Source organism: Sminthopsis crassicaudata, chromosome 2 (assembly GCF_048593235.1).
Source record: "Sminthopsis crassicaudata isolate SCR6 chromosome 2, ASM4859323v1, whole genome shotgun sequence".
Taxonomy (NCBI): Eukaryota; Metazoa; Chordata; class Mammalia; order Dasyuromorphia; family Dasyuridae; genus Sminthopsis; species Sminthopsis crassicaudata.
In genome coordinates, this window is record NC_133618.1 from 293,537,959 (window position 1) to 293,682,137 (window position 144,179).

Below are 144,179 nucleotides of genomic sequence, written 5' to 3' on the forward strand. Positions count from 1 at the left end.
GGCTCTCAAGTGGGAGAATTACTAAAAACCAGGCCCTCCTGCTACATATCCCTGACCTAAGTCTTCGAATTTGCCACACCCTAAATCCTGCCACCCTCCTCCCTGATCTCTCAATCTGGAGAGATTGTCCATAATTGCGAGGAAATGATAGACTCTGTATACTCTAGCAGAGCTGACTTGAAGGAAATTCCTCTTGAGAACCCAGATGAGGAATGGTTCACGGATGGGTCTAGCTTCCTCAAGAATGGGGAGAGAAAGGCGGGTTATGCAGTGGTATCTCTTTATAGCACCCTGGAAGCTAAGCCATTGCCTCCTGGCACCTCGGCACAGAAATCCGAACTCATAGCATTAACCAGGGCTTTAGAACTGGGGAAGGGGATGAGTCAATATTTATACTGATTCCAAATATGCTTTTCATGTTTTGCATGCTCATGGAGCTATTTGGAAAGAAAGGGGCTTGTTAACAGCAAGGAATTCTCCCATTAAACACTCAGGAGAAATTCTATGTCTATTACAAGCTGTCCATGAACCCAAGGAGGTCTCGGTTATATTTTGCAGAGGGCACCAGAAGGGAGAGTCACTTCAGGCTAAGGGAAATAGGCTGGCAGATGCAGCTGCTAAGACGGCTGCCCTTACGCCCCTATTGACACCTTTAATTCCCCAGCTAACTGAGTCTTTTACTCCTTCCTATAGCACACAGGAGAAAGCTCTGGCAGAACAAAGCGGGTACAGTCTTTCTCCCTCTGGTTGGTACCAGACTCCCTCAGACCACCTCTTAGTTCCAGAGGCAAATCAGTGGAAACTGATCTCTGGTCTGCACCAGGCTACGCATCTGGGGAGGAGTGCCCTCCACTCCTTGGTTGAACGCATTTTCACTGGCCATAAGCTGGGGGAAACGATCAGGCAAGTCTGCCAGGCCTGTCCAATTTGTGCCCAGGTGAATCCTGAGGGAGCCGTTAAACCCCCACCTCTCCTGAAGCCAATTCAGAGGAGAGGCACTTACCCTGGCGAGGACTGGCAACTAGATTTCACGAATATGCCCCCCTGCAGAGGTTTCAAGTTGCTTCTAGTGTTAGTGGACACATTTACTAACTGGGTAGAAGCATTTCCATGCAGGACTGAGAAAGCCCACGAGGTATCCAAATGCCTATTAAAAGAAGTCATACCTCCCTTTGGTTTACCTGCCTCGTTGCGGAGTGATAACGGGCCTGCCTTTATTTCTCAGGTGACACAAATTGTAGCAAAAGCTCTTAAAATTACTTATCACCTTCACTCTGCCAGGAGACCCCAAGCCTCGGGCAAAGTGGAGAAAATGAACCACACCCTTAAGTGAGTCCTCACTAAATTAGTCTTGAGACTCGAGAAGATTGGATTAAGAGTCTCCCAGTTGGGCTTCTTAGAATCAGAATTGCCCCCAGAAAATCTATCAAGCTCAGCCCATTTGAGCTCTTGTATGGAAGGCCTTTTCTAACAACTGATATTTTTGTTGACCCAGAACAGCATCTGGTCATTCGATTTGCTTCACAACTTGGTGCAGTTCAGAATGCCCTTTCTGAATATGCAAACGAGCATCTCCCCAAACGCACAGATGCTCCCGCTCAGGTTAACTCCCCTGTCAATCCCGGGGATATGGTGTATCTAAAGAGCTGAAAGCCCCAAGGGGCTGACCCCTTAGGAGTAAAGTGGAAAGGCCCATACAAGGTCATCTTAACTGCTCCAAATGCAGTTAAACTGGAAGGGTCTCCAGCTGGACTCATTTCTAGGATTAAAAATGCTGCTTCTGTTTCAGATACCCCAGTCTATTCCTGCAAGCCCATAGAGGACCTGAAGTTTCTCTTTTGAAAGACGCCCGGGAAAGATGCTGGAGAAAGAAGTCTCTAGCACTAATCTTTCTTCCTCGTTATGAGGACTCTACTCTTGATACTTTTTCTCCAGCTGGGAAATGGGGTGACAACCTCCTAGTCAGATTGGGGAACTCTGGGGAACTGGGGGTGCCCAGGACTGCTGGGTGTGCCATCAGCACCCCCAGGCTGGGTCCCACATGCCGCCTAATGCATTCTTTGCAAAGGCTCCGTTCCCACAGGCCACCAGCTCCTCGGTAGATGCCACCCCCTTTGTACTAGCCAACCCCCAGGGGAACTACTCTGGCCCAACTGTTCCCTGCTTTCTGGCTGGCTCAAGGACATTCAAGAGAAAATCCTTACTCCTCCCGACGACTCCTCTGGGTGGGGCTCCTGGTTCTTAACCCCCATCCTAACTCCATATATTGTCTAGTTACTCATATCTGGTCCTTGCATTTTCAGACTGCTGGTGGGAGTCATTTCTTCTAGGGTTCCACCTTCCAACTTCCAGCTGCTCCTGGCCCGAGACTCTGGGACTCAAGGAGAGCGGCCCCCTCTAGACTCCGCGGCTGCCATCTTCAGATCCCGCCCTCCCTGACGTGGACCCCCAAATGAACTCGGGACTTCTCTCCGACCGTTGCCAGCTTGAGGAAGCTACAGAAGATGAGCACTTGGGGGTGCTTGTCTTGGGGGGAAACTGACTTGGGAAAATCAGAAGTCAGTTACCTTGCCCTTAACCCTATCTCGCCCTGGAAGCCAATCCCCACCTCCGTTAAGCACCACTAATTAACTTCTCTAGAGTTCAGCTGACACTACCAAGTCTTCTATAGAGCGGAACTAAAGCTAAGTCCTCCTACTTAGCTTCAATAGAACCGAATTAATGTTAAGTCCCACACTTAAGCCTTCTACAGATTTGAACTATCACCAAACTTTCTACAACTTTACTGAAGCCTATTCAAGCCCAAAACTTCTCTGTCTCAGAAGCCCCCAAGACCTAACTCTGATCACATAACTGAGCACTCTCACCTACCGCGCAGAACTCTGATCTCACCTGAGAGTTTTTGTCCACTGAGAGACAGAGAAAAGCTTATTTTGGATCCCTGAGAGACGAGCTCTCTTAGGGATCCAAAATAAACCTTTCTCCTTTTTCAGAAAGCTGAGTAAATCCTTTGACCTCACCCGCCCTGGTCCCCACACTCTGGCCGCTTCGGGCTCCCTCAGGCCCCAGATCCCACACCAGCGCCTTCCCTTCCATCACTTTGACGAGCCCGCCGTGCCTGGTTTCTACAAAGTTGTTAGAAAGTTGTCTCATCGGTTACATTGTAACTTCCGTGGGAGGAGCAGGAATGGTTTTTGGCTTTTTTGTTATCTCCAATTAGCAGGAAGGGGCGGCCAGGAGACCGGGGAAAGTGCCGGGCCTGTAGTCAGGTGATCCTGGGCGAGCCACTGCCCCCGGTTTGCTTCAATTTCTTCATCTGTGGAAAAAAGAAATGAGCTGGAGAAGCAAATGCCAGACCACTCCAGGGCCTTTGTCGAGAAAATCTCAAAATGGGGTCGCAAAATATCGGCCTCGAACATCGGGAGGGAGGCCTGACGGATAACAAGCACTTAAAGTGCTTACTGACGTAATTTTGGTGACCCTAGATAAATTACACTCTGGTGGTCGGATACTGTAAAATGAGGTTAGCTTGTGGGGCCTGGAAGTCCCCGCCCTCTTGAATTCTCACTTACACACAGCGCTAAAAGACCACAACTCCCACAATGCCTCGCGCCCTAGCGGACGCATGCTCAGTGCTCCATATCTAGTGTTTTTCCTTATGTGCGTGTGACGGAGCGGCGGTGGCCCTGGCCCGGAACCATGGCCCTGTTCCCGGCCTTTGCTGGTGTTAGTGCAGCCCCTGAGTCCTCCGCTGGGGGTAGCTCGAGAAAAGGTAAGGGCGCGAGCAGACCAAGGGCTTGGGTGGGGTGGAGGGTATCACCATTCGTCCCGCCCGGGGCGCCAGGCCTCGGGGTACCTCGACTAGCTGACTCTCCCGACATTCCCCGCGGCGGAGCAAAGGCTTCTGGGAAAGACGCGGGGGTTTCTTCCGTGATAGTGCGTGGGCTTGATGGGAGGGCAGAGACGCTGTGTCCCTAGAAGGACAGGAGAGGGAGTAGGTGATGGAAGAGTTGGGGGCGGGGGTCGGTGTGCGGACTCTGGGTGCCCCAGCCTAGGGAGGAGGGGAACTTCGTTGATTTTGCTTACTATTTACTCAATACTGTGGGTCACGGTGAGGTGCAGATGAAAGTTGGGGCAAACGCGAAAGAAAGGGCCTTTTTAACTTTTAGTGTTAAAATCAAAAGTAGACGATCCCCAGGAAGGCCGGAGCCGACGGCCTTTATGTCCCCTGCACCAATCACAGTAACCGGCACTGATGGGGTGCTTAAGGGGTGCTTGCTGACTGACTTGTTAAAGACAAAATAAAATCCCCTAAATCAGTGGTCCTCCAACTTCTTAGTCTCGAGACTCCCTTATATTCTTAAAAATTATCGAGAACCCAAGGAGCTTTCGTTATGTGAATTAAAGTATTAGAAACGAATACTGATACATTTTAAAAAACATATTTAACTCATTTAAAATTTCAGCAATAATTTCATTACTTATTAATATAGTATTTTAACATGAAAATTCTGTAGGGCAGTGTAATGTTCTGTTGTACCGACTTAGCACTTAGTAAGAACCTAATGCCTCTTTATCTCCTTAGAACTCAGTAAGAACCTAACTGGGCAGCCCAAAAGAAAAGTCGCATTTTCTAGAAACAAACTAAATAGAAGCGCGGCGTTGTTTTACGTATTTTTGCAGACCTTTAATATCTAGCCTAAGACTGCACTATTCTCATCTCCATCTCCATTTAATCTATTGCATATAAATTGTTTTAATTGAAATAAATGGAATTCTCTCAGATGGATACTTGAAAGGAGGACAACTTTAATAAATAAGCACTTAATGTTACTTTTTAAATAATTTTGATCTTGCAGACTGTGTGGGACTCTCCACCCTCCCATCACTTTTACTTTACACAGATAAAAGTGTTTTCTCCTGCTTAGGCTTTTCTTTTCTTTTCTTTTCTTTTTTTTTTTTAAATTAATTTTATAATTGTAATTTTTTTGACAGTACATATGCATGAATAATTTTTTTTAAACAACATTATCCCTTGTATTCATTTTTCCAAATTTTCCCCTCCCTCCCTCTATTCCCTCCCCTAGATGACAGACAATCCCATACATTTACATGTGTTACAGTATAACCTAGGTACAATATATGTGTGTAAATCCAATTTTCTTGTTGCACGTTAAATATTGGATTCTGAAGGTATAAGTAACCTGGGTAGATAGACAGTAGTGCTAACAATTTACATTCACTTCCCAGTGTTCCTTCTCTGGGTGTAGTTGTTTCTGTCCATCATTGATCAACTGGAACTGAATTCTGCTTAGACTTTTCTAGGGCAATGTTAGGATAGCTCTTTTGCAACTCTTTATGTATTTTCTTATATTTTTCCTGTGTATGTGGACTCCTCCAAGGATTCTCCTTTTTTTATTTTTAAACTTCTGTGCCCCTGTACCTATTTGTTCAATTGAATTAAGTATTGTTTTTGCCTTTGTGAATAAAAGATTTGGCAAATGAAGGTTTGGATAAAGTTGAGTGAAAGATGGGATAGGAGAGAGAAAGTAGGATGAAGTCAAAGTGTTAAGTAAGTTGGGATATGAAAAACCAAATTTAGAAGAAAGTATTAAATGTTGGGAGTATGTTTATGTTTCCATTATGATTGTGAGGAAACTCCTACAGTGATCCTAAACTATTTAATTTAAAACCTTAGAAAACTGACTGGCAGCTTGGGGGTTATGTTGTGGCCAGGATCATGCAAATCAGTATGTCAGGGATGGTACTTAAACCCAGGGCTTCCCAACTTTGAGGCCAGCTTCACCAAACCATGCTTCCCCTTTTAGCAATAAAAATAATAATAGTGATGATAAATCATTTGTATTTGGAGATTTATTCTCTACAAAGTGCTTCACTTTTTCTAGTTGTAACGGAACAAATTTCTGGTAGATAGTACAAATATTTAATTTTTGCATCACCCCAACCTGTGGATAGTGATTGATAAATACTTTTTTTGAATTAAACTGTAAGAGAACTAAAAATCTGTGTTGCTATCTTACAGATAAGGAAACTAAAGATAAAATCTTATCTCAGATCACAGAGCAGAGCCAAAACTAGTTTTCATTGTTCCCTGTTTAGTGTATTGCCTTCTATATTGTTATTTCCCTTTGACTTGATAGTTTGTGTTCTGTTTCTTTGTACTATGTTCTGAACAACTTTCTTTTTTCCCTGTTTGCTGAGCATAGGGTGTTTTTTTTTTTTTTAATAGTATTTCATTTTTCCCAATTACATGTAAAGACAAATTTTAACATTTTTTTGAAAGCAACCAGGGTTGTTACTTGTCCAGGATCACACAATAGTAAGTATATACAACTAGATTTGAACTCAAGGTCTCCTACATCCTGAGTCCAGGTCCAGGGTATATACATTGATATACCACAGCTTGTTCAGTTATTCCCTAATTGATGGGCATCCCCTCAATTCCAATTCTTTGTCACCATATAAGGAGCTGTTATAAATATTTTTGTACAATTAAGTCCTCTTCCCTCTTCACTACCTCCTCTCCCCCCCCCCTTTTTTTTTTTTTTTTTTGATGTCCTTGAGATACAAACCTAGTAGTTTGGCTGGATCAAGGAGCATGCATAGTTTGATAGTCCTTTGGGCATAGTTCCAAAATCTCTCCATTGTTGGATCACTGAACAACCCCCTGTCCTAACTGCAATTCACCTTTGCATTCTTCTACTTGATCCATAAAAGAAATTTGTGAAGTATATCACAGTATAGTATAGTGTTATACTTATTTTGTAGATTAGAAAGCTAAACCTGTTTCAAGTGTTTTGCTCAAGATGAGTTTGGAACCCAGGGCTTCTGATTTTCATTTCCTTTTATTACATTGTCTCTTTAAGAGCAGTTGTATCAGAAGCAGAATTCTAAGTAATAACTCACCACGAAAATTGGAAATCGGAAAACAAAAGGCTTTATTTTTGTGCTTGGTCTTCCCTTGCTTGGAAGTCCAAATGCTTAAGACTCAGCTCTATTTACTTACTACCTCTGGGGTCCTGGGCCAGTCTGTTAATTTTTCTGAACTTCGGTGAACCTACTTTTAAAATGGGGATAGAAATGGAATATTGAATATCGATTCTGCCTCACGGATTTTTTTTTTTTTTTTTTTTTTTTTTTTTTTTTGCAAAACATATGAGACAAACTATGTAAAATATTTTTATTACTATAAAATGCTATATAAACGTGAGTTACTCAGATTTTAAGGTGGTTGGTTGCATTTTTGTTGGCCTTTTTCAGACATAAGCTTTGGAATGCTGAACAAAATTTGCTCAAGTCATTCTCTTCACAATGTTGACTTTCCATTTTTGTATTTTTAAATTCACAAACATTGTAATGTGGGCTTTGATTTGAGAGATCAGTTTCAGTTTCATCTCTATCATCTGTGTGAGGGATAGAAAATCCTATCCAAAAATGACTACTCAGAGATCACTCATAGAAAAGCAGAATTATTAGAATCTCAAGAAGCAGACCCCATCCTGGTTTGTGAGACAAATTCATAGGAGGAGAGAGCCACTCTCTTGAAGATGTTCACAACTTTTATACATTTCAGACAAAGACCCTCCAAAATCCCACCCTCCATAGGATTGGGCAAAAGAATGCAGCCTAGGCCTTCACATGACTGGGGCCTATAGGTCTGGTTTACTGTTAGCTAGCAGTCTCTGATCAATATGTGCTTAATCTGTAAGTTCTTCACCATATCTTACTCCACACATCTGTATGACCATAGGCAAGCCCCTTGACTTTTCTGAACCTTTGGTTTTACTTCTGTCAAATGAAATACTATGAATTTATACAACATGCCTTCTAAGGGTTGTAAGAAAAACTTTTTATAAATCATGAGATGCTATATAATATCATTAGTTATCATTATTGACTTTTCTTCAAATTTGGCCATCCCTGCACTTATTTTGGTTATTTGTAAGCATAGTTATTTGCCCTGGAATCCTCTGTTAAGAGTTGGGCATCTAGGAGAGTTTTCCTTATTTTTTTTAGTAAATTAAATGCCATCTTTATCCCTTAATATTTGTTTATGCAATTAGTTCTGAAAGTTGTTTGTCTTCAAATATGTCTTACCTGCCACTTAACAAATAAGTAAAACAATATAAATTAATATTCTTTAATGGTGTGAGTACAAAAGTTCTTAGATGTTTTTAGCAAAGTTTAGTTCTAGATTTGCTTTTAAATTTTAAACTGTTCATGATAATTTTTCCATCTGACCACATTGTAATTGAATTAAAGCACATTTACCATTGTGGGAGAATGTAGTTACATAATAAAGACTTGACAAAAGTATTTCAGAGTTAAAGTATTCAGGTAATGAGTCACTGTATTATTTCCTGTAAAATTACATTAGAAATGCAAAGTCAGAGGCATGTCTTAGTCTTTAGTTTTTCTAGATACCTGCTTGTTCTTTATTAGACAAAAGGCCAGAAGTGGTTTCTCTCCTGATATTTCTGCCCCTTTTCTTTCACTGAAAGTGTGTGGTAAAATAATAAGAAAGAGTATTAATTGTTTAGCAGGTTTCAAGCTGTCCTTTCATTTGCCAGCCAATCAAATTTCCGCCTTTTGAGTCCTCAATTAGGCATCAGGTATCCCAGTGGACCTTATGATAATATGTAACATTCTGCTTATTATTTGCACACCTATCTAAATGGATATTTTATTTCAATTATACATTTGAAAATGATGTGAGGACATAAATATAAAAAATTAATTCTGTCATTTTATTTCAGTGAGACAACTCTTAATTTCAAGTAATCTCTTCCATATTAGAATTGTAGTGATCCTGAAAAATTAAATTAGCAGTAAAGTAGAAATAAAAAACAAATCCAGTTTGGACTCCCATTTGGTTTTGCAATTATCTGTATGCAGTTGGCTCTGATTTCTCATACTGACCTTCAGTCTTGTATCACTTAATTGATGCATCTAATTGAATGTACTTCAGGATTCTCAAACTCACTATGTCCAAAACAGATCTCATTATTTTTTTCTCCTAAACCTTCTTTCTAATTTTCCCTTTCTTTGTTGAGGGAACCATCATCTTTTCAATAACCCAGGTTCTAAATATGAATCATTTTCATGTCTTCCCAGTCCTTAAAGCTTCATGTCTAATCAATTATCAGATCTTTTTGAGTCTAATTCCATAATTTTTTTCTTCATCCTTCCATTCATAATCACCACCAGTCCCCAGCTGCCCTATTGCAATGGGTTCTTGATTACTCTCCTACTGAACTCTTACCTCGACCCCTCTTCCAATTTGCTAATGCCCCACCTCTCCAAATATTACTTTATATATTCTTTATATATATTTTATATTTAATTGTGTACAATGTTATATGCCATCCTTTCAGTAGAATGTAAGTTTTTTGAGAGTAGGAACTTTTTTTTTTGTCTTTGTATGATACATAGTAAACAATAAATGATTATTGAATGAGTGTAAGTTGTATATATAACTTGTATAATGCTTTGAATTTGAAGATCTTAAGGCACTTTTGAGAGTACAACTGTGGTACCTGGAAGTCATTTTAGACTTTGTGTCTAATATGATTTGAACTAAGTCATTTTACCTTACCACTAGGTTATAAAAGTAAACTATGTTGTAATGGATATAGTTCTTTTTAGTTTAGATATTTAAGGATCTGAACTCTTCACTTTTTTTTCCTTAAAAAATTTTTTTTTGTTAAATATTTCCCATAATTTTTTAAGCATTCATGTTAAAAGAAATTTGAGTTCCAACCAGTTTTTGTTAAATATTTCCCATAAGTTTTTAAGCATTCATGTTAAAAGAATTTTGAATTCCAAATTCTCTCCTTTCCTCCTGCCCCCTCTGCACTCCTTGAAAAGGCAAATAGTATTAATTATACATGTGAAGTCATATCAAATATTTCCATATTAGTCATGCAAAATAAAATCCAGATACATAAAATCAAGAAAAATAAAGTAAAAAAAAATGTTTCAAACTGCCTTAAGTATCCATTCTAACAATAGTCTAGAAAGATAAGGGAGTGTAACAATGAAAAATTCATCCACTTTTAAAGTGACTCTGAAGCACCAGGAGGCTATTTCATTTTATTGAAGGGCACAGAGCAAGGTTAAGAGTTCTAAGAGTTCTAGTTCCAATTACCCTAATCTAACTTCTTTACAAACTGTTTCACACATGGTCTCATATGGCAAAGCCTTAATTGCATCCTTAAAACTTATTCTGAAAAACTCTGGGAAAAGAATTAGACTTTATCTTGTTTTAGCTTCTGTCTTTCTCTTAATTTTATCCTTTTATCTCCATTATTAGGAACATTTACATAAAAGTAGACTTTCCTGTCTATGTGTAGGTTTATTTGTTTCTTTATCCTTTCTCCTTATTTGCTTTAGTGAATGACTTAGAAGTTGTTGAGGAAATGGCTGTAACCTATATTTTCATAAATAGGTACTGAGCAACTGGAGCTATATTTTCAAATTTATCTTCCCAGACTTTACTTCAGTTTAAAAAAAAAGGGGGGGGAGAGAAGCCTTGGGCCTGGGAATGACTCAGAAAAACTGCAAGAATTGCTATATAGCACTTGTGCCTCACTGATTTTAAATGTACCCATTAAATTACAAAGCCCTTAAGTGGGTGGGGGAGAGTAAGGAAGGGGCGTAATAACTTTTTTTCTAATGTGAACAAATAGTGAATGTTGGACCAATATACAACATAGCAGTGTGAACTTTGTTCATTTGGGTCTCTTCTTTGTGCCAAAGGCCCATGTACAGTATTATTTGATTCTGTTAAAGGGAGTACTAATTTGAAAACTCTTAAACAATTGTGTTGTGCCCATGTGCCCATATTAACAAAAGTAGTTTACAGGGTACAGGTTAAATTAAAGAAAAACTTTTGAATTATAAAAAAAAGAGAGAGAGAAGAAAATAACAGTGGAATTTCATGTAAGTCTTTCCAAGCCTCTCTGTATTCATCCTGCTGGTCATTTCTTACAGAACAATAATATCCCATAACATTCATATACCACAATTTATCTAACCATTCTCCAATTGCTGGGGATCCATTCAATTTCCAGTTTCTAGCCACTACAAAAAGGGCTGCCACAAACATTTTGGCACATACAGGTCCCTTTTCCTTCTTTATCTCTTTGGCATATAAGTCCAGTAGTAATACTGCTGGATCAAAAGGTATACAGTTTGATAACTTTTTGAGCATAATTTCAAATTGCTCTCCAAAATGGCTGGATCTGTTCACAACTCCACCAGCAATGTATCAGTGTCCCAGTTTTCCTGCCATCCCCTCCAACATTTGTCACTATCTTTTCCTGTCATCTTAGCCAATCTGACAGCTGTGTAGTGGTATCTCAGAGTTGTCTTAATTTGCATTTCTCTGATCAATAGTGATTTGGAACAGCCTTTCATATGAGTAGAAATAGTTTTAATTTAATCATCTGAAAATTGTTCACATCCTTTGACCATTTATCAATTGGAGAATGGCTTGATTTCTTATAACTTAGAGTCAATTCTCTATATATTTTGGAAATGAGGCCTTTATCAGAACCTTTAACTGTAAAAATGTTTTCCCAGTTTATTGCTTCCCTTCTAATCTTGTTTGTATTAGTTTTGTTTGTACAAAAGCTTTTTAATTTGATATAATCAAAATTTTCTATTATGTGATCAATAATGATCACTAATTCTTCTTTGGTCATAAATTCCTTCCTCCTCCACAAGTCTGAGAGGTAAACTATCCTATGTTCCTCTAATTTATTTATAATCTTGTTCTTTATGCCTAAATCATGAACCCGTTTTGATCTCATCTTGCTGTACGGTTTTTAAGTGTGGGTCCATGCCTAGTTTCTGCCATACTAATTTCCAGTTTTCCCAGCAGTTTTTGTCAAGTAGTGAATTCTTATCTCAAAATTTGGGATCTTTGGGTTTGTCAAACACTAGATTGCTATTGTTATTGACTATATTGTCTTGTGAATCTAACCTATTCCACTGATCAACTAGTCTATTTCTTAGCTAATACCAAATGGGTTTGGTGACTGTTGCTTTATAGTATAGTTTTAGATCAGGTACAGCTAGGCCACCTTCATTTGATTTTTTTTTTTTTTCATTAATTCTCTTAATTCTCGATCTTTTGTTCTTCCATATGAATTTTGTTGTTATTTTTTCTAGGTTATTAAAATAGTTTCTTGGGAGTCTGATTGGTATAGCACTAAATAAATAGATTAGTTTAGGGAGTATTGTCATCTTTATTATATTCGCTCAGCCTATCCAAGAGCACTTGATATTTTTCCAATTATTTAAATCTAACTTTATTTTTGTGGCAAGTGTTTTGTAATTTTGCTCATATAATTCCTGACTTTCTAAACAGCATTATTCTGCCTCCTCAATTCTGCCTACTGACTTTCCTTTAAGTCTCATCTCATATTTTACAGAAAGCCTATCTGAACCCTTTATTGCACTGCCTCCCTTCCTATTTATTCTGTATATATATCCTGTTCAGGTACAGCTAGGCCCCCTTAATTTGATTTTTTTTTTTCCATTAATTCCCTTGAAATTCTGGCCCTTTTGTTCTTCCATATGAGTTTTGTTGTTATTTTTTCTAGGTCATTAAAATAGTTTCTTGGGAGTCTGATTGGTATAGCACTAAATAGATAGATTAGTTTAGGGAGTATTGTCATCTTTATTATATTCACTTGGCTTATCCAAAAGCACTTAATATTTTTCCAATTTATTTTGTATCCTGAAACTTTACTAAAGTTGTGGATTATTTTTAATAGTTTTTTTTAGTAGATTCTCTGGCGTTCTCTAAGTATACCATCATATCATCTGCAAAGAGTGATAATTTGGTTTCCTCATTACTTACTCTAATTCCTTTATCTCTTTCTTAACTCTTATTGCCAAAGCTAGTGTTTCTACTACAATATTGAATAGTAATGGTGATAGTGGGCAATCTTATTTCACTCCTGATCTTATTGGCAATGGTTCCAGTTTATCCCCATTACATATGATGCTTACTGATGGTTTTAAATAGATGCTCCTGATTATTTTAAGGAAAAGTTCATTTATTCCTATACTCTCAAGTGTTTTTATTAGGAATGGATATTGAATTTTATCAAATGCTTTTTCTGCATCTATTAAGATATCATATGGTTTTTGTTAATTTCGTTATTAATATAGTCAATTATGCCAATAGTTTTCCTAATATTGAACCAGCCCTGAATTCCTAGTATGAATCCTACTTGATCATGGTGTATTATCCTGGGATGATTTTCTGTAATCTTTTTGCTAATATTTTATTAAGATTTTTGCATCAAAATTCATTAGGGAAATTGGTCTTTCTTTCTCTGTTTTCAACCTACCTGGTTTAGATATCAGTACCATGTCTGTGTCATAAAAGGAATTTGGTAGGACTCCTTCAATCCATATTTTTTCAAATCGTTTATATAGCATTGTTCTTTAAATGTTTGGTAAAATTCACATGTAAATCCATCTGGTGCTGGGGATTTTAGGGAGTTGATTAATAGGTTGTTTTATTTCTTTTTCTAAAATGGGACTGTTTAACCAGTTTACTTCTTCCTCTGTTAATCTGGGCAAGCTATATTTTTGAAGGTATTCTTCCATTTCATTTAAGTTATTGGTATAAAGTTGGGCAAAGTAATTACTAATTATTGCTCTAATTTCCTCTTCATTAGTGGCGAGTTCTCCTTTTTTCATTTTTAAGACTAACAATTTGATTTTCCTCTTTCCTTTTCTCAATCAAATTTACTAAGAGTTTATCTAAAACCAACTCTTAGTTTTATTTATTAATTCAATAGTTTTTTTTACTTTCAGTTTTATTATTCTCTCCTTTTTATATTTAGAATTTCAAGTTTAGTGTTTGACTGGACTCCATATTTCTAAACTGTTGACTATGTCATTTCTTCCCTCTTTCCTAGCCTCCTCATTGGCCAGAAATGCTCATTTCCATTTATGAAAATTTTATCTATTCTTGAAGGTTTAGCTCACTACCTTTTTCACATTGTCATCTTCAACTTCCCCAACCAATAGTTTCTCCCTCCTCTGTAATAATATAGCTCTTGTTTGTACCCTCCAACCAAATTGATTTACTAATTTTTTCCCACATGCCATGGGAATTTGCACATCTTTACTTTGCCCTGTACTATGTCTGTCCCTCTCTCCCCATCTGTGTTTCTGTCTATCTGTCTCTGCTCTCTGTGTATCTTTTTCTGTCTCTGTCTCTATCCTCCCGCTCCTCTCTCTCTGCCTCTTCTCTCTGTTTCTGTATCTCTGTTTCTCTCTGTCTCTCTGTCTCCTCTCTCACCCTTTCTCCCTCCCCCCTCTTCTCTCTCTCTCTCTCTCTCTCTCCTCTTCCTCTCTCTCTCTCTCTCTCTCTCTCTCTCTCTCTCTCTCTCTCTCTCTCTCTCTCTCTCTCTCTCTCTCTCTCTCTCTCTCTCTGTCTCTCTCTGTCTCTCTCTGTCTCTCTCTGTCTCTTCCTTTCCTTCCCTTCCTCCCTCCTCCCCCCTCATTACAGAAAAACCTGTTCTTCTTTCAAAGTCCAGCTTAAATCCTGTCTCAAAGAGTTTTGCTCCTGAATGGGGTGTCTAGTGTGGCCCCAGGGCCCTGTTGTCATCTCCAACCTTTTCATTATTTTTGTCAGTGACTTCAGTGAAAACATCGGAGACTTCTACCAAATTTGTGGACACAAAATGAAAGTGATAACTATTATGTTAAATGACAGAAATCCAAATAGGGCTCTTCTTAACATGTTTAAATGGTGAATCAAATTCATTAAGGTGAAATTTATTAGAGCTCATTGTAAAATCACTTTGATTAAAAACAATCATCTCTGCAAGGATAGCATGAAATTATAGTGTTCAAAACCAAGGGAATAATACTTCCATTGTATTCTGTGTTAATCATTGCATTGTAGAATCTAGGAATTTGATATAACTTCAGAAATCATCTTGTCCAGCCTCTATATGAATATGAATTCTATGATAATAATGTATGCTACTAGAGGTCAGAGACTGTCCTATTTTTGTCTTTGTATCTCAGATCATAGCTCAGAACCTGGTATATAAGGCTTATTTTGATAAATGCTTTTTGAATTTAATTAAACATATTAACAAGTAGTTATCTAGTCCTTGCTTGAAGGACTCCTGTCTTCATCACTACATCCTGAAATAGGCCATTCCGGTTACATATATTTCTAATTGTCATCTGGCTATAGTCTCCTTCAGCTAGTCCTCATATGTCATAATCTTGGGATTCTTTACCATTCTTATTGCCTTCTGATATGGTCCAGCTTATCATTATCCTTTCAAACATAGAGTGATGATTGAACTTAATACTCCTCATGCATTCTGACCAAAGCAGAGTATAACAAGACTGTCATATCTTTGGCTTTGGGCACTATGCCTCCATTTAGTCTTGGATTCCATGAGATATTTTCTTTATCATTTGAGACTATTGACTTGTCTTGTATTTTTTCATCTGAACTACTGGTTAATCTCTCCTCTATCTTATCCTTATTAAGTTGATTTTTTGTAACCGAAGTATAAAACTTTGCATTTATTGCTAATCCATCAACTTGGATTCAGCCTAGCAATTTAACTTATCAAGAACTTTTTGGATCCTGTAATTTAGTGTTAGTTTTCCCTCTGTGCTATTTGCATTTTTAATAAGCATGCCATCTATACCTATATTCCAAGTCATTGTCAGTGTTAAACTATACAGACCTAAGCACAAATTGAAAGCAAACTTTTTATTGACTTTTAGGTCCAATAAAAAAAGTTTGATAACTTTCATATCCCTTCTAAATTCCTTTCTTAAGGTTAAACATTGCTACCATTTTTCTGCATATGGCATGGTATTTAATGTCCTCACTGGCATCACTGCTGTCCTCCCGATACACTTTAGCTTTTCCATGATCTTAAAATTTGATCCCTAGAAGGCTGATTACAATGTTTTAGGTATGGACCCGGGCAAAGTACAATAAAACTATTCTTTTATTCTGGACACTATGCTTCTCTTAATGCAGTTTTGAATAGCATTAGATTTTTTTTTTTTTTTTTTTTGATTGCTATGACACATTATTGACTCATTTTGAACTTGTAGTTCATTAAATCACTTGTTCTTTTCCATAGGAATTGCTCTCTAGATATATCTCCCTCATCATGTACTTGTAAAGTTGATTTTTTTAGTCCAAATGTAGAATTTTGCATGTATCCCTGGACCTATGATAGTCTTATTCAGTTTTATATTAATGGATTTGGTCCATCATTGTAGTCTGTTGAGACTGTTTTTTCATTCTCTCATCCAGTGACAGCTTCATGTCATCTCAAAATTGACAAGCATATTGTCTAGCCTTTCATCCAACCTATTAACATAAAAAATAGAATACAGTCAAGATCTAGACCCTTAGGACACATTGACTACTAGGGACTTCCTCCAATCTGACACTTAACCATTCATAACTGTTCTTCAGAACTAATCATTCAAGCATTTCTGAAACTACCAATTATATGCATAACCTACTTTCTCTATCTTGTCCAAAGGGGAACATCAAAGACTTTGTTAGATGTTTTACTTGAGTGCAGATGTACTAAATTGACTGTGTTCTCCTGGATCTGTCAATGTAGTTATCTTGTTAACAGAGGAAATACTGTTAGTTTCGTGAGACTTTCTACAAATGAATCTATTCTAACTCTGTTATTATTGTTCAGTCATTTTAGAAATGTCCAACTCTTTATGACCCCGTTTGGGGTTTTTTTGGCAGAGATATTGGAGTGATTGGCCATTTCTTTTTCTAGCTCATTTTATAAATGAGGAAACTGAGGCAAACATATTTAAGTGACTTGCCCAGAGTTACAAAGAAAATAAGTTTCTGAATGTGGATTTGAACTCAGATCTTCTGATCCCAGGTCTAGAACTCTATCTACTGTACCAGATAGCTGCTCTATTCTAATTCTTAGTGATTACCATTTCCCTTTCTAAATGCTCACAAACTGTTTCTTTAATAATATATTCTAGGATTTTGCCAAGAATAGAATAACAACATTAATAGCTAGCATTTATATAATGGTTTAAAGTTTAAAGCGTTTTGCATGTTATTTTACTCAATTTACACAATAGTCTTGCTTGATAGGTGCTATTATTACTCATATTCTATAGATGAGAAAACTGAAGCTGTGAGAAGTCACATGAATCCCTAAGGATTACAGCTAGTACATGTCATCCTCGTTTTAAATTCATGTCTTACTGATTCCAAAATCAACACACCATCTACTATGTTCTTTAGCTGCCTTTAAGAAGTCTAGCTTGTATGGGTTTGGTTTACAGATTGTACCTTTTAATATGGAGGGAAAGATAATCATTACCAGTTTTATGAACCTTCCCTTATTCCCCATTGATCTAAGATCACAGCCAGCTCTCCAAGCTGCAAATGACAATTCTTTCATTGCCCTAGAATATAGGCTAGTTCTGTTGACTTGAACTTATTCAGGACAGCTAGTTGTCTTATCAGCTCCTTATTTACCTTGATCTCAACTCTTGAGTTAACCATTTTTGCGCCATCTCAATCAAAAGATTAGTCACCTTGGCAGACAAAACAAGCAAACTAAAAATTAAGTAGTTTTGTCTTCTCACTCTTAGATGTTATTCTTCTACTACTTATCTTAGTTAGGTATCTTGTCCTTTCTTTTATTTTCTTCTTTCCCCAAAGAGTGTTAAAAAAAAAACACACACACACACATTTTAGTTGACTTTAGCATTATTTGACAACTTTGGTTCATTCTGGATTTCCACACTAATATACCACTCACATATAAATTTGTTACCTTTCCTTTCTTTGTTTTTCATTGCTTGCTTTCTAAGAGTCTCAATTGGCTGCTAATGAGTTCTCTGGGGACCCCCACTGGTCTTCTAGAATCTAGTCTAGATAGCACTCTTGCTACTTACTCACAGGAATAATTTGTTTTTTCAGAATTATAATTTTGAGAGCTTCCCATTCTCCTTGAACCTATTTCTGTATAGGATTGTAGGCAATTAGCTCTTGCCTACCCTTCATCTGGATGCTTTGAAATATGTTCTCCAAGACTTAAATCAACTGATGCTGAGTGAAATGAGCAGAACCAGAAGATCACTGTACACTTCAACAACAATACTGTATGAGGATGTATTCTGATGGAAGTGGAAATCTTCAACATAAAGAAGATCCAACTCACTTCCAGTTGATCAATGATGGACAGAGGTAGCTGCACCCAGAGAAGAAACACTGGGAGGGGAATGAAAATTGTTAGCACTAATATCTGTCTGCCCAGGTTGCATGTACCTTCGGATTCTAATGTTTATTGTGCAACAAGAAAATGATATTCGCACACATGTATTGTACCTAGACTATATTGTAACACATGTAAAATGTATGGTATTGCCTGTCGTCGGGGGGAGGGAATAGAGGGAGGGGGGGTAAATTGGAAAAATGAATACAAGGGATAATATTATAATATATATATATATATAATAAAAAAAAAAAAAATCAAAAAAAAAAAAAAAAAAAAAGAAATATGTTCTCCAAAAGTTTATGGTATATGTCAGGCTATTTCCTGGTGCTGTCATAAAATTGTGAGTTCTTGTCACTAGAATCAGTCAATCAGTCAATAAACATTTGTTAAACACCAGCTATGTGGTAGGTACTGCACTAAATGTTGGGGAATCAAATAGAGGCCAAAAACAGTCTCTGCCCTCAAGGAGTTCACGATCTAATAGGGGAGACAACAATCAAATAAATATATACAAAGCAGGATATATACAAAATTAATAGGAGGGGAGGCAGTGCAATTAAGGGGTCAGATAGGCTTTCTGTAAAATATGAGATGAGACTTAAAGGAAAGTCAGTAGGCAGAATTAAGGAGGCAGAATGATGCTGGGACAGCCAGAAAAAGTACCTGAAGCTGAAAGATGGAGTATCTTGTTTATGGAATGGCCAAAAGCTTGTATCACTGGATTGAGCAACATATGTTGAGGAGTAAGATAGCAAGAAGACTGCAGATGTAGGAGGGGGCTAGTTCATGAAGGGCTTAGCAGGATTTTATCGTTGATTCTGAAAGTGATAGAGAGCTGCTAGAGTTTATTGAATAGAGGGGTGACATGATTATGTGCTTTAGGAAAATCACATTAGTGCTGAAATGAGAATGGATCCGAGAGACCAGAAATAGGCTGATTCACTGGCAGACTGACACGATCCACTTTGGGAGGTGATAAGGGCCTGCACTAGTGTGGTGGCGGTGTCAGAGAAGAGAAGGGTACACATTCAAGAGATACTGCAGAAGTGCAATCAGTGGGCCTTGGCAGTAGACTGGATGCGAAGGAGGAATGAGGGATGAGAGAGAGAGGAGTCAGGGAGAGCTCCCATATTTTGAACCTGAGAGATTGGGAGCATAGAATTGTCCTCAACAAGAAGAGGGAATGTAGGAGCCAGGGAGAGTTTGGAGGGAGAGATTTGGATCTATCAGGATCCAGGGTGTGACTATCTTTATGTCTGAGATGGCCAAAGGAATAGCTCATGGGAAGTGAGTAGGTGAGGGAACTAAGTGGTTAAGGAGTTTAAGACAGAGTCAGTGTGTATACTGAAGTCTTCTAGGGGGAGGACAGGAGTTGAGAAAATTATGAGCCTCCTTGAGAAAGAAGGGGGAATGGACTTGGGGTCTGTAGACAAAAGGCACCAGGATTTTGATTTTGTGGTAGCTAGGAATAGGAGGAACCTCAAAGGATAGAAGGGTCACTGAGCAATGGAGGTGTGTGTGGGGGAACTGAACCTGGAAGTAGCTGTGGGAAGCAAGGAGTATTCCGGAACCCTCCCCACCACCTGTCTCCTCCCCTCCCAACACACATATACACATACACACACCCCTTTACCAGTGAGCTGCAGGTAGTGAGTAAAGCTGTAAACAGCACTGGAAAGGATGCTCAGAGAGGCTTTGTCATTTGTAGAGAGCCAGATTTTAATAATAGCTAGTAGTTGAAAGGAATGGGAGAGGAAAATATTTAGGGTGAAGTAGTATACTGCCTGTGGAATGGACATTCCAGAGGGCACAGTGGAAGGGGAGAGTAGCATTCGGATGGGACTTTAGAGTGGGATGGTTGAGGGAGATGGAAATAAGTGATGAGGTGATGAGAGGGTGGGGAAGGGGATTTGAAAGATGATCTGCTGGGGCAGAGAAGCACCCAGTTCTGAAGACTATGACCAGGTTTTGAGAATGTTCATCAGTGACAACATTGAATATCATACCACTCTTCCCAGAGGAGATTAGAGAATCTCACCCTGTCATCCATCTGCTCAGAAATCTGCCAGGGCTTCCTACTACCTTTAGGGTGACATATAAACTCCCTAGACAGGCTTTTAAGCTCTTCTTTTTATATCATTCTCTTTATGTATTTTGAGTTCCAGTCAAGGTGCACTCCCAGCTATTCTCACTTAGTATCCAGATCCCACAGATCATTCTCCTGGACCTTCACTGAATGAATGAATGAATGAATGAATGAATGAAAAAACCATGTATTAAGCACATACCTTGTTCCAAGGCATTTATTCTCATTTCTGTTTTTCAATCTTTTTTCTTCAGACTGGATTTAGGTGTCATTTCCTATATGAACCCTTCCCTAAACTCCACAATTGTTAATGCTTTTTCCCTCCTTAACTTAGCTTGTATTCCCAGTAGACTGTAAATTTCTTAAAGACAGGGATCATTTGGTTTTTGTCTGATTTTAATACCTAGAATAGTGTGCTCTCTCTCTCTCTCTCTCTCTCTCCATACATATATGTATATATATGTACATATATATGCTTCACATAATAAATATTTGCTGAATTGATGGTGACTTAAAATGTAGTGGAATAAAACAAAATTTTATAGTCTTAAATATTTAGTGTGCTAAAACCCTGTCCTCTGCCAAATAAAAAAACATTTTGTAACTCTCTTTGCTGTCCTTGACTGTTTAGAATAGTTTGCCGACATTGGCAATGAATTAGGTCATTGGCTGATTAGATGAATTTCTTGCTTTTTAGCATGTATTGAGCTAATGTTATTGATCTTTTTTTCCTTTCTGCATAAATAGATTTAGACTGGTTGAGCAACCCAAGCTTTTGTACTGGAAACATACCAACTCTGCAACAAAATACTGTAGAGATTACAGCTCTTACTTCTGAAAAGGAACTGCTCACAAGGTAGCATCTTCTTTGACATTTTTCTCAGATTTTCTTTTATATGCTGTATTGTTTGCCATTGTGACTAGTATATGACGGGACTTCTGTATCTTACCTTAAATGAAACTTCCTGAAAACCTTTAAAAAACATCATGCTGATCTTTTCCAAACTATTTTTTCCCTTATCTCACTGTGACATTTCCTTTTTTCTTTCCTTCTCCTTTCTCCTCCTTCTATATTGCAATGAAATTACTGATGGTATCTCTGTAATTAGGCCTGGAAGGAAATGTCAGTATCATGATTCTTAAACAGCTTTGTTTAATGTTCACTGATGTCTATTGTTTCAAAACAAATGTTATTTTCAAACAAATCTCCAAAGATCCACTCTTTCTTACAAGGTTCATTCCCCAGAAAAAATATCAATTCAATAATACAAAGGAGGGAGATATTCCTTAACAGACAGTATGACACTATTAAATGCTGTAGTTGATCAGAGTTTTATTGCTTGGTTGCATTGAATTTATTTGCATTGTTAAAGACAATATAAATGTTGTCCTTTTGATTATAAAGCAACTCTACTGACCTCCTTAATAATGTCTCAAATCACATAGTTAAGATAGCTTTCATAAAACTTGATTGTTGTGCCTTTTATATTCTATTCCTGGGTTATATTAAATTCTAAGAAAAGGGTTTTTTTGTTTTTTTTATTTTTTTGAATCAACATATAATTTATGTCCAGTTTTAAAAGCCTATTGCTGAAAATTATGGAAATGACTCTGTGGAGTTGTCCTGCTCACATGGGTTTATTAATTCCTCACAAACACATTTCCTTGAGTAGTATACTTTGTTAAGCCCTGATCTTGAGGGTACAGTACTAACAAGCCTTTTTTAATTAAGGAAAGGATGCTACTGAACTTGAGAGAATTGTTTATAGTACTCTGCTTTAACCTTTGGAAATCATGGACAAAACTTTGGTCCACTTTTTTACCTTTAAAATCATATTAGTGGGAAGAGGTAGGACTGAATATGTGCTGCTTAGAAAGTTGCTTTTGTAAAATACTCTGGTTTTTATTTGATAAATTAATCTCTAGATGCTTTTTGTTTAAAGGCAAATATTAATGTGTATACCTAAAAATATTAAGTATAGACTACTCAAAATTGAACCTATCATTTCATTTATTTTTTCTCTAATTGTAAGACCTTATAAACTTATATGTGAATCTCTTAGGAAAGTTCTTTAAAAAGACCCTATTTGAAGTTCTCTGTTTCATTTGTGGAAGCACTATTTCCTGTTCTGTCTTCTCTCTCCCCTTTCAGTGTGTGATTGTTTAGTTTTTCTTAATATTTCTTAAATAGTTTTTGAGAATTATAAGCTTTATTTTTCTGAACAGGAGCCCTTTAAAACCAGAACTTTCAGAAGGCAGTGATGTACACAAAAGGCTTAAACAAGCAAGTAGAAAAAAGAAGAAAGAAAAAAAGAAAAAGAAAAAACACCAACATCACAAGAAAACCAAGAAAAAATATGAGCAGTCTAGTGACAGTGAATCTTATTCAGCTACTGACTCTGAAAAGGAGACATCTACAGGATGCATCATTTACAGTAAAAAGGAAGTTGAGAAACCAAAGTATGTATTCTGTTCATAAATTACATTTGTCATTTGGATTTTTCCTTTCTTTGGGATCCTAGAGTCATTTGCTCATGCTATGTGTTCTCTGATGTCCATTTATATATATATATGTATATATATATATATTATCTCTCATTTTGTATATTAGAGCAGGGAGGGACCTCAGTATTTATCTAAAGCAGGTATGACAAACTCAAATAGAAAGAGTGGTCACCAAACTCTATATAGAAATCCCAGGGGGCCACATATTGTAACATAATGTTACAAAACAGTAACATTATCTGTATTCTGCTCGTTTTTATTCATTTCAAAATATTTCCCAGTTAATCGGGTTTGGGCTGACACATTCATCTGGAAGGATTGAATGATTTGCCCAGCATTGTCCAGCTGTTCGTTAGAAAAGATTTGAACCATGGAACTTTGCTAGTGTTCTTTTCACTGTGTTATATTCTTATAATGAGTTCCATGTGAAAGTGCTTTGTCCATAGATAGAACAGTTGATATGGTGTAAAACTTGCTGAGTTTCTCATCATTTAAGCATAATTTTTATTTTGCTTATATACAAAAATTTGGTGAGAGAAATTTAAAATTTAAATGTGTCTAAGGTATACTTTAAAAATAGTTAAGCATTCTGTAGCTCTTAGGGGATTGCTATATTCTTGTTCCGTGAATGGAACTCCCATTGATGTCAGTGTACACCATGCTTTGAGCATATATATGGAATATAGTCCTCTGTGTTTCCACTCAACCTGTTAACAGTGAATCCTCTTGGGGGACCATTCTGTCATCAGGTACTTGCTAAAAAGTGCTTTAGGGCTCTGAAGTTCTTTAAATGTCATCCGGTTCTGATACTTTGGGTCTCAGATGTCATTAGCACACCAATCACAAAATTTTGAATAGCAAACAAGCGACAAAGTAAAGAAGTTTCATGGGACAGTTAAAAAGAAACAGCCTTCCTGGTGGTGGTTGTTTTCATGTGTTGGTGAGTATTTCCCTGTTAGTCCTAATAAGTTGATTTTAAGATTTTTTTTTTAAAGGAATTAACATGAACCCAAGCTGTCTCCTCCTAGTTTCTCTTCTACTTGACATTTCCTTCACTGTCTTTGCATATTCATCTTTTATTCTTGCCCCCTAAGTATGAGTGTCCTCTTCCTCTTTTTTTCTTTACTCTCTTTATCTGGGTGATCTCACCTGTTTGGCTATCACTTTTATTGAGGTAACTCCCAAAGATGTCCATTTAGCATTAGGCTGTCCTCTAAGCTCTGGTTCATTATAATGCCTCCTGTATATCTCCATTAGCATGTCTCAATAACCTCTTAAATTCAATATGCCCCAAACTGCATTCATCATCCTCTCCCATTGAACTTGCCTCTCTTCCTAACTTCCCCATGTGAATTGATTGTACTCATATTCCCCTAGTGACCCAGACGCTAAACTTTGTCCATCTTTGACTTCCCTTTGACCTTAATGTTCCACATCCAATTAATTGCCTAATGAATTGGGTGCTTAGGATCGCCATTCACTATTGTAGTGCCTGATATCTTTCACACATGATGCTTTGCTTACTTTAATTCGTCTCCACACTGACAGGTCTGGATTTTCATACAAAAACCACCATATCCTTATACTCATACTGCTCCTCAGTTCAAAGGATATCCCTGGAGAGGAAGGAGGGAGATATATGGACTCTCCACGTCACCTCACAAACCCTCACTGATGTATTTCCATTTATACAAATGTCTAATCATGGCACTTTTCAATTTTAAATATAGCATTTACTTAATAGTAAGGCAAAAAAAAAATTTTTACATCACAGATATTCATATAGTAAAGCAAATGTGGGAGTAACGACTATATCCTCTAAATTTGGCTTTTATTTTTCCACCAGTTCATTCAGTATCTTTGTAGGTAAGTGAGCACTTAGAGAAAAGAGCACATGAAAGAGAAAAATCCATGTTCTCAAGTTAACTCAATTCTGGAAGAGGAAATTTGAAGATCCTCTTTCTTCAGTATTGTCTATAAAAGTTCCTTGATAAGTGTGTTACTTCTTTGTTGAATCACTAATAAACTGAATTAACCCACATTTTGCTTAACTAACAACACACTGCCTATAACTAAATTAATTTATTTGGCAGATGACATCTCTGATTCTTTGCTTCTAAGATGTCCTTTGTACTGGTAGATTTACCCCTTAACAACAACTGAATAGTCTCCTTCACTTCTAGCTTCAGATTCAGTTTATGTAGTTCTGAAATCTCCACTTTTACTTCTTTTTATCTTTCCTGGTTCAGACTTTCGGTTCTCTGGAAATGACCCCACCATAACTTACCATTAATAACCAAATTCATGTCTTCTGCCTAATATTAAATAAATTATATTTGTTGTACAATCATTGTACAATTTTGGTATCCTCATTTCCTAAGTTATTAGATTAAAGGTTCTTCAGTTTTAATGCAAATTCTAATCCATTCTGTAGTTTACTTACCATAACCCATCACATTTTAAAATGAGCAACTCCTTTTTTTTTTAATAACTCTTTATTGACAGAACATATGCCTGGGTAATTTTGTACAACATTATCCCTTGCACTCACTTCTGTTCTGACTTTTCCCTTCCCTCCCTCCACCCCTTCCCCTAGATGGCAAGCAGTCTTATACATGTTAAATATGTTATAGTATATCCTAGATACAATATGTTTGTAGGACCGAACAGTTCTCTTATTGCACAGGGAGAATTGGATTCAGAAGGTAAAAAATAACTTGGGAAGAAAAACGAAAATGCAAACAGTTTACACTCATTTCCCAGTGTCCTTCTCTGGATGTAGCTGATTCTGTCCATCATTGATCAATTGGAACTGAATTAGATCTTCTCTTTGTCAAAGAGATTCACTTCCATCAGAATACATCCTCATACAGCAGGGGTCCTCAAACTTTTTAAATAGGGGGCCAGTTCACTGTCCCTCAGACTGTTGGAGGGCCAGACTATAGTAAAAACAAAAACTATGAACCTCAGCCCAGTGCCGGAAGTGTGTGTTGCTAACGCAAGTTTAGGTCGAAGGTCACTTCCGGTCTGATTTTGCCATAACCTGGCGGGCTGCATAAACGTCCTCATGGGCCTCATCTGGCCCATGGGCTGTAGTTTGAGGACTCCTGCTCATACAGTATTGTTGTTGAAGTGTATAATGATCTGGTTCTGCTCGTTTCATTCAGCATCAGTTCATGTAAGTCTCTTCAAGCCTCTCTGTATTTGTCCTGCTGGTCATTTCTTACAGAACAATAATATTCCATAACATTCATATACCATAATTTACCCAAGCATTTTCCAATTGATGGACATCCACTCAGTTTCCAGTTTCTAGCCACTACAATAAGGGCTGTCACAAATATTTTGGCACATACAGGTCCCTTTCCCTTCTTCAGTATTTCTTTGGGATATAAGCCCGGTAGTAACACTGCTGGATCAAAAGGTATGCACAGTTTGATAACTTTTTGGGCATAATTCCAGATTGCTCTCCAGAATGGTTGGATTCGTTCACAGCTCCACCAGCAATGCATCAATGTCCCAGTTTTCCCGTATCCCCTCCAACATTCATCATTATTTGTTCCTGTCATCTTAGTCAATCTGACAGGTGTATAGTAGTATCTCAGAGTTGTCTTAATTTGCATTTCTCTGATCAGTAGTGATTTGGAACACTCTTTCATATGAGTGGAAATAGTTTCAATTTCATCATCTGAGAATTGTCTGTTCATATCCTTTGACCATTTATCATTTGGAGAATGGCTTGATATCTTATAAATTAGAGTCAATTCTTTATATTTTGGAAATGAGGCCTTTATCAGGACCTTTAACTGTAAAAATGTTTTCCCAGTTTGTGAGCAACTACTTCTTTTAGAACCCTGAGCTGGCTTGTGTTTCCAAAAATGAATTGTCAATGCAATCTTAACCAGAAGCTGCTTTTCTTTCTTTGTTTTTTTTTTGTTTTTTTTTTTTTCCTCCTGAGGCTGGGGTCAAGTGACTTGTCCAGGGTCATACAGCTAGGAAGTGTTAAGTATCTGAGACCAGATTTGAACTCTGGTCCTCCTGACTTCAGGTCTGGTGCTCTATCCACTGCACCACCTAGCTGCCCCCTCAGAAGCTGCTTTTCTTGGAAGCAGACTTATGTCGTTTACTTCCTTAGACAAGTTTGCCTATTCTACTTCTATAACAATATTAAATATACCCCTTTCTCTCCATTCAGACTGCCATGAGCCTAATAATAAGGCTTTATCTCTTTTTCTTGGGCTGGACTAACATCTTCTTAATCCTTGTTGTTCAGTTTCAGTCTTGTCCAATTGTTCATAATTCCACTTGGGTTTTCTTGACAAAGATATTGGAGAGCTGTGTCATTTTCTTCTCCAGCTTATTTTACAGATGAGGAAATGAAAGCAGGCAGGGTTAAGTGATTTGTCTAGGGTCACCCAACTAGTAAGCTAGTAAGCATTTCAGGTAAGATTTTTAGTCAGGAAGATGAGTCTTCTTTACTTCAGACCGGGTGGTTTCTCTCCTGTACCACCTAGCTGCCCACTTTATTTAATAAAGCTGCCAGTTTAATTTTCCTGATGTGTAGTTAAGACTGTTATCTCCTGCTTAAAAACCTTTTGAAAGTCTTCTAGTAAAATGTAAACTCCTTAGCATGACTTTTCAGAGGTAACACACTCTGGTTCTGCTTAACCTCTCTTTTCAGCCTAATTAAACTCGATTGTTCTTTAGATACTCTTAAGTTTCTGCTAGACTACTAATTGTTATTCTCTGTCTTATATCTGTCGCCCCCACTTCCCTCCTATGGGCCATTCTCCACATGCCTAAAGTATGCCTTCTGTGCTCATCTTTGGCTGCTGAATCCTTCTTTTAGGAAAAGATTCTTCTTTTAGACTTGGCTCTTGACCTGTCTTTTCATGAAGTAGTCAGCCATTCCCCTCAGTGTTCTCTTTTGTCTTAGGCTCTACTTGAGCAATTTGTTGCATCTCCTTTTCTCCCTTACTATACTTTATCTTCATGGAGCTAGGTGGCTGAATTGATAGACTTTTATTCTTGAATTCAGATCTGTCCTCAGGCGTTTACTCGATGTGTGTGATACTGGGCAAATCACTCACCCTGTTTGCCTCAGTTTCTTCATCTGTAAAATGAGCTGGAGAAGGAGATGGCAAACCACACCCGTCTGTCTGCCAAGAAAATCCTAAATGAGATCAGGAAGAGTTGGACATGATTGAAAAACTACTGAACAGTGACGATGCTTTACCTTTGATTTTGTTCATCTGCATTAAATGTCATATTCTTGGAAATAGATTATAAGATCTTTGAAGGTCAGGATTTCCATTTTTTCATCTCTATTTCTGTTTACTAGCAGAATGTCTTGCATTTTGTAGATAATAAATGTTTTTGCAATTGAATCTTCATATTAAACAACTTGTGAGTCTCTTTTTCATAGGGAGGGACATCATAAAGGAGTTTCTTAAAATTCAAGAAGAGCTATGTTGGGAAATACTTAGTTTTAGCCTGTACTTAACTTTGTAGATATAACTTTTCATCCATTCTATGTCAACACAAATGGTGGCATTTGTGTAGCTCAGATTTCGTTTGATTAGTTTATTGACATTGTGCTAAAAATTAAAAGCCTTACTAAGGTTGAGCTAAATAATACATATTAATTATACATATTCTTATTAACTGTCTTCTTCATTATCTTGCCTAGAACTTGCATAGTCCCTTTTAGTCTTCCCCGGATCTTATCTCACTGATTAATTTATACCCAGGTGGGGAAAGAACTAAGGGCACTAATGTGTGTGGGAGTTCCTCTGATGTCATAAATGTAGGTCCGTCTCCTGGGGTTCTATATTTGGATGCAGAAGAGCTGGTTTCTTTTTCCCTTAGGAGGGAATCACCTTCTGTCATTTTTTCTCTATCTTTTTTTTTTTTTTAAATTTTTTTTTATTATATATATATATATTTTTATAATATTATCCCTTGTATTCATTTTTCCAAATTACCCCCCCTCCTCTATTCCCTCCCCCCGATGACAGGCAATCCCATACATTTTACATGTGTTACAATATAGTCTAGGTACAATACATGTGTGTGAATATCATTTTCTTGTTGCACAATAAACATTAGAATCCGAAGGTACATGCAACCTGGGCAGACAGATATTAGTGCTAACAATTTACATTCACTTCCCAGTGTTTCTTCTCTGGGTGTAGCTACCTCTGTCCATCATTGATCAACTGGAAGTGATTTTTTTCTCTATCTTAAGGACTATGATTATTGACCTCCTGTTTTCTGGGGGAACTTTTCTTCTCCTTCAAGATAGGAGTGAATCTTTTCCCACTTAAATCAGAACTGCTTACTGAACTGAATGTCTAATGATATAGAGATAAGTTGTTGACTCTCAGGGTAGTGTGCACTTGATCACCTGACTTTGGGACATCTGGATATTGTTCCTTCCTTCCTCCAACTTGGCTTTCCATTTTCTTCCGGGATGCTTTCAGACACTTCCAGTTAATGAGATTTCCCTCCCTTCTTTACTCCCTTCAATTTCTGAACTGGCAGAGAAAAATCTTCAGTCATTTTTTTCCCAAAGGGAATCAATGTAGAGACAGACTAGGAATGCTCCTCTTCTTACCACTTCTGGAATTCCCAAAACATTTCCTCATATGTCTAATATAGGAATAGTATGGTTTGGAACTTTTTTCTGTGACAATATAGCCATAGGCAATGATAGAATAACTATTAGTAATTGCTTGAACTCTTAACTACTTGCCTTTTTTCAGCACTATTATGAACTAGTTTTGTTCTATTCCTCCTTACCCCCAAGGCTTATTAAAAAGATAAATCCTCTTAAGGATTCTTCCATTTCTAGTTTTAATACTTCAAAAGCCTGCACAATTTATGTTAAGATATTTGGAGTAAATTCAAGGAGGGGATATTAAGAAAAATTTGTTTCCTTCCAGAGTGCTGGAATATAGTGCTGATAGCCAACTCTGTATCCCATCTTACCCTCAACATGTGATATAAATATGTCTATATATATGTATCACTCTAGAACTCATCATATTTGAAATCAAATAGATTCCAACCCTGAAGTAAGACCTAGCTGAACCCTGCCAAGTTAACTTCCTAATGCATTTTGAATAAAGTTTATTAACCTTCTAAGACAAAACTGATAGCATTGGTATAGTAGGTATAGTAGGAATGCAGCCAAAAGTGAGAGAGTGGGATGAGAGAGACCTCTGTTACTTATGAGTATTGGGACCTTAAATAAATTATAGACTCGGTTCTAGAGAGATCATGTAGGTCAACATATATATATATATTTTTTTTTTTTTTTTTTTTCCCTGAGGCTGGGGTTAAGTGACTTGCCAGGGTCACACAGCTAGGAAGTGTTAAGTGTCTGAGATCAGATTTGAACTTGGGTCCTTCTGAATTCAAGGCTGGTGCTCTATCCACTGCACCACTTAGCTGCCCCATTCAACTTATATCTTAACAATAATTCTATCCCCAGTAACTTAGTCAGCCTCTAGTAGAAGACCTTTAGTGACGGGGAGCTCACTACCTCCTAATGAAACACATTTCACTTTTGCATAGTTTAAGGTAAGAAAATTTTCTTTAAATGAAAACTGAAATCTGCCTCCCTACAACTTTCATTGCGTATTCCCAGTTCTGTCTTCCTGTCTTCACTTTTCTGGGCCATATTTTCCTCACTTTTAAAATGAGGAACTTGGTTTAGATCATTCCCAAAGACCTTTTTGGTTCTAATATCTGTAATTCTGAAAACAGCCCACTTTGGAGGTGAGATAATATAGATAGATAAATGGATGGATGGATGGATAGATAGATCGGAGGAAGGAAGGAAGTAATTTAAGATGGGATGCACTGTGGTGTAATCGAAAAACCACTGGAAGACCTGAGTTTTAGGTTCAGCTCTGACATAACCCCTCTGACTATAAGTCACTTTTAATTCCTTTGAACTTCTCTTTCCAAGTAAAAATAATAATATATGCACTAATTACTTTATAGTTCTGTAAAAAAGTAATTTGTGAATTGTAAATCCTGGAGGAATGTGAACTATTATAATTATTCTAATACTCCTAAAGTTATCCTCTGATGCTTCATGGAAGGGAGTTGACCCTGCATTCATAGCCTAAACCCTTCAAAATTTTGTCAAGCCAAAAAGATTTCAAGTACAGATCTGGTGATGGAATGTGTTGTCTTTTGTCAGAAGACAATAGTTTCAAAACTTTATCACTGTACTGTTGGATACTAGATGATTTGGTGGCCTCAGAAATTCAAGAACCATCAATTAAAATATATAGAGGATATGATATGTATCAGAGGAGGGGATACCTACATTGATGAATTGTGTTATTTTTGAAGTATAAAATAACGAGGATCATGACTCTATACATCTTAACTAGGGAATATATGCTATATGGAGAGAGACACAATTTTCAGATATTGTATGCATGGTTATGTATAGTTTGACCACTATTCATTTCTTATCCGTTTCACTGAATTGAGATTCCTGTACTTTCACTTTCACTGGCATGTAGTTTACATTTGGGTATGTTTGATACTTTGTAGATTTCAAATATTTAACTTTGCTTATTTTTACAAATAATAAATATTTAGCTGAGATTTAAAAAAATCTTTTTCTCTTCTCTTTCCTTTTTTATCTCTCCTTTCTCCTCCACCTCCCTTTGTCCAGCAGCCAAGAAAATAATGCCACTGACAACGGTGGAAGCCGCCTTATTTGGCTTGATGACATTCAGACCCTGACAACAGAAACTTTCAGAACAGATAAGAGACCAGATCCAGCAAACTGGGAGTATAAATCGCTTTATCGTGGAGATATAGCAAGGTACACATTATGTTTTGTCCTTAAAATTTCTAGAAATAATTTATTGATTGTAATATATTGTCATGAGTTCTTCCATTCTAATCCAATTCTCTTTTTTACTTTCCTTCGTAATGAGTATCAGAATAATGTCTGTTTTTACCCTGAAGCCAAAACAAGTATATGATAACATTTATTCATTTTTTTAATTTAATAAGCACTTTGTTTAATAAGACACTGAGAGGATACACACATAAATAAAATATAGTCTTTGTTCTCAAGGAGTTTACAATCTGACAAGAGAGTTAAGATATGCACATAAACAGCCACAATTCCAACAACAAAAATGTAATGAAGGCATAAAAAAGGTATATTGTATTATAACTTAAAAGAGAGAGAAATCACTGCCAATGTTGGGGCAAGGGTAGATAGAGCAAGGGAAGGTTTCAGGAAGAAAGTAGATGGTTCTTTGAGATGGTCTTAGAAGAATAGTAGGATATCAGTATCTTGAAATGGATGACAGAATAGAATGAAGAATATATTAGGTTGTGAAGAATGTTGTGAACAAAATCACAAAGGTGGGAAAACATGTTAAGGAAGGTGTAGCCCACTTTAGCTAGAACATAGAGCATGCAGTTAGATTGAGGCCAAATTGAGAAGGACCTTTAATGCAAGATAAAGAAGTTGGAACTTTATTTGATGGTTAATTAATTAAGGTTTTTGAGTTGCAGAGTGCATATTAGGGAGATTAATCTGGGAGTAGAGTACAGTTTCGTAGAGGAGGACATGAGAATTAAAAAGAACAATTTAAGAGTCTCTTTTGCAAAGTTGAAAGTATTGTAGTAGCTTTAGCTCTACTACCTATTTCTGTGATGTGGTACTCCTTTTCTCTTTATCAGATCTCATAAAGATCTAGATTCATGATGACGTAGTAATACTGTGTATAGTTATATATTTATTGACTCCAAATATCTCTGGAAAGTAGCTATGGACATCTGAGAAGAATAGTTTCTTGACAGAATTAGGGGATTCAGAAGAGGGAGAGGTTTGAAGGGAAAGGTGATGGATAGAGATTTGACACAACTGGGGAAGCTAATAAGATCAACAAGAGAACAGAATAATCTAGGGGACCTTGAAATAGCTTTTCAAATACATCCAAGATCGGGGGGCAAGATATAGTTCAACAAAGGACTTAAAAAGGAATAGAGGACATCAAAGAAGATGAAAGTAGGGAAAAAGTCATTAGATTTGGTGATCAGAAGACCAGTGAGTCAGATTGCAAATGGTTTATGAATAAGAGGACAAAAAGTAGAGGCCACTAGCATAGAAGAGTTTTTCTAGGAGTTTTGACTGAAAAAAGGGAAGAAGAGGTATAAAATAACTTGAGGATAGTAGGGTCAAGTTACAGTTAAAGAACTAGAAGGGAATCGAACATATTTGTGGCAGTAGGGATCATGTTAAATTAAAGATGGAAGAGGAAGAGCGACATGCTACTAGGGTTGTTGGTTCAGACTGACAATAGGATCCTGGTGGCATGCCACTACTCTCAGTACTTTATTATTATTATTTTTTAAGCCAAATGTTGGCATAGAAATAGTGCTTATCAAATTTATGACTGTCTAAAAGTTAGGAGAGATAACTAATATTTAAGATAACAAAATCAATATTCAGAAACATTAGAATGATAGGCCCAAACTAAAATGAAATTTAATAGAAATAAATTTAAAATACTGCACTTGAGTTCAAAAAAAGTAACTTATAGGACTAGGGAAGCACCAATTAAAAACCACTCAAAAAAATAACATTTTTTTTATTAAAGCTTTTTATTTTCAAAACTTATGCATGGTTATGCATTTAAGTGCATTCTCAACATTAACCTTTGCAAAACCTTGTGACCCATAAGAATGCTATGATTACAGTCTTAATCAGCATTAGTAGAAGTCTTGATCAAAGGAGATAATAATCTAATTCTGCACTGGTCAGTCCATGTTTGGAATAGTAGGTCTAGTTCTTAGTGCTACATTTTAAATTCATTTTCATCAAATTTCCACACTTTATAGGAAGAGGGTCCATAGACAATGTCACTTGGGAGAGGAGTATGAGAATAGCTTGTGTTTTAGTCTGGAGAAGAGAAGATATATCAGCAGTTTTCAGCTAGTTGGAGGTTTGTCATGGGAAAGCGGTTCTTATTTTATGCGTTAGTTAGAGATGAAATTAGGACAGATGTATCAGTTAAAGGAAAATGGCTTTTAGTTCAGTGTAAGAATGAATTTTCCAAAATTTAGATCTAAATAATAATAATAAAAATGGTCTGTCTTAAAACTATCTTTCCTGTCAATGGAAATGTTCAGACTGAGGTTGTGGCTGACCTGTCAAGAGATGTAGAAAGAATTATTTACTTATTTTGCATGGGGAGGAAGTATAATACATGACAACCCTAAAGTCCTTATGACTCTTGAGGATAATATTAATGTAGTTATCATAAAGAAGGAAAATATAGTACTATTATGATATTAATAATTAAAACAAAAGGTATTTGATAAAGTCCAATTGATTTTTTGCTAATCTTTTATAATATTGTTTGAAAGAAAGCAGATTTGATTTAGATTCAGCATGGCCCTTAGTTTATCAGCCATCATTAGGGACTTTGTTGCTTGCAGGTATAAAATGAAAGTTTTTTTGAGGGGACTGTGGCAAGAATTGGAAAAGAGAATTAGAGATTAGAGAGGTTAGGATAAGACAGGAAGAAGAGGAAGTTAAAAAACAATATTTATTCATATATGTAACAATTTGCTTATGGTGGATATTAAGGAAACTGTAATCATTAAAATGCAGAAAGAATGGGAGGGTCATAGTGTAGAAGACCCCAGTGATAACTGCTGAAGGAGGGAGGAGAAGAAGGAAGGCTCCTTAGAGGGTTTCTCCTTTCTTTTTATAAATAGTCATGTAACTTTCCCAGGTTACCTCCCTAATGAATGACTCACAAAAGTATGGTGAAAATCTAGGGTCCTGAAGTAGGATGAAGAGAGAAGGGTATCCTCCGATAATATTAGAGCAATACTCCTGCCTTTTAATTATTCAGTGAGGAAATTGAGACCCAAAGAGAGTCTCACAGGGCCACACAGATAGTTATACAATAGAGCATAATCTAATAGAGTATCTAATAGAGTATATCTAAAAATTAAAAAAAGAAAATTACAATTTTAGTTTTATTCTAAAATAGGAAACTTGAAAAATAATTTTAATCCGTATATTTTAGCCTTTTTCCAAGTTAGGTTTTTTAAAGCCAGTTGTTATTCCAATTTGTTAGGCTGGAAAGAGTATTAGAAACATGAGTTATACCTCTTTTGTTTTGCCATTTAATAGTAAAGGTACATATCTTCTTAGGGCTTGATTTCTTCTATAAATAATGGGAATGAATACTTCCTGTTTGGTTTATCTCACAGGCTGTTAGAAAAATGGAATCTTGTGAAGGTAAAGTGTTATTTCTAAGTTTTATTTTAATTTCCCATTAACCAGCTATTGAAGTGGAATAGGTTAAGTGTCTGACTAAAATAATTGGCTTAACACTGATTTTTCTAATGAATCTCGAGATGAATTTTGATACTCTTTAGGTTAAACCAGTCCCTTCTAGGGTCAGGAGCATACCTAATCTACAGAAATGAGTTTTCCTCTAAAGCTCATATTATACCCTTGATGGTATTATATAATGATACTTCATTTGTGCAGTAATATTTTTCTGAAAGATAGAGTATAAATCTAATTGTATTTTTCTTCTAATATCATAATTTTTTAACTCTATGCATTTCTTAATGTCATATCATGGGTTGGAGATGACCTTAGATTCTCAAAGACTCCCCTATCCAAGCAAAAGGTCTAGCAGGTCCAATCAAAGTGGAAAACATTCAATTATGTATGGCCCTGGCAACAGACAAGATATTTTCTTTTGCTTGAGGAATAGCCTCACTAAGGGTTATCAGAGGGTTGTCCACAAGAGAAGTTGCTGTCTGAATTAGTTTGAGGAATACTCAAGAGATGTAATAAGTTTCTGATTAATCTTTGAGAATGTGTTAAACTGGTTATGTTAATGATTGGTATCAAGTTTCTTTATTGACCATCTCTGTTGGGCAGCTTATAAAACACACAGCTAAATAATCTGGAGGAACTCTATATAAAGATTACAATGTGATTAATGACTTTGTAGTTCATTTGTTTTGTAATTTGGGATTTTCACAACCTTGGATTTTCTGAAATTGAATGAGCATACCATTACTCAGAAAAATAGAAGATTTCATCAAGAAAAGACAAAGTAAATGTCCTTCTGTTCCTATACTGGCTTTTTATAAAAATATGCTTTTACTTAGAAATAACAAGCTAGAGTTAACCTTACTTCTGTAGAATTTTTAACTTGAAGTCTTTTAAAAAAAAAAAACTTACATACATTTTATATATATATTTCATTATAATTGCTTTCTTTAATAATCTTGTTTATTGTATTTTATGCATTTAAAAACATGATGAAAAGGATGTCTATAGGCTTTGCCAGATTGCCACTAGTGAATTCTGGTTTAACTGAGACTAAGAAATTAGTAATATAGTAGAAAAAGTACAGAAATGCAAAAGAGAAGGCTAAGCCTTTGGTCCTGATTCTGCCAAAGTTACTTTGGCAGAAAGTCCACTCCCTGGACAGGTCCCTTTACTGGGCCTCAACTTTCTTTACCTGTTGACTTAAAAGGTTTTCCTTTACTTAATCATCTCTTATATTCAAGACCCTGTGCTAAATACTATAGAGGAATGTAAAGAAGACTATTAAATGGTCTATATTCTATTGATGTAGGGCATCTCTAAGGTCTTTCTGAGATCCAGCTATTTGTGATAATCAAATGTATACATATCCATTTACTAATTTATTTATTTATTTATTTATTTTTAAAGATACAAGAGGAAGGGAAACTCTTGCCTTGGTATTAACCCCAAAAAGCAACGTATATCTTGGGAAGGTACCTCTACAGAAAAGAAACAATTGCATAAGAAATTTGAACGCTACTTTTCTAAAAAAAGCATGCGCTCAGTAAGCAGTGATGGAACTCCTGTGTGTAGCAAAGCTGAAATATTCTCATCTGATCTCAGTCCATTCATCCCAGTGAAAGACTCTGATGATGAAGTTCCATCTTCTACCTCAAGTCGGGTGAATCCTTTGGGAGTCTATGATAAATCTACAACACTCTGGTTACAAGGACAGGGTCCTTCAGACCAAGAGACAAAGCAACCTATATCTCAGAAAGATAGTGAAGAAGTTATTCTAAAAGCTAAAGTAGAGGAATTTAACAGAAAAGTTCGAGAGAATCCTAGAGATATTCAACTGTGGCTGGAATTTGTGTCTTTCCAAGTAAGTGTTATTTTTCAGTGCTGAGTTTGACCAGTGCTCTCATTTGGAGATAGAATGCCTAAGTGTGAATAAAGAAAATAGTTGTTTCATTTGTTAACTAAAACATGTGGACACTGGTTTTTTTTTTTTTTTTTTTTTTTTTTTTTTTTTTTTGGCCATTCATATTTGAATCATTAATTTATAGTTGCCATTTTCCTTCTATCCCAGAAATGAATTTTTTTTTGTCACTCAGTTGACTACCATTCAGTACAATTGTTAGCAGTTCTTTTACAATGTAATTGGATTATAAACTCAGTCTTTTTAAATGATGGGGCATAAACCAAAAAAAGGCTAAATATAGCTAAGTAAGAATCTCAAATTTCATTATTCTTAAAAAGGAAATTGTTAATTCTGTTGTCAAGACAGCAGCGATAATTTTGCTTTTTTAGTGCTTCTAGGAAGAGCCAGTTTGAGATGGTGCATATACTGTAATTCATTTAAATGCCTCAGAATAACTCCATGTCATGTATAATTGTAACTCAGTTTTCCTTTTGTTTTGAGGATGAAGTGATGAAAAGACCAAGCCTATACACCATCAGTGAGGGAGAGCAAGAGTCCAGAAGAAAATCGCTGAAGCTAATTCTGGAAAAGAAATTGTCCATTTTAGAACGTGCCATTGAAAGCAACCAGAACAGTGTGGAACTGAAGCTTGCCAGGCTGAAACTCTGTACAGAATTCTGGGAACCATCTACTTTGATCAAAGAATGGCAGAAACTGATTTTTTTACACCCTAATAATACATCCTTATGGCAGAAATACCTTTTATTTTGCCAGAGCCAGTTTAGCACCTTTACAGTATCCAAAATTCACAATCTGTATGGAAAATGCCTTAGCACCCTGGCAGCAGTACAAGATGGGAGCATCTTATCTCATCCTGCATTGCCTGGAACTGAAGAAGCTATGTTCGGTAAGAAGATACCACTGTGAAATGAAATATAGAAAGATAGTTGTAATCAAGGGCCTTTGTGTGTGTGTGTTACAAAAAAAAAAATCTACTGAAAATGTCTGGAGTCTTGCTTCTTGAGTTGATAAAGTAAGCATTGCTACTCCCATATGGATGTAACAGATGCTTCTCTTTTGCAAAAGAAGTTGTAATATAAATTGAGTGAATTGCTGATATTTCAAAGATGAGCCCAGAATATTAACGTGAAGAACACATAGATATAAGGTTTTCTAAAGATAAATTCTTCCATTTTGTAAAATAGTTTTTGAATTAGGAGTTTTACTCTTAGGAGCAGTGTAATAAAAATTTTAGTATGTGATATATTTTTCTTAGTTTTTTAGTTTTTTTTTCCTTACTTAGGGTGATGCAATTTGATGGATAAAAGAGTAGATATTTACTGAGTCAGTTTGAAGTATTGACAAATGCTAATTCACTATTCTTTAGTCATAGGAATCTGTACAAATTATTTGAAATATGATAAGGAACATGTGCTGCTTCTGGGGAATGGATACATTAGTTAAATGGATAAGGCAATTCTATCAACTGATATTTTATGTCCTTTTTAGAGGAAACCTGCTAAAAAAATTTTTTGCAAGCAACCTGCCAAGATAGAACAATAATTTTTAAGAAAAATGATTTTACTGATTTTTTTTTTTACTCAAGAATAGATTTATTGGTCTTATAAAATAATCAGATTATTATTTATTTTCTGCTTATGGATGATTGAAGTTTATTATGTAAGTAGTTGTTACTAGAGTGAAAATTTTTTTAAAAATTCCATCATAAGGTGTTAATTTGTTTATTATAGGCCAAGAGCTTATGATAAAATCTGCTGGTGAATAATGCCATCTAGTGTTAAATAAAGTACATATAGATCTCTTTACTTTTTGGTAAAAACCAACATATTTTAATAGCATTTATGTAGCTTTCCAAATGCTAGTGAAACTTTTATTTTATGATAGTTAATGATAGCCAATGATAATAATGATGGCTAATTTCTCAATGCATTTCACATACTGTGCCATTTTTAGTTCTGATATTTTAACCCAGAATTGGATTAGTTATGAAAATATGAGTGGATGTATTTTGTTGATAACAATTATTATTCCTATTGTTGATAACAATTGTTTTTCCTAGAAATTAATAGATACATTTTTACTCTTTTTTTCTTCAGTGCAATGAAATGCTTCTATTTTAGACTATGAGGAATTTTTTTTCCTGGATTGGATATCTCTTTTGGAAAATGAGCTCTTTTTAATGATGTTGAAAAATGATTTTTTCTCCCCCCCCCCCCCCATTACAGCCCTCTTTCTTCAGCAGTGTCATTTTCTCAGACAAGCTGGCCACACTGAAAAAGCAATTTCTTTGTTTCAAGCCATGATTGACTTTACCTTCTTCAAACCTGACAGTGTGAAAGATCTTCCTACCAGGGGACAGGTCAGTAATTTTTTATTTCTTGTATTTCATTTTAGAAGCCATATTGAACACATTGGAATTTAAGAGCTAGAAAAAGAAACTTGTAAAATGGTGGTCAGATGGAAAAAGTTATTTTCAATCAGTAGTTTTTTCCTAAAATGTGCTGGTTAAATTGTTTTTTTCTTTTGAATAAAATTCAGTTATCTCTTCTTTATTAGCCAGTTGTCAAAATCTCTCCCCCCCTTTTTTTTTGTACATAGGTATAATGGGTAACATTGAAGGAAGCTTCTACTTCACATGAGACAATTACTGAACAAGGTAGCAATAGCATTAGCAGGATTTGTGTGTGTGTGTGTGTGTGTATGTAACATAATAATGTATTTGTGTTACAGGCACACATAAACAGATGAGAAATTTGTGACTAGGGAATAGGACATTCCATTAAGAAGATATAATGTGTAATAGAACATAACTTGAACTAAAATAGTTAAAATTCCAATTCATAGTAGTTCAAGTTTAAATTCTGCTTCTAATTGGCTGTATACCTTAACTTATATACTCTTGTTATTTTTATTTTAGATTGTGCTATCTATAAATTGAAGGAGTTATATTAGATTAGCTTTAATGGCCTTTCTGTCTTTGATATTTTGTAATAAAGAGCTTATGTGATTTCTGAAGCCAGGTACTTTTAAAGAATTTTAAAAGAAGTAATGACACAAAAATCAAATGTAGTCAAAGTTCGTTGGGAAAATATATTTTAGATTTGTTCTGTATCCTATTGCTATAAGGATATAGCAACCTAAAAGAGAAGTATCCTGTTTTTGGTAACCTAATTTTGTATCTTTCCTTCTCATATAGTACATTTTGACTTAACTTTTACTGTGGACAAACAGAATGCAATATTGGACTTTTGATCATTGCCTAGTTCTTAAACCATGTTTAACTCTTTTCCAGTCTTAATGTTAACTATCCAATTAACCTTTCAGCCATAAGAAATTTCACTTTCTAAATTTATTCTTAGCTATAATCATAGATAAAATTAAATTTCAGAAGTTTGTTTTTTTGGAAAATAATTATCCATACTTAGTTTTCGTCATTTGCACATGTTGGTGCTTAATGCTGTTTTATAGTCACTAATGAATAACAGCTTTGGATGAGTTGATATTCTAAGAACGAACATTGGTTATCATTTGGAGCTCCCTTCAGGAATGTTTTGCTCACTTATATTGGTAATCAAATGTAGAAAGCCAGAACTCTGGAGAAGTATACTTGAAACAAGGTGTTAACTCAGTGGAATTGATAGATAATGATTCTCTAATTCACATATATAACTTAGTACTTAGTATGGTGATATAATAGTTCTCTAAGTTCACACATCATCAGTGTACTGTGATAAGGTACAATAAGGTATATAAAGGCTAAGAAGGACTGGAAGATAGATATTCTATCTTTGACCAGCCTCATGGTGGCTGTCCTGCTTTCATCACTTCTCCATCTAAAGACCAAGGCCCATCCGAAGGACCTCCAGAAATCTAGCCCAAATATTAAAGTCAAAGAAATCAACTTTTATGTCTATTATTTTTTAAAAATATGTTTAACATTTATACTCTACCTCATTCTAGAATGATTTTAGGCAAGTTTCAAGTTAAGCTAACTTCAAAAATAGGATAATACTAGATAAAAATGGAACAAAGATTACCTAAAACATTACAGAATGGTAGATCCTTTGAGTTCGTAAGTTCTGAACTACAATAGAATTGATCACCAAACTGGTGAGTCCCTTGGAGAGAAAAGACCACTAAATAGCCCATGGAAGGTCAAAAAAGATACAACTCAAAAGTACCATTTAAACAATTATTGTAAATTTGCCAGTTTTCTTAGATACTCAAAGCTAATGTAACATTATACTACCCCTCCAAGCTGTTAGCATAACTATTCCTTGTTCTCTGAAAATACCCAATAGCCTTTTAAAAAGTTTTGTTGATGTGTTTTATTTCTACATTATGAACATTTCTAGATTATCTACTCCATGAGTTTCAGCCAGTTAAGCAGGAGTAATTACAGGGCCCTCGGTTGAAAAGTGTATATAACATGCCATTTCTATAGTTCCCCCACTTAGCTTCTCTTTTTTAAAGTTTTTTTTTTTTTTTCCTCCCAATTAACTAAGCAAAGGTTAGGAGTAATTGTGAAGGATAAAATAGATAACTGTTGAAATGAAACTGAAGAGCTTTTGCAGAAATAAAATTAACGTATATAAGTTAAGAAAAGAAGTAGTTGGAAGGGGAAAAAATAGATTGAGAAATGGAACCAATTACATACTTTAGTTAGAAAACATCTTGATTTACTGTTTAGAGTAACATCTAGCCAAGGCAACAGCAGATTAAAATATAAACTTGTTTGTAAAATTTTTTGAAGATTGATTTGACACTTGAAAGCAGTATTAGCTCAAAAAGGAGAGAGATGTACTAGAGACTAAAGGAGTTGAAAGTTTGGAAAATTTAAGGTAAAGCAAAATAATTCCAAGAGCAATTAAGCATGAAAATGGAAGGAAGACAACAAATAGAATAAAACTGGAAAAGAATTTATTTTAAAAAATCATTAAAACAAACTTTTCTTCGTTAAGAACAGTAGAGCTGTCATATTTAGACCCTCACAGACCTAGATATGTTTATAGATGAAGTAAAAAAAAGCACTAAAAACAAAGCAGTTGAGTTGGGCTAAGTGTATTTAATAGAGATCTGAGCTAGAGAAGATGCAGTTGTGAAATTAGGGAGGGATCAATATTTTAAAAAAAGAAAAAGAAAATTAAAATATGTCTAAAAGAAGATGCCAAAGGTGTAGAAAAAAATCTCAAATCTTTTAAGTAATTACTAAAGGAACATTAGTAACCAATAATCTATATGCCTTCTCTCTTATATATACAAAATCTTTATACGAGTCACTGATTTGTGTGGACATTCCTGACTTTCACAATCAGTAGTCAAGAATGGACTGCAGAATCACCATGTCATAATTGACTGAAGTTCTATTGTGCTTATTGTTTGCTTGAAAAAAAAGTTAATTAAGTAGAGCAAGACACCATGTTATGGGCTATTTTTCAACAAAATATTTCCCATCCTATTTTTCAAGAAATGTAAAAATAGAAATAAATGCTTAGCCATGCTCCAGTTACAGACACCATGCATAAGAAACGAGATAGGGAATAGATGCTTACTAAAGGATGATAGAGGAGAAGCAGAGTAGATCCAATTTTGAAGAGAAATTCTTTGTGGATAGTGAAGATCTCTATACACTTTTGTTTGCAGATGACATTGTGTTGATTGCATCAATCTTCAAAAACTATAGCATCTCTTGGAAGAGATGTATAGTTACTCATTTGATTATTCACTTGGGAAACACCATCTGTATTAAGAATGATAAGAACTTGAATTTGGATGAATAATCCACAAAACTTGTCTAATATGTGGGTTGTATTGCCATCAGTAGATTATAAAGCTCCTTTAACGACCTCATACTTCCTGTGAAAGCAAAGGCCCATCTTTAATACCAGTATTCTGCCAGTGATGTGTAAGGAGTCTTTGAAGGAGTAAATGCCTTCACATCACAGTAGAAAGGGGCATGATGGATGTGATCAGACAGCCACAAATACCCAGTGAGGAACATCAACGAATTGTATGATAGGAATGAAGCTGGGCTTGTCATCACAACGACAAGAGATGATATGAACAGCCAGATTGTTTAGCTGGTACTTTTGCAATGTCAGGAGAAAGCAAAGGAAGCTTCCGCCATATTGGGTGAATGGCTTTGGAGAGGTCATTGAAAGTTGAGTCATGCAGGATTGGTAGGGGTGAATGGGGAGCTAGGTGATATGGTAAATAGAAATGGGGATAACAACACCTACTTCACAAGGTTGTTGTGAGATCTAATAAGAGAACTATATAAAGCACTTTTTGTGCTTTGTAAAAAATCTAGCTACTAATGGAAGAAATTTCCAAATCATTGAGCTCACAACTTTTTTGAGAGCCCCCTCTTAGTTATAGGACTGCAAAGATGAGGTCTACTATAGAAAATTGTGAAAGCTATCTTTTCTCATGTTTTCTTCAGTGCTCAAAAAAAATGAGATAGCAGGCATACTCAGTAGCATTTTTGTTTCATTTTTTAAGTAAAAGCACCATTTGTGCTCTTTTACATTCTTTTGCAGTTTTCTTTGAGAATACTTGAAAAATAATCTCTGAATATCTTTTATATTGTGTTAATTTCAGCATGGAGTAACCTCAGCAAAAATCCTACTCAGATGTGTCTTCCTAGTGTCATGGTGATCTAGCATTCTCTAAAGATATAAATGAAATTCAAACTCTTTTGGTTCATCCAGATTGGAAAGGCTTTGACTAGAGGCCTAGTGGGAAACTTTGATCCTGTTGTCTGAGAATAAGGTTAACTAAATATGAAAGGCCTCATTATCAGAAGATTTGCTGTCAGGAAGTAAATTTTGAGAGTCCTAGTAACTCATGAAATGGACTAAAATACAAAATGGCCCTTGCTCATTTGTGACCCTCTTCCACTTCTGTAGCAGTGGTAACCAAATGGAGGGAAATAAGAGCAGAGAATTCCAAGAATTACTTTAATCTCAGGCCCCTTTCAAAAATTTGCCTAGACATTGTAGCTCCCAGTGTACAGTCTTTGTGCAATTGAGGTATCTGATGGCTTGTTAACTGTAGAAATTTTAATCACGTCACATTTTTTGTATTATTTTGCTTTTTCTTCTTCCTCTTGATGGCACTTTCTCCTCTTATTGTAAGGGTACATAGTACATACAGTACAAACATCTAATTTCAAAGGCAGATAATCCTCACATCTCCAGAATGCACTATTATCATTGAGCCATTTATCTTGGTCTGCCCATATGAGACTATGCTATTTTGACAATACACAAGATTATTCAAAATTCATGTTGTACGATCTTTTCTTTCAATTTCTCTGTTGCTTTTTAACACCACATCTTTAAATTATTATTAAAGAGTACATAATCCTATTAATGTTACTGTGGTATTCATAATTATTATTTCAACAGGTGTGCAGTCACATCAATATGGTTACTTAAGTAATACAGATCTTTAGCGCATCCATTCCTACTCATTCTGGATGATTCTTTTTGTTCACTCTTTCTTCATCAAAGATGTATCAACCTAACACAATGGATGAATTCTTCCTCTAGGTTTTTTAAAAAAACAACAGCAGCATCTTTGTGTGGATAGCAGTATAGCACTTCATTGTTTGGTCATAACATTTCCTAAATAGTATCTTTTATGCTACACGTTAATTGTCACTGATATCTATCACTTATTTATGCCTATCATGTATCTCTTTTCGATCAGCTGTGCTTCTAGTAGTTTTCATAAGATATACAGCCAGGCTGTTAGAAGTCTTTTTTTTTTTTTTTTTTTTTTTTTTTTTTTTTTTTTTTCATTTTTGTACATGTGAGAATTCACATTTCTGTAGAGCTTTAAAGCTTACAAAGTACTTTCCCCAAAACTGTTCTGTGAGAAATAAATGATGTAAGTAATTTTTTTTTCTTTTTCTAATCAAATTAACCAAAGGTTTATCTACTTTGTTGATTTTTTCATAAAACCAACTCTTAGTTTTATTAATTAATTCAGTAGTTTTCTTAGTTTCAGTTTTATTAATCTCTCCTTTGAGTTTCAGAATTTCTAATTTGGTTTTTAATTTGTTCTTTTAAATTTGTTATTTGTTTTTTGGGTTTTTGTTTTTGTTTTTGTTTTTTTTTAGTTGCTTGCCCAATTCATTGATTTCCTTTTTCTCTATTTTATTTATGTACCTATTTAGAGATATAAAATTTCCTCTAAGCACTGCTTTCTGCATCCCAGAGGTTTTGGTATATTGTTTCAATGTTGTCATTCTCTTGGATGAAATTATTGATTGTTTCTGTGCTTTGTTGTTTTACCCATTCATTATTTAGAATTAGATTATTTAATTTCTAATTGGTTTTTAGCCTATATTTCCCTGACCCTTTTTTGAATTTTTTTTTCTTTTTCTTAATGATAGAAAAAGGAAGCATTTACTATTTCTACTTTTCTGCATTTGATTTTGAGATGTTTATGGCCAGTTTTTGTGGAGGTGCCATGTACTGCCAAGCAAAAGGTGTTTTCCTCTCTGTCTCTATTCAGTTTTCTCTAGAGCTCCATCTAGTTTTCTAAGATTCTATTAATCTCTCTAGCCTCCTGTTTGTTCTGTGGTTAAATTATAAATTATATAGCTAGTAAATTTTAGAGTCGGGATTAAGTTTTTTTATGTTTCTTGAACAAGTCTAGTACTATTTTTTTTTAAACCACACCAGTAATTCTCCAAGTGCTTTCTTTGTAACACCCTCTTAGAGCTAAGTAGTAGTATCAGCAACAGCTATACCAGAAGCAGCATCTTCCTCCTGAGACTCCTTGAATTTAAGTTATTTGCCTGTAGTTTTCCAATTTTAAGTCCAGTGTTGCCACTGTTATGATCTATGTGATAAAAAGTTAATCCTGACCCAAGATTTATAGAGCCTAGCCAGCATTTATAGAACCTCTGTTCATATGTACTTTGCACATACTGTTTGCACATATGAGCAAAATGTACATACTTTGACTACTCATTTCTAAAATTTGTATTCATTTTTCTTCACCTAACAGGTGGAATTCTTTGAACCTTTTTGGGATAGTGGAGAACCTCGGGTTGGAGAAAAGGGAGCAAGAGGCTGGCGAGCCTGGATGCACCAGCAAGAAAGGGGTGGCTGGGTCGTTATTAAGCCTGGTAAGCTATTTAAATTCTCTTATGGATTTTTCAATCTTAGAATTTTTGCATTCTCTGTTTATCTGTATAGGCTTTTGCTTATTGGTAGACTGGGAACACTACACAAATATTTGAATGTCAAAACCATATTAAAGCTGTTTCTCATAAGGGAATGTGGCTCTTTTTTGTTTGTTTGTTTGTTTGTTTTGTTTTGTTTCATTCCTTCATAAGTTAGAAGCCATAAAATCATCAACTGTACTTTCTTCCCAATAAGTTACACACTTGAGGGTTTCAGTTTCTTTCCACATGAAGTTACTTTAATTTTCCTTTTTTATAAATTGGTCCTGTGAAAGTTATCTTATTCCTAGCTTTTTCCCTGCTATTTTTAGTGTGCATTTAAATCAGCCTTTTTTGTTCCCTTTGCAGCTCACAGGCTGACAGATTATTTAAAAATATTTGCCTTTTTTAGGAGTATTATAGAAATAATTACTAACTAGCATTTATGTAACACTCATTCTGGATGACCCCAGGGTTATTTACACTCTTGCATTAAGATATTTTGATATAAGTAGTATGATGGAGTGAAGTAACACTGTTGCATTGGAAGACGGGGGTCTTTCCTACCCTGCTGCTGCCAGCTGGGCGAACTTGGGGATGGCCTTTCTCTTCATGAATCTCACTTTCCTCATCTGTAAAGAGGAGATGATCATAATTGTACAATCTGCCTCACAAGTGAAGTAAAGAAAGTGCTTTTGAAGTTGTCAAATGCAATGTAAATTTGAGCTGTTGTTATTGCTTTGTTGCTTTGTTCCTTACAATACTGACCTAGCTTGAAATATAATGTAGTTATTTGAAAGATGGCCAGACATACTACAGGTAGGCCTTTGATAAAAACTAGGGAAAGTTTGAGTAATAGGTAGATCTGCAAAGGGAACCCAGGGGACATCTAATGTAAACTTTTTATTTTACAGATGAGAAAACTAAGGCCAAGACAGTTTAAGAAAGTTGCCTAAGATCACACAGTTATTAAGTGGCAAGGTCAAAATTCAAACCCTGGTCCACTGCATCATTCTTGTTTCCATTGGGAAAGACTAATAAATTTAGGGAGGAAGATGATGTTTCTGCCCTAGAGAAGGAAATGTGGGTTTGGAATACGTCCTAAAGTTCTTCATAGAACTTTGCCTTTGCCTTTATTATTACTGGTATCTCTTTGGCATAATGTAGTGTACAGCGATTTAGGTGTTTGAGAATTTTTAAAAAAAAGAAATAAAACTGGGCTCTTTCACTCTCAGGGATATACTCATCCGCATTTCATTCAAACATAGTAATTTATATCAACAAAAGTAGAACTAGCTAGTTTATATTTAGTGTTAAATATAAAAACTTAATCCATTTAATACTATGTGACATGAACAAATGAAAGAAGATACTTCTGGTTATCTAAGCACTCATTTTTCTCTGAATGAATGAATCAAGATTATTCAGCATTTTATAGACTTGTTATTTTTTTAAATTACTAGCTTCTTTTGAAATTCTATCACATATTTTATATCTGCCAAATAGTTCTAGGGTAGGAAAAAATATGAAACATACATCTTCACAGTAACAGCTAGAGAATGTCTTTTCAAAATTATTAAGTTGACCCCATTTCTTGGGAAAACTACTCAAATGTATTTGATCATATATAGTGACACACAAAGTTACCCTTTTTAGAAAGATTATTGCAGTGACAGGAATAGTGATTTTTTAACCAAATCAGAGAAAGAAGCAGGGTGACAAAATTCATCTAGAACAAAGGCCAAGAATATCAAAGGAATTAATGAAAAAATGCAAACAAAGATGGCCTAGCCATAACAGACCTGAAACTATATTATAGAGGTCTTTTCTGAGCTCTTTCTTGGCTTCCCTCAGAATCATTATCAACTCAAGTGTCTGAAAGGGTTTTGGAGTGACAGAACCCACAAATATTTGGAGTCTTAACAAATTTCCCCACGGAAGATATTTTGGAAGAACTTTACGAAAGGTTTGTTTCAATCAGGCAGGGGAGGAGGTGCCTAGCACATGTGCAGCATGGGAAGACCCCGGGCAGAAAGGCCTCCATGTGGATTCTACTGGTAGGCTCTTAACCAATCTGTCCTGGTTCAGAAGCCAGTGGAGCAGTAGCAAGACCTATGATACCTCCAAAACAACTACAGAAGGCAAATAGTGAGGCCCCAAATCCCAGCATAACAAGCAAGACTTGATCATATCCATCCAACTTGGGAAGAAAGCCAGCAGCACTGGCCCTAGGGCAGTGTAAAGTCACCTGTAGAAAAAACTTGTGACAGTCTCTCCTTTGCCCTAAGAGCAGACCTCAACCTTTATAAATGAACATTTATGAATCAATCAGGAGGGAGGAGAGAAAAGAACGAAAAAAGTATAACTTGGGTAAAATAAGATGGCAAGAAATACAGAGTTAATCATTTTAACTGTAAATATGAATGGGATGAACTTTCCCATAAAACAGAAGTGGATAGACTGGATTAAAATTCAGAATCCTATAATGTTGTTTACAAGAAACACATTTAAAGCAGAGTGGTACATATAGAGTAAAGGTAAAAGTCTGGAGCATAATCTTATTACTCTTCAGTAATAAAAAGCAGGGGTAGCGATCCTGATCTCAGATCAAGCAAAAGTAAAAATAGATTGAAGAAATTGCTAAAAGTACCATAGATAATGAAGTAATTTCAATATTAAACATATACATATGTATCTCCTAGAGGAAAAGTTAAGAGAGCTACAAAAAGGATTAGACACCAAAATTATACTACTGGGGGATTCCAACCTTGTTCTGTCTTAACTAGATAAATTGAATCACAAAATAAATAAGAAAGAAGTTAAGGAGATAGAGAATTTTAGAAAATTTAGATATGTTAGATCTTTGGAGAAAATTGAATAGGGACAGAAAGGGATGTACTTTTCTTGGCAGTACATGGAACCTACACAAAAATTGACCATGTATTAAAACATAAAAACTCAATATCAAAGGCAGCAATAATAAATGCATCTTTTTCAGATCATGATGCAATAAAAATTACATATAGCAAAGGGCCAGGGGAAAATAGATAATCTAATCCTAAAAAATGAGTGGGTGAAACAATAAATCATAAACACAATTGATAATTTTATCCAAGAGAATGTCAGTAATGAGACAACATACCAAAATTTATGGGATACAGCCAAAGAAGTTCTTAGGGGAAATTTTGTATCTTTAGATGCTACTTGCATAAAACAGAGAAAGAGAAGATCGATGTATCTATCGGGTATGCAACTAAAAAAGCTAGGGGGAAAATTAACCCCCCCCCCAAGTAAATGCCAAATTTGAAAATAAAAGGGGAGTTTAATAAAATTGAAAGTAAGAAAACTATTGAATAAAACAAAGTTGATTTTAAGGAAAAAAAATCAACAAAATAGATAAGCCTTTAGTTAATTTGATTAGAAAAAGGAAAGAAGAAAATCACATTGTTAGTATCAAAAATGAAAAGAGTGCACTTTCCACCAACGAAGAGGAAATTAGAGCAATAATTAGGAGCTATTTTGCCCAACTGTGTGCCAATAAATCTGATAATCTAAGTGAAATGGATGAATGCTTACGAAAATATAGATTTAGTTTAACAGAAAAGGAATAATTTACTTAAATAGTCCCATTTTTAAAAAAGAAATTGAAAAAGCTATTAATCAACTCCCTAAAAAAAAATCTCCAGAGTCAGATAGAGTTACATGTGAATTCTATCAAATACTTAAAGAACAGTTAATTCCATTAATATACAAACTATTTAGAAATATAGGGAAAGCACCAAAACCATTTGGTATTAGCTAAGAAATAGACCGGTAGATCAGTGGAACAGATTAGATACAAAGGACAAAAAAGGGTACATCTATAGCAATCTAATCTTTGACAAACCCAAAGATACCAACATTAGGGATAAAAATTCATTATTTGGAAAAAACTGTTGGGAAAACTGGAAATTAGTATGGCAGAAATTAGATATGGATCCACACTTAACACCATATACCAAGATAAGATCAAAATGGGACCATGATTTAGGCATAAAGAATGAGATAATAAATAGATTAGAGAAACAGAAAATATCTACCTCTCAGACCTGTGGAGGAGGAAGGAATTTATGACCAGAGGAGAACTAGAGATCATTATTGATCACAAAATAGAAGATTTTGATTACATCAAACTAAAAAGTTTCTATACAAACAATAATAATGCAAACAAGATTAGAAGGGAAGTAACAAATTGGGAAAATATTTTAAAAAGTAAAGGTTCTGACAAAGGTCTCATTTCCAAAATATATAGAGAACTGACCCTAATTTATAAGAAATCAAACCATTCTCCAATTGATAAATGGTCAAAGGATATGAACAGACAATTCTCAGATGATGAAATTGAAACTATATCCACTCATATGAAAGAGTGTTCCAAATCACTACTGATCAGAGAAATGCAAATTTAGACAACTCTGAGATACCACTACACACCTGTCAGATTGGCTAAGATGACAGGAACAAATAATGATGAATGTTGGAGGGGATGTGGGAAAACTGGGACACTAATACATTGTTGCTGGAGTTGTGAAAGAATCCAGCCATTCTGGAGAGCAATTTGGAACTATGCCCAAAAAGTTATCAAACTGTGCATACCCTTTGACCCAACATTGCTGCTATTGGGCTTATATCCCAAAGAAATACTAAAGAGTGGAAAGGGACCTGTATGTGCCAAAATGTTTGTGGCAGCTCTTTTTGTTGTAGCTAGAAACTGGAAGTTGAATGGATGCCCATCAATTGGAGAATGGTTAGGTAAATTATGGTATATGAAGGTTATGGAATAGTATTGCTCTGTAAGAAATGACCAGCAGGAGGAATACAGAGAGGCTTGGAGAGACTTACATCAACTGATGCTGAGTGAAATGAATAGAACCAGAAGATCGCTGTACACTTCAATGCTGTATGAAGAGGTATTCTGATGGAAGTGGATATCTTCAACATAAAGAAGATCCAACTCACTTCCAGTTGATCAATGATGGACAGAAATAACTACACCCAGAGAAGGAACACTGGGAAGTGAATGTAAATTGTTAGCACTACTGTCTATCTACCCAGGTTACTTATACCTTCGGAATCTAATACTTAATGTGCAACAAGAAAATGGGATTTACACACATATATTGTATCTAGGTTATATTGTAACACATATAAAATGTATGGGATTGCCTGTCATCGGGGGAAGGGAGTGGAGGGAGGGGGGTATAATTTGGAAAAATGAATACAAGGGATAATATTATTTAAAAAAAGTAATTACTCATGCATATATACTGTGGAAAAAATTCTAAATTAAAAAAAAAAGAAATATAGGGAAAGGAGTCATAACAAATTCTTACTATGACACAGATATGATGCTGATACTAAGCCAAATAGGGTCAAAACAGAGAAAGAAAATTATAGACCAATTTTCCTGATAAATATTAATGTAAAATCTTAAATAAAATATTAGCAAAGAGATTATAGCAAGTTATCATCATGGTAATACACCATGATCAAGTGGGATTTATACCAGGAATGCAGGGCTTGTTCAGTATTAGGAAAACTATTAGCATAACTGACTGTATCATTAACCAAATTAACAGAAATCATATGGTTATCTTAATAGATGCAGAAAAGCATTTGACAAAATCTAACACCCATTCCTATTAGATAACTCTAGAGAGGGGACAGCTAGGTGGTGTAGTGGATAGAGTACCAGCCCTGAAGTCAGGAAAACCTGAGTTGAAATCTGGTCGACACTTAATACTTCCTCGCTGTGTGACCCTGGGCAAGTCACTTACCCCCAATTACCTCAGCAAAAATAAATAAAAATTAAAAAAAAATAAAAACATTTAGGGAGCATAGAATAAATGGGAGTTGTTTTTTTGTTTTTTGTTTTTTTAATGATCCATAGCATTAGCAACAATTAGTAAGTATCATATTAAAGGGGATAAATTAGAACTATTCCCACTAAGATCACAAGTGAAGCAAGGTTGCCCACTACAATCTTGTATTAGAAATGTTAGCTTTGACAATAAGAGAAGAAAAAGAGATAAGAGGAATTAAGAGTAGGTTAGGGTTAGGAGGAAACCAAATTATCACTCTTTGCTGTTGATACAATGAGATACCTAGAGAATCAACTAAAAATTACTTAGAAACAATTCACAATTTTAGCAAAGCTGCAAGATACAAAATAAATCCACATAAATCACTGACATTGCTGTATGTTATCAACAAAGTCCAGCAGCAGGAGATACAAATAGAAATTCCATTTAGAATAACTGTAGATAATAAAAAGTATTTGGGAATCTACTTGCCAAGATAAAAAGTCAGGAACTAGATGAATACAATTACAAAATACTTTCCACACAAATAAAGTAAGATCTAAACAATTGGAAGACTATCAAATGTTCCTGGGTAGGCCAAGCTAATATAATAAAAATGATCTACTTATTCAGTGCCATACCAATCAAACTGCCAAAAAATTACTTTACAGAGCTAGAAAAAAATTATTTCAAGTTCATCTCGAAGAACAAAAGGTCAAGAATTTCAAGGGAATTAATGAAAAAAAAAATATCCCAAGAAAGGTGTCATAGCTGTACCAGAACCAACTCTTGTGTTATAAAGCAGTGATCATCAAAATCATTTGGCACTGGTTAAGAAGTAGAGTAGTTGATCAATGGAATAGGTTAAGTTCACAAGATGCAATAGTTGTGTTTGACTAAAAACTCCAGCTTCTGGCATAAGAACTCACTATTTGCCAAAAACTGCTGGGAAAATTAGAAAATAGTATGCAGAAACTAAGCATTGACCAATACCTAACACCCTACACCAAGATAAGTTCATGATTTAGACATAAAAAAGCAATACTATAAGCAAATTAGAAGAACAAAGCATAGGTCTAACTCTCAGATCTGTGGAGAAAGAAGTAATTTGTGGCCAAAGAAGAACTATAGTATATTATGAAATATAGAATGGATAATTTTGATTATATATGAATGGTAAAAGTTTTTGTATATACCACCAATGCAAACAAGATTAGAAGGGAAGCAGAAAACTGGGAAAAAATTTTTCATTCAAGGGTACTGATAAAGGTCTCATTTCTGAAATATATAAAGAATTGACTCAAATTCATAAGAATACAAACCATTCTCCAATTTATAAATAGTCAAAGAATTAGAACAGACAATTTTCTAGTCATTTCTAGTCATAGGAAAAATGCTCTAAATTACTTTTGATCAGAGAAATGCAAATTAAGAAGCTGAGATACCACTATACACCTCTTAGATTGGCTAAGATGACAAAAGATAATAACGAGTGTTGGAAGGGATGTGAGAAAACTGGCACACTAATACATTGTTAGTGGAGTTGTGAACGGATTTAACCATTCAGGAGAACAATTTGGAATTATGCTCAAAGGGTTATCAAACTGTGCATACTCTTTGATCCAGTACTGTTTCTACTGGAATTATATTCCAAAGAGATCATAAAGGAGGGAAAGGGACCCACATGTGCAAAAATGTTTGTGGCAGCCCTCTTTTTAGTGGCAAGAAAATGAAAACTGAGTAGATGCCCATCAGTTGGGGAGTGGCTGAATAAGTTATATGAATGTTACGGAATATTATTGTTCTGTATGAAACAATTAGTAGGATGATTTTAGAGAGTCCTGGAGAGACTTACATGAATTGATGCTAAGTGAAAGAACAGCAACAACAAAATTATGTGACAATTCTGATAGACATGGCTCTTTTCAACAATAAGATGATTCAACCAATTCTGATAAACTTGTGATGGAGAGAGCCATCTACATTCAGAGAGAAGGCTATGAGGACTGAATGTGGATCAAAACAGTATTTTCATCTTTTTTGTTGTTTGCTTTTTTTTTCTTTCTCATTTTTTCCCCTTTTTGACCAGATTTTTCTTGTGCAGCATGATACTTGTGGAAAATATGTATAGAAGAACTGTACATGCTTATCATATATTGGATTATGTGCTGTCTAGTGGGGAGATAGGAGGAGAAAATATTTAGAACATGAAGTAGCAAATGTTGAAAAGTATGCATATATTTTGAAAATAAAAAGCTATTAAAAATTTCAAAACTATATTATAAAGTGGCAGTCATCAAAATTAAGAGAGAGAGTCGTAGATCAAAGAAATAGGTTAGGTACACGAGACAAGTAGCAAATGCCTATAATAATCTACTGTTTGATAAACCCAACTCTGGGATAAAAACTCACTATTTGGCAAAAACTTCTGGGAAAACTGGAAAATAGGATAGTAGAAATTAGACATTGATGAGCATCTCACATCTCCTAGCAAGATAAGGTCAAAATGAACACATTACACATAAAGGGTGATATGATAAACAAATCAGGAGAGCAGGGAATAGTTTACTTGTCAGATCTACAGAGAAGGGAAAAATTTACGACCAAACGAAAGATAAGAGAACATGAAATTGAAATGCAGAATGGATGTTTTGGTTACATTACATTAAAAAGTTTTTGCTCAAACAAGACAATGCAGATAAGTTTCGAGGGAAAGCAGAAAGCTGAGAAACAATTTTTATAGCTAGTATTTCTGATAAAGGCCTCATTTCTAAAATATAGAGAGAACTGAGTCCAATTTATAAGAATACAGGTCATTCCCCAAATGCCAAAGGATATGAACAGGTCATTTTCAGATTAAATTAAATCTATCTCTAGCCATATGAAAAAAATGCTCTAAATCACTATTGATTATAGATATGCAAATTAAGGTAAATCTGAGATACCTACCACCTCAAATCTGTCAGATTAGTTAAGATGGCAGAAAAGGAAAATGATATATGTTGGAGAAGACCTGGGAAAATCAAAACTCTCCAGATTGGTTGGACCAGTTCACAATTGTGAACTGGTCCAACCAATCTGGAGAGCAATGTAGAAGCGTGCCCAAAGGGCTGTAAAGCTATATATATCCTTTGATTCAACAATACCATTACAGGTCTGTGTCCTAACGAGATCATTAAAAATGAAAAAGGATCCACATGTACAAAAACATTTATAGCAACTTTTTGTGGCAAAGAATTGAAATTGAGGGGATATCCATCATTTGGGAGTGGCCAAAAAAATTGTGCTATGTGAATGTTATGGAATATTATTGTGCTATAAGAAATGGTGAGCAGGTGGTTTTCAGAGAAGCCTGGAAAGACTTCCATGAATTGATGCTGAGTAAAGTAAGCAGAACCAGGAGAACATTGTACATAGTAACAGCAACATTGTGTGGATGATTGACTATGATAAACTTAGCTCTGGACTCATGATGGAAAATACTATCTACATCTGGAGAAAACTATGGAGACTAAACATGTATAACGTATATGAAATTATTGCTATCTTCAGAAGGGGAAGGAGGGAGGGAGGGGAAAAATATGGAACTGAAAATATTATAGAAATGAATGTTGAAAACTATATGTGTAATTAGAAAAAATTATTAAATGGGGAAAATAAGAAATTCATGTCTCAATTAAGAAATTAGGTCTCAAGGTGAGTTGTCTCTATGCTGACAGTCCTATGGGCTGGTTCAAAGAAACTTTTATTTATAGAATTTCATAAGGCAGAGTTATAGGTAATAGATTATGTTGAAAATTGATTTTTTTCCTCTAAAAGCCACCTAAGTTAGACTTTTACTAATGTTTTATAGAAAAAATACTTAGATAGAAAATTCTGATATTGTTATTTAAACATGTCACTACTTTCAATATTAATTACTTTGGGTTTTTGTTTGTTTGTTTTAATGGGAATTTACAAGTGATTCAAGAATGCTCTTTCTCATTCCCTATATTACAATTTGGAAAACAAAGTAAAGTGAATTGTAGTATATTTTGATTTTCAGCAAATTCTAAAAAGTATAATTCAGTATCATTTCTAAGATCATAGTTGGTACTGTCACTGGCCAGATAATTCCCATTTGTTTAAAAAAAAAAATCAGTACTAAGTACCTTTATCATTTTAGTTCTGATTATGTTAAAAGATTGTCTATATGTATAAGCACTGGATCCTTTTGTTCTTACTGGGATATCAAAGTGAGAAAATATACACATATATGTATATATGTGATATATATGTATACATGCATGTGTGTGTATTCTATATTTTTGTTGTCATTCACCTGTGATTAGTAATTCTGTATATTTTATTTCTGGCTAGATGAGGATGAAGACGAGCCTGAGGAGGATGATCAAGAAATAAAGAATAAAACTCTTCCAAAGTGGCAAATCTGGCTCAGTGTTGAGCATTCCCGTGAACAAAGGCACTGGCTGCCCTGGCGCCCTGACAAAACCAAAAAACAAACCGACGAGGATTGTGAAGACCCAGAGAGACAGGTAAATGCCTTCACCAAAGGTAGTAGGGATTTCTTTCCTGATTTCTGGAGGAAAAAAGGCTCCAGTCTGATTTACAGTCTCTTCTGAGGTATGAGTTGGTCCTGAGAAAGCGAATGCTTCCAGTTCATTGATGCAGAGCCTGTATTCGCTGATTGATAAATGCCCATCTAACTTGAACTGTGGGTGCCTGGGGTAAATTGTCACCAGTCATTGGTAACAGAAGTGACTTAGTCTGATAAACTTTGAAAGATGGAGCTGTTTCTAGGCCATTGTGTATGTTCTAAATGAAAATTAGGGATAAGCTGAGGGAAAGGAAAGCAGTCGTGCCAGCAGGCTCTGGAAGGAGCAGTGAGGCTGTGTTTTAGTTTCAGGCCTCCTGTCAGAGCTGCTGCTTTGATCTTCCTCTTCACTGCCAACACCCTGGACCAGTTTCAGTCTTTTGGGTTCTTTCTTAAAGGAAGTAACTATTTTATTACTAATATTAGGCAATGCTCCAATTCTGATGCCTCATTTTAACATGGGAGCCACACCTGGTATGTGACAACTTTTCTGATGAAAGGCAAGCTCTGGTGATGACTTGTATGTCTGAGGACCAGTCTAGCTCAATTCTGGCCACAAGATAATGAATTTGTCAGCTACAACTCTTGGTGTAAATAACAACAATTAAGTTATAAAGCATTAAAGGACAGAAATATTTTAAAAATAATCTTTTTTTTCCTCTCAGTTTCATAAAATATTAAAATTTCATTAAAACATATTTTGTATTCCAAATTTTCTTTCTTCTCCCAACCCTCCCCAAGACCCCCTTGTTATAGGTTATACATTTTCAATCATGCAAAGCATATTAGTCATATTGTGAAATAAAATAGAGACCCAAAGAAAAAATAACCCATCCAAAAAATACAAAAATTCAAAAATACTATGCTTTGATCAGCATTCAGACTATCATTTTTTTTTCTCTGGCAGTGGATAGCATTTTTCATCATGGGTCTTTTGAAATTGTGTTGGATATATTGTGTTGCTGGGAATAATAATCATGTATCACAATTTATTTAGCCATTTCCCAATTGATGGGCATCCCCTCTATTCCCAGTTCTTTGCCCTATAAGAAAAGAGCTGTTATAAATATTTTTGTACATATAAGTCCTTTTCCTTTTTTTTTTTTTTTTTTTTTTAAATCTCTTTGGGATTCATATTTAATAGTGGTATTGTTAGGTCAAAATTATGCATGAATATAGCCCTTTGGACATAGTTCATATCTTTTAAACATTTATCATTTGAGGAATGGTTCTTTTTTTTTTTTTTTAATATATATATATTTAACTCAGTTGCCTATACATTTGAGAAGTGAGGCCTTTATCAGAGAAACTTGCTTCAAAATTCTTTTCACAATTACTGTTGCTAACTTTTCTTCCTGCCTTGTTTTTTCTATTCTCTCTCTCCTTTTACCCTATCCCTCCTCACCCTTCTGACCACTCCCTCCCCCAATATGACCTCCCTTCCTTCTCTTATTCCCTTCCTTTCTTACTTTCCTGTAGGATAAGAGATGTCTATATTTATATTGTGCATGTTTTTTCCTCTTTGAGTTAATTCTGATGAGAGTAATAAGACTTATGCACTTTTCTCCTCCCCCTTTTCTGCTCCACTGTAAAAAGGCTTTTTCTTGCCTCTTTTATCACAGATAATTTATGCCATTCTACTTTTCCCTTTCCCTTTCTCCCAAAACATTGCTCTTCTCAATTTTATTTTTTTAGATATTATTCTTTTGTATTCCACTCAGATTTGTGTCATCTATCTATCTATCTATCTATCTGTCTGTCTGTCTGTCTACTCCTTCCAACTGCCATAATAATGAAAAAGTTCTTACGAGTTACATGTATCTTTCTCTGATGTAGGAATGTAAACAGACAAACCTTATTAAGTCCCTTATGATTTTACTCGGTTTTGCTGTATAGGTAATTCTTAGTTGTAATCCTAACGCCATTGTTCTCTGGAATATCATGTTCCCAGGCCTTCAATCCTTTAATATAGAAGCTGTTAAATCTTGTATTGGCCTTACTATGGCTCCACTATACTTGGAAGAGTTTCTTTCTGAATGCTTCTAATATTTTCTGCTTGACCTGGGAGTTCCAGAATTTGGCTATTATATTCCTATAAATGTTTATTTTGGGATCTCCTTCAGGAGATGATTGATGAATTCTTTTAGTTTCTATTTTACTCTCTGGTTCTAGAATATTTTTTTTCCTTGATAATTTCTTGAAAGATGATGTCTAGGTACTTTTTTTTTGATCATAGCTTTCAGGTAATCCAATATAATAATTTTAAAATTATCTCACCTGGATTTATTTTCCAGGTTAGTTGTTTTTTCCAATGAGATCTTTCACATTGTTTTTTTTTCTTTTCTTTCCCTTCCTTCCTTCCTTCCTTCCTTCCTTCCTTCCTTCCTTCCTTCCTTCCTTCCTTCCTTCCTTCCTTCCTTCCTTCCTTCCTTCCTTCCTTCCTTCCTTCCTTCCTTCCTTTCTTTCTTTCTTTCTTTCTTTCTTTCTTTCTTTCTTTCTTTCTTTCTTTCTTTCTTTCTTTCTTTCTTTCTTTCTTTCTTTCTTCTTTCTTTCTTTCTTTCTTTCTTTCTTTCTTTCTTTCTTTCTTTCTTTCTTTCTTTCTTTCTTTCTTTTTCTTTTATTGTTTCTTGATTTCTCATAGTCATCATCTTCCATTTGCTCAATTGTAATTTTTAAAGAATTATTTTCCTCAGTGAGCTTTTGTATCTCCTTTCCTATTTGGCTAATGTTGGTTTTTATGTCATTCTCTTCATTAACTTTTTGTATTTCCTTTTGCATCACTCTCATTTCTCTTCCCAATTTTTCTTCTACTTATTAGATTTTTAAAATCTTTTTGAGCTCTTCCATGGCCTGAGACCAATTATTATTTTTTTTTTTGGAGATTTTGGATATAGGAACTTTGACTTGATTATCTTCTAGAATCTTTTTTTCTGTTGTTTGCTAATTTTCCTGATCTATTGCTTGGCTTTTAACTGTTTGTTAAAGTAGGGCTCTATTTCCATAGAAGAGGTTGCACTGTCCCAAGCTTTAGGGATTTTTGTGCAGCTGTTTTCAGAGATTCTTCCAGGGACATGTAAGCTTTCAATTCTTTCAAGATGTTATAATTCAAAGATAAGTGTGTTTGAGTGACAATAGGCATTCTTTCCTGCCCTAAAACTATGAGGAGGATCCCTGCTCCACTGTGGCTGTATGGTCTAGTGTGCTAAAGCAACAGAGTCCTTTTCAGTGCTATTAAAGAGATCTCCTTCTAACCAGTTTTGACCCCCTTACTGTCCGTGGGCTGAAACCTTCAGAAATAACTGCATTGCTTCAGGAACTCTCAGGGCTCTCTTCTGGTATGCTGGTTTCTCAAGGCCCTTTCAACCTAGCGAGATAAACCTTTCCTGCTGACCTTCCAAGTCATCTTTTGTGTTTGTGGACTGAGAAGTCTGGAAACCTCTGTTGCTGCCATTGATCCAGGACCTCCAAGGCCTGCTCCTAATTTGCTGTTGTGAGGGATGTCTAAGAGGGGAGGGAGGCTGCTCACCCAGAGCCAGAGACCATGGAGAAAACTACTCTATGGGTGTCTGTCCCTGTTCGGGGTGCACATAGCTGTCTCCCCCAAAGATCCCATCCCGGACGAGCCCCCATCTGTGAGAGATGTAGAAGACCCTTACCCAAAATGACTACTTAGAGATCACTCAGTAGAAGGCTGAAAACCTTCGGAGGATGAGCTCTCCTACCGCCAGCTTTCTCTTTCTTATCTCTCGATGGGACGGCTCATCCTCCAGAGTTTTTCAATAAACAACTTTTCTACCTTCTACTGAGTGATCTCTGAGTAGTCATTTTGGATAAGGGTCTTCTACATCCTTCACGCTGTGGAAAGCTAGATTTCTAGTTTGGTACTACAGGTCTTTTCTGCTGACCTTCTAAAAAGTCTCAGGCTGGAAATTGTTCCACTTCATCTTTTTGTGATTCCTGACATTCTAAAATTTGTTTAGTGTTATTATTTGTTTAAAGTCTATTATTTGGAGTGGTTTGTTTTGGAGCCTTTACTCCACCATCTTGGCTCCACCTCTGCTAAGGCCATTGTTAGTGGGCCAGAAAGCTGTGTGTGTATTCAGTCCCATCACAAAGGCATTATTATTAAAGTTTGTGTGTTCCTTTTAGGTGATGGGGGTTGGAGTGGGATTGAGAGGTGAATTGGGTGGCTTTAAAATGCATGAAAAGAGTAGGAACTAAAGAAGAGTTAAATAGACGAAGGATGGATCCACAGTGGTACCTAGCCTTTGATTTGTGAAGCAAATATCCACCTGTGTAGGTTTTGAATTGCACTGAAGGAGGGAATTCTATTTTGGTTCCTGAAATTGACCCAGTTTCACAAGACAGCAATTATATTGCCTTGTGTATGACAAGTTATAGGTACAGCATGGAAAATTTTCTCAGTTGAGTTTCACTATTTTGTTACAGTTAGTCATATTAATCATTCTGAAAAATAAGAATAATTTAACTTTCAGTACATCAGTCTAAAGTAGAACTAAGAGCTTGCCTGTCTTTGCAACTATATTTTCAAAACCATCTTGGGTAATTCTCTGTGACTATGTCACAAATGAGCAACAGCCATGTTTATAGATTTATTGAACAAGATAATACATTGGCAAAGAAGGGCAGATGCTTTATAGGAGGATCTCTGGCCTCAAGAGTCAGAAGACTTGGTTTCAGGTCCTCACACCGTCATTGGACACCATCTGACTACGACTAAGTCAGTAAAGCATGGGCTTCTCATTTTGGGGTACGATGGTCAGAAGGTTGGAATTGATGTTAATCCAGAACTCAGATCCTGCTTCAGACTTTTACTAAGTATGACTCTGAGGAGTCAGCTAATCTCTCTCAGCCTCTATTTCTTCATCTGTAATATGGATATTATTATGGTACTTATGTCATAGGTTATTGTGAGGATCAGTTAAGATGATGTAGGAAAATCACTTTGTAAACCTTAAAGTTCTGGTTATTATTACCTAAAAAATGGGGATGATAATGACCCTTTCCCTGGGGCTTATTATAAAGATTAAGTAAGTATCTGCATTATGAAAGTGCTGTATTTGTGTGAACTGATCATTGTACCTGCATTCCTTCTCCCTTATTCCCACCCATCTACCCCACCCCCATCCTTGAGACTAAACAGTGCCCAAGGCAAAAAGAAGCTAGTGCTTTATGCTGTGATATGAAAGCCACCTGCCAGTGGCTGCTGGAAGTCTAACTCAGACCTGTAGAATGGATGTCTTCTTGTGAGAGGAGGAGGAAGATGCAAGAAGAGGCAGCTGCATTCTTTGACCAAATTCAAATAATTTGTATTTGAAAAGAATATATGAGCAAAAAATGTCCATTTAGACATCTTACTCATTCCCCACTCTTGACTTAAAATGGTCATGACAACCTTTTGATTTCAGGCCTTCGGGTTAGAAGTTTTTCTTATTTAAAACATTATTTTGTATAACTTTTTCAAAATGCATTAGGATAATGAGAGTAGTTAAGCTTCTAATGTTTGAGGATCTAGCAGGACCTTAATTCATCCATTATTGCCTAAAAATTAAATTTGAATAGTATGGGAGATAAAGAGTTAAATCTATGTACATATCCTGGGAGTACTCTTTTTCTAAGAGATCCTTGCTTTTCCTTGTCAAATTCTTCTAAGAGAAAAACAGAAAAAGTTCAGTTGATCTATAATTAGTTAATTTCTTGGTGATCAAGCTTTTATTTATATTGACTTTCTTGCTATTAAAATCCAATCATGTCTGTGTGGGATGGGTACTAAACCCCCTTTCCCATATTAACTAATTAGAGACATCTTCAGGTACAAAGAGAAAGCATTTATTTAATCCCTGCAGGGAGAGGCCCTGACATACCTGGAAACCATTCCAACTCCTGCCATGTGCTCCTGAACCTGACCAGCTTCCGCCTTCTCAGATTTAAACGACAAAAGATTCAAGCCTTTTCATTGGATAGACTAAAAGGAAGTAACCAGCCTTGACCAATGTTGTCTGCTTCCTCTGGGTCATGTCACTTCCTGTGAGATATGCCATTTCTTGAGGGTCTGTTCTTTAGAGACCACATAACTCCCTGCAACCCAGGGTTCAAGACTGGGAATAGGGTTCATGTGACTTCCTGAAACTTGAGGCCCAAGATCTCATATTCCCACTCTGGATATAAGAATCATGTGACAGTCTCAATACTGAGAAATACTTCATTCAATCCATTTCATTCCTATTTCACTACTTTTCTCAACTTCTCACCCTGCCTTTACTCCACCATCTTGGCTCCACCTCTGCTAGGGCCATTATATAATCAGGATGACTTATAAGACATTATGTAACTACTTTGGGGTTATAGGTTTTGAAAATGGTTTTATTAAATCAATTTTAAGAACTCTATATTTTTTTACTAAGATCTTAAAATTGTTATTAGTATGATCACATGAATTTTCCTAATTTTGTTATGTTTGGTTTATTGATTTTTTTAAGCCTAATTTTCATTGCTTAGAACAATTTTGCCCAGAAGCTATGAAATAAAAAAGTAGTCTGTTTTATTATTAAAATGATGCACAGTTGCCATTTATCTGAAAAATTATTGAAACAGCTTTTCTGGATTTAAGAACGAATAGGACTAGACTTTTATACACACTAGCTAAAGTGTTTTTTAAAATACTGATTTAAACTTAATCACTTCTCAAAAAATGCATATTGTTGTGCAGATTTTTTTTTCCTCTTTCTCCAGTTTTAGATTTTGAGGCCTGTGGTCTTTGAGTCTTATTGACAGACACAACACTTATTTATATTCTATTTTTATGCTTCATATAATTGAATAGTCAGTTTATTCACAGTAATAATAAGTAATGAGAAGTTGATGGGGTTTTCCATTAAAATGTAGTCTTGGATGTGTAACTAATAAAATTTGTCCTTTTTTTTTTTTTTTTTTTTTTTTTTTTTTTTTTTTTTTTTTTTTTTTAGGTGTTATTTGATGATCTAGGCCTATCTCTCATAAAACTTTCTAGTTTGGATCTAAAATTTCAACTGATTGATTCATTTCTACAATTCTTGGGAGTCCCCTCAAGCTATAATCTTCCAACTTCATGCCTCTATCTTGCCATGGATGAAAATGGTATTTTTGATTATGGAATTTCTGATGAAAAACCATTGACTTTTTTCAGTCCATCATTTTCTGGGATTAATTGTGTAGGTCACATGGACAAAATGAACAGACAGGAACATCGGATAGGTCATTGCAAAGAAGGAGAGGAGTTCATACAGAATATATTTCATCTTGTATTGCCCCTATTTTCAGGGAAAGAAAAATCTCATCTCTGCCTTTCGTGGTTACAGTATGAAATTGCTAAGGTAATTTGTGTTTCTTCTACATTTGTCTGGTGCTTTATTCATTTCTGATTAACTTTTATGGTTCATAATATTTTAAATTCTCAAGCTTTCTCTGGAATTATAGTATAGCATCATGATGAGAGTTGGACTTGAAACTAAAAGACAGTGAATGATGATAAATTGCAGTCCCATGAGACCCTGGGTATATGACGTCACCTTTCAACCTCAGTCATCTTGTTCTTCCCCCATCTCCAGTAATACAAGAATATCTTTAGTATCTACCTATCTCATAGGGGTGGTTAGAATTTGTTAAGATAGTATTTAAAAAGGGCTTCATAAGCCCTTAAATATTATTTCATTGCTAGCTATTATTGTTATTGTTTGTCACAATACTTACCATCTTAATCCTTTGGAACAAATCCTTAATTTGTTCTTCCCATATTTTGTGTCTTCATCAATGAGATAACAATAAATAGGATGAGGATAGATAAAATCAGGTACTGAAATAAAATGAATACTATGTTGTTTGTTTATATTTTCAGATTTCTGTGATTAGGAATTCTGATTAATTTAAATTTGGATTAAGTTCCTTCATTTCCTAACTTTTATTTGAGCATCAGATACTAAAAATTATGTGATTGACTTATTCTGCCCTCTGCTGGACACATTAAATATTTAATCTTCAATTTCAAAGTGGTAAATTCAGATTCAATTGTTAAAATAACATCTTTCATAAAATTGAGATATTAAATATCTTTGGAGTAAAACGGATAAAGAATCTGTGACCATATGTTTAGAAATTTCAAGTAGAAACACTGATAATATTTTCAATTCTATGGGGAAAATGTTTGCTTGGCTTTTTTTTCCTGAATTAAACTCGTATTACTGCTGAATTAATGACATGTGTGTCATCTGTTTCTTTTATCCAAGTTGGAGGAGATGATATAACAGGTCCCTTAGACCTTGAAATCTCTGATCCTGTGATCTTAGGAATATGATGAGGAATATAACATAGATGACTTGTTTTCTGTATAGAGTTAGAAGAACAAAGAAGTTAATTAAAAGTGCAGAGTGAGCTTAATTTTAAAGTTGCCATTGTTTAAGTCCATCACTTTCTTTTTGCCTATAGGTTACTTGGTGTCTGCAAACTAAAAACAAGAAGAGACTGAAGTCTCAAGGGAAAAAATGCAAAAAACTAGCCAAGAACCTCCTCAAGGAACCTGACAACAGAAACAACTTTTGCCTTTGGAAAGCATATGCCCACCTGGAATGGTTACTTGGCAACATAGAAGATGCAAGGAAGGTTTTTGACACTGCTATTAGCATGGCAGGGCTGGAAGACTTAAGTTCTAGACTCTTTGACTTAAGCTTGCTTTATGCTGAACTAGAAGTAGAACTCTCAGGGAACTTGGAAGGGGCTACTACATCCAGAGCAATTCATATATTAACTAAACTGACTGAGAATGGACCATACATACCTTATACTGGACAGGTATTAGCTGTGAACATTTTGAAAGCCCGCAAAGCATATGAGCACATGCTTCAGAAGCATTTAAATGAAAGTTCAGCCCCTGACCCATCTTCTTTTAATTGTTCTGGTCATTTGGTTGGCATGGTTGGCTGCTTTATGCTTTTCCAGTATTTGACCATAGGGATTAATGCTGCTATGCATATATATAAACAGGTGTATGAAAGACTTAAAGGGTCCATTTCATCAGAATTCTCAAGTGCAAATATTGGAGCCCAGAATTTGACCAATACCCTTGAAGCTGTCACACTAATGAATGCAAATCTACTCAGGTACCACATGAAAGTGAGTGTGTTCCCTTTGAATCCTCTGAGAGAAACACTTTCAGAGGCTTTAAAATTATATCCGGACAACCAGGTTCTTTGGAGATCGTATATACAGATCCAAAATAAATCCCATAATGCCAGCAAGACAAGAAGATTCTTTGATATCATTATAAGGTCTTCCGAATCCCTAGAGCCACGGCTGTTTGCAATCCAAGCTGAGAAAATGAGAAAAAAACTGGTGGAAGCTGTTCTGAGGTATCTGTATTATAAAAGCATAATCCCTGTGGTCTGCAAAGAACCATAGGTATTATAGAATGACAGATTTTAAATGTATTCATAATGCAGTGCTACTAGTGTCCTTAATTAGAAGAAGTTGGAGTATATACAAAGCCTCCTTTGTGGAAGCATAGAAAGTCTAATAAATTCTGATTATGCTATATGTGGCATTTGCCCATTTTAACTTAAAAGTGGTTTAAGTGCAATCACATTGTTTAAAAGTCGTGTAAATCCAGTTTACTATAACTGAACATTAACCAGTGGTTTTAAGCTAAAGCATTAATGGTTGTGTTCAGAGTCTTCGATTTTGTTTCACTTTAACAAACCTGGAGAATTTAATACTGAAGCATATTTTGTGTAAGAGAGAATTATTTTAGATGTGTTTAAGATTCATTGTGCAAAGAGATCTGGTCTTCAGGTTAGAGATACTAGGTTCAATTCCTTTCAGCCCCTTATTACCTATGTGACAATCCATAATTCACATTGACTTTTGACTTTTAATTTTTTTCTTATATATAAAATGAGGGGATTGAACGAGATGATACCTAGGTTTCCTTTCAACTCAAGAAATACATATATGAGTAAATGAGAGAGCTAGAAACTGCTATTTGAGGGTCTTAAAGGATCTGGAGATGTTTTTCATGGAGAAGAGACATCTTATTGATAGGGGGAGGTACATGGAGGACTGTCCTACAGAAGAAAGGATACATTTGTTTTCCTTGAACTAAGAGAGCAGAGTTGGAACAATCAGGTTTGGGTCTTAATATGAAGAAAATTTTTCTTAAAAAATTAGTTTTAGCCAAAAAAAAAAAAAAAGGCTGTCTTCTTTAGAGGATACTAAATTACCCCCTTCTCTTCTCCCTCCCCCCCAAATGGATGGGTATTTGTTGAGGATATTGTAAAGAAAGTAATTCCTTCCTTTTAGGTATGGATTGAGTTATAACTTAGATATTTATCAGATTCTGTGATTGTTATTGATTTGTGTAGATCACATTATTGCCCTTCCCTTATAAACTAAAGGGAAGGATTGTATCATTTTCCATCTTCATGTATTTCCTAATCCAGTACCAACCTCGTTTAATGTTTGGATTGGATTGGATTTTAATCACCCTGTATAACTTAGGTTTTCTCTACTTTAAACTTAAAGGGATAATTAAGTTAGTTATTAACTATAGTTAGATCTCTGTCTCATATAAAACGTAATTGTATCTTGTTGATTACTTCACATACATTTTTAGTCAGTATGTACCATATGTAGCTCTAAGCCCTGAAAAGGTCACATAGTTAATGGGCCAGTGGTGATAGCATATGCCTATAATCTCTGTGACTGAGGAGAATGAAACTAGTGGATTAAAGTGTAGAGTTCTGAGTTGGAGTGGTCTAAATCAATTAGATGTCTACAACTAAGTCCAATCTTTCGTTGAGTGGTGGAGGACCCAAGTTATCTGAGGAGAGGCAAATTAGCCCAGGATGGAAACAAAGAAAATCGGAGCTCTCATACCAATAAGAGTAGCCCCTGCATTTCCTGCCCAGCCTAGGCAAAGTAGGGAGCCTCATTTTAAAATAATAATAATAATATTAATAAAATTAATTTAAAATTTTAAAATATAAAGTTAGGAAATTTGGATAAGTTATGCTCTTTGAATTACATAGGGTAATTGTAATTATAACACTCTAATTGTAAGTAGAGCTTATTGTTAACGAAATAGGATAAAATTATTTGTATCTTTAGGTCTCAAAAGTTTTTCTTTTTTATGTTTTCTTATAGAGTAGAAGCTGGAGAAATCCATTCAACAATTCCTGAAACAGGTTTATCAAATCGAATCAAAGTCTTGTTTGAAAATGCAATTCAGAGTGATAATGGCAGCAACTGCCCCTTGTTATGGAGGATGTATTTGAATTTTCTGGTAAGAAATTGGGGCTTTGTCTTAATTTGCAAAAGTTTAGTACTAGAAATGAATCTTAGGACTAATTCTTAATCAGCTTAGTTCCAGAAAATATTATGTTTTAGATACTAGGTGGGTTAGGTGCAAGGAATCCAAAAATGAAAAACCAAATGGTCTTTGCCTTCAAATGCAATATTTGAATGAAAATATGGATGCCACAAAGCAAATTGTGATAAGATGTAAAGCAAAGGTCTATGCAAAATGTTTTTAAAATGTTAAGGAGGGAAAGAATATTTCAAGATAGGGAGTTCAAGGAAGGATTCGGGGAGGGGGCGGGGAACGAAGAGGGAGGGGAAGAAGGATTTCAACAGGTAAAGATGTAGAGAGAATGACTTCCATGGGAGAGATGATCGACAAGGAAATACAGAATTGGTGAAGCAGAGTGAGATAAGGAACAACTTAGTGGTTGATTGGACCCAGGATAGAATGAAGAAGAGTGGAAGGCAGATTGGAGTCAGATGTTGAAAGGTCTTAGTTGAAGACAACATTTGTATTTTATCCTATAGATCAGCTTACAAAACTTTTTCCATTTGTGACTTTTTGAGCTGAGAAATTTTTACATGGCCTCAGATATATAGGTATATAAAATAAATATACAAATCAAACACTTACTGATAAGAAATCATGATTTTGCTACCCTCCACATGCAGTTATGAGACCCCATATGGGGTTAGGAACCACAATTTAAGAAGCTGGGCTATAGACAAAGGCAAACAACTGAAGGTTTTTTGAGAAGGTTTTTTGTGGTCAGAGATTAATTTGTCAGCTGTAAGATGGATCAGGTAAAAAACCAGAGGCAGAGAGAACATTGTTAGAAATAAGGCATTGTTCTAGATGAGAGGTGGTAAGAACAAGATGAATAAAAGCATTTGAGGGGACAGATTTATGAAATGTAGTGTGAGTGAATTAATAAGACTTTGTAACTGATTGGAATGAAAAGTTAAAGCCAAATTTTAAGTCTTTCCTAAGATGTTAGAATAAAGGAATCAATTTGACATATGTTTTCAGAGCTCTACTATAACAGTGATTTAATTCTCTGCCAGAATTTCAAAGACCTAATTATCTTTTCATGTATTTAAGTAAAGAAATTTGTTTTAGATCTAGAATGTGGATTAAGATATATATCTATATATAGATATAGATATAGATATCTATATATATATATACACACATTCAAATTACATTTTATGATCATTTTAAAACATGTAGTGACTGGATCAATGTAAAATATTATTTCATATGATTTAATATTCCTTTTGTTCATCATTCATTCAATAAATATTGCAATGTAGTGTACACAGATAGACACAATGATAAGACAGGTCCTGTAAAGATAAAAAGTTCCTGCCTTCAAGGAGAGGTTACAATCTAGCAGGGGAAATAATGGACACAGATGAGTACACCAGATATTAAGATACAACTATATGGAAGGGTATGAAAAGTTATGAGATTAGATGAAGGAAAAATCACTTCTACTTAGAGGAAATCAAGAATCATGGAGGTGATGACATTTTAGGTGGACTTTGAAAAAATAAGAAAGATGTCAATAGGAAAAAGACAATCAGGAGGGTATTTCAGACTTAGAAGGTTATATGACAATAGAGACAGAAGAAAATATAGAGCATTAAATAATCTATCATTATTGGAACATAGAGAAATGAGAAACATTGGTTAGAGTCAGTCTAAGGAAGACCTTGAAGGTCAGGGAAAGAAGTTTGGTCATTATTATTCTCCCAGGGTTAGAAATTAATTTAAAAAAGAATTTAGTGTTAGAAACAAATTAAGTGTTAGAAATGACTTTAGAATTTGGGGTTAAAAACTGGGGAATCATTAAAGGTTTGAGAAATAATTGTGGAAAGGCAAGTTAGATCTTGGAGGGCTTTGCTTCCTGGGCTCAGGAGCTCATAGCTAATGTTATGGGTCATAAGAGTAATTGAGCACTGACATAAGCGACTCCAATCCTAGTTAATACATAGGATCATAGATTTAGAGTCAGAAGACACCTTAGATTAAAAGACAACTTTTAATCTAATTCCCTCATTTTATGGGTGAAATAACTGAGTCTGAGATTGGTTAAGTAACTTAAGTTGTAGATTTGTCACTAGCTAGTTGTATGACTTCACCAATCACCTAACCTACTTGGGCTTGAGTGCTCTCATTTGTCCGATAAAGAGAGAATTGTTATAGGTGATTTCTCAAATCCTTTCTAGTTGTAACAGTCTATGATTCTTACCAAGCAAGTGAGCTTGTCTGGCATATAAAAAGTGGCTAGCCTGTTAGACTGCTGATTCATCTCTGATTTCTTATTTAAAGGTAGAGTGTCATTAAATGTCGAAAAACACAGGACAGATAATAAGTGTCGTAAAAGGTCAGGAAAGGGAAAGATCAGAGTGACGGGAAGGAGGATTCATGAAGGAGCTGAGACTCTTAACTATATCTTAAAGAACAAGTTTACTCTAAAGAAGTTAACTGGACAAAAGAAATGACTGTGATTCATTTAGTACAGGTTTAATAATGTTAAATTATAGCTTTGAAATCTTTTACTTTTATAAAGAATTACTAGGATATTGTTCCAAACTTTTATTGTTTTGATTGCAATGACTAAGCTCTTTTTAGGTTGGGATTGCAAAGAAGCTGTTTCTCTGCCTAAAGTGCAAAGAAAACAACTTGATTATGATGGTTTTGTTTGAGTGAGAAAAGAAACATCAGTAAACAGAAATTGTGGGAATGGCACTTCTGGCTTGTTAAATGTGGGATCTTATTTTGCCTTCCTCCCATATAATTTCTCTTCCCTTTTGCCAATCACAGACAGAAGTCTCTGTAATTTCAAAGGCTGCTATTTTCATATGTTGGTGGGAGGGGAAAATGCCTTTTCATTTTGCCCTTCCCCATTTGATGAATCAGTATATCCATCTCGCCCACTGTCAGTCTTGCATGTCAGATTATTGTATAGATGTGGTGTTTTTAATGATTTTTTGGTAGATATCATTATTTTCTCAAATTCACTTTTTATAACACCATCCAAACTGTCAGCAGTCCATATTTGTTTTCCACTAAGATAAGAAAAAAAAAAAATCTTAATATGGCAAACCTCCAGCCTTTTCATTTTCTTAGAAAAGTTTCTTTTCCCTAAGTAGAGCAGCATACATCCATTAGATGAGAAAAACACTTCAGGGTGACTTAATGTATAGCTTCTTTAAATGGATAGCTCATCATGAATGGTTAAGCATACTTTATCTCTAGGAAGTTAATTCATTTAAAAATTTTTAAGAATCAATGATTTTAAAAATGAATCACTGAGAGAATTACTCGTATGAGGAACCGAGTTTAAGTAGCTAACCTTTGCTACACACATAGTTTTCCTAAATTTTTACTTAGTCCTAACTAAGGACAATTAACTAACTTTTCAAGTTCTTAGATCTAATTGGTACAATAACATCTTCGTAGTCAACTTTGAAAGAGTTTACTTATCAGAATGAGAATTCACTCATCTTTGAAGGCCTAGCTCCCCTATACTACTTTCCCTAAAGAAACCCTTTGGGCTCTTTCACTTTCTCCAAACCCCTCCCTTCTTGGAGTATTGTCTCCCTTCTTAAATCTCTGCAAAAATTACTTTGTATTTTCTGTGTGCAGTTATCTTTTTTTTTTTTTATTATAATCATTTATATATTCAAAATTATAACCTTCTTGGGGGCAGGAATCATCTTTCATTAATCTTATCCCACAGTGACTATGAGAACTTATGAACTGAATTAAAAAGTCTAAGGTGAATGTAGTAACATATGAAGGTCTATACTCAGGAATTAGCAAGAACCTCCTGTTTTTAGTATTAGTGCCTTTTAGAGAACAAGTAAAAAAGTGTGGAAAGCAAATTCAAATGTCATTTTCCAACAACTTTTCTTTTCAGAAGTTGCCTCTGATCTTGGTCAGTGTTCTAGTCACAGAGGGGAAAAAACTTTCCTGTCTTGATGTTTGAAGACTTGAATTTTTCTTTAAAAAATAAAATAAAAACAAAAAATTTACTCAGAAATTTCCACCATTAATCTTTGCTGCATTTTATAGTTAAGCATCTATTTCATCTAGTCAGGTAACTGGGCAAATTCTCAAAAAAAGACATGAGAGAACAATTATAACTGTCATTGAGCTTGGATATGTTGCATTTATGGAAATACCCATGAAATATCTCACAAATACTTCTTGGTGATTTTTGAGAAAATATGGAAAATAGATTTTTGTGAAAAGAAGAATGAATTAAATTCAAATAGCATTTAGAAGATACTGAGAAGGAAAGAAAGAGATATCTTGAAATACCTAGTAATTATTTTCTTCACAGGGAATATTCCAGGTTCCAATGCTTCTATTTGCTTAAGCAAATGAATGAATGAAGAGCATAATTTCTGTCTTCCTTCTGGTGATTCCTGCTTTGTTTACTAGATATCTCCACAAAAACCTACCAGGAATTGATTTTGAGTTAAGTATTTAATTATGGGATTAATGGGCTCTTTCTTGGTTTAGCCCAACCAAAGTTAGTTTGTGTGGGATTGATTTAAAAATCAGTCTTTTGTGTTTGTTGGGAAGAGGAGGAACTTAAGGTAGAAGAAGCAGGCCTTTTAATAACTTGGACCTTTTCATTAGCTAACTCTTCATCATCTCATCTAGTCAACAACATTTACTCTTAGGAGGCAATGTGATACTATTGAAAGAGCTCTTACTTTACAGTTTGAGGTGCTGGATTCAAATTCTACCTCTAGCCCTTCTTAGCTGTGTCACTTTGGACAAGTCACAACTTCCTTCAGCTTTAGTTTCCTCATCTGTAAAATGAGGAGATTACACTATGACCTTTTTAGCTTTAAATCTGTGCTGCTATAGTCTACTTTTGAAGTACTTGTGCAATAGAAATAACTTCCATACTTTAGAAACTTATCCATTGGGGGAGAACAAATCAATGAAAATGAACGTCTCTGATAACCAAAGGAACATTTCAGTTCAGACATCCATGTATTTCCATACAGTTACATACTTCTTTAGTACTAAAGATGCTTCCATGTTAACTGAAATTCTTTAGATAAGCTGAATGTTGTTAATGATTTTGACAAGATTTATCTTTGCTAGGTAGGATCTCTCATTTTAAGATTGGGCATTTTTCTTTTTTAATTTCATTTCGTTAACATTGAGTTAAATATCTATTATGACACTGTGCTTGGTGCTAAGAATATAAAAATTAAAATGACAGTCACTATTCCCAAGGACGTTACATTCTGCAGAGGGAGCTAACTATATAGGTATTGACTCATTTTCTTAGTTCTTCTGTTCCCCTTCATTATTAGTTGCAATTTCTTACACTTGTAAGGTGTGTTTGCCTCTAGTAACTTTACTTCCTTGCTGCCCTATAAGGAAACTCTACTAATCCTAAGCTTCTTAATTCTGTGGTAGTTTATAAAAATTTATGACTGAAGGAGGAGGCTTTGAAGATGGTGCCAGTTGTTTCTTAATCATTAAGCATTATTAAGTGCTATGTATGCGATGAATAGGAAATAATTAATAAAGGATAAGACGGAATTAAAAGGAGTTAGAGATAGCTTCCTGAACAAGGTGGAATTTTAGTGGGATTTGAAGGAACCCAGGGAGATTAGTAGTTGGAGCAGAGGAGAGAGTGTTCCTGGCATGGGACAGCCAGAGAGAAGGCCGAAGCTACAGATTCAGTGTCTTCTTTGTGAAATTTGAGGAGGCCAGTCACTGGCTCAAAGAGTATGAGTGAGGTGTAAGGAGATTGGAAGGAGTGAGTGGGGAGTAGGCTAGATTAAAGGTTACAGAGGGTTTTGAACACCAAACAGGATTTTGGAGGTGATAGGGAGCCACTGGAGTTTATTAAGTAGTCTTTTGACTGTGTTTTGATGATTGAGGTCACCCTAAGAATTGATCATTGGTAAAGTTGGATCATCATGATATATAGCTAATGTGAGTTTTTTGGGGTTATTGTAAGATTTTTCGTTTTGACTGCCTCATTGCAGATTATACCATTTCTTTGTCCCTTTAGGTTTCTCTAGGAAACAAAGAACGAAGCAAAGGTGTGTTTTACAGAGCCCTCCAGCACTGTCCTTGGGCAAAGGTAGGTTAAAAGTAAAGGCTGATGGATGATTGAATCTCAGGTTGAAGTTACATCATCTCTCTCTGTTAGGGAAGCTCTTCCATGCCTGTGCTGATAACCTGTTTCAGGAAAAGTGTGGTTATATTGGATAATAATATATATTTTGTAAGGGAATTTACACTTTAAGGTAATATTTGTTTTCTTTTTTTTTCTTTTTTTTCTGAGGCTGGGGTTAAGTGACTTAACCAGGGTCACACAGCTAGGAAGTGTTAAGTGTCTGAGACCAGATTTGAACTCGGGTCCTCCTGAATTCAGGGCTGGTGCTCTATCCACTACTCCACCTAGCTGCCTCCTATATTTGTTTTCTTTTTCAGGAAAGAATTATATGAGAAGGGGAGATTTTTTCCCCCATATTGTTTTTGTTATCTCCTCTTAAACTCTGGACTCATCTTAACTTCAGATTGCATATTCATCTTAGGTTTTGCCTCTTTCTCTTACAATACTTAATAAATACTATTGCCAATTGATTACTCTTTTCTGTCTTCGAGAACATTCACATTTAGACACCACTTTAGTTTTTGTGTTTTAAGTAACCTTCCTAAAAGAAGACTTTTCACTGTACTTGGCATGGGGAGCCAGAGAGAAGACCAACCAGGGGAGGGAGAAGAAAGGGTCTAACTCTTATCATATTTGTTGAAGTTATTAACAGAAAGTTTCATTTCTTGTCCCTTTCCTAATATTGTTTTTTTTTTACGTTGTTGTTGATTGAAAATCGCTTTATTTCTCTCCTAATTTATAAGGTATGAATTGTCTCTCCCACACTTTTTTGTTCTGTCTTGTTATAGGTGTTATATATGGATGCAGTGGATTATTTCCCTGATCAACTCCAGGAAATCCTGGATCTGATGACTGAGAAGGAATTAAGAGTTCGGGTACCAATAGAAGAACTAGAACTTCTTTTAGAAGATTAATAAAGAGTGGAACAAGAGAATTAATGGAGTTAAGACTGAGGTTTGACAGTCCTTTAGTAGCTGTGGAATGTACAAATTGGGAAACTTGGACTAGGACTGGAAAGGTTCCCCCCCCCCCTTTTTTTTTTTTAAGGACTTATTTAAAATTTTAAGGTTTCTGGGCTAATGTAATATATTTTAAAGTATTCAGATGTCTCTCACAGCCTTCATATGTTTAGAAGACTTATTTACACAGAAATAAGTTATTTTATGGATCATATATATGAATATGATGTACATATGTACAGAAAGACAGACTTGGGAATAAATAAATCTTTTGTAGTTCGTTCCCTTTAAAGCCAATGTTTCATGTGGTTCATTATCAGCACCCTAAATGTTTCTCCTTAGAGTACTTGGAGATCAGAAGCCAAATATACTCGCCTCCTTCACCTGAATTAAATGTGGGTTATATATGATTTTGGGGCTAAAGATCTAATCCTATTGTGACCATCTTCTCTTAGGGATCATTTATTTGCATGGTATAAAAACTTTGACCTCTTTGTCAAGTCAAATTTTAGGGTTGCTGTTTTTCAGTCATGTTCAGCTCAGTGATACTGTGAACCATACTGTCTGTGGGTTTTTTTGGCAAAAATTTCTCTCAAACACATCTCACTTTTAAAGAAGGCTCTGTGGCTCCATGCACCAAGTTGGTAGTTTGTTACCTATGATATTCCTATCATAATCAAGACCATCATTCATTCAGTAGCAATTTTTATTGTTGTAAAGGGAAACATGAAAGCTACATGTCACCTTTTAAACTATAATCCCACCCCCTCTTCCTCAGTCTTCTTTTTGCTTCAGCACTTGGACAGCAGAGTAGAAAGAAAACAAGTCTGGTGACACTTACATGCTGTGTCCTCCTGGCCAGGTCATTTTACTACTCTGTCTCAATTTCCTCTTATGTAAAGTGGGACTGACACTTTCATTAGCTGCCTCACAGTGTTGTTCTAAGTTAAACTTCCCATAGTTCTATAGAAGTGAATAATCCTCTTGCTCCCAGAGACCTAGGGCCAGACTTCTGGTGATGAATTTCTCCAAATTCCTGGCTTGGAATGACAGAGATCCTCTGGGTCTTCAGGAGCTAATAAGCAAGACCACCTCCATTCCATGACAAGACTTTGGAGGAACACATCATAGGAGAATCCACCTTAGCTTTTTATTTTAGTTTTTCAAAATGATAACATCAAAGTTGACAGTGTTCTTGTTTTGCTTCTTGAACCTGCTTAGTAATTATGTAAGAAGTCAGCATGTACATTCACAAGAAGAAAGCATTTTGATTGATTTCACTGGAATCTTTAAATCCATAAAGTAAATTAAACTTGAAGAAAACAGCTTTGAAGAAACTCTCACTATTGAATGTAGATTATAGAGCTATCTTTTTTGTAGTGTTGCTTTTAACAAATGTCATTAACTTTTCTTTGGCTATATAATATTGTTTTTATGTTGAACTTTTGTTTATTTTTGCCTTGTAGTACCTCATTTAAAAAACAAAGAGCCCTTTATGGAAACTGAGAAAGGAAAGGTTCTAATGAAAATTACATTATGTACTATGAGAAAGGATTCAAGGAACAGATTATGTTTAGTCTGGAGAAGAAGAGATTTGGTTGTGGTGGGAGATAATGGAGCAGGATAAACTCTGTACTTGGGATCTGGGAGAACTGTATTCAGATCCTGTATCACACAATTAACTCGTGATCATGTGATTTCTCTGTGCTTCATTTTCCTTATTTGTAAAATGAAGTAGACTCAATAGTTTTGAAGGGCCCTTCCAGTTTTAACTCAGTGATATACATGTGACAGATGAAAAACCCGAGGCAGGGTTTGTCTGGGTCATTAGTAATCATTTTATTAATTAGGATAGCCAATAACCAGTACATTGATGGTCAGTGAATTTTCTAAGCAACTGAAGACAAAATAGAGAGACTGGAAACTTTAATATACTTTTGGAAAGTGGTGACAGGAGAGTGACATGTGAAAATCAACCTTGATTGGTAGACAATTAATGAGAGAGTAGGCTTAAGTCTTCCACTCTTCTGCTGAGAATGTGGCTTGATCTTGAGACTCAGACCTATCAGCAATGCAGATGATAATCTATCCATCTCCACCCTGATCACTCTGATAGCTTTTTTCCTTTCCCATCTTTATAATCACTTTTGACTTTTTTGGATTGAAATATTTCAGTCTGTAACTTTAGAACTCAATTGGGTTCCCTGGAGCTGTTTCAGAGCTGATTTTCTGTGTTACAAAGAGAACACCTTTTGCTTTCTGGGAAGAGGAAATGCTCCCTGTGTTAGGCTCTGCTGTCTCTGGGCTGGAAGTAATGTCAAGTGTGAAGATCTGTGAATGCCATTGGAGTCCAAGTGAAGGCTTATTTTTTACTTTGAAATTATATTTTCATATCACCATATATTGCTATTTGCACTATAGTATTTTTTCAAATGGATACACACACACACACACACATATACACACACATTATACACACACACACACACACACACTTTCACATTGGGTCTATATATTACCCTCCAGACATTCCTCTCCCCTTTAATATCTTTGAGGAACTCAGATCTCTACAATTCAGATTTATCTGTTCAGAAGTTTTCATCTTCCTCTTCTCAAGAAGCTCTGAGGTCCTTTAAGAAGCCACTTGCAGACTCCAGCAGTATCAAAGACTAAGATCTCTTATGTAGGAGAGCTTCTTCACTTTTTCTCATGATCCCTTTGGCTGTCTGGTGAAGCCTGTCCCCCTTCTCAGGATAATGTTTTTAAATGCCTAAAACAAAATGCATTTGAATTACACTGGAAGCATTCTGTGTTGAAATTCAGTGTTCAGAATTTTTTTTTTTTAAGTTCACAGACCACAAGTTAAGAATCTTCCTCTTGAGAACTTCCCTTACCCATACACACATTTGCAAGTTTCCAAGGGGCCTGAATTCAATATTGGCCACCCACTAGGCATCTGCTCTCTCTCTAAAACTGCCTGAAAGTATAGGTCTAAATACAGTCAGACAGACATGTAAATTAATGAGTGAATGAGTCTATGAATTAAAGAAAAAAAGTTTTATCAAGTGCTTACTATGTGAAAAGCATTTGATCTAAACACTGGGGAAGCAAATAGAGAAGATAGTCTCTGCTCTTAAAGAGCTCTCATTTTACTAGTAGGAGATTATAGATATAATAATAGCTTTTGGAAGATTCCATCTGCAAGTCAGATGGAAAGGTCTTCTGTCTTGAGTGTAGCTGTAAAGTAGATGTTAATGCCTCCTAAAGCTTTTTATTTTTAAAACCTTTATTTTTTTATTTATTTACTTTTATTAAGATTTTATTATTTATTTTACTTTTAAAGCTTTTTTATTTTCAAAATATATGCATAGTTTTCAACATTCACCCTTGCAAAACCTTGTGTTCCAATTTTTTTTTCCTTCCCTTCTCTCATGCCATCCTCTAGATGGCAAGTAATCCAGTATATGTTAAACGTGCAGTTCTTCTACATATTTTCCCGCATTTATCATGCTTAATTCTTCCTCTTTAATGTCATTAACACTGATATTTGATTTGTTGACCTTGATGCCAAAGGCTTTCTGGGTCCTCAGTAGCTGTGTCTGTAATAGCAGCTGATCCGGCTGCCCGGCTACACCTTCTCAGGGGAAGCTTCCCAGGATGTCAGCTGCAGACGCTTCTCGGGGCTCTCATATTCAGGGTCCTGGGCTGTCCCTATCGGGGCAAGGGGAGACGACGAGGAGTGCCAGCCTCCTGCCTGTACCACTTGCTGCTGACTTGCCTGCACTAAGGGTGGCAGTCGGTAGGGAAGGCAGGCTCCTTCTTCAGCTTTCCTGGAGACAGCCAAGAGGACCGAGTCAGAATCAAGATCAGGATTTAAGAGTACTACTGCTTCTTGTGCTTATCTTCTTCCTGACAATGTGATGAGTAGGACTCCATTCTCCACAATGATTGCTGCCCTCACTGATTGCTTCAGCTGGCAGGCTAGAAGCAGGTCTGGTGGCCCGGGGGGCACTGCTACTTAGCACTTTGGGATTTAGAGTCTTGGACTGTCTCCATTGAAGTCTGAGGAAGTTTTGATGGGTGGTGGTGACTTGACTTGCCTAGACCTGCTGTCTTTCCTTGTAAATGCATCCACTCATTGATAAACCATTAACACACAGAGTACTTGAATCCAAACTTTGCTTCCAACTCTCAGATCTTTTCATCCCCACATCTACTACCCAAGGGTTGGCTTAACCACACTTTCTGCTATGAGTGCCAGCTCCTAAGGGAGGTAAAGTGGAGGAGGAGAAAGGTAATTTGAGCCATAGGAAGCTGTGAAAATATTCTGACTGACTGTCCCTCAGTTGCTGACCTTCCACAGTGTGATAATATACAAGGAATACTATTCCAAGTGAGCAACTTTTTTGCATAGTAAAAGAAGGATGATAATACATATATAAGATTATAATATAGTGATTTCATACATGCAATATATTAAATTTCCAGAGATCAAGAAGAATCAATTCAGCTCTTTAGAAAACTTTGTAATGAATTCCTGGATCTGCTCTTTGTATATATCCTTTTTGCTGCTGTTTTCATTCAGTTGAGGTTTGCCAATGCTGTGCCCCAAACCACAGAAGGGTATGTTTGTGGAAAAGAACAATGCAGAAAAATCACCTTCTACCATGTAGGAAATCTGGGAACATTTGCTTAGAAATCTAAGGGAAAAGCAAGCTGTTAGGCATTTCTAACTGGCCTTGATTCCCAGTATTACTAATTAGATAAAGTAAGATGGTGTCATGGAAAGGTTTCTGGTTTTGGAATTGGAAGGCCTCAGTTCAAATTCTGGTTCTGATCCTATTGGTCTGCCCTTATGCAAACATCCATTTAATTTTCCTCATCTTACCTTAAACAAGATGTAGCTAGGTAGTCTAGGGAATGATTGGAAGTCTAGAATAGGAGTCAAGACCTGAGTTCACATTTTACCTCAGGCACTTACTAGCCATGTGACCCATAGTACTTCATCTGTAAAATGGGGACAAAGCATTTTTTTTACAAAGTGGTTGTGAGGTTTGAATGAGATGCTATGGAGTGCTCTGAAAACTTTAATACTTTATGTGTTTACTGTCATCATTATAATGAGAGGGTTGAACCAGATCATCTCTAAGGTCTATTCCAACTCTTAATCGCTGATCCTAAAATAGATTTTTTTAAAAATAATGCTAAACTTCTGTGACAGTGCTCTGCTAATTGCCTGAGATGCATATAGGATGGTGATAATGCAAGGTAAGTCATTTGATTAATTCCCATGAGGATTTGTCTCTGACATCTTTCTTACTGCATATACGTCAACAAAATTGTTCCTCCTATGTCATGCTTTTGCAAAACTAGTCAATGATGCTAAGCAGCATCTGCCAATATATTACTAGAAATTAAGTTCAATTAACATTTGTTGTGTTTTAGATATTTATAATTCATAATTAGAAAATAATATTGAATTTAATTCAGTTGGGCAGTGAATTAGTTCTTACATTACCTATCTCTACTAGAGTACATGTACTAAGTTTTTGTGCCCACTAAATTTTGGTATCTTGGAAAAAAGCTCTGATCATCTCATCTGAGTTATAGTCCTGTCCAGTCCTAAAAAAAGCTAGTGTCGGACCACTCACATCCCACACAGATAACAAATATCCTGATGGGCCATGGGGCTTGTGATTATGCTGCAGTGTATAAAGATGGTTCTGTAAAGATATGTACTGTCCCCTGAACAGGTGTGGACAGATGAGTCCATCTTCTGAGGCTAGAACAACCATGTTGTCAACAGTAACTAGTGTGAGGAATGAGGCTGTGGTCCGGGGGGGGGGGGGGGGGGGAGAAAGGCAGCTCTTGCCAGGTGGTATTGCCTGGATCTCATCATCCATTCTAGTACCCAGAGGCCTCACGGAGGGGCTGCCCCCTGCTAGGCCAGTCAGAAAATTCCCTTTATAAGACAATAAAAGATTAGGCTGAAGCACTGGCACCAGAGATTCCATAAAGATTCCCTGGAGATTGAGACTTGAGCTAGACCTTGAAAGATGGAGAAACTGTGGCTAGATGGGAGAACACTTAACAAATGGTAGGAAGGCTCCCTATAGGATGTGGGACTCAGAGAGTGCCTTTAAGGATAAATAATAATGGTAACTAACATTTATGTAGTGCTTCAAAGTTTTCAAAGCTCTTTATGTGTACTATCTTGTTTGTTCCTACAATAACCTTGTGAAGTGGACGGGATATGTCTCAGATAAGGAGGAGAGGAGGAGCAGCAAGAGCAAAAACATGGTGATAGTAAAATGCATGGTGATATTAAAAACAATAACAGCCACAACAACCTGCATGCAGGAGTCATTGGATAGAACAGTTTTTCTGGACCCACACATGGTAAAGTGAGTATTTGGAACTAAGTAAGCAAACTCCAAAGGTAACTTCATAGCTGACAAGCTCATTGTGTTGCAGTAAATAACCTGGGGAATTGGGGTTTAAGAGGTGATGTCATGGAGCAGAGCAAAGATGGATGGGGGCACCCTCCCCCAGCATAGGAGTTCTTAACCTGAGGTTCACAAAATCCGTGGACAGATTTCAGGAGATCCATGAACTCATGAAAAGTCAAAGCTTTACTTTCTCCAACCACTACCTGAAATGAAACAGATCATTATTCAAAGCCATCATTCCAAAAAGGGATCCCTGGGCTTTATCAAACTGCCAAAGCCTTCCATGACATAAAAACTGCTAAGAGCCCCTGAACTAACAGATCAGGCCCTTTCCTGGGACATCAGGTCCCTGGGTAGATGTCAGAGGCTAAGAGTTGAAGGGCCAGGGCATGCTGTGATTGATGACAAGTTGTGAATTGCCTCCTTTAATTAAGCATGAGCTTCTTTCACTGTAAGGTCTTAAAGGCTGAGTGGAATACAGTGAGCACTCAAAAAGCCACTAGACAATCGCTCTAAGTAGGTCGTCTCCCAACAAGCAGAAGTATATGGTGATGTGTGAGAGAGATAGGATAGATTTAAAATTAGGAACACCCAGAGTCAGATCCTGCCCATGGTTAACTGTGTGATCTCGTGCTTTACATCTCTCTGCTCCTTAAGGAGCAATATAAATGTTAACTACTAGTAGTGGAGGTGATATTAAAAAACAAAGCATTCAATATGCAGAGCATTTCACACTTTTCAGATATTTTCATTCATACTGTTTAACCTTTACGAGTCATGCCAACAGGTGCTTTCCTCTGTGCTCTGCCTGCTGTGGGTATGGATACCCTTCTGGTGGGAGGGCCTGCCAAGCCCTCAGCAGGGCTCCTCTTTCACTTTGGATGTCTGATGCTTTCCTTCTGTCAGTGGCTCCAAAAAGCAGGATAGGGAACACATCCCAGAAAGGGCTTCTCAGCAGGCTCTCCTAGGCTGAGGGTAACTAAGGGGCCACAAACCCATCGGTGAGTGGTGGGCTGGTCTCCCCCAAGCCTGTGAAGGCTTCCCTGAGTGGAACAGGTGCAGAAGAATAATTTGTTTCAAGGGCCATGAAAGCAGAGAAGCAGGTTCTGTGGAGCATTCAGAACTTGGTCAGGCATCAGACACCGCAGTCATCCACTGCATCTTGGACCACCGCCTGCCATCTTGGTGTTTTTCTTGTCACTGGACATCAATGACTCTGGGTGAGGCTGTTGACTTTGGGCAACTCTACTTCACTTAAATACAATTAGTTACAAGTACAGTATAAAACCCACATGGCATTACATCACTTTGTGATGTCATTGGTCCTCTTTGAGAATAAAAGACCATGCTGTGTGGGGATCCAGAGGAAGTTAAAAACCAGTCTTTGCTCTCGATAACACAATCGAATGAGGTAGACAATGTGCAAACACATGTAGATGAACTAGAGATCGGGAAGATGTCGTCCTCATTTTTGTAGATGAGGTGCCTGAGACAGAAGAACAAAAACACATTAAAGGACTTGCCTAAAGGACCCAGTGGTCTTTCTTTCCCCGAGGTCCTGTACAGCACATGGTTTTTATATTGCTCAGCACAGAATTTTTTTTAATTTAATTTTTATTTTATTTTATAATTATAACTTTTTTTTTTTGACAGTACATATGCATGGGTAATTTTTTACAACATTATCCCTTGCACTTACTTCTAATCAGATTTTTTCCCTTCCTCCCCCAACCCCCTCCCCCAGATGGCAGGCAGTCTTATACATGTTAAATATATTACAGTATATTCTAGATACAATATATGTGTGTAGAACTGAATTTCTTGTTGCACAGGAAGAATTGGATTCAGAAGGTAAAAATAACAGTTTACACTCATTTCCCAGTGTTCCTTTTCTGGATGTAGCTGATTTTGTCCATCATTAATCAATTGGAATTGTATTTGCTCTTCTCTATGTTGAAGATATCCACTTCCATCAGCACACATCCTCGTACAGTATCATTGTTGAAGTGTATAATGATCTTCTGGTTCTGCTCGTTTCACTCAGCATCAGTTGATGTAAGTCTCTCCAAACCTCTCTGTATTTCTCCTGTTGGTCATTTATTACAGAACAATAATATTCCATAACATTCATATACCATAATTTACCCAACCATTCTCCAATTGATGGACATCCATTCAACTTCCAGCTTCTAGCCACTATGAAAAGGGCTGCCACAAACATTTTGGCACATACAGGTCCCTTTCCCTTCTTTAGTATTTCCTTGGGATATAAGCCCAGTAGTAGTATGGCTGGGTCAAAGGGTATGCACATTTTGATAACTTTTTGGGCATAATTCAAGATTGCTCTCCAGAATGGTTGGATTCTTTCACAACTCCACCAACAATGCATCAGTGTCCCAGTTTTCCCACATCCCCTCCAACATTCATCATTATTTGTTCCTGTCATCTTAGCCAATCTGACAGGTGTGTAATGATATCTCTGAGTAGTCTTAATTTGCATTTCTCTGATCAATAGTGATTTGGAACACTCTTTCATATGAGCGGAAATAGTTTTAATTTCATCATCTGAAAATTGTCTGTTCATATCCTTTGACCATTTATCAATTGGAGAATGACTTGATTTCTTATAAATTAAAGTCAATTCTCTGTATATTTTGGAGATGAGGCCTTTATCAGAACCTTTAACTTTAAAAATGTTTTCCCAATTTGTTACTTCCCTTCTAATCTTGTTTGCATTAGTTTTGTTTGTGCAGAAACTTTTTAATTTGGTGTAATCAAAATTTTCTATTTTGTGATCAATAATGGTCTCTAGTTCTCCCTTGGACACAAACTCCTTCCTCCTCCACAAGTCTGAGAGGTAAACCATCCCATGCTCCTCCAATTTATTTATGATCTCGTTCTTTATGCCTAAATCTTGGACCCATTTTGATCTAATCTTAGTATGTGGTGTTAAATGTGGGTCCATGCCTAGTTTCTGCCATACTAATTTCCAGTGTTCCCAGCAGTTTTTGTCAAATAATGAATTCTTATCCCAAAATTTGGGATCTTTGGGTTTATCAAACACTAGATTGCTATTTTTATTCACTATCTTGCCCTGTGAACCTAACCTATGCCACTGATCAACTAGTCTATTTCTTAGCCAATACCAAATGGTTTTGGTGACTGTTGCTTTATAATATAGTTCTAGATCAGGTACAGCTAGACCACCTTCACTTAATTTTTTTTTCATTACTTCCCTTGAGATTCTCGACCTTTTGTTATTCCATATGAATTCTGTTGTTATTTTTTCTAGGTTATTTAAATAGTTTCTTGGAAGTCTGATTGGTATAGCACTAAATAAATAGATTAGTTTAGGGAGTATTGTTATCTTAATTATATTCGCTCGGCCTATCCAAGAGCACTGAATGTCTTTCCAATTATTTAAATCTGACTTTATTTTTGTGGCAAGTGTTTTGTAATTTTGCTCATATAATTCCTGACTCTCCTTTGGTAGATATATTCCCAAAAATTTTATACTATTTACCGTTATTTTGAATGGAATTTCTCTTTGTATCTCTTGCTGTTGGATTGTGTTGGTAATGTATAAAAATGCTGAGGATTTATGTGGATTTATTTTGTATCCTGCAACTTTACTAAAATTCTGAATTATTTCTATTAGCTTTTTAGCAGAGTCTTTGGGGTTCTCTAAGTATACCATCATGTCATCTGCGAAAAGTGATAATTTGATTTCCTCATTTCCTACTCTAATTCCTTGAATCTCTTTCTCGGCTCTTATTGCCGAGGCTAGAGTTTCTAGTACTATATTGAAAAGTAATGGTGATAGTGGGCAACCTTGTTTCACTCCTGATCTTATAGGGAAAGGGTCTAGTTTATCACCATTACATATGATGTTTACTCAAGGTTTTAAATATATGCTCCTTATTATTTTAAGGAATAGTCCATTTATTCCTATGCTCTCAAGCGTTTTTAGTAGGAATGGATGTTGGATTTTATCAAATGCTTTTTCTGCATCTATTGAGATGATCATATGGTTTTTATTAATTTGATTATTAATATGGTCAATTATACTAATAGTTTTCCTAATATTAAACCAGCCCTGCCTTCCTGGTATAAATCCCACTTGGTCATAGTGTATTATCCTGGGGATGATTTTCTGAAGTCTTTTTGCTAATATCTTATTTAAGATTTTAGCATCAATATTCATTAAGGAAATTGGTCTATAGTTTTCTTTCTCAGTTTTCGATCTACCTGGTTTAGGTATCACTACCATGTATGTGTCATAGAAGGAATTTGGTAGGACTCCTTCAATCCCTATTTTTTCAAATAGTTTACATAGCATTGGAGTTAGTTGTTCTTTAAATGTTTGGTAGAATTCACCTGTAAATCCATCTGGTCCTGGGGACTTTTTCTTAGGAAGTTGGTTAATAGCTTGGCCTATTTCTTTTTCTGAGATGGGACTATTTAGACTACTTACTTCTTCCTCTGTTAATCTGGGCAAGCTATATTTTTGAAGGTATTCTTCCATTTCATTTAAGTTATCGAATTTATCGGCATAAAGTTGAGCAAAGTAGCTCCTAACTATTGTTCTAATTTCCTCTTCATTAGTGGTGAGTTCACCCTTTTCATTTTCAAGACTAACAATTTGCTTTTTCTCTTTCCTTTTTTTAATCAGGTTTACTAAGGGTTTGTCTATTTTGTTGGTTTTTTCATAGAACCAACTCTTAGTTTTATTAATTAATTCAATAGTTTTTTTTTTTACTTTCAATTTTATTAATCTCACCTTTTATTTTTTGAATTTCAAGTTTTGTGTTTGTCTGGGGGTTTTTAATTTGTTCCTTTTCTAGCAATTTTAGTTGTAAGCCCAATTCGTTGGCCCTCTCTTTCTCTATTTTATGCAAGTAGGCCTGTAGAGATATAAAACTTCCCCTTATTACTGCTTTGGCTGTATCCCACACATTTTGGTATGATGTCTCATTATTGTCATTCTCTTGGGTGAAGTTATTAATTATGTCTATTATTTGCTGTTTTACCCAATCATTCTTTAGTATAAGATTATTTAGTTTCCAATTATTTTTTGGTCTATTTTCCCCTGGCTTTTTATTAAATGTAATTTTGATTGCATTGTGGTCTGAAAAGGATGCATTTACTATTTCTGCCTTACTGCATTTGATTTTGAGGTTTTTATGCCCTAGTATATGATCAATTTTTGTATAGGTTCCATGAACTGCTGAGAAGAAAGTATACTCCTTTCTGTCTCCATTTAGATTTCGCCAAAGATCTATCATATCAAACTTTTCTAGTATTCTATTTACCTCTTTGACTTCTTTCTTATTTATTTTGTGGTTTGATTTTTCTAATTCTGAGAGTGCAAGGTTGAGATCTCCCACTATTATAGTTTTGCTATCTATTTCCTCTTGCAGCTCTCTTAATTTCTCTTTTAAGAATTTAGATGCTGCACCACTTGGTGCATATATGTTTAATATTGCTACTGCTTCATTATTGATGCTGCCCTTTAGCAGGATATAATGCCCTTCCCTATCTCTTTTAATTAGATCAATTTTTGTTTTTGCTTGATCTGAGATGAGGATGGCTACTCCTGCTTTTCTGGTTTTGCCTGAAGCATAATAGATTCTGCTCCACCCTTTTACTTTTAGTTTGAATGTCTCACCCTGTTTCAGGTGTGTTTCCTGTAAACAACATATAGTAGGATTCTGACTTTTAATCCAGTCTGCTAACTGCTTCCTCTTTATGAGGCAGTTTGCCCCATTCATATTTATGGTTAGAAGGACTAATTCTATATTGCTTGCCATCCTATTAATCCCTGCTTATGCTTTTCCCCTTTCCTTCCCTCTTACCCCCCTACCCAGTATTAAACTGGTGAACACAACACCACTTGCTTTTCACAGCCCTCCCTTTTTAGGATCCCTCCCCCACCTTAAAGATCCTCCCCTTATTTTACCCCTTTTCCTCAAAATTTCTGTATTCCCTTCCCCTTAGCTTACTCCTTCTTCACTTTTCAATGAAGTGGAAGAAGTTTCACCATAAATCGAATATGTCTATTGATACACACTATGTTCATCTCCCTCCTTTCTTTCTCTCAGATATAATAGGTTACCCTTGCCTCTGCCTCTTCTTCATGAGATGTAGTACCACCACTTTACACTTTATGATATAATTTCCTTTCCACCTCTAGTTTCTAAGATAAATTGTACATATGTTCTTTACATATTTTTTTGGCAGAAGTATAGTTATCAAGATTTCTTTTTACCTTTTTAGAAATCTCTTGAGTTCTGTATTTGAAGATCAAACCTTTTATGTAGGTCTGGTTTTTTCATCAAAAATAGAAGGAATTCATTTATTTCGTTAAATGTCCATCTTCTTCCCTGGAAAACGATGCTCATTCTTGCTGGGTAAGTTATTCTTGGCTGCATACCAAGTCCCTTAGCCTTTCGGAATATCATGTTCCAGGCCCTTCGTTCTTTTAATGTGGACACTGCTAGATCCTGGGTTATCCTTATTGTGGATCCTCCATATCTGAATTGATTTTTTCTAGCAGCTTCCAATATTTTTTCCTTTGTCTGATGGTTCTTGAACTTGGCCACTATATTTCTTGGCGTTTTGATTTTAGGGTCCCTTTCAGTAGGTGATCGATGAATTTTTTTCAATGTCTATTTTACCCTCTGTTTCCAGAACGTCTGGGCAGGTCTCTTTGATAATTTCCTTGAAAATGGTGTCCAAGCTCTTTTTTTCCTCCCATTTTTCAGGGAGTCTGATTATTCTCAAATTGTCTCTCCTGGATCTGTTTTCCAGGTCTGTTGTCTTTCTAGTAAGGTGCTTGACATTCTTTTCAGTTGTTTCATTTCTCTGGTTTTGCTTGACTACCTCTTGGTTTCTCCTTGAGTCATTCATTTCTACTTGTTCCAGTCTAATTTTCAATGATGTATTTTCTTCACTCACTTTTTTTATATCTCTTTGTAATTGTCCAATTGAGTTTTTATCTTCTATGGAATTTTTTTCCATTTTATCCATTTTTTTTTTTTTTTTTTTTTTTTAGAGAACTGTTTTCTTTTTCCAGCTCACTAATCCTGTTATCCTTGGAGTTGTTTATCTTTTCCAGCTCACTAATTTTGTTTCTCAATGATTTGATTTCTTTATCCACTCGGTCTTTGAATGCATGGGATGACTTCTCCAGGCTCTCTTGCCATTCCTCTCTTTCCTTTTCCCTCAGCACAGAATTTCTTTTGGAATCTCTGGTGCCACTGAATCAGCCTAATCTTTTTCTCGTGTTATCTTAGAAAAAGAATTTCCCCAACTGGTATAATGATATAATGGAGGGCACCCCCTCTGGGAGGCCTCTGGGTACCAAAATGGGTGATGAGATCTGGGGCAGTACCACTTGGCAAGAGTTGCCTCTGACCGGAGACTCATTCCCCACCATCATTATACACAGTAGCCAAAGAACCCCAAAATCCAGGTCTCCTGACTCTTAGAATACTTGCTTGCAGTATGGCCTTGGCAGTTTTTGGAAGAGAGCAGATTACAGAAGGTTAGCCGTACAAATCAGTCAATCAAATGAGTGAACAAACAATCAATCATTGCCTTAAACTTTGGAAAAAAGGAAAAATGAAAAAAGAGTTTGGACCTTGGAATCTTTGTCTCTAGAAATTGGTTTGGAATCTAAGCTACCATTCTGTAGCTTCCTGAACGGCATCAGTCCTTGGGACAGGCCTTTGGCCTTCTCTGTCCCAGGGCCTTCTCCAGTTGCTTTGAGCTGTTTTCAGATCAGATCCATCTCAAATTGCCAGTTTCTGTCTCTTGTCTGGACTCCCTCAGATTGTGCCTTTGCCTGCTCCTGCTTGCTGAGAATTGCTGCTACTTGAGCCTCATAGGATGTATCATTATATACCACAAGACTGGACACTGAAGGAGGTCCTCCGACAGTCCATGAGTGGATTTCTCTTCAACCACCGATAAATTTATTTTCTCTCATTCTCATTCCCTGTATTCAATCAAGTCCTATTGATAGTACCTTCAGAACATCTCTTGTACACATTCCCCACCTTTCCTCTGATTCAGCCATCAGTATGATGCAGGTTTTCATCACCTGACACCTGGATTTTAGGTATATAGGTTGAAGCATAGAAACAGCTCCCCTTAGACATTTCCTGTAGCTTATTTCCTGGTCCTTTATTAACCCACTAGCCTGAATTTCTCCTCTTTGGTTTCCTGCTTCTTTCTCAACACTTGATTCTGGCACATCAAAGAAGTTCTGTGACAGATTCTGGGTTAATCTTTTTTCTCCCTTGTTTGGCTCTCTCCTCCATTGATCTTGCTGGGAAGGGACTAGGTTTTTCTTGCCTTCCTGCTGGCATTCAGTGTTTCCTCCCAGGTAAACTTGAACCATCTTTGCCCTTTAGTTTTACATCCGATTTGTCTAGTTGTGATGGATTGGAACATCCTGTGTCAATTTTCTCATTTATAAATGGAGGAAGGCTGGACTAGATTAACCAATCAGCAAACATTTATTATGGGCCAAGTACAATGCTGAGCACCAGGTATACAGAAGAGACAAAAGACAATCTCTGGTCTCAAGGAGCTTCCAGTGGAATGACTTGGTCAGTCTAAAGTCCTTCCCAATGCTTGATCTATGATCCTGCCTATAGATAATCTGTAACTTGGGAGTCGGGAGCAGGAAGAAGGAAGAATAGCTGAGGGAGAAGAGTGTTTACGTATTACATACAGCATGGATAATAGAGTAGAGGCCCTAACAGGTGCTCTTTAATGTTCTGTCATCTCTAGATTTGCGATCTTTCTCTGGGAGATCTCTTGGGGAGCTTCTGGGGAGGCAGCCTTGGCTTTAGTTCTGTATTGTGTCTTTCAAAGTCTTGAATCTTTTCCTGTCAGACTCTCTTTAGCCAGCTTCAGTCTCTAGCTCTCTCTGAATCCATAGCCTCCAGTCAGCTTGAAGGTAGAATCTCGAATCCCTTCTTCCTGAATCCTGGCTCTGAATCTCCTCCAGCTTCCCTGAAGTTCTCCCGGGAAGTCTTGTCCTTGACCCAATCCAGACTCCTTCCAGACTCTAACTTCTTCCAGACTGCCTTCTAGACTCAATGTTGGCTCCTTTTATCCTCCCAGAGAATGGGCTTGTGGGTACTGCCATGGGCTTGTGGGAACTTCTTACAGACCAATGAGCAAGCTCCTTTTAAAGATATAAACTCCTTTAAAGGTTTGAACCAAAGGTGTGAACTCTGAGCTAGAGAATTGTCAAGTACCATGTTAAATTAGACAACCGAGTTAGCACCTAGTAATCCTAACAGTGCTCAGTAAAGAATGAGCATAATATAATACGGCTGGGAGTGAGGATTGAATAGCTACGGCTGGAACTAAGCCTAGATGGATTTCCTTCTGGGCTTCACGTAGCCTCAGCTTGCATCATTCAGAATCATAAGATTTTAAATTTGTAAAAGAAAATATGGATTTCTATGAAATCAGAGGTGCTTTGTGGCAAATGGTACAGCAAATAGAACTCTGGAGTTGATTTAGGAAAACTTGTGTTAAAATCCTGCCTAAGACACTTAATTTACCTGTGTGACCTGAGCAAGTTACCTAGCCTCAGTTTTCTCATCTGTAAAATGGGAATAATGATAGCACCTACCTCCAGCATTGTTGTGAAGACTAAGAAAATATAAAGCCTTAGTTTTTTAATCTGTAAAATGAGAAGGTTACCCAGGATCACTCAGCTAGGAAGTGTTAAGTGTCTGAGACCAGATTTGAACTCAGATCTTCCTGACTTCAGGGTTGGTGCTCTATCCACTACACCACTTAGCTTCCCCAATCTTTCTCTTTATTATTATTATTATTAATTTTTTTTTTGCGAACTTTAAAGTGAAAATTTATTTGTAAAGCATTTAGAATAGTACCTGGCACATAGTAGGGGCTATATGATTGCTTATTCCTTTCCACTCCCCTTTCCTTTAAAGCACTATATAAAGACTAGCTATTATTAACCCTATCATTATTATAGAATGGCAAAGAGATTAAAGAAAATATCAAATGGCTTTTGGAAAAATGTGAGGTCATGGTCATTTATTTATTTATTTATTTATGGCATTATCCCTTGTATTCACTTTTCCAAATTTTCCCCTCCCTCCCACTATTCCCTCCCCTAGATGACAGGCAATCCCATACATTTTACATGTGTTACAGTATAACCTAGATACAATATATGTGTGTAAATCCAATTTTCTTGTTGCACATTAAGTACCCAATCTTTCTCTTTTTAGATTCTCTTCATCTTGTCTGAATTCAGTGGAGTTATGTGCTGAGGACACAAACTGAAAAGTAAGCCACATCCAGCTCTCAGGGAGCTCACATACAGAAGGTCTCGAGGGTAGACACTTTCTAAGTTGTTGATTTATGATTGATAGGCCTGGATTCTATGATTCTATAATTTTTATCTTATAATAATTTATGGAATCCTTAAACAGCAGTTCTTCTGCCATGGGCTAATTAAGAAAAGTTCCCATGGTTCTCTTTGTTCTCCCAGAGAGGGCTGCATGGCATTGTATCAGGGATACTTCCTACTCTTTTTTATTTAAAATATTTTCTTTTTAAATTTTCAAGTCCAAATTCTGTCCCTCCTTCTAAACCACCAAGAAGTCAAGATATGTATATGAAATTTAGTTTTCTGGGTAAATTATCTTTTGGATTTGGGGGAGTTGAGGGTGATCCAAATGAGAAATGCAAGATTCCCAGATGATGTTTAGCTGAACACAGCAAAAATATACAACGTGATGTTTCCTTCACTGGACTTTAAACAGATCAGATAATCTCTGTCTGCTTAGGATGATATCCATGTGGCACTGATTGGAGACAGGGGAATGAACAAGTACAAGGATTTGTACTGGGAGTCAAAAAACTTGATTTCTAGTGTGACTTCTAAGTCACTGTGAGATCTTGGCCAAGTCATTTTCTGACCAAATGATAATACTGGTTCTGTGAACATGTTTTATAGTCATCCTCAACATCATCTTCCTCATCATCCTCATTAATTCTGAGTCACTCTGCTGGCTCTATGATCCATCCTCGCCCTTCCCCATGCCCTCCAACTCAGTTGTTTTGTCTGAATAGAAATTTAGGCAACTTTGCTATTTTAGGTGACACCTATTATTCCCCAAATGTCAAATTAATCACATTTCCAGAATAATTATATCCCAAGCAGGGGAGTGCAAACAGAGAAGTCAAGGACAAGGTAATTCATATGATCTTAGAGCTGGAAGAGACCACCCACTCATGTAAAGATGAGGCAACTAAGGCTAGGGTTGGAGTGGGGGGAAGAGCCGTGTCAAGTGACTTGTTGAAGATCAAACAAAGCAGTGGTCGGATTTGACTCTGAACCAATATATTATCCCATGTACCACTTTCTTTGCTGGAAAACAGTTGATACCATATTGCCTTCCTTTGTAATAACCATGAATACATACTCCTTCCCTCTAGAAGCACCTGGCTCTGCTGGTAAATTGAGCTGCCACATGAGCCAGAGAATATGTAGAACTGTGTTGAGAGACATTTGGTAGCCCTTCATAGGGGAAAGCCATCTTTTCTGTCATTTTAGGTACTTATTAGAGAAGTTTAGCTCCCAGTTCAGAATGCATTTATTAAGTCTATTGTTCCAGGCTCTGTGCTGAGTGCTTTACAATATGATCTTGTTTGTTATAATCACCCTGGAGCTGTAATTATCCCCAGGTGAAAAAACTGAGCCAGAGATTGTGACTTGAAGCCATATTTGAATACAGGAGTTCCCGACTTCAGGCCTAGCAGTCCCTGGGTGCCAGAATCACATCCCCAAAGGTAATGTTTTCTTCTGCTAGAGAGTCACGTAGAGTGGCCAAGATGATGAGGGCAGAATTTGTTGCTACAGGATTATGCTGCTTCATGATGGGGAAGAGGAAAATGCAAAAATGATGGATTGATTCCCCATAAGGTGTCACTGTGGTCCTGGTCCAGAGGCATCTGGATGATGCAAGAAAATGGACCCAGAAGCATGGAGTTCACTCCTAGCTAGCTCTCTAATCCAATGGAAGCATTTGAACCTTAGCAATTGGCAAATGTTACAAATCAGGGCTTGAGTTATTATTTTGTTGATTTTTAAGATTTAACAAAGTGATGATGAAAATATTCACCACAAAGACTAAACTTAACTGTGTGTACATTTTTCTGGAGAGCTGGTCATTAAACATTTACCACCACACTCCTGTGCTAAGGAGTGTGGAGAACAGAATGGGGCAGGTGGGTTGGATTGTGAATGGCATTGTTGGAGGAACTATCCACATGGATGAGATCACAAATTACTGTGAGTTGAGTTAGAGGCATCCTGGTTTAGGGGTGAGAAACTTGGATCAATTATTCAAGAACTGAGTTCTAGCCCTGGTCCTGGGCAAGTCATCCTCTTAACCTCTGTTCTTTTCTGTTCTGTGAAAAACTAACAAGTTCCTTGATATAGGGATTGTTTTAGTAAGGCCAGTCCTTGCCAGGTGGGCTCATATGGCCAGTGTCTGTAGGAGTGCTGCATAAAGCGTGGAGTCAGCTGTCTGGTGACATCCAGATCACGGGCAGTACTCAAGAAGCCAGGGCAGAGTCAGAGTGGGGGCTCATGCTTCACCTTCTGCAACAGCTATTTTCCCCCCAGCAGTCTCCTTGACTACCATCAAAAACACCAACCTAAGCCAGACTAAGTCAGTGAGGCTTCTAAGTTACACACACTTTAAAGCATAAAAGTGTGTGCTGTCTGTGACTTGTCTTTCTGTAGAGTTGACCCTAGGACTTTTCAGTACCAGTTCAGTTGGTTCTGGAAGGCCCCACAGGAAGGTGGATGCCCCAGTGCTTCCTCTGACTGCAAGGGAAACATTCATCATTTGATCCAATCACATTTCTGTTAGCTGTTTTTTTTTTTTTGTTAGGTCTCAGACCTAACTCAATGCCAGAATTTGCCCTCCTTACCAACATCCATTCTTTCTCTAGCATTTGTGTCGGGAAGTGTGCTGTGGCAGCTCCAAAAAGGCAGCCCTGAGCTTGATCTGAGAGGCGGCATCCGTGTCACTCATAATAGATACAAGGGACCACTGCATCAGACTTAGAAAACCACATATTAACACTACCTTTGTTTTACTGCAATTTTATATATTTGATAAAGCATTTCCCAATTAATTTGATCTGGTCCCTGCTGCACTGGGTGGGGAGTGCTATGGGCTACCTACAGTCACCTCTGGCATAATGGATAGAGTTTCAGCAAAGAAAATCTGGGCTCAGGTCTATCTATGACACATACAGGCCTGTGTGACTGGTGGTTTCTCAATCTCTCTTGTCCCTAGGTAAGGGGCTGCAAAACAGGTGGTAGAAGACAATTGGGACCACTGACCCTTGATTACCTTGTATGCAACGTTGACAAAATTGCCTCTTCTCCCCTTTGGGACATAAGGACCTCCAGGGCAGAGGGCTGTTTCTGCCTCCTTTGCACGCCCAGGGGTTAGCACAGTCACAGGATTTAATGAACACATTGATTTCCTGGTCTGGGAGCTAACACCCAGGAAACTATTAAGTTGCAAGTAAAAAGAAAAAAGACATGACTTGCCATTTCATGGGGAGACCACAGAGCACAAACAAGCTGAGTATGACTTAAGACCATGTTGAAGTAATTGAGGTAAATGAGTTATGTGGCCACCACCAACATGAAAAGCTAAACAGGAACTGGGTTATGTGAAAAACTGGACTCTTGTTTCCTTTAGTAGGATCAGAAAATGGGAGATTGCCTGTTGATCAAAGGAGAGGTGTCTGATCTCACTACAGCTGCACTAGGAGCTTTCAAACTGGAGATCTCATTTGCAGGTTGAGTTCTGCTACTGCCTATGATACTGGGGAAGCCATTCATGTCCCTGGGTCTCAAAAGTTTCATTAAGGGAGTAACCTGGGTTAAACAGATCTTAAATTTCTTCCACTCATGACCCCCTTTTACCCAAGAAATTTTTACCCAATCTCAGGTCTATAAAATAGGTTTACAAATCAAACATTTGCAGATATAAATCATTAATTTCTTGGATCTCCAGTCATGACTCCATATGGGGTTGCAAACTGGTTTTAAGCTTTGGGTTAGACTAATCCATCTAACATTATGACCTTTGACCTCAGGCACACCATTTAATCTCTTGGCACCAGGCAGCTCCTGAAGAGAGAAGAACTCTTTTGAAGGGCATTGTCAGTGACTGCTGGGAGTGGAAGAGCCCAGGTCTGTGGCAGTAAGAAGGCAGTATTAGCCTGAGATCTCTCACCCTGACCTTTCAAGGCATTGTTCAGGCAAATCATACCCACTTTGTGTGTGCGCGTGTGCAGGCAGGGTGAGGGAAGGCTGGGATGGGAATCTAAAGCATGTGCTAGAGTTTACTCTCCAAGAATATTAAACTTCTGAATAAAGCAGTAAAATAACTTCTAAATTACTGTCTTGCCAAAAAGAAAACCCACCCACAAATGTACCAGTCTTCAGAAGAGATGTTGAAATGGCAAGATAAATTGACATTGTTTATCCTTCGTATAAGCTGTCTTTGCAGGGGAGAAGCTTAACACATGAAACTGTTGTTACTCACTGGCTGACTTACTGGTACCACCCTCACATATACTATCTACCAGCAGATGACAACTGATACGTGAATGCCTTCTGAAAGAGAATATTTTATTGTGGAATACAGTGTAGCACAGTGAACAAAAGACTAGCAGTTCAATGGGTACCTCACACATCCTATTTGAGTAATATATAAAAAAAACCCTTGCTCAGAAAGGCCTACTAGAGCACATATATGCCCCTTCAGTTCTCCCAGTTTTATTAGTTCAGGGGGTTTGGAAAGCTCCCAACAATTCTCATGAAGGCAGCGTGGTTCAATTAGAGATACAGTCCCTCTGGGGTGCCTTCTTGTTTCTTATAAAGTACATTTTCTTTAGATTTTTTGAAGTCTTCATTTGTTACTTTCATTCTACGTTCTCTTAAGGCCATGAGACCAGCTTCTGTACAAATTGCCTGCAAAAGAGCAACAGAATTTTTAAAAATAAAGACTTGGACCTTAGACATCTAACTGTGCTAGCAACATGGAAGGGGAGATATTTTCAAATAAGGAGCGTGGTGCAGCTAAACTGAGGTGTGAATTACTAAAACTCTATGGAAGAAAAATATAGCAATTATTTTTTAGCTGAAAGCTAAATTTTGGATATTTGAGGGGATAGGCAGCAGTTAAAAGGACTACTTAGAAAAACTCTAACTAAAAGATAGTAACTTTCTTAGTGGAAAAGCCTACTCATCATATCAAGACACAATTGTTTGACAGAAGGAACTGTTTCATGAGAAACAGCATGGCAGAGAGGCAGCATATTATTGCAGATTAAACAATGAATTTGTACAATGGTCAGCTATAATTGACTTAGTTCTTCTCAACGATACAATGATCCAAGATAACTCCCAAAGATTCATGATAGAAAATGCTATCCATATCCAGAGAAAGAAATATGGAGTCTGAAGCATATTGAAATAAAAATTATTTTCTTTTTTTGTGGCACTTTCCTTAACAACATGACTAATGTGAAAATACATTTCTATGATTGCACCCCCCCCCCAAAAAAAAAAAAGAGTTGGGAACTGGAAGTCTGTGGGCAAGTTACCATCTTTTTCAGCTTGTTTCATCTGCAAAGGAGGAATAATAATACAACAATTCACAGTATTGTTGTGAAAGAATAACTTTCTATTCTTTTACTTCTATTACTACTATCCTAGTAAACTGAGGACAGCTGTACATCATCCCCCAGCAATTAAAATTATTTCAATTAATGATTAAGGATGACTTGGTTCTACAAAGATCTCCACACTCTGTGAGTGAAGTCTAGCTACCTGAACAGAGGTCTCAATTCTATGAGCCACAATGCAGTGCCTACAGGTTACAGTTTGATGAAACATTAGAAAGAAAGAATGAAAGCTCGATAAGAACTCCTACAACTATAACCAGGCTTTGGGACATTTTGATTTTTTTTTTTATAAAACTCTCTTACTACGAGTATCAGTGATGTAAAACAAAGGGGCAGAACCTTTTCAAATCATGATTTAGTAGGACTGGTCAGAATATAATAAAACACTGAATTCCAAGATCAGAGCAGGATATCTACATTTCTGATAGTTCTGACCACATTTAAGAGCAATGGCCACTCTCTTCCTTTAAGAAGGGAGCAGAGTAGACTGTTCACTTTTAAAGATGTATAAATTCAAACCACTGCAAGCATGCTTGAAAAAGTTACCAGGAGCAGAACAACAAAATGACTCACTTTGGGGATCAGTTACTCCATAACTATATTTTGTTTTGTTTTCTTTTAAAATGTAACTGTGACTGAGAATAATCATTATTTTTAATAAAATTAAAGATCTTCAGTATAAAAGAACATTCATAATTTTAATGTGGTGGTAAATCAACAATAACTACAGCTAAATTAAAATAAAAAATAGTATTTAAGCTATTGCCTAATTAGCACCTAAGTTATACATATCCATTAGCTATTTTAAATTAACTATGGTTTTCCATTACCAGTGTAAACATATTTTTTACCTTAATATCTGCTCCAGACAAGTCATCTTTAGCCATGATCAAATCATCTAAAGTTACATCATCTGCCAAAGTCATTCTGCTTGTATGAATCTGAAAAATGCGCTTCTTGGTCTTTTCATCTGGCAGAGGGAACTCAATCTTTCGGTCAATACGGCCTGTGTGTATAAAATGTTTTCAATGTCATTTACACAATTCTAGATTTTCAGTAAATCTGGCCTGGCCTGGAAGTGCAAGGAATGAGGAACATATCAATAAAACCAATAACAATTAGGTAAAGGCAACTTCCTCTTGGTCCCTTCTGTGCACAAGAGATTTTTCTGGAAAGCATTAAGAGTCAGAAGTCATGGAGAGGTTTCTATTCTTCTTAACAGCAACTATCTACTCAAAGAAGCTACTATCAAATTGTGGTCCTAGTCCAATCTTTCTCTGACTCAATAGAAGCTAATTTTCCAAAGTACTTCTAGCAAACAAACCCATAAATTCTGGTGTACTAAAGTTAACATATTTATTTAAATTAACATTGTCTTGTCGATATGACCACAGCTTCTGATCCAGGTCAAAAGAAATCCTCTCCTGCATGGAAATAAATTAGGTTAATGAACTTTTAATGGCACCTGACTTCAGGGGACCAGCTCAACTTAAAAAATACTATACATAATATTCCTTTAGAGAAGGTACAAATTCCTTGAGATCTAATCCATTTCTACTAGGATAAACATCAAGTTATAGACTAAGACTTAAAAGACAAATTTTACAGGCAGAGTCTGGCAGCAGGATCTAGCTGAAAGGAAAGGCATTTGTTTGGTACAAAAATCTTAGTTATAGGACTCATGTATCTCACTTTAAAGTTGCTCTAAAAAGATTTTCTAAATAGCTGCTTGCTAAAGCTTCCTGAAAAGCAGAATTTTGAAAAATGATATAACATTAAAAAAAAAAAAAAAAGTTTAACCTGGTCTGATTAGTGCTGGATCCAAAGTCTCTATTCGGTTTGTGGCCATAATCACTTTTACATCTCCTCTAGAGTCAAACCCATCCAACTGGTTCAATAATTCCAACATTGTCCGCTGAATTTCTCTTTCTCCACCTGAATTTGAATCATACCTTGGAAAATGAGGAGTAAGAAAAAAAGGGAAGGAAGGAAGATCTAATTAAAGGCTAGGTTCTCTAATGTATTAATTGCAGACATTTAAATTTGTAATAAGACAGTATCTCTCTCAAATATTAATCTTTAATCTCACAGGATGCATCTTAGTCTCACACTGTAGAATTATCAATGAGCCAAAATACTATACATATGAAAGGGAAAGGGAAAGTACCATGTGAAAAGAAAAAAATCATTATAAATTATTTGCCAGGCTTACATTTTTTCCTTGATAACTATAATATCTGCTATGCCAGAGAAATCCATTTAAACATTCATTTTTACAAAACACTTTCAATAAGTCATCTTTAAAATATTCAAAATTCAATAAAAAGAATGGAATACCTTTTGGTCCCAATGGCATCAATTTCATCAATGAAAACAATCGATGGAGCATGTTCCTCAGCTACTCGGAATAATTCTCGAACAAGCTTGGGCCCATCTCCTAAGTACTTCTGTATAAGCTCAGAACCAACAACTCTGAGGAAGGTAGCTGAGGTCTGGTTTGCTACAGCTTTGGCTAACAAGGTTTTACCTATTTAGATGAAAAAAACATCCCCACACATACATATTTCAGTTAGAATTGCTTAAATGCTAAAGAGGGAAATAATAAATAGATTAGAGGAACAGAGGATAATCTACCTCTCAGACTTGTGGAGGAGGAAGGAATTTATGACCAGAGGAGAACTAGAGATCATTATTGATCACAAAATAGAAGATTTTGATTACATCAAACTAAAAAGTTTCTGTACAAATAATACTAATGCAAACAAGATTAGAAGGGAAGTAACAAATTGGGAAAATATTTTTAAAAACAAAGGTTCTGACAAAGGTCTCATTTCCAAAATATATAGAGAACTGACCCTAATTTATAAGAAACCGAACCATTCTCCAATTGATAAATGGTCAAAGAATATGAACAGACAATTCTCAGATGAAGAAATTGAAACTATATCCACTCACATGAAAGAGTGTTCCAAATCACTACTGATCAGAGAAATGCAAATTAAGACAACCCTGAGATACCACTACACACCTGTCAGATTGGCTAAGATGACAGGAACAAATAATGATGAATGTTGGAGGGGATGTGGGGAAACTGGGACACTAATACATTGCTGGTGGAGTTGCGAAAGAATCCAGCCATTCTGGAGAGCAATCTGGAATTATGCCCAAAAAGTTATCAAAATGTGCATACCGTTTGATCCAGCAGTGCTACTACTGGGCTTATATCCCAAGGAAATACTAAAGAAGGGAAAGGAACCTGTGTGTGCCAAAATGTTTGTGGCAGCCCCTTTTGTAGTGGCTAGAAACTGGAAAATGAATGGATGTCCATCAGTTGGAGAATGGTTGGGTAAATTATGGTATATGAAGGTTATGGAATATTATTGCTCTGTAAGAAATAACCAGCAGGAGGAATACAGAGAGGCCTGGAGAGACTTAAATCAACTGATTCTGAGTGAAATGAGCAGAACCAGAAGATCACTATACACTTCAACAACAATACTGTATGAGGATGTATTCTGATGGAAGTGGAAATCTTCAACATAAAGAAAAGCCAACTCACTTCCAGTTGATCAATGATGGACAGAGGTAGCTACACCCAGAGAAGAAACACTGGGAAGTGAATGTAAATTGTTAGCACTAATATCTGTCTGCCCAGGTTGCATGTACCTTCGGAATCTAATGTTTATTGTGCAACAAGAAAATGATATTCACACACATGTATTGTATCTAGACTAAAATGGATGGGATTGCCTGTCATCGGGGGGAGGGAATAGAGGGAGGGGGGGATAATTTGGAAAAATGAATACAAGGGATAATATTATAAAAAAAATATATATATAATAAAAAATTATTAATTAAAAAAAAAAAAAAAAGAATTGCTTAAATGCTTTAAAACTAACAGCAAACTGACCTCAGAGGTAAAACAATAATTTATTCCCTGGAAGTTATACAAAGAATATTAGTTTTCAGTCAGGAAACGTTAGGTTTCAAGGTTCAAATCCTGGCTTTATGTGACCATATGTAAATAAATTCCTTCACTTTTAAAAATCTCAATTCCCTCATTTGTAAAATGAGATTTATACTTGCACTATATTCCAGACAGGACTATGCTAAGCAAAGCATTCTGTATACTACCAAGAGCTCTAGAACCACAAGATCCTCTTAAGGTACAGCTCATGTGCTTGCTATAGACGTATCTACTCAGGAACAAAGGAAGAAGTCTGTGGCAGAACTAGAGAAAGATCCAAGTTTCCTGATACATAATACCATATCCTATCTTGGTACCCACTTAAGCCTTCTCTCTAGTCACTTTAATCTTTAGGAGATAGCACATAATCATGTTAGTTCTACAACCTCACATTTTAAGGCATCTAAAAACATTTTCCAGCACAATGGCTGGTACAGTCAGCACTTAATAAATACTAGTTGACCAATTTTCCTCACCACAATTGTGTGCAATACAGGTAGTTTATGCCTTTTTATTCCCATTTTACAAATGAGAAAACTGAGGGCTAGAATGACCTTCCCATGGTCATACAGTTAGTGAAGAATTTGGGCCTCCAAACCAGTTTGTTTGCCTCCTAAGTTGAGTGCTGATATTTTCAGTAATTTGTAGATGATGCCTTTCAATAATGTTTTGTAAACTCTAACTGAATTGTATCAATGTGATTTCCACTATTAGAACAGTAGTGTAATCTTCTTGAATGCTAAGTACTCATCTTTGAATTTACGTGTTCCAAAAGTAATTAAGATAAGCTATCCTTCTGTGAGGATTTCTAAAAGATTCTTTTAGATCCTCTGGTATATTGCTGATGATGCTAATTGGGATTTTGACCTGAAGTTATAATAACTGACTACTCAAACACTAACATGTAATATTCAATCAATAAATATTCCGTGAATAACTTGTGACTTCTAGTCAATTACTTACTATCATTTTATTATCTTCTTTCCTATCCCACAAGGATATTATGAAAACTAACTTCATAAAAAGTTGGGGATGGGATGGGGAGAATTTTTTTTTTTTTAAAGTGCACAATATTACTCTGTTTCATACAGTGAAAAACCATCATGACATGAGTTCAAGGTCAGTCAGGAAAGAAACTATGGTATTATGGTATTGCATTCACCTAGTAGCAAAATTGGGGGAAGAGTTGGAAATCCCAACTAAATCCATTCAAAAGATTTAAACAGTTGAAGATGAATCAAAGACATGCCTCAAATTAGTGTGAGACAAATTACAATTGACTTTAGGAATTTAGAAGTCAAAATTACTTAAGGTGTAGTTAGTCAGAAAATTTAGAGGTGAGACTAATGAGATGACTTCTAAAGTATCTTCCACCTGATATCTAAAATCATATTCTAACCCTTCTCAGAATTGAACATTTTTGAGACTGATTATTTCCACCCCAGTACTTTGTGTCTACAATTCCTACAGCTACTACAAAGGGAACAATTGCTTCTATTAATCTAAGCCCAGCATACAGGTTTCTTAGCAGGTAAGGACAATGAGAAGTAGGAGCAATATACAATGAAACCTTTTCTTTAAAAGTATAACTCTTTATTAAAAATAAAAATGGCCAGCAAACTCTAATTTGTACTTTAAAACTAAGTATACCAAGACAAACTGTAGAGCAATATTTGAAAGACACACAAATAATAAGATCCAGGTTAAATCAGAATTTTAACAAATTCTTTTGAAGTAGGAGGCAATCTAGTAGTTTTCGGCAATTTAATTCTATGCTTTTGTCAAGGACTTATAATTTTGTTTGTGAGGAAAACTATCAACTGACACAGGTAACAATTCCTGACTATTTAGGAGATGGACTTTTAAAAGCTATTATGACTATAATCAATGCAGTAAATTGGTAATGAGTTTATCTTGGTTTTCCAGAAAGAAAAAAAAAAAGCAACAGATTCCTCTAGTTCTCAAACTGAGATCATTAAATCATCAAATTAGGATCATTAAGTGGCTCTACAAAGAGTTCCAAAGCATCTTTTCCTGAGACGTGCAGAAGAACCTGGGAAAAAGCCAAGAGTACTCATGCAGATCCTCACTACTGCTTGAACTGAGTGGTACTATTCAGTACCTTTGATATTTTCTTTCTAGGTGACTGTAGTAACATTCTTGATAGGAATGAAATACATGTCTCCTGTTTTAATTAGGATCACAATGCAATTACTAGGTGGCTGGCCAATGAAACTGCTAGAGACCCTGGTATCTGGGATTTGCCAAGTCTTCTATTAAGTTAATTATTAATCATTGCCTGACTCCACTTTAGCTCTCCTTTCTCCTTTCAAGAAATACATTTCTAATCTTACTATACTTCTAGGATTGAAGAGTTCTAAGCCTTCACAACCTGGCCACAGCTCTTTGGAAAGCCACATATGGCTTGACAGTTAAATACCCTATACCCAACATTAATTTCAAAAGGCTGACAGCAGTGTCCTTCCATTGTGGCCCATTTCTAGCTAGTTAGAGTCCATGTGCTAAAGATAACTGCCTTGCTGTTGATCTCAGCAAAATGTTCAAACTGTCTTTTTCCTTACAAAAAATATTCTTTGACTTTTTTCTCTTCTAGGCTGGAGACTAAAAAGATACAAAGAAACAAATGCCAACCAAAGAATAAAGAATGTCAGAGATTAAAGTTTAAGTCCTCATTCTATAGATGTTGAAAGAAAAATGCAGGGAGACTTAATTTATCTAAGGTCATAGCTATTTAGAAGCAGTAGTATTAATTAATAGCATTAGCATTTACACAGAATCTAAGGCTTGCAAAGCACTTTGTATGTTTGCGCATTTGATCTTCTCAGCAACCTTGGAAGGTAGGTGTTATAATTTTCATTTTTAAAATGAGAAAACCGAGGCTGGCAGAAGTCGACCTCACCAGAGTTACATGCTAGACAGTAATCTACAATAGGACTAACTTTTTCCATTTGTAACCTTTTTTGCCTGAGAAATTTTTATGTGATCCCAGGTACATAGCTACATAAAATAGTTGTGCAAATAAAACATTTACTGATAATAAATCCTAATTTTGTGATCCTGACATTCAGTTTCACATCCCCTACATAGAGGATGAACCATAACTTAAGAAATAGTACCTTCTATTGACAAGTGAGAAGCCTTCTCAGCTCAGCTTCTAATTGTAAGAAATTTCTTGTGTTTCAGGAAATCTGCCTTTTTATAAATTAAACCCACTAGGCCTAGTTCTGTCACTGGAGCTATATAGGAAAGGCTTCCTTCTTCCAAAAGAGAACCTTTCCCAGTATCTAGAGAAAGCAACCATGTCTCCTCCTCCCCAAAACAGATATACTTAGTGCCCTGAAAATATCAAACACATAGAGTACCTGTGCCAGGCGGGCCGTAGAGAATGACTCCTTTAGGTGGTTTAATACCCATCTCCTCATAATACTCAGGGTGAGTGAGAGGAAGCTCCACAGATTCCTAGAAAATACATTTTTCAGTAAAATAATGATTTTTTTTTTTTAAGAAACTAGGATATAAACTGTGCTTAAACTGAAATCCATCAATTAAACTCACTTATACTTTGCTATCTTTCTGTATGTTTATGTATGCATCTCTATATATGTGTTTGTATAATCCTTTCCTAGTTTGAACTGAATTCCCTCTAGTTTATTACTATTAATTGCTACTCTTCAGTAGCTTCTAATTAGATAATCTTTACTCTTCTAAGCAAGGGCCAGGCTCAATCACTAGTGCTTAGAAAGGGTCAAATTACAAATAAATAGCCATCTTCCACATCTGAAAAAGATAGGAACCCAATTAATCACGTTTCTTCTATTATTCTGTTTCATCTATTTATATTCTACTCATCTCAGGATGAAAGTGATTCTAGATTTCTGAATTCTTTTAAGTGGTGTAAGGTGTCCCAGGATTAACTTGGCTGAGTACAATCTTTTTACCAAGTATGGCCAACAGGTGATTTTTTTTTTTTTTTTTTAAAACAATAGCACCTGATGAAATCATCTATTAAGTTGTAAAGTGGTTATGATCTGTACAGGCAAGGTCCTTCTCTTTCCTGAGCAATTGTTCCTTCTTAGTCTTTGATAATGAATTAGTCCTTTCTCCTTCACAAGTCAAAGCCTATACATGTGTCCTTAATTCCACCCTCCTAGTCTTCTCCTACAGATTGCAAACCCAATGTCTCTCCTCTCTCCTTCAATATCTCTCCATCTACTGATTCTTTCCCTGATGCTTTCAACCATGCTAATTTCCCTCAACCTTAAAATATCCACCTTTCGATTTTGATCTGTCACCTTCTCTATTCACAAGGCTACTACTTTCAATCGATCCCCAAACACCTCCCCAGACCCTTGTCGTGGCCTTCTAAATCCTCTACTGTCTCAGGTCTTTTCCCATTTTATCCTTTCATCTTTGACACTGTTACCAAAGTGATTCTCCTTAAGGGCAGACATGATCACATCACCCCCTCCTCAAATCAACTCCAGTGGTTTCCTATTGTCCCTAGATTGAAATACAAATCCCTCTCTTTAGTTCCAAAGTCCTTCACAACTTTGCTAACCAATCTTTTCAGGCTCATGGTACATTTTCTGCCCTCTTGCACTGAGACATATACAGGCCTTTGTTCTAGTCCTTACCCACAATGGTCCTCTCCCTTTCTGGGCCTTTGTCCTTCCTATCCTCATACTTGATCTTGCCTCTGCTCATATAATCTCTTTTCAACACATAGTTAAGGTCCATCTTCTATATAGAATCTTTCCTGACATTCTCAAATGGTAATGCCTCCTTGTCAAACTGCCCTATATTTAACTCCTTTGTGTTTATTCTGTAAATACTTCTATGAATAGTATACCAAAAGTCTTGGTGCTGTTTTCAGGTTTAATGTGTCTGTGTTGTCTCCTCTTTCGGAATGTAAGGAGTTTCCAAGGAGGGACTATTGCACACAATGCATTTGTATCCTCAGTACCTGGACTAATGCCTGGCACATAATAGGTCTTTAACAAATGCTTTGCTGATTGATGAGCACTGAAGTCATGGTTTTCTCTTATGCTTTTTTGGGGGGGAGGGGAGGATTTTTTGCTTAGGGACATTATTATTAATAATAACAATATAGTACTTACATAACACTATAACAGTTACACAAGCATTTAGATATGTGTTTGTATGCATATGTGTCTGTCTATAGGTAGATACACATAAAGCACATATTTCTCACAGGTACGTGCATGCACACATACATAGTACCCCATTTGATTCTTACCAGGTTGCTGTAAGATTAAATGAGACAAAGTATGTAAAAAAGCATTTTGCAACCTGTGGAGTACTAAATAAATATCAGCTTTCATGGTATCATAAAGATTATAAGAAATTACCAGGGTCCACAGAGCTTTTTCTGAACAACTCACTCGTATGGAAACCTGGATGGATGGATGAATGTAGAGAGCTTTGGTGCCCTCCAGTGATGACATAGGGGTCAGTATAACAGTTCTAATCAGCCCATTACCAATACTCTGGTATAGTTTTCCCAGACCATAAATAATATAATATATTAATATTATATAATAATAATAATAATAATAATGTAATATAATTATAACAATATAATAATAATAATTTTAAAATATTTTAAGTCTGAGCCACAGGATTATGCTTATAATAAAAACATATGAAGCTGTGATAGCTGTAATGCTGTTGGAATTGTTTTGTCTACTTCTTTCCCTATGCCAGTATTAACTAAATTTGTTAAAATCAAAACAATAAATGAATCCCCAAATGGCAACGTCTAAAGCAGCCCACTACTTTAATCACTAAAGGAGGAAATCATGAATATCAATGCATTAAAGCCACTAACTAGTAGAAGAAGAAATTAAGACTTCTGATAAATCCACTTCTGTTTCTCATTCTCACCTTAATTTCTTGAATTTGGTTGTCCAATCCACCAATATCAGCATATGTCTCCTGGGGGGCCTTCTCTACTTTCATTACCGTAACAAGAGGATCTGTGTCATCCATTAGAACTCCTATCACAGCATGAACCTAATAAATAATGGCAGTATTATTACAGACATTGGTTGTTTATAAAGTGTTAACCATAGTTTAGTGACTTCCCTCTATATTTATCCTGTATATACCTTGTTTGTACACACTTAGCCTTTTTTTTTTTTTTAAATATCCCTATCACTTGGTAGTACCTGATATATAAGAGGTAATTAGTATTTAATTGCATTTTGCCTAACTGACGGTGATATTACTAGAAAGCAATTTGATATTATGCAAAGTAACTAAGATGTCCATAACCATTGACCCAAAGATTCCGTTACTGAATTTGTCCTGAAAGGAAGCAATTGATAATATAATAAAGTCCCCAAATACAATAAAATATTTGTAGCAGAACTTTTTGTGATAATGAAGAATTGGAAATAAAATAGATGAATGTGGACTGGAATGGTTAAATGGCTAAACAAATTGTGATTCAAGAATGTAATGGAATATTAGTGTATTGTTAAGAAACAATGAAAGCAGAGAAGCATGAAAAGATGTACAGAAACTAATGCAGCATTAAGTAAGCAGAGTCCAGAAAACATACAAGTGCAACAATATAAATGGAAAAAAATAACCATATATAAAAAAATCAAGTGATCGTAGCAAAATTATAAAGATGAAATATGACTCAAAAAAGATATATCCCCAACACATGGAGGGTGGGTAGTCCATGAAACAAGGCACAAGTTTTTAGACTTTTTCAATATATTGATTGGTTGTATTGACTCTTCTTTCTCATTTTCTTTTCTTTTGGTCTTTAAATACTAATTTTTTTTCTATAGAATGTCCTATGGGGGAGGGGGGATATATTAGGGAAAATTATGAAGAAGTTTAAAAAATAAGATACTAATAAAAACTTTAAAAAAAAAAAAAAAAAAAAAAAAAACAGCAGACATTAGTTGGTCCAAAGTCCAAACTGGTCAATACCAAGGAAAGATAAAAAAAGTGCCTTTCTCCAATTAACAGAGAATTTTCAACTTACCTTATGGTTGAGGAGGACAGAACATCCTGGCTCTAGCAGATCCTTGTCTACAAATGATAGAATGCTGACATAATGCTCTGATCCCACTGAGGTAGACACAATAGCATGATTATCATCAATGATCTCCTCCAAGGTCCCTACAGACATTGGGGTCCCTCTCAGATCATCCACCTTTGATCGTTCTTCCTAATGCAAGAGGAATAGATCCAAAATGAAAAACATTAAATTCAAAGAACCAGACTTGATATTGTGGGACTTAATCTATTTACATAAATTTGTTTATTTTATTTTATTTTATTTATTTATTTTTGAGGCTGGGGTTAAGTGCCTTGCCCAGAGTCACACAGCTAGGAAGTGTTAAGTGTCTGAGATCACATTTGAACTCGGGTCCTCCTGAATTCCAGGCTGGTGCTCTATCCACTGCACCACCTAGCTGCCCCTAAATTTTTTATTTTAGAAATATTTATTTTAAAATATACTTGGGCATTTTCACCACAGAGTAAGTAAAATCTATAAAATATTATTTTATAAATGAAAAATTAAAATATGAAACATTTTAACCATAGAAGACATAAAATTTATCAAGTATATAGGTAAATTTACTTTTACAAATTTTATTTGTTAAGATATGGCCCTAAGAACTAAACTATTTCTGAAAATTCTATTCCGTTTCCATTGTTTCAAAAAAGAAAAAAGAAAAGAGAAGTGAAGTAATTTACCTCTTGCTTTTCTTCCAGAGGTTTCATCTGTTCTTGATTTCTGATGAACTCTTCTTCCATGAGAAGATAATCTTTAATTCTCTCCAATTTCAATAATTTTAGCCTGCATTGTGTGTGAGGTGTTACTGTAATTAAAAACAGTTAAGTGTCATCATACTATGACTATAAAATGCTAAATAAGTAATACTTTATTAACAAATAATTCAGCACACTCAACTGAAAAGAACAATCTATCTAAAAAGAATCTCCCCAAATCCTGAAATGTTGATCAGTTTAGTAAAAGTAATTAGATAAATGGAGAGGAAGAGAATTTCCATCAGTCAAAAGCCAGTGAAATAGGGAGAATAATCCCAAGATTCAATATGTAGCGTGTAAATTTATATAAGACCTAATCTACTTTTTGGGTCCCTATTGAGACCAAAGAAAAGCATCTTTTCTCCTAAATATGTGGGGTTTGGTGAAGGCATTAGCCTTAGAGTCAATGGGTCATATACTTAGAGCGGGAAGGAGCCATCAAATAGGTCACTGAAGACAACCCTGTCATTTTACAGATGAGGACCCAGAGAGGTCCCATAACTTTTCAGAGTCACATAGCTATATGTCTGAGGGGATTTGAATTTAGATTCTGACATCAGATGCAGTGTTCTATCCACTATATTACGTTGCTTCTCACAAGATCTAGCTTCTAATTTTAGTCAAAACAATCCAAAAACATTAAATATCTAATATTCTCAAGGCACTATGCTTCTCTATTTCTTTCAAAGCACCATCATGCTTCCAGTTTATATAAGTTAACTTAGAAGTTATCCTCAATTTCCTTTTCTCCCAGCATTCTTTGTTTTGTGAGGATACTGGGGTAAGTGACTTGCCCAGGGTCACACAGCTACTAAATATTAAATATCTGAGGCTACATTAGAAGTCAGATATCCCTGAATCCAGGGCTGCTGCTCTAACTGTTGCATCCTCTTGCTATCCTTCCTTTTTTGAGACAACTTGGGCTAAGCATCCCATCCAATATTTAATCCTTTGCTAGCTCCCCCTGGATAACATTTCTCCTTCAAGAGATTATTAGTTCTTAATTGGACTAGTAAAACAGCTTCTTAAATGACTTCACTTTCCAATTGTTTCTTTCCTATTGATTTTTCATGTAGCTACCAAAATGATATTCTAAAGTTCAGATTTGATTGTCGCTTCCCTACTGGAAAAGCACTAATAACTATTATTTGTAGAATAAAATACAAACTCTTTTGTTTGACATTAAAAGCACTCTATGATCTAGCTCCAACCTAAAATTATTCTCCTTTACATATCTATTAACCAGCCAAACTAACCCTCTTGACAACATTTCTTCTCAGGAAGACATTTTTAACTGCATACTTGAATGATTCTTTTTACATAGTCAAAACCAATTTTTAAGATATTGAGTCAACTCAAAAATTGAGCCCAAATTTCAGACCATAGCACAAATTAGAAATATAGCAATTCATCCAAAAAAAAAAAAAAAAAAAAGAAAGAAAATTTAAAGGCAAATAACAGAGTGCTAAAACAAATTTTCTTCTTGAACATTCTTCTTCTGCTGCTTAATTTTAAAGCAATTAGTTTTAATTTGGCCATCTGAATAGTTATTCATCTGTACTATAAAGAAAAAAACAATCTTAGTTACACAGGTAAATGAAGAAATATCCTAAAGCATATAGCTCTCCTACTTAGGGAATTCACAAAGGCCAGAGCAGAAATAAAACTAATACCAATTCCACTCTTCAGGCATGGTAATAATTAAGGGGGGATATGGCTACATAATTATTCAAAAGCACCACAGTCTAAAGCTAACAAAGGGCTTCATTGATGCCTAGAAATGGAAGCCTCTGTAATTCTGCATGAAACTAGGTTTACATATTTCTGCACTAGAGTGCTTTTATTCATGTTCTTTATACTCCAAAAGATAAAGAGGTACTAGAAGCAATAGTTCCCTAGTACCATTCTGACCTTCCTTTAGAAAAAACATGTTAGGATTATTCTTTTCTTTAACCTACCAAAAGGCCTTTTGCCAAGAAAGCTTATGGAAAATACATTTCAAGTCTTATTTTACCTATTTCTTTATTCCTCCTATCTAAGCTACTGTCAATTCTTGTTGATCTATCCAAGTACTATGACCCTACTACTGCTCAGCCTCTTAAATGTCTACCTTTCTTAAACCTATATTTTAATATGGCAAATTTTCCTTCATAAATTTGAGAGCTGACTTTGAAAATATCCTATCAATCATGTAATTACCAAGTGGCAATTTGCTGGCAGCATCTGGTCCCTTTGTTTTCTTCTTCTTTTTCCCCACTCTAGTTGGAACAGGAGGCTCATACTTCTTTTTCTTGTCCTTTGGTTTATAATATATAAAAAAGAAATTGGAATACACAGAAATAAAATGAAACAAGAATTTATTTTCACATTGCAATGATCTTTATCAAACTATATTTCTCTTCATCTTTTAAAGTAACAAAAAGTAGTTCCTCTGTGGCTAAGTTAATATATCAGTTTAACTTTATTTTAAAATAGGTATAAACATTCAGAGAGAGAGGGGAAAAAATAATCTAAATCAGGTACAGAGAAGAAAAAATCCAGAGTTATACTCCATTTAGAATTAGGTACTTGGAACAAGTTTTCATGGTTTAGGAATACCGATATTTTAAAGTATTCATTTAGAAATGGGAACCAGTAGTACCATAAGCAAGCCCATCTGACATTTCAAAAGGGTCCTGTTCTTTTATCATTCTTTAAAATCATTAACTCTCTAAATGTCTAATGAAGAAGTTCTTAACATTTTTGTCATCAACTTCTTAGGCAGTCTGGTGAAATCTATGGCTCCCTCCTCAAAATAATGTATTAAAATATATGAGATTACATAGGAAACTAAATGAGACTCAAATATAGACTAAACAGAAAATAACACACAACTATGCTCTCTTGTGATCTAGAGGCTACAATGATTTCAAAGAATTGATGTGTAAATACTGTAAGACACTAGTAATTTCATTATTGACAAGCATAATATTATTGTGGTTTGCTGCCTACATTTATAACAGAACTAAATACTATATTTCAGTTAGCAGTTAGTGAAAATACAGACGTAAATGTTAGTCCAAATTCATGAGCCACTGGTTAAGAATCTCTAGTCTAAAAGGTTAGAGAAAGAGAAATTGACTTATTTAAATTTTATACTTATTTTTGCTTTTACATTAGTTATTTCTCTTTTCCACCTTCTTTTTCCTTCCTCATTCCTCTTGACTTATAAACTTTCTTTATAACAAAGAAAAACATTTAACTGAAACTATAAGATACAGAATTGGTCAATATCAATTTCTAAAATGTTTCTAAAAGTTAGGCTGGTTAAAAAAATGTTTAGTCTAAGGCTTTGATGTAAGGGGCATTTTACAATACAAGTCTATATGGATATATTATTTTGTTCTACAATTTATAGTTATCCCTTTCACACAGTGACTTTCTCCATTGCAGTTTCATTGTATCAAAGGTCAGCATAAGAAATTAAATAGAAATTTTGGGGGAGTTTTGGGGAAGCCACAGATGACACAGAAAAAAGACTTAGAAACTTGAAAATGTACAAAATATAAGTACAGTATTGTATAACATCAAACATATTTTATCTTTTAATACCTTAATTCAAACTTCTTCTCTGTTACAAAGGGAAAATAAAAAAATTTTATATCAATTTTCTAGGTTGTAAGGGCACTGCTGTGTCCCTAAACTCCTCCCCCTTCCCCCACCCCAATGTGATTAGGATAACTGTATTTATATTAGGTCTGCTCTAGTATTTACCTTGTCATCCTTCTTGCCACCTCCTGGACCATGTCCACCACTTTGACTTTGACCCTGAAAAAATTAAACAAATTGAGAAGTATATCAAGATGCAGCAGATTAATGCAAAAATTTATGCTGAACAACAGATGACAGAGTCCAGAATAACTGTTTTCTAAAATAAATGACAATGTCGTATAAGAGAAAATTAACAGATGGAGAATACTATGTTTCTATAAAATAGGTCCCATTTTAAAACAAGAATCTGGGTTTATTCACTTACTAACCAACTAACTTATTTATTTAACTTAAAGGTAAGTTACTAACTAACTTACCTTTCTTCCCTTTGCAGCCCCTAAAAGTCTTAAGAATTTAACTTGAAATTTAATCCCAGGTGTAACCACAGTTTGAGAAAATAATGCTTAACAAAAAGGAATATTGGTGAAACTGTATTGTACAAATTGTACTAGAGTGATGACTTTATTCAGCTCTGTCAATAAGAGGCAACATATTAAAGCAAAATAAAAGTGTTCAATTTAGAATCAAAGGACACGGATTAGAATCCTGGCTATTATTTACTGGTTATGAGATGGTAGGCAAATCACTTAGTTTTTGGAGCTCTGTTTCCCCATCTATAAAATGAAGGAACTAGAGAAGGCAATTTCAGAAGTCCTTTAACAATTCTAATATCTATGACCCTATAACTTATTAGCTATATGACCTCAGCTAAATTAAAGTCATCACCACCAGCAGTGAATAACACACGTCTCAGAGTTCTGTGATTTGTTAAGAATGAAATGTTTGTGAGGGGTTATATGAGCTTTACTATTATTTAAATCACTAGTGGGGGCTTCCCTGAAATATCTGCACTTCTTACATAGTCTGAATGAGAGGCACTTTAAGTGCCATCATAGTAGTCTTTCTGGATTGTTTTCTTTCTCTACATAAAAATCAGTTTTTCTAGAACTATTAATAAAAACACCAAGTCAGTGATGTATCTGAACAAGAACAACTTTTACAACAGCCATAGTTGGTAATCCAGCTTGCACTTGAATACCTCTAGTAATGGGCAATTCACATATCATGATGTAGTCCTATGAGACCATGTCACAAGATTATACATTTGGATCTTCTAATCCAATCTCTTAGTTTTACAGAAAAAAGCCAAGGGTGAGAGAGGTTGAGAGATTTGCCCAGATCAGACAGGTAGTAAACAGCAGTTTCAGGATTTAGCATTCTTCTTTCCACAGTTTTGAAGAGTGGCAGCAAAGGCAGTAGAAGGGATGCTGGATTTGGAGCCAGGGGACTCCTGAGCATGGCATCCTAATCTGTAAAATGAAGGAGTTGAACTCAAATGTTCCTTCCAGCTTTAAATCCACAATCCTGTAATATTAAGAAGTAACTCAATAAAGAATGATACTTGTGACCTGGCATTTGAAGGGCTTACACATGAAAAAGGATTTCTATCTGCTCTGAACCAGGAATAATGGTACAAGCTATAAAATTGGACTTAATGTCAGGAAAAAGTTCCCACAATTAAAGTTGTCCCAAAGTGGTAGAAGCTGCTCCTCTTTCTTCATGTAGAAGTTGGATATGCCATAGTAGGGATTCCTATCAGGTCTCTGACTAGATGACTATTGAAGTCCTTTCAAATACTGACATTCTGTGACTCTGCATTGCAATTATATCCTTATTCTTCTAGTAACAAAAATAATTAGAGGTCACTGGAAGATCACCTACCTGGTTAAGTAATAGCTATCTGACAACAGGGCAAATATATTTATTTTTACTCTATAGACAAGACTCCATCAAAATCCATTCCCATCTAGTCCTTCCCCCCCCCCCCCCAGGAGGGACGTGGTTCCTGTCTTTAAATATTAAATACTATCATCATTAAAAATTTATTTGGGGCTCCAATCAGGATCGGGACCCATAAAGTATGTATAACTACTACAGGACTTATTCCAACAAGCTGCTGGGAAAAAGCATCTGCAGCAGGAGTCACAGAGGCTAATTCAAGAAGCCTCTTTCTTGCTACAGAAACACAGCAACAGGCTTGGGCCCAAGAACAGTGCCAGAAGGGAACAGAGAACACATCGGGTTAAAGGGAAACACAGGATCACTGATTTCAAAGAGACCTAGAAGGTCTCTAGTCCAAAGCTTCTTAAGCTGTGGGTCCCGACTCTCTACGGGGTCCAGTAACTTTAGGAGAGGGATAGTGAAAAACTTCACAATAGTGAAAGGCATCAAAAATTCCTCTATGACATTCCTTTATGTAAAAGGAAATAAGCATATCCATCTCATTAGAAAATTTGTTTTCCTCTTTAATGAATGCTAAAATTACATGGAGACCAAAATAATTTCTAAAGTAATAAGATTTATGACTTATTATCAGTAAGTGTATTATTTGCGTACCTATTTCACATACATATATACTCGGGGTTCCGTAAAAATTTCTCGAGAAAAGGGATGGCAAGCGGAAAAAGTTTAGGAAGCCCGGCTCTAGTCCCACATATTTATGAAAGAGGACGCCAAGGCCCACAGCGACTTGCCCAGTCACAGATATTGAGCCTCAGGTGCAAGATCTGAATCCAGCTTTTCGGACTCCAGAGCTGTGGGAGCTTTTTTTTTTTTTTTTTTTTTACTGTACCGTCATACCGCAGGTTTTATGTTTCCATAGCGTTTTAAGGGTGAAGAAACGAGACTACAAAGGGAAGACTTGCTTAAGATTCCAGAAGAATTAAAATGTTTACGCTAAGTGAGAATCACAGCAGTAAACACTTACAGGGCAGTGTTAAGCACTGGAGACACAAAGAAACAAAAATGCTCAGTTCCTGTGCTCTCGGAGCTCACAGTCGAATGGGGGAGACGAGCAACAAAGGGCTCTCTGCAAGCGGGATCAGGACAGGGACGGGAGGGAGCCTCCGAGAGAGGCATGGAGGGAGACTGGGGAGAAGCTGGATAAGGATTTAGATCAATGAGAATTCGAATTTTACGGACTGGAAAACAGAAGTCCCAAGAGGAGGGGAAGGAGAGGAATCGTGCGGCACCACGTCTGCCTCTCGTCCCAACCCCACAACGCGCTCCAAGGATCCGGGGCCTCGGCGCTGTGGGGTCAGAGCGGCCTGGGAAGGTGGGGGTGGGGGGAGGCGCGACCATGACTCCACAAAATAGAAGGCCCTCCCCCCATGCTCCGGCGCCTCTCTCCAGCCCGCTCCTAAACCCGGGCCTCGGGGATCGGGTCCTCAACCAGCTCCCAGTCGCGGCCGCCAGAGCCCCGAGAATCCGGTCAAAAGCGGCCAACCGAAGGAAGCCGAGTCACTCACCATCGCGCTCCCAGCTCCCCTACAGTCTTCTTCGACGCCGGAAGTGCGTCTCGCTACGGCGGCCGCGTCGGGACAGACTTCCCTGCAGTGACAGCTACGGGGGCCGAAAAGGCCCAGCACCGCCGCCAATAGTGGTGCGGGAAACTAAGGAAGTTCGGCGAGAGCTAGAAGAAAGCGAGGGCCCCTGGCTCTGGTCCTGGAGGTTGGGGACTAGAGAATGGGGAAGAGATCCGGCTTAGCAACTGCTGGGCCTGGAACTCTTCCTCCGCTGGGCTTTGCCACCAGCGCCGGATTAGCACTTAGCCAGCTCATTTACTTCCTCCTTTAGTCTTTCCTTTCCTTTCTCCTTTTCATCTCTTCTTTCTTTCTTTCTTCCCACCATTCTTCTTTCCATCCCTCTTCCTTCCCTTCTTTCTTCCTTCCCTCCCTCCCGCCTTCCTTCCTATCATCTCTCTCCTCCTCCTATCTTTCCCTCCTTTCCTTCATTGCTTCCTTCCCTTCTTCATTCCTTCCTGCTCCCTTTCTCTTCTTTCTCCTTTCCCTCCCTCCCTCGCTCTCTCTCCCTTCTTTCCATCCCTCTTCCTTCCTTCCTTCCTTCCTTCCTTCCTTCCTTCCTTCCTTCCTTCCTTCCTTCCTTCCTTCCTTCCTTCCTTCCTTCCTTCCTTCCTTCCTTCCTCCCTCCCTCTTTCTTCCTTCCTTCCTTCCTTCCTTCCTTCCTTCCTTCCTTCCTTCCTTCCTTCCTTCCTTCCTTCCTTTCTTCCTTCCTTCCTTCCTTCCTTCCTTCCTTCCTTCCTTCCTTCCTTCCTTCCTTCCTTCCTTCCTTCCCTTCTTCCTTCCTTCCTGCTCCCTTTCTCTTCTTTCTCCTTTCCCTCCCTTCCTCCCTCTCTCTCCCTTCTTTCCATCCCTCTTCCTTCCTCCCCTCCCTCCCTTTTTCTTCCTCCCTTCCCTCCCTCCCTCTTCCTCCCTCCCTCTTCCTCCCTCCCTCCCTCCCTCCCTCCTTCCCTCCTTCCCTCTTTCCTTCCTTCCTTCCTTCCTTCCTTCCTTCCTTCCTTCCTTCCTTCCTTCCTTCCTTCCTTCCTTCCTTCCTTCCTTCCTTCCTTCCTTCCTTCCTTCCTTCCTTCCTTCCTTTTCTCCCTCCCTCCCTCTCTTTTTCCTTTCCTCCCTCTTACTTACATTCACTAGCTGTATGACCCTGGGCAAACCTATTTGCCGGTTTACTCATCTGTAAAATGGAGATACAATGGAGAAGGAAATGGCAAACCACTTCAGTATCTTTGCCAAGAAAACTTCATGAAAAAAGTCCATGGTGTCATTAAGAGTCAGATATGGTTGAACAACAAAATAAATGTTTATTTGAATTCAATTGATGTTTTCTCTTTTCAGCTTGTAAGTATGTGTGGTCTCCTATTAGATCATAAATTCCTTAAAGGCAGTAAACAATTTTTTTCTTTTATTTGTAATTTGCCTGGTGTCTGACCCCTTGTAAACACTGTATAAATTGTAAACACTGTATAAATGGTTATACGATTGAACTGAGTCGGCTGTATAATGTAGCACTCTAAAAAGCGAATGTGATCTTGAGTGCCTTTAAAAAGTGCGGAGCATCCAGGTATGAGTGATAGCATGTATCCCTCCTCTGCCCTCATTTGAAACATTGTATTCAATTCTAGGCATCGTGGCTTAGCACATTGTTGAACTGCAGTGTCCCAAGGGCAGGCTGTGTGGTTAAATGAGGATGGACTAAAAGAACTGGAGCTGTTAATAGTGTAGAGGAGAAGATTTGGGGGTGCGGATGGGGAAAACGGGGTGTGGCCTTCAAGCATTTGTCTTGTTTGATCCCAGAAGAATCAGGATCGTTGAATAGAAAAGTTCCAAAGAAGCAGCTTTGAGCTTGGTGTCAGGGAAACCTTCCTAAGAAAGAGAAATATCTGAAAGCAGAACGCAGGAGATGGTTACTTCAAGCACTGGTGCGTGCTTCTTCTTGGGTGGGTTATAGTGGGGATTTATTTTGTGTCTGGACCACATTAAATGGCTGCCAAGATTCCTTCCAACTCCCAAAATCCGTGATTTAGAGCTGAAATAAGATCATTTAGATCATGTTTTATGAAACCAAGAGGCTGTTCCAGGTCACGAAACTAATAAACATCAGAGCCAGCATGAAAAATTACAGCATTCTTCTGTACTACCTACTGGAGGAAAGGTGAATCTAATGAGGGAAAGGAAAGGGGGAACTCAGTTTCTCATCACAAAGATCCCATGAGGTGCAGTGTCCCCTGTAAATGAATTTACAGGCCGGAATATCTAGATGGATAAATAAAAGGTTTATTGTAGAAATTTGGAAGTAAAGCTCAGTTAGAAGGACGCCAGGGCCAGAGGTGGCCCCTGGCGGGGCAGGAACCCTTACATGGCTGGAAGGATACCATGTGTTGGCTGGGAGAGCTCCTGCAAAGAGGGCTCTGGCTTGCCCTTTTTATATCTAGAAGATGATGGGCGGAACCCCCAAGTTCTTGGGGGACTTTTCAGTTAGCTCAAATTCGGTGGGGGCAGGGGGAAGCTGAGCTGATGGTGGGGGCTGGGCCCAGATATTCAAAAGGTGCTTTTGACCAGGATTTGTGAATCAAGGTCAGCCATGTGGGTTGGGCAGTCAGAGAGGAATCTTAAAGGGATCTCAACACCCAAAAAATCTACTTTGTCCTGGCTTCTGTGACAAACACTAAGGAAACTCACAAACAATGGGCATGGTCCCTGTGCTGGATAGACTTGCATTTTTATTTTTTAATAAAGATAATACCATCAGACTTGCTGACAACACCAGGCTAAAATGGGTAGCTCCTACAATGGATGACAAAGGAACTCAAAGGTATATTTTAAAAAATATTTTAAAATACAATTTTTGCTATTATTTTAAAATATAAAAATTATTCTTAGCTCACATGTTGAACAAAAAGTAAAGCTCCTTGGTCCAAAATTTTCCCAGTCTTGGCCTAAAATATCATGTCTACATATCTTTCTATACCCCACCTTCTCCCTTTCTTATTTTTTTAAATAGATTTTGGAGGGGGCTATATACCCTTTATAGAATATATGTAGTATTGCCTATTTAACCCATCCTCAATGTGAGTAGGTTTTCAGAACTATGAACCCTTCTCTCCCCTCTAATGCCTCTGTGTCTATTTTTCCTCTGCACCTCATTTGTGTAACATTTTTACTATGTTTACCTTTTCCTAGACAGTTATGCTTTTTAGAGTCAAATCATACTCAACTTTGCCTCAATCTTTCTTTTGAGCCACTCAATTACTTATGTTGATGTTAACCATATGGTATATATTTCCATTACAAACCAATTTGTCCATGTCAAGTTTCTTGAAATTAATTTTTGATATTAGCTTTTAAATGTTAATTTTTCTATTAAGTTCAGATTTGGTTGAGACAAAGTTCTGAAAATCTGAAAGTTCATTGAATGTTCGTTTTTTTCATTTAATACTATGGATAATTTTGCAGGCTATGATGTTTTTTGCTGAAGGCCTAATTCTTTTGATTGATGATATATATTACTTCAGGATCTGCAGTCTTTTATTATGGCTACCAACAAATCCTGTTCAATTCTAATTGTAGCTCCAGTATATTTGAATTTTTTTCCTTATTTCTTACACAATTTTCTCTTTGATCTGGGAGTACCGAAATTTGGCAAAAATATTCCACAAATGATCTCTTTGATTTTTTCTATTTCTACTTTTCCCTCATGTTCTATCACTCCAGAACAATTTTCTTGTATTATTTCTTGCATTATTGTGTCAAGGTTTTTTTGGATCACACCTTTTCAGTTATTATATTTTCTTTTCTTGATCTGTTCCTCAGATCTGCTGTTTTCCTTACAAGATGTTTCATATTCTGTTCTATTTTTTTATTCTTTATATTTATATTATATTATTTCTTGATCTCTTAGAGCTTCTCTGGCTTCCCCTTAACCAATTTTAATTTTCAAAATTCAAAAGTTCTCCTTTTCTAGTTAAGTTCTAGTTTCTAGTTAAGTTGGTTAACTTTTTCATAATTTTCTTTTTTTTTTTTTAATTTTCTTTTTATTTAAAAAAAAGTTCTTCCTCAATGTCTCTCAAATGAGTTTAAAATTCTTTTTTTGAGTTCTTCTACAAATTCTCTCTAAGCCAGTAGCCATTTAACATTACTCCTTGGGATAGAAGAAGCTTTTTTTTTGTTTGTTTGTTTGTTTTTTTAGATCAGTGTCCTCCTCTGAAGCTGAACCCCAGTCTTCTCTATTCCCATAATAAGTTTCTATGGTTGACTTTGCAGATTCTTTTTTTTTTTTTTTTTTAAATGGGAAGTTAGTATAAGCCCTTTAATCATGAGGATGGAGGATGGTCTCTCTGCTCTGACTTGGAATCCCAAACCAAGAATTCCCCACTCCTGAAAGTGTCAGCAGCCAGCAGCATCCCTACCCCACTGCTTCTGCACTCATGGGATGTTTTGGCTCCTTCTGACCCAGAGTCACATGTCTACAGCACTGCTAGGGCTGACATTCCTTTTTTTTTTTTTTTTCCTGAGGCTGGGGTTAAGTGACTTGCCCAGGGTCACACAGCAAGGAAGTGTCTGGTCTCAGATTTGAACTCGGGTCCTCCTGAATTCAAGGCTGGTGCTCTATCCACTGTGCCATCTAGCTGCCCCTAGGTCTGACATTCCTAATAAGATGAGGTTGCTTCAGTCTTCAGGTACTCAGATCCCAACTCTTCACATAGTCTGGAAGGTGAAAGTGACTGCTGAGGCTCCAGCCACACCCATCTTGCCCCAGTACTCCCCACTTAGTTTTTCTGGGGAGCTTCCAGAGATGTTTGCATCTTCCTACAGGACCTCAGATCTGCCCCAAGTCTCTTTGACTTTTCATCAGTTTATGTTACTCTTGAGGCACAAATTTGTTCTGTTTGTGGAGGAAATCTTGAAATTTACTGACCTACTCTGCTACCTTCCCAGAATTCTCCTAGTCTTGATTTAAAAAAAAGAAAGAAAGAAAATAACAGATTCTATAACCTATACGCTAAGCAATGAGTTGATTGAGAAAATTCTTGGGCATTTTATTGCAAAGATTTTAGAATGGTTTGGTGCAATGGTTCTCAAAGTGGGGAGAGCTTTTCAGAGCCTTTAAGAGGTCAAAATCATCTTACTAATAATACTAAAATGTTGGTTGATTATTAAAATATTCCTTCTCTCTCCAACACTGTATCTGTGAAGCAGGGCTTTCTTCATATACTTCAACCAAAATGGTATTTCAGAACAGATTGAATGTAGAAGCAGAGATGAAATGTAGTTGTCTTCTTTTAAGCTAGACACTGAAACAATTTGCAGAAACATTCTTCTTGCTGATTTTTACCATTTTGGTAAATGATATTTATTTATGATATTTGATAAATAATATTTTAAAATGTTCAAACTCTGACAGTCTCTCTGCTAGATTTTGTACCCTATATATATTTTAATTTTATATTTTGTTCTTTAAAAATATTGATATGCTTAGGAATATTATATTAAGGAAAAAATTATAACTCTTAAAAGCATACTTCAATGATTATAAGCAACATTATAGCAATTGCTGATATGAAGTAGTAAAGTATTTCAAGGCTTATTCAAATTTATAAGAAATAGGATTAGTCTCACCAAAAAATTAAGGAAAATATAGTTGAAAAAGAAAATAAACTATAGCCCCATTAATCTTCAGAAAAAAAGCAAACTCTTTTTGAAGTTAAAAGAAAAGCAAAGAAAACAGTAAAAAAAAACAAAACAAAACAAAATACCAGCTGCTAATTGTTATTATGGTGGGGAAAAAAGCATTTACAATAGGCAAGGCAATATGAAGACTGGAATATTGTAATTTGGGGAAAGAAGTAATTTTTATTAAGAAACTTGTTTTTTCCATTTAAGGTTAGACCAAAATTATTTTCAGAAGTTCAAGAGATTTTATAAGACCTGAATATTATCAGACAGTACCACCCAAAGTGTTTTCGAGATATTTTAAAATTTGCATTAGATTTATAAGTCTTATCTTCTTTGAGGGACTGATAAACTCTGACAAATATATTGATATACTGAGAACCAGAATAGTTTTGGAATTACAGAAATTCCTAAGAGGAGACAGAAGGCTGTAACCTGGTTTTGTACTATGCTATACTAGAAAAAGTTGACATTTATCCAATGGATAGAGATAAACATGCTTCAGTGGCTTGGAAACTCACTTGATTTAAACTTCATCAAAAACCAATGGACTAGAATCAGGACTAGATTGGAAAATGGACTGTTCATCAAAAGTATGCTTAATATCTCAGGTAATAAAAGTGTAAGTTAAAGTATAGATGATGAAGAATTCAATAATAAACATTAAAATCTCATGAATTCAAAGCCAAATCATATAAAAGAAGTGATTTCAGCAAAAGGTCACACTTTTTATTAAAATTTTATTTTTATTATATATAATATATAAGAAAAATTTTATTAAAAGCTCCATAAAGATGTAAAAAAATAAGGTTTATCATTATATATTAATAACTTTAATTCCTTTATTTTCTCTCATTAATTCCCTCTCTGAGTGCCTGCATTGATGCTTTTGTTGTTATCTTTATTAGGGGATCTTTGAAGGTTAAAAGAGCATTAAAAAAAAATCCAAAATCATTAACCTTGCTAACAAAGGAATAAATACAAACATGATTAATCAGTTGCCAGATCTTAACATTTTTGACATACGACAGATGATACCGAAGGGAGGAGCCATCAAGTAAATAAACAAAGATAAGTTGTAGATCTCTACTAAACTCATTTTCTGATGCTTTATAATGATATGAAGTGATCCTGTCTGTTAAAGGGTATAGAATTAATAACACAAGCTCAAGTAGATATTTCCAAATTGGAAACGCTTCAATCAACAGACCTGACTACAGACTTCCTGACTGTTGAGTACCAGCATAAAGTTTTGAAAAGCTTACCACTAGATGATCACTTTTCTTTTTTAGGGCAACCATTTCACTAAGATAATAGAAAAAGTCTTCAGTGAAGCCTCTAAACAATGTATATCCAATTTTAGCTGTTTAGTAGTTAGTTATGTGAACTTGGATACTGAGTCACTTAACCACTTTCTATCTCAGTTTTCCCATCTATGAAATAGGGAAATAATAATATTACTCACAGGGTTTTTATGAGGACCAAACTAAATAATAAGTATTGTAAATATACTAGCTATTAACTATTGACTATTGTCAATGGAGGGACTAGCCACTCTGAAATGAAATCACAAATCTTTTTAAAGCAGCAAAGTATTCAAGGACAAGGGATGAACAGATGGACTTTAACTAGCTGATGGATATTGGCCATGATATGCACAAATGTATGTATGTATGTATGTATGTATGGTATGATCATGATAATTTCTCTGTAAGATTTGGAAGGGAAGGGAATATAACATGTTTTACATACATGAAAATGAAGGGTTAAAGGTACTTCATTATATAATTAAAATTAGCTATCATTTCCTCCCCCAATTTGTTTTGTTTTTGTTTTTGTTTTTGCAGAGAACTCTCTATGGGGGCCCTATGAACATAGGAAGATCATAATACTATATGATTACAAGACTCAGTCACATACAATCTCTTCTATGAAATCTTCCTATTTCATATCATGCCATTTTTAAAGAGAGAAAACTGAGACCCAGGGAGATGAAGTGACTTTGTCATGATAATAAAGTATTTCAAATAATAGAGCTAGAATTAAAATCTTGATCTGTAACTACTGAGACTATAGTCAGTTTCACCTTTTAGTTTCTGTCTCCCTCTCCAACTCATTTTATTTTTTTGCCTTTGGCCAGGGTGCTGCCATATTTTTGAAAGAAGCCCACTGCTAAATAGTTTAATCATATGCAGCAATAGAGTAGAATCATTCTCCCTAATTAAACCCCTACTTAAAATCTCTATGCTAAAATACATTTTAAGCCATATCTCTTTTATCCCCTAAATTTCCTCTAATTATTTGTTGTTTCTCTGGGTCGGAGATGCCCAATAACAGAATTGAAGAAACAGAATAGAACCATCCATAGTTAAAGCAAGGGATCTTAGAACACAAAATGTCAAACTAGAGAATTAGAGCTGGAATGTACTTTTAAAAATTAGCTAGTTCAATTCTTTATTTTTCTATGGAAGAAAATTGAATTCTCTAAGTTCTCTGTTGTGAATTCTCTGATGTTGAAGCTGACAAAAAGATTATTTGTTTATCATATGTCTGACCATGTCATTCCTTTATTCAAAACTTTGCAGCAGTTTCCTGTTTACAATAACTCTCAAACTTTTGTTTCAGGACCCTTTTATGTTCTTATGAATTATTGAGGATCTCAAAGAACTTTTGTTTATATGGATTATATCTATAAACATTTGTCACTTTAGAATGAATACATTTCAGCATTTTTTCTGAAAATAGTTTTGACTTCACAGGAATTCAAAGATCCTCAGAGATCTCTGGACTGCAATTTTAAAACTATAGCACAAAACACAAATTCCTAGGGCAGCTAGGTGTTGAAGTGGATAGGATGCCAGGCCTGATATCAGGAATATTCATTTTCCTGAGTTCAAATATGGCTCTAGATATTTACTAGCTATGTGACTCTGGGCAAATAATTTAGCTCTGTTTGTCTTCGTTTCCTCATCTGTAAAAAGGAGCTGGAGAAGAAAATTGGTAAACTAGTATCTTTGCCAAGAAAACCTCAATTAAAGAAACCAAGAGCTGAATATGACTGAAATGACTGAAAAATAGCAATATGATTTAGTTTTAGCCTACTTTTCAGGCTTTAGGAACTTTATTTTAGTCAAGTTACTATATATAAATATAAATATATATATATATACACATATATGTATGTATGTTTTTCTATTCCCTGTCGAGATACCTATACAGTATAACTCTCATGTTTGAATAGTTCTTTCTCTTACCTCTGTCCTGAAGAATCAAAGGCTTCTATCAGAATTTATCCCAAGACTTGCTTCTTGTTTGAGACCATTCCTCTCAAAATTTGAATTTTGAATTTTCTTTGAATTTTAATTTTAACTATTTTTAATTTACTTCTATACGTACCTATATAGAACCTATGTTCTTTGAGAGTAAGTACTTTTAGGGGAAAGGGACCTGTATGTGACAAAATGTTTGTGGTAGCTCTTTTCATAGTGGCTAGAAACTGGAAGATGAATGAATGCCCATCAACTGGAGAATGATTGGGTAAATTATGGTATATGAAGGCTATGGAATATTATTGCTCGGTAAGAAATGACCAGCAGGATGAATACAGAGAGGCTTGGAGAGACTTACATCAACTGATGCTGAGTGAAATGAGCAGAACCAGAAGATCATTATACACTTCAACAACAACACTGTATGAGGATGTATTCTGATGGAAGTGGAAATCTTCAACATAAAGAAGATCCAACTCACTTCCAGCTGATCAATGATGGACAGAAACAATTATAACCAGAGAAGGAACACTGGGAATTGAATGTAAAATATTAGCACTACTGTCTATCTACCCAGGTTACTTATACCTTCAGAATCTAATACTTAACGTGCAACAAAAAAATTGGATTTACACACATATATTGTATCTAGGTTATACTGTAACACATGGAAAATGTATGGGATTGCCTGTCATCTAGGGGAGGGAGTAAAGGGAGGGAGGGGAAAATTTGGAAAAACGAATACAAGGGATAATGTTATAAAAAATTACTCATGCATATATACTGTCAAAAAATTATAATTATAAAATTAATTTTAAAAATTAAAAAAAATTTTTAAACAAGAGAGTAAGTACTTTTAAATTAATTTTACCTTTGTTTTAATTTTAACAGGCCTACCATATAATAGGTGCTTAAATGCTTATTGATTGATTCATCATATCTGCCATGTTTCCATTTTATAAATATTTTTCTATGATGAATTCATTTTCCACAGAAGAAAATAGTTTACAATTTCCTAAGTTGATCATCATTTTATTCCCTTGCCATGTAGCAAATGATATCACTGAGAACAGAACAAATGGGAGAAGGTGGGCATATTATGTAGAAAGAATGAGACAATGGGGTAGCTTGAGTTTTGCTTTGGTGATTTGGTACAGCAAAAGAATAAGAGGGTAGCCTTTGGATATTTAGGTAAATACTCATAGGGAGAGTTTATGTGAAAGTGTAGAGAATGGCACAGTTTGGGAAGGCATGTAAAGATTTCTATCTATTTTCCACATTAGGGGTATGGGTTGAATTTCCTCTTTTATTGACTATCACATTTCTAATCTCAGTCCACTTAGATTTATACCTTGTCTCCCAATTTAGAACTTTGATGAATTTAATTTCAGGGATTTGGGACTCTTGCATTTAATATGTTCCTGAATCACAATTATTCATGAAATAAAAACAAAACAAAACATTAGAGTTTAATCAGATATAGAGGATCAAGTGCTTGGTTTGGAGTCAGAGGATGTTATTTTAAATCTGGTCTCTGTCTTTTATTAAGAGTTGGCCCTTAACTCTCAAACAATTGCTCAGGATTTATTTAAGAAGCAGGAGGATAGGTAGCAATTGGAACAACTGGAGATGTTATTTCCTTTATAAGTATTTTCTCTTAAATCTAGAATGTTGCAGGATCAATAAATAAACACACACACACACACACACACACACACACACATACATTTATAGATTACTTTGTATACAGGAAGTGTTGAACACTGGATTTTAGAGTTAGAGATGTTAGGAACCGCTAAATCTAAATGGAACATTAAAAGGGAATGAAATGACAGTAAACTCATAATTTTATATAGGAGGATATTGAAGCTTATATTGGGGAATTAGAAAGGGAAGACCCTTTCTAATATTCCCTTTCTCTTAGAAAAATTGAATGAACCTTAGCTAATTCACCTTAAGATGTAGTTTGCTCCAAACACCAGTAGGGGACACTGAATAACTGAATTAGAAATTTACAGATATTGCTACAGAGCCATCAGCACCTATTCTGCCATTGCTAATTCTAGTTTTGATATTCTATTACTACTGTCACCCTCTTATCCTCTCCCTCCCTGCTTATAGTTGCCATTTAAAAAAAAATTAAAATGAATTGAATCACAGCTTGTTAGAACTTGAAAAGATCTTAGAGATCTAATTATCTTAGAGATAAATAAATTGGGAGACTAAAACATTACACAGCCAATGTTACAAAGTAAGTGACAGACAGAGGCAAGATTTAAATTTAGGTATTTTGGGGAACTTAAATTCATTACATTTTACATTCTTCTATACTATTAGATTGTAAACTCCTTGAGGGCAAGGCCTGACTTTTGTTTTTTATTTTAGTTTTTTGTTTTTTAATATTCCCAGTGCTTAGCAAAGTGCCTAGCACATAGTAAAAAATATCTATTGATTGGTTAATTGATACCAGATTCCAATAATGAGTTGCTCACACAATCTAATTTTTTAACCTTATCTCCAAATCTGTGGAAAAAATTTTGATATCTATTATCACTTCTTTTATTTATTGATTTTCTTATATATTCCTCATCATATTGTTCAAGACATTTTTCTCTTTACTTAAGTCCCTAGTCAAATCCTCTTTTTATTTATTATTTTTTATTATTATAGCTTTTTATTTGCAAGATATATGCATGGGTAATTTTTCAGCATTGACAATTGCAAAACCTTTTGTTACAATTTTTCCCCTCCTTCCCCCAACTCCCTCCCCCAGATGGCAGGTTGACCAATACATGTTATATATGTTAAAATATATGTTAAATACAATATGCGTATACATGTCCAAACAGTTATTTTATTGTACAAAAAGAATCGGACTTTGAAATAGTGTACAATTAGCCTATGAAGGAAATCAAAAATGTAGTCAGACAAAAATAGAGGGATTGGGAATTCTATGTCAAATCCTCTTTTTAAAATAGTTGTTTCTTTATTTAAAATTAAATGTAAACTAAGAAAAGGAAAAAATTGCCATGTAAATAGCAGAACATAAAGGAGGATTCAAAATATAAAGAAATGCATTTCCATTTCAAGAAAGCCTATATAAAACTATTATACATTGTATGCAGAACTGTACATTTTTTCTTTGATTCCTTGTAAGTTTTCTTTTGTGTTCTACAGCATACTTTTTTTCCTATTTCCAAGACCTTCCTTCCCCAACCTAAGAAGGCTACAATTGTGTATGCATTTACACATATACATGCACATATATACACATAGTTTACAAAGATATATATAATCATACACACATACATATGTTCATTATATATGTGTAAGACCACTTTATTTCCATTTGTCTTCTGTTTCTCTGAAGGTAGATAGTATCTTCTTTCATAAGTCCAAGTCTTTCCATATTTTTCTAAAGCCAGTTCATACTTTACATCGTCTAAAACTATATTGATTAATAAGATGGACACTGTAGTTTATCTATTTTTCTTTTTTGATGAAATTTAACTAAATGAAAGTTTTAACTTTGTCTGAGATCTTGGTTATTACCCCTATTTTTTTACATAATAAATTCTACTTCTGATCCTTATTTTATGTTTGTGTCTCTCTCATTTTAATCTCTTAATATAATTTCTTGAAAGCAACATATTGTTGAACTCAGAAATTTAATCTACTATTTCCATTTTATGAGTGATTTCACCCAGTTCACATTCTAAGACATAATTACTTGTTCTTTATTTTCCTCCCCTTCCTATTTTCCTCCCTATTCTTATCTTTCCATATTTCTCTGCTTTGCTTTTAACACTTACCCTATTCCTCTCCTTTCTAATAGCTCTACTTCTACATGCATCTTTTGCTCCTTGAGTTATCCTCAACAGAAACCCTCCTTTATTCTCTTTCCTAACCCTATCCCTCTGCCCTCTTCTTTCTATCTGACTTTAGTGACTTTTTTATAACCTCCCAAATATCTCTCTATATACTGTTCCTTCTTTATCCCATTCTCATTAATCTATACACCCATCAAATCCTCTTTCTTCTTCTTCCTGCCCCAGAGGCATCAGAATCTCAGCAGATGGCCTCATATTCTACTTCTCTTGGATGAGATTTAGGCCATTAACTAGGGTTCTTTCATTTATCTGCATTCTAACATTGCTGTCTCTCAATTCATCCTTTCTGTTTCAGAGAGAAAAAAAGGTTTCTCTTAATTTCTTAATAAAAATCCCTCTATTAGAGTCCTATATCTTATGCCCTTGCAACCAAGAGAATTTGAATGTGTATAAGGGAAAGAACATACAGGCTTTAGAGTCAGAGGACTTTGTTGCAATAACATTTGATACCTGTGTGCCCTTAGCTAATTCAATTAATCTCTTTGGACCTCAGCTTCCTTACCTGTAAGATGAGGGGCTTCAACTAGATGGCCTTCGACATCTCTTAATCTATGACGTCAATATCTTTGATCTGCTTCTTCCCCTCATTCTTTTTTTTTTTTTTTTGGGGGGGGGTGAAGCAATTGGGGTTAAGTGATTTGCCCAGAGTCACACAGCTAGGAAGTGTTAAGTATCTGAGGTCACATTTGAACTTGGGTCCTTCTGACTTCAGGGCTGGTGCTCTGTCTACTGCACCTAGCTGCCCCCTTCTCATTCTTCAAACATGCATATGTCTTCCTACTTTGGAAAAAAACCTCACTTGACCTTTCTAACCAAGTAGCTACTACTCTACTGCTATCCCTCCTTCCCTTCATAGCCCACCTTTTGGAATGAGTAACCAATTCTTCCTTCTGCCTCTATTTCCTTTTCATGCATTATATTCTTGACTTTGTGAATTGGGCTCTGTGCTCACTAGGTCATTGAAACTACTTTTAACGCTCATTAGTAACAGCTTTTCCTATTTTCAATCTCATTAACCTTGCTTTGACACTGTTGACTAACTCCTTTCCCAAAATTCTTTTCCCTTGGTTTCTATAACAACTATTTAAAAAATATCATTCCATGATTAATTTTCCTTCTCCTTGATACGGGCTCCTTTAAGGTTTTCTTTTTTCTCTCTTTTATCTTTCCCTTAGATGGCTTTAGAGTCAAATCCTACTCTGCCATTTATTGTCAGTGATCTTGGGCAAGTCACTTATCTTTTTAGATGGCAGTTTCCCCATCTGCAAAATGAAGGAGTGGTTTAGAAAACTTCTTTTATCGTTTTAAATCTTTGGTCCAATCTATGATCCTAAGATTCCATTTTTATGGCTTTTGATATTATTTCTCTGAAAATAATTCCCAAATCCCATTTCCAGACTTGATTTTTCTACTGAGCATTATTATCCTTTCCGTCCTATACACATAGTACTCCCACTATGATCGTTTTAAGACTTTTTATGTCTTAAAACCCCCACTTTTAATTTCCCTGTCTCTGTTAATAATATCACCAAAGTTAGAGCAATCATCTTTGACTCCTTCTTTTCTCTCTGTCCTTTTTTGACTATGTTACCAGCTGATACAGCCTGAAATTTTTTGTCCCTGCCTTCTGTATTCCGACTATAACCACACAAACTGAGAGCCTTAGCCTCTTGTTGGCCTCTCTCCCAGATTATCCTACATGCCCCCACCAGACTAATCTTTAAATTCCATTTTCATCATGGTGATCCATTGCTCAAAATTTTCCCATGATTCCCTGTTTCCTATATCACTTGATCTTTAACTCCTTTGTCTGGTTTTCAAGGACCTTAAAAATCTGGCATCTTAAGCTGATTTCTCTTGCATAAAAATGTTTGTTATGGCAAGAAACATATGGCATGTGCACCCTGAGGCTCCTTTTCAGCTATATTCAGGTTTATGGTAGTTGTTGGAGTATTTGCCTATTCAAATGTCATTGAAGACAGAGGATATTAGACTGAATGCCCTAGGGAATCTTGGGAAGATTTTGAACAAAAAAAGCACCATAATGAAAATGGCATTTAAGGAAGATTAGTCTGGTATGGACATGTAGTATGACCTGGAATAGAGAGGCCAATAAGACATATCCTTTTCATCTAAATCAGATCAGACAACATGAATTCAATACTAAAGTCACTTAATGAAGGAAGAAAAAAAGAAAAATCTCCCCTGAAACAGAGAGAATTGGCCAATAAACTTTATCCTTAAGTAAGTGCAGCATGCAGGGCTGATGCCATTGTCATGCACTTTGGAGTTTGTGCAGATGTTCAGTTATTGATTAAGGTTTATAAAGAGCCTCTTTGATTTGATGCAGCAGAAACTAAGGTGCATTCAGAAGTACTGGTCAATCAAGGTTAATCCTTTGGTAATTGTTGGGTTTTTTTGGGTTTTTTGTTTTTTTCATTTTTTAATGGTGTCTAACTGTTCATGATTTCATTTGGGTTTTCTTGGCAAAGAGACTAGAGGGGATTGACATTTGCTTTTTCAGCTCATTTTACAGATGAAGAAACTGAGACAAACAGGCTGAAGTGATTTGTCCAGGGTCACACAGCTAGCACATGTCTGAAGCTGGGATTGGAACTCAGGAGATGATTCTTCCAGACTTCAGAGCAGGCACTGTGCCACTTAACTGTCCCCCTCCCCCCCTTTTTCCTTTTATTGCCTGACTGTAAGGAGAGAGAGAAGGCAAACTGCCCCCAACCTAAGGTCGTGCCCCAGGTGCCTCATGGATATGGTCCTCTGTTTTTTGCCTCTTTATTTCTATTCTTCCCATTACCCCCATGATTTCTCCAGCTTCCTTCAAGTCCCAACTAAAGTCCCATCTTTTACAGGAAGTCTTTCCTAACTCCTCTTAATCTTAGTGCCTTCCTTCTGTTCAATATTTCCCATTTATCCTGTATATAGACTGTTTTGTATATAGCTGTTTACATATTGTCCCTTCCGTTAGACCGTAAGCCCGATGAAACCAGGGACTGTCTTTTGCCTCTTTTTGTATCCCCGACATTTATCAAAGTTCCCAGTACATAATAGGCACTTAATAAATGTTTATTGATTGATTGATTGCTTTTAAGGGAAAGAGATTAGAGATGATTATGACTTGTAAACTTTGAAAAGTTGAAAAATAAATTATCATGAGACTCAGGAGCAAGAGCCCTTGCCAGGTTTGGAAGCCAGTTAGTCCAGCACAGAAACCAAAGAATAATCTTTAGTACTCAGCCTATATCAGAGGAGCAGACTTATCTATCCGTCAGCCATGCTACATTTATAAGTGAACTTGGTGGGATATTTGCTATGTAGAAATTATTCTTACTCTGAACCCACTCTTCCAGGGACCAAGGTGCTATAGGGGTTATTATCAGGTTGTATTCTTTTCTTTCTATAACTTCAAAGTAAATATCCCTCTGTGGAAGCTATTTGATATTATTTGTCTTCAGTGGAGCTGAGGAATGAATTGCTGCAGTTAACAGTGGAAGGGAACACAAATGGCAAAATGGCAGCCAGTCAAGACAACAGGATTGGAGAAAGAAAGTCCTGGCCCCTCTGGGGTACCCCTAGAATCCTAATAGAAAGATATACTTGATTTTGCTTTGGAAGAGTGAAAACAAAATGTTTGCTATGCCTGCATGCCAAGTAGAAGCATCTTCCCTAGATTTCAGTAAGAAAGGGAATTTTTCCCAGATAACTCCCACTCTTGGTGTTAACATCCCTTCAAGACTACTTCTCATAGTTCCATGGGCTCAGTTTCCCAGCAACCTGCTGGGATTCACTGTTGTTGGTTAGACCTTACTGATGCTCAATTTTATCTACAAAATGGACTTTTGCAGCTTTCTCAGCAGGAATACTATTGTCATCTGTTGCTTGATGCTGAATTGCTTCTCCCACTTTGTTGTTTTTCTGTCAAACTGCAATAGTGGAATTTATTTCTATTCTTCTTCCCTGCTAAACTGCTGCTTCTTCAGCTGCTTAGGGGTTTTTACATAAAAGCAGTATTACTGTTCTTTTGAGAGACTATGTGTGCCTCATGTTATTTTATCACTCTTGTTAGTTGGCTTATAACCACACCCCTCCAGTCAGCACAGAAAAGAGACCTTAGGGGTAGCAGATCTTAACCTGAGGTACATGAACTTAATTTTTTTTGATAATTATATTTCAACATGGTTGATTTCTTTTGTAATTACACATGCATATTATATCATATAGATGTGTGCATATATATGCATGTGTATGTATATATCTCTACATATTGCATTTCTAAACATAATTCTGAGAAAGGGTTCATAAGAATCACTAGATTGCTAAAAGAGTTGGCCACAAAGAATGTTTGCTTTAATTGAAGAAAGGCTTTCTTTTTAATTGTCCCCATTAGTAGGAATTCTTTCAGATGCTTTAGATATTTAGGTTTGTGTGATTAGATGGCTGTCAACTCCCATCCAAAGTCTATATTATTGGGACTTTGCCATAGGATCTTCTAACAACATTGAAAGGAAAAGATGAATCTGGTGACCTTTGCTCTTTATTTCTGTTGCATCTAAATTAATGTTCTCTTTAGGTGTGATTTGACAGGTTCTCCTGCATCTCCTTGCACATAAACCCGGATGGGTTTGTGTTTTATAGTTCTTGTATATTTCCCAGACATCAGTAATTTGCTGAGCAGGGGAGTTAAAAAATCTATATTTATTATAATAAGAACTCACATTTCATGTATTACTTTATAAATATAATCTCCAATTTGACTCTCAGAATAACTCTGCAAGGTAGGTAGTGAAGAATATTATTATCCACATTTTATAGATGAAGACACTAAGAGTAGAATAATGTCTTTGCCCAAGCCAGTTAGTGAACAAACTCAGGCCTTCTGATTCTAAGAAAGAACATCAGATAGCTCTGGAATTGAAGCAAAAGTGTCCTGGGAATTTGGAGTCAGAGTGATTCACTGCTCACTTTCCTCTTTCATAGAGAGCAGATTCATCCCTGATTTTAATGACTCAGCCCTCCTTCTGTAATGACTTCACTCCCACTGGAGCCTGTCAGACCTGGATCTCACTGCTTGGTTGAGCCAATAAAGCTGTCTGAATCTACCTGAAGCAGCGGCTCAGAGAAACTGCCTTGTGTCTTACAGAAGTTTTCTGAGCTTCTGTTCCCCAATATGTTGGGTATTTTTTATTGTTATCTTGGAAACAGCCTGAGCTAAAGCACTTTCCTTCTGGGTACTCAGGTATGCTTGCTATAGAGGTAACCACCTGAAACTCAATGGTTGAAGTGGAAGGGATTTAAACATTATTTACTCCAATGACTTCATTTTCCAGAGTCTGAAACTGAAATTCAGAGGGGAATAATTTCTCTAAGTTCATATATATTTTCTGACTTAAATCTAGTCTTTATTCCCCAGTTCACCAATGGGCACATAATGTATAATAAAGACTGGAGGGACTGTTGTGTCAGAGCTGGAAGAAACCCCATAGAATCCATTAACCAATCAACAAACATTCATGAAATGGCTGCTATATGACAATCAATCAATCAACATTTATCAAAGGTCTATTGTGCCTAAGTCTTTGGCTTAGAACAAGGGAAATCATTAAATGTCATTGTTAGATAGGGCTTTTTGTGATTAGCTAGGTCTACCTCTTCATTTTGCATGAGGACTATGAGACTTAGAGACATCAATTGGCTTGGTCAAAGTCATGTCATGGCTGAATAAGAATTAGAACTGATGTCCCCAGGTCCATGTTATTTATACAACACCATGCCTCTCCATGTACATAAACCTGAACTAACCAAGGATGTAAGGGGCCTTTAAGTGGGTGCCACAGCAAATCGGGAGATTGAGGCCCAGAAGTAATTTCTGTGGATATTAGGACTGCCCTTGGGCGGGATCCTGGCCATATTGAGATAGCTTCATAATGGGTGACTCTCTCGCTGATTGGCTGTGTGTGTGACCTCACAGGCCCTATGTAAGCCCACTGCAGGCAGCAATCGCCCTCTTTAACCTGGCGTTCTTCACCTTGGCTTCCTAGCCTGGGTGGCCAAGCCAAGATGGATAGCCAAAAGAGGTAAGGGTTTTGGTAGTGAACACATGGGTCTTCTGACCAGGTGTTCACTCGGGAACCAACAAGTCAGGGCATCAGTCAGGGCATTATGTGAGTAGGTATAATAAAGGCTTTCAAGATTACACGTGGTTGTTCTTGAGTGCGCTACCGGTTACTAAGCTATAGATTCAAGAGATTGTGGCCAGAGACCTTTGAAGGCCTCAGAGGAGGCGAGCTGGGTAGAGTTCACACTGCAAAGGACAGAGGTCAAAGGTACTCTGGTGGGTCTAGGACAGACTAGTAATTGTAACTGCCGGGAGAGCACACTACACAAGGAGATGAAAGAAGGAAGGAATTGTTTGCTTTATCTAAGGACTGCAGAGAGTGAGAAAGTTTAATGATTCCAAGTCTGACACTATTTTTCCATATTTAATTTCCTCCAAATTTTTCTATATTAAGATACACCTGTATATCTTAGTTTAACACATTTAAATGACGGAGCAGCAAGTGTATATTTACTTTGAACATATTCAGTATAGAGTAGTAGCAGAGTATTGTGATTAGGAAGATGACCTTTTACAGAAGAGAACCTAGGTGAAAGTCTTCTTTTGATACATACTTCATATCAAATGAGATAAGGTTTGCTAACCAGTGCCTGGTATATAGCAGTTACTTAATAAATGCTGATTTCTCTAGTGTAATCAATAGTGAGTCACTTAATTTCTTAATTTCCCTGATACCTACTATGTGGTAGTTCCAAAACTAGATTCTAGAGATAGAGACAAAAATGGGAGGAATTTACAATATTGGGAGGAAACATGTACAGAGTGAATTAAATACAAAATCTACATGAATTAAATTCAAAGTAACAAAAAAGTAGGGGGAGATCACTACCAACTGTGGGAAAACAGAGTTAAAAACCGTGGGAAATGACTAAAAGAGAAAAGAGTAATAAAATGACTGAACATAAAATGACTAAAAGAGAAAGAGAATGATGAGAAGTCCCAGGACAGAGAACACACACACACTTATGCATGTGTATGGATATATGTACATGTCTGTATGTATACAAATATATATTTAATATATTACATAATATAATATTATATATAATACATATATAATATATCACATAATATGTTAAATATGTAATATTACATATTAATGTTTTTAATCTATTAATATAATTGTATATTATATAATATAAAATATATATTTAACAATATAACATAATATATTAAAATATATAAATATGGCTACATAAAAATATACACATAACAACTTCCAGATTAATTTGAACATAGTTTCCCTGCTCTATATCTCAATGTCAATTTAGAATAAAATACAAACACCATAGTCTTCCAATCAAGGTCTTATACATTCTGGCTTTGACTTATTTTTCCTACATTTCATGTTTCTTCCCTTCCTATCCAAAACTGGACCAGTATCTCTTGTGCTGATCTTGTTCTGCTATTTCCCATCTCTCTTGACAGCATAATTAGAGCTTGACTCTCCTTTGATAGCAGATAGACTTCCTCTTCAGACCACCTCATCAGTAAGAGGGGGACAATTCCCATATGTCATTGAAGTCAGGATTACTCATCAAGGCAAACTTAAACTAGGCTATCTTATCTCCTTTGTATTTCCTTTCCCAGAATGCTTTGGTTGAAAGTACTCTGGCTCTCATTGATTAGCCAACAATAGGTCCCAGCTCAAACCTCATTTGATCATTGTTGGGCTCTGTTGGTTTAGAATGAGTGTAGGTAGAAATTGTTTCTGTTGTGAGGATTCTGTTTTGGGGATCTTCCCCTACAGATGGACTAGGTAAAAGAGGTCATTCTTTGCCTCATTTCATACTTAGCCATAATCACTAAATGGATGTTGTTGTAGACAAACTAAGACCTTGAAAAAAGCCAAGTTCTCCCACTGCATTGGGGCCATCTTTAGTCATCCTGATCTATATCTTGAGGCTGGACTCAGAGGGCTCTGGAGGAGAAAGTGAGACTGGTGATTTTGCATAGTCCTGTCTCACTTAAATCCAATTTACTTGCAAGTCATAATATCCCCTTCCTGGGGAATCCACGTTGAGAAGGAAGGACAAACAACAATAAGAAAGGGAAAGACTAACATCATTCCAGAGACGGATATGCACTGACTTATAGCAATTATGTGAAATCTAGAGATCCACCTAGAGTCCACCAGGAGTTAAAAAAAAACAAAAAGGGTGTTTATCAGTCAGAATGACCATTAGGAGGAGAATGGGCCTAAGCCATGGCTTGGATTGGCAGAAGACTCAGGATGGGAATTGTATGGACAATATAGAGCTCAAGTGACATGGAATTCCTGTTTATTCCTTCCCTCTGCTTTATGGTCTAATGTTGTAACTAAAATTCCAGGTAGTTGTAATATTTATAGATTACTGATTATTTACATCTTGTCAATACATACTATGAGTGTTTTGTTATTGGATGTTTCTTTTGTGTGTAAGAAATAAATGTCTGTTCCATATTTAATTAACATTGTATATTAAAAATATTCTCCCTTTGAAAAGATCTTACAAATGAACCCAAACCTAAGAAATTACAACTACCTGGAATTTTGTTGTAAAGAGGCCCTTAGTAGAAAGTGAGTAGTCACAGAATTCTGTCCCTTTGGGTCTAGTGGTGGTTCTTGGTGTCAGAATAAGATTCTTTCTTCATTTCTCCTGTTGAAACCCTTTTCTGCTTTCAGAGAGTTCAAAAACTACCTTTTCCATGAAACCTTCCCTTAATTCTCTTGGGTTGAAAGTAATCTTCTCTTTCTTAAATTTTCTTGACGATTTCCCTATAAATAAATGAATGAATTAAAACAAAACAAAATGAAACACATTTATTTCAAGTTTACTTTATAACAAGAAATATGCTAAGTAGATGGAGATACAAAAGCAAAAATAAAGACAGTCCCTGCTCTCAAAGAGTTTATATGCAAATAGGGATTTCTTTCTTTCTACCTTGTATTATCCTTCTCTATGCAAATGTTCTATCTCAGGTGTTTTGGAGCAATAGCTTGTTGAGGAGAAAAAACTCTATGGTTGCTCATCTTTCTGTCTCCACCATCTAGCAATATGCTTTATTGTTATTTATTTTTTTTTCCTGATGCAATTGGGGTTAAGTGACTTGCCCAGGGTCACACAGTTAGGAAGTGTGAAGTATCTGAAGCCAGATTTGAACTCTGGTCCTCCTGACTTCAGGGCTGGTGCTGTATCCACGAACAAACTAGCTGCTCTTTATACGCCATATTTTTAATAGGCACTTAATAAATGTTTGTCTAATTGAATTGCTAAGTGATAATCTAATTGCTTTTTCATTTGAACACAAAATATATTCTTCAATTTATCCATAAGCCATAATAATTTTTTCTAGCTAGGGTATTACAAACTAAGTACATTTAGTCATTTGTCTGAGGATCTAGATAAGTAGAAGAAGATTCATTCCCAGTTTATCACATTATCCAGTTGGTAATGAATTCCTTAACTGTGATAATCCATGTTAAGAAAAATGCTAAAAGATACTCAGTCTCTATGCATCCCTTCTCTTTGTTTTCCATATTAATCATTTTGTGAAAACAAAAACAGACCATAGGACTGTCAAGAATGATATCTTGACATTCTTGATATAAATGAGAACAGAAGAAAAAAGGAACTTATTAAATGGAAAGCTGGTTCACATATTCTTTGGGGGAAAATTAATAAAGGAATTGGCACAGTTAGTTTTTATCATGTCTTCGAAGGCAAAAAGAAACATTAATTTGTGGAATGTCTGATCATCTTATATTGAAGTATTCATGTACAGCATTTTCAAAATAATTGCATGTGCCATTCTTTGTTGTGGAGGATGAAGAGATCGATTGATGTGCCAGGCACTGTGCTAAATATTAGGGACACAAAAAGAAGCAAAAGGCAATCCTTGCCCTTTTAAGGAGTTTATAATCTTACAGGAGAATGTCAAAGAAGAATTCCTTTTAAGTTTTCATTGTAAATCAACATATATTTTGGTGCTTGGTAACTTCAATGTAAAGGTAGGAATAGCTGAGGATAATAAGAAATATATTGGAAGAAACTGAATCAGGAGCAAAGGAATGAGAGGGTCAAAGACTATAAAGAAGATTCATATGGATGGATAGTTATTCCTTTTTTTGGTCAGAGAAGAATTGGTAGGTTCTGGGCATGATGAATACTCAGTAATAGCACAAAAATGAAATTATTTGACAAGAAATGACTCATTACTGATGTGGGAGTCATTTTTGAATAAGCTGTGTACAGTCAAGATACTAACTTGTTAGAACAAAGATCAAAATTAGTTCAAAACTACAAGAAATGAAAAAACTGAGGAAAAAAGATATGATGTGCAATGAAAACAATTTCAACTTATCTACACAAATCATTGATAAAAACTGGGATATAGATGAAAGAAATAATATTGTATAGACATTTAACTGGACAAATCAATTAGCACAATGAGAGAAGGAATATTAAAATATTGTAAACAATATTATCTTATTGACAGAGAGTAGCAATGAAGATTAAAACCAATTTGAAGAAAGCATGGTAAGAAATCCAACAAAGTACAGTAAATGAATCATAGACTCACTTGACTTACATGAAAGAGGGATTTGCAAATAAATTGGAATGTGTTACTCCATGTCTTAGGGAGGTTGGAGTTCTACCTTTGTGAGAAGGATAGTCATAGCTAGACAATTACTACTTGCTGTCAAAGTATTGCTCTCAAGAAATATATTGATCCTGGAATTATCTCTATCCATTATACATTAGATATTTCTAGTATAGGAATATGACACTGTTAAGGTTTAGGATTTAAATTGCTTTCTTGATCACTGAGGGAGAAGTAATTCTGCCTCAAACCTGGAGGGTAAGTAACATTTAACATAATCTCAAATGTTTTAGCTGCTCATCCCTACCATATGCTTATTATACAATTACAAATAATGGGAAAATATTTGTTGTAGCAAGTAATAAAGATAACAATCAGGAAAATCATTAAAAATTAGCTTAGACAATTGAGTTAGGGGACTTTGTTAAATGAGATGAAATCTTAGTTCAATCAGGGAGAGAATTATTTCATTCATCATCCATCCATTCATCTTGGGATGGGAGTAAGCTCCCTTTCAATGAGAATCAAGGCACATATTGAGGCACAGACTTTTTCTCATGTGCCTGTGACTCTAAGTGTTTTCCAAGGTCTTCTCTTCCCAAATGGATTCTTTTTGTGATGGCAAACTTGGCCATCTGTTGTCTTAGTTCTTATCTAGCCCTTAATCACTGAATGGGGCTAGCCTTATACAAACTCAGACTTGGGAAAAACCTTAGGCCAAAAAAAAGGCCAAAGTAACCTCCTACATCCTGGGCCCTCACCAGTCATGTTGATTTTTGTTTTGCCAATAAATTTCAATGATTTTGGAGGAAAGAAAAGGCTGATAACTTTGCATAGCTCTCCATCACTTAAATTCAAGTCACTTGAGAGTTAAGACATCACCTTAGTGATGCCATTGGTTCTCTTCAACAAAGAGGGATCAAAAACATCAGCATTCACCATTCAAAATCTAAACCTTGTCCCTTTTTGTTCTGCTTCATATAGAGACATAGGGAGAGATGCCATCAAGGGAGAATTGGGAGGATTTGGCCACATATTAGATACAGGCAGAAAGAGAGAATAAATATTGAAGATGATACCTAGGCTGTGAGCCTGAGCAAGTTAGAGGATGGTGGTGTCCTTGACAGTAATAGGGAAGTTTAAAAGAAGAGAAGATTGGGATAGAAAGGTTAAAAAAAAAGACAACATGGAAAACTTTGAGGGTGGTTGTTTTGATTGAGTGATTCAATCAGAAACCAAACTACAAGGGGTTGAAAAGTGAGTGGGAAGAGATCAAAGGGAAAAAAGGAAAACAGATTTTTTAGGAGTCTGCCTGGGAAAGTAAGACAAAAATTTAGCATAATCGCTTGAGTGAATGGTAAGGCTACATGATTTTACATGCTTTTAAAGATAAAACTGGTATTTCAAAGACTGGGATTTGGGTATATTGAAATAGCAGGTAAGAAGCCTGAAGACTATATAATAAAGGAGAGAATGTTTATATGTAGGAGTTTTGAGGTATAGATTCACGAAAGAGTTAATGGCAAATAATCTCTATTTTCTCTGAAATGTATGAGGCAAAATCCTCTTCTGAGACTGAAAGGTAGGATTTGTATGGGAAGCTCTAAGGAGAGAAGAAAGAGCTCCAGACAAATACTATATGGAATGTGACAAAGTCAAATAGAGCAGAGTTGCTTGCCTTGTGATCCTATTTGTCAAGCTGATTTAGATGACATAAACATTCAGCATCATGAAAGTAGGAATAAAGGAGATGGAGAGTGTGGATAATACCAGATAAGATTTGACCAGGTGTTGACAGCAGGAGGAACAAGGGAATTGAGCGTAGGAGTCAGTGAAAAGTTAAATTGTTTAACTATAGGATCAATATCTAAGCAGCCCATCCAAGGATTGGTGAATGTCATTAACAAAGACACAAAGAGATGAGAGTGTCAGAGTTGAGAGTGCAATGAAATATGAATAGTCTAATTTTTTCTCTAATATTTATTCATCTGTTTTTACCCTGGCAAGATAATTGCCCAAAGCAAATGATTCTCAGAATATGAATAGCAAATATTTCCAAAAGGGTAATAGCATGCATTTTTAGAATTTGCTATTTCAAATGAGGCTTCTTTAAGTAGATTTGAGTTGTTGGGTGCAATGGATATTTTCTTCTGCCTTTTATCTATGTATTGTATTAAAATAGTTCCTGGCTTTGTCTTGACAGATAGATTCCTAAATATTTTATGCTACCTACAGTTATTTTAAATGGGATTTCTCTTTCTATCTCTTGCTGCTGGCCTTTGTTGATAGTATATAAAAATGCCAAAGATTTATATGGGTTTATTTTATATCCTGTAACTTCGGTAAAGTTGTTAATTTTTTCCTGGTAGTTTTTTAGTTGATTATCTAAATATACTATCATATCATCCGTAAAGAGTGATAATTTTGTTTCCTCATTACTTACCCTAATTCCTTCAATTTCTTTTTCTTCTCTTACTGCTAAAGCTAACATTCCTAGGACAATATTAAATAATAATGGCATTAATGGGCAACTTTGTTTCACCCCTGATCTTATTAGGAATGCTTCTAGCTTATATCCCCATTACATATTACACTTGCTGATGGTTTTAGATATATGCTATTTATCATTTTAAGGAAAATTCCATGTATTCCTATGCTCTCTGGTGTTTTTAATAGGAATGGATATTGTATTTTGTCAAATGCTTTTTCTGTATCGTGATAATCATGATTTCTGTTTGGTTATTGATATGGTTTCCTTTTAGCTATGTAAAGTAGCTAATTCTTACATTCCAATTCCCTGATTCTTTCCTCTTAGTGTAGTCAAAGTTCTGAGACCTAGTTCTCCAGAGATTTTCCTTTTAAAAATCTTCTAAAAATAATAAATTAATTAATATACACTTCTTGTCCCTACTTCCTCAGGACCCATTTAAACTCCATGGAACTTCAAGGTGTCCATACAGATCCGTTTTTCACTTTCTTTAGGTGAGATATCCGTGTTAGAATTCATGTGATTCTGAGAAAAGAAAGGAAAGAGTATAGTAGAAAGTATATTGGCTTTGGAATCAGAGGACTTGGGTTCAAATCTTGCCTTTAATGTTTACTAACTATATGACCTTGTTCAAGGTGTTAATCTTTCTGAGATCTGTCTGTAAAATTGGGGCATTGGACTAGATAGAAAAAATATTTTTAAAATTTATTATTTAAAATTTTTTTCACTTAATAGCATTTTTATTTTTTCCAATTACATGTTAAAGTAGTTTTCAAAATTAATTTTTATAAGATTTTTTAGTTCCAAATTTTTTTCCCTTCATCCCTTCCTTCCATCCTCCCCAAAACAGTAAGCAAAAAATTTTAATCTATCTTTTTTCCTTGATTTTTGAAAAAAAATTTTTAATCATGTATTGTTTATCCATTTACATATAAAGATGATTTTCAACATTCATTTTTGTAAGTTTTTGAGTTCCATTTTTTTTCTCTCTCTCTCTCTCTTACCTCCTCCTTCACCAAGACAGCAAGTAATTTTATACAGTTACACATGTACAACCATTTTAAACATATTTCAATATGAGTCATATTGGGAAAGAAAAATAGAACAAAAGGGAAGAACCACAAGAACAAAAATAAAACAAACAAACAATAACAAAAAGGTAAAAATAGTATGCATCGATCTATATTCAGTCTTCATAGTTATTTCTCTGGATACAAACGGTACTTTTTATCCAAAGTTTACTGAAATTATCCTGGATCACGTCTCACACTGTACTGAAAAGAGCAAAGTCTATTATAGTTGATCATCATACAAATTCCCTTATCTCTTTTAATTAGATCTATTTTTGCTTTTGTTTCATCTGAGATCAGGATTGCTGTCCTTGCTTTTTTTTACATCTCCTGAAGTATAATACATTCTGCTGCAGCCTTTTACCTATACTTTATGTGTGTGTCTCTCCTTCAAGTGTTTTTCTTATAAACAACATATTGTAGGATTTTGGTTTTTAATCCATTCAACTATCTGCTTCCATTTTATGTGAGAGTTCATTCCATTGATAGAAAAGACTGTCTAACACTTTGTCTAACACTGGAACAAGTTGCTTCATGAAGTAAAGAGTTCTCTATCAATGGAAGTATTCAAGTGGGAGTTGATGGCCATTTGCTAAGGATAAGGAATTCATGTTTCAGGTAAGAATGGACTAGAAACTTTGCAATATCTTTTTTTCTGAAATTGGGACTGAGTCCATTATC

At 35.9% G+C, this 144,179-nt stretch overlaps 2 protein-coding genes across 5 annotated transcripts; one reads left to right on the forward strand and one right to left on the reverse strand.

Moving 5' to 3' along the window:
• Window positions 1-3,623: 3,623 nt before the first annotated feature.
• On the forward strand, window positions 3,624-75,548 carry NRDE2 (NRDE-2, necessary for RNA interference, domain containing). 3 transcript variants are annotated; one of them, XM_074289733.1, is made up of 14 exons: window positions 3,624-3,772; window positions 21,142-21,250; window positions 22,621-22,854; window positions 31,598-31,750; window positions 36,662-37,115; window positions 37,656-38,061; window positions 39,401-39,534; window positions 46,197-46,317; window positions 56,553-56,728; window positions 63,774-64,160; window positions 65,269-66,188; window positions 67,978-68,116; window positions 74,193-74,264; window positions 75,089-75,548. In XM_074289733.1, the coding sequence occupies exons 1-14, from the start codon at window positions 3,700-3,702 to the stop codon at window positions 75,212-75,214; spliced, it is 3,504 nt and encodes a 1,167-aa protein (XP_074145834.1). In that variant the 5' UTR covers window positions 3,624-3,699; the 3' UTR covers window positions 75,215-75,548. The 3 variants fall into 3 exon arrangements, with proteins under 3 accessions (XP_074145834.1, XP_074145835.1, XP_074145836.1); XM_074289734.1 differs by having other exon boundaries at window positions 31,601-31,750; XM_074289735.1 differs by lacking the exons at window positions 74,193-74,264; window positions 75,089-75,548 and adding an exon at window positions 72,489-74,176.
• Window positions 75,549-96,409: 20,861 nt separating this feature from the next.
• PSMC1 (proteasome 26S subunit, ATPase 1) lies at window positions 96,410-116,445 on the reverse strand. 2 transcript variants are annotated; one of them, XM_074289736.1, is made up of 11 exons: window positions 116,350-116,445; window positions 113,045-113,098; window positions 111,491-111,587; window positions 109,217-109,341; window positions 108,498-108,683; window positions 107,381-107,509; window positions 104,839-104,935; window positions 99,826-100,015; window positions 99,289-99,440; window positions 98,340-98,494; window positions 96,410-96,772 (listed from the first exon to the last, which is right to left on the reverse strand). In XM_074289736.1, exons 1-11 carry the CDS (start codon window positions 116,350-116,352, stop codon window positions 96,638-96,640), a joined length of 1,323 nt encoding a protein of 440 aa, XP_074145837.1. In that variant the 5' UTR covers window positions 116,353-116,445; the 3' UTR covers window positions 96,410-96,637. The 2 variants fall into 2 exon arrangements, with proteins under 2 accessions (XP_074145837.1, XP_074145838.1); XM_074289737.1 differs by lacking the exon at window positions 116,350-116,445 and adding an exon at window positions 114,081-114,352.
• Window positions 116,446-144,179: the final 27,734 nt, after the last annotated feature.

Bases quoted from the DNA above. Each gene is read 5' to 3' on its own strand.
- NRDE2 (XM_074289733.1), top strand. From the start codon at position 3,700: ATGGCCCTGTTCCCGGCCTTTGCTGGTGTTAGTGCAGCCCCTGAGTCC. The intron at 46,318-56,552 runs GTAAGCTATTTA...ATTTCTGGCTAG, and splicing joins CTGGGTCGTTATTAAGCCTG to ATGAGGATGAAGACGAGCCT. The intron at 68,117-74,192 runs GTAAGAAATTGG...TTGTCCCTTTAG, and splicing joins GGATGTATTTGAATTTTCTG to GTTTCTCTAGGAAACAAAGA.
- PSMC1 (XM_074289736.1), bottom strand. The intron at 111,588-113,044 runs GTAAATACTAGA...TATAAACCAAAG, and splicing joins GTGGCAAGAAGGATGACAAG to GACAAGAAAAAGAAGTATGA. The intron at 109,342-111,490 runs GTAATTACATGA...TTTTAATTACAG, and splicing joins TGCCAGCAAATTGCCACTTG to TAACACCTCACACACAATGC.